Source organism: Phascolarctos cinereus, unplaced genomic scaffold (assembly GCF_003287225.1).
Source record: "Phascolarctos cinereus isolate Bilbo 61053 unplaced genomic scaffold, phaCin_HiC Scaffold_3;HRSCAF=262, whole genome shotgun sequence".
In the NCBI taxonomy this organism is placed as follows: Eukaryota; Metazoa; Chordata; class Mammalia; order Diprotodontia; family Phascolarctidae; genus Phascolarctos; species Phascolarctos cinereus.
The window spans coordinates 119906322-120050500 of record NW_027555736.1 but is presented as its reverse complement, the minus strand read 5'-3'; the positions used below and the strand labels follow the sequence as shown (position 1 = coordinate 120050500).

Genomic DNA, 144179 nt, shown 5'->3' with positions numbered 1-144179 from the left:
GGAGCCGGACAAACCTCCCTCTTTTTCTATTTGCTTCATCTGCCAAGGGAGTAAATAGGGGAACTAAAAGGTTTCCAAGATCTCCAATAAGAAAGAGCAGGGCCTTGCCAAACAGGACGGAAAAAAAGAGGGATAGAAGACACTGATGGGCAGGTAAGCATGTAGGAAAAGGAGGGCTTGCCTTCCCAACAAGTACACAGGACTTACCTATATAAAATCTCCATGCCCACCAAGAACTTCTATTTGTTAAGTTACAGTTTAGGAAAGAGAAAGGGGCAGGTTTCCCTCAAAATTACCTTAGGAACTTTCCTCATTCTGACATTGCCCACCCCTTTTTAGAGCCTACCTTGTAGATGAACACTGTTGGGATCTGGTTTTCCCTCCGCATGGTTGTTAGGTTTCAGAGGTCAGGATCTGACCTGAAGTGCGTAAAGCTGTGTCATAATGGGATTCCATTGTACTTTCATTATTAATGAACTCTGTCATCCCATATTTCAACAGGTGTGTAAATTCAAGCATTGAGGGGGCAGTGTAAGACAAAGATATGGTAAAATAGGACAAAATGTGTTTTTATATTACCACCACCACCACTACCCACCTCTGGCCCCTAGAGTAGGTGGGAAGGACATGAGGGTGCAGGCACTGGGGCTATAGCCTATAACTCCTCTTCTAGTTCAGCTGGTCCAAGTCACTTGGAGGCAGTGTGTTCCAGTTAGAGAGAATTACAGGATCTGTGTTCAAGTCCTACTGTTGATATTTCTTACCCATTTGACTTTGGGCATGATATTTGACCTACCATGCCTTAGTTTCTTCATTTGTAAAATGAAAGGGTTGGACTAAATGACCTCTGAGCTCCCTTCCTACATAAGATTTATAACTGGTTTTCTGTGACTTGCTAGTGCCTTCTGTAAAGTGGGCAAGATGGTGTAGGGTGGGTGAAGGAGGCAGGAGCATCTGCCAGTGAACTCCTAGGAATAGAAGTGCTGGAGAAAATGAAAGGAAATACTGCTGTATGACTGTCAGGAGTGCTCAGGATGAGTGTCTCTCTTTGAAAACAGAACAAAATGTGAAGTTACCCTACTCTTTGAACAGATTTCAGTGAAGAAAGAATAAATTACCTCAGAACAGAAAACTTTTTTCAAGGAAAATACCCTCATTTTAAAAAATAAATAGCAATTGTATTTAAGGTAATTTGTTTTTCTAGCTTTTGAAAATGAAATGCCCAGTGGAAAAAATATTAAAATTAGACTCCTTTCTCCATTATTCATTTTGTGGGAAATGTGTTTGATATATTAGTCAGCAAACTGAAGGTATAAGGAGCCCAGAGAGAGAAAAATGACTCCCATAAGGCTTTTCTCTTGGTGTACTTCTCTGAAATATTCCAGCATTGCACTTTTGCAAGAGCATTACATCCTTTAATTTTACACATTCACACCTAGTTCAACAAACACATTGATCTCACACATCCCATGCCCTCCATCCAGATATACATGCATAGGATCATTGAATTTTGAGTTGGAAGAGACATTAGAGTCATCTGACCCAGACCAACCACTGCATTTTACAAATGAGGAAACTGAGATCCAGAAAGGCTTAATGATTTGCCCAGAGTTGAATAAGTAGCTAATAACGGGGCTGTAAATGAAACCAAGGTCCTCTGATCCCAAATCTAGCACTCTTTGCACTTCATCACATATATGATAATATGTATGTAGGCATGTAATTAATATGTAAATATATCTATATATGATATGTGTGTATATAAAGATTATATACAGATTAGTAACATATAGATGGGAGCTACAAATCTGCATTAGTGGAGGAAGTTTCTTGTAGAACTCCCCACAGAGATAAAGTCAAAGGTACATACCCTTCCTACACCAAAATCATAGATCTGGATCCATATATGTGTGGAGTTAACTTAAAAAATAAAAAAGAGAGAGAGATGATTATACATTTATCCAACATCTACATCGTCTCATCTAATTTCATATTCATGAATATGCATTACACGAATACTCACACAATTATTACTCAGACTCATTGCTTTCAGCCAGCACACCCATTCATTGATCACACACTCCCAAGCCCATATTCATCATAAATACACAAACTCTGCTGCAACACACTCATTATTGCCATGAATCCCACCTGCACACTCCCTGGAAAGTTGAATTGCTCTCCACATTCCAAAAGTGAGCTTACCAGAAAGCTACTCATTCCTTCCTTTCACACTTCCCAAGGTGGCCTGGGTCCTTCCCAAGAAACCCTTTCCAGAGGCTCCCCCTTTCTGATGCCTTTAAGAACCTAAAACTAGAGAGTAACCAAATAGGACAGTGTTTCATTTACATCCTATGTGGGCTACCGCAGGACCCCTCTGACATGGAGAACTGAGTAGATGTTTTCCCTGTCACTAAGAATTCCTGGCTGGTGTCAGAGGCACTGAGGCCCCCTTGCTGCTCTAGTGCAGACAGACAGGCCAGGACGTCCAGCTGGTCCTCTGGAACCTCTGCTTAACCCTTTCTTGTCTGGAGCTTGAGAGTTGATATTCTTTGGCTTAGGAATTGAGACAGCTATCTAAGTTGAGGGCAGTGTGTGTGTGTGTGTGTGTGTGTGTGTGTGTGTGTGTGTGTGTGTGTGTGTGTTTGGTGGAAAAAGAGGAAGAAGAATCAGTAAAAGTGAACAACTCTTAGAGAACACAAAAATGTACAGAGTATTAGTGTGACAGAAATGAGGAGGAAAATCTTGGGGAAAAGCATAACTGGTTACTGAGCTGAGAGAGGGACAAGAGTGCCACAAGAATGACCTTTTCTCTATGCTGTTCTGCTTTTTCTGTATGTTTTGTTTAGCACTGGTACCTTCCCCCTCCTGTCTCTTTAATTGTGGGCGCCTCTCTTTCTTTTTATTTTCTTTTTGGTCTTAAGCACATCAGAGCTGTGAGAGGTAAGGGGAAGGGGTGCCACGACATGGGGTATCCCCCATAGCAAGGCTTGTTGCTTCCCCTCACGTCTCTCCAGTCCTTACTGTGCTTCAATAAGCCCAATGGTTGCTGGACTCTCTGACCCCATCCAAGCCCATCTTCTCCAGGGTGACAAAACTCTGTCCAGGAGATCCTGGGGGCCACAAGGTAACTGAGTGGCTATAACATAATCTTCAATTTTGCTGCTGTTAGAAAGGGAGAGAGAATGGAGAGAAGGAGGGAGATGGGAGAGAACGGTTACTTTAAAAAAAAAAGTTGAATCCAGGGCAAGAACGGAAACTGCAGAGTTTACTTTTAAAAACTCAGTGCCTCCTTGTGAACGAGCAGAACAGTCCCATCTGTGTGTGTGTGAGGGGGGAGGAATCTGTGGCTCCATCTGTGTGTATAAGGGAGTGTGTATGTGTGTGAGTGGCCCTCTTTCCTCACTCTCAATGGACTTACAGTATAACCTAAAGAAGCTTTTTGTTACACTTATGAATAGATGGATTTGGGGCGTGTAATGTTGGGCATCAGGATTTGGAGATTTGTTTCCCACTGAGGTTATTTTTTTTCTTTTAAAACCAAAAAGAAAAAGAAATTCACCTCTCGCCATATAAGGTCTGTTCTTTTGGGGTTGGTTTTTTTCTGTCTTTCTAAAGGTGATTTGAGACTGGGGATTAGGGCCAAGGAAGGTCCTAAGAACATCTGGCTTCAGCCCTGAACCCTATTGCTTGTTCATTTGAAATGCCAAGGTAGCTATCACCCTACCCCTTCTTATAGCCAGATGCATTTTCTAGTTGTCCATGGTGGAAAATTCCTGTGACTGAGCATTGATCTGGGGTCTTAGAAATACCTATGCCATAGTACTGTGGACTGGATCTGGAGGCCAGAAAGCATGAGTTTGAATCCTGCCTCTGGCACTTATTAGCTATGTGATCATAGGCAAGACATTTACCCTTGCTGACTTTTTGTTCTCTCATCTTTAAGTTGAAGATAACATCTGTAGTGCCCACATAGGGTCTTTATGAGGCTCCAATAAAACAAGGAATGCAAAATATCTTAAAGCACTATACAGGTTTCATTTATTGTTATCATTATGATCCCAAGGAAACTTGTTCTGACCCTTCCCCTTCCTGTAGATTTCTTGAGAATAAATTACTCAGGACAGTATTACATTTTGGGTCCTGGGGGCAAGAGTCCTAGCATGAAAGTGATACAAAAAGAAGAGTTGAGGTCACCAAAGGAGAAACAAGGTGGAGAAATGGCCTTTCTGAAGAGAACAAGGTAGTAGAGGTGTAAGAGGAAGGTCAGTGAGAAGCCTCACTCTTACACATCTGCTAATGTAGGCTTTTCCTAGCTAGAAGTTTCCAATGAAGCATCTCTGTTGGCAGAAATGTAAAGAAGTCTTGGGGTGCTGGCATTCAGAAATGCACAAAGGTGGAAGAGGACAGGAAGATGTTAGAATCCAAGAAAAGAAGAGACGCTAAATAATATGGGGAAAACAATCTAGAATCAGATTGGAGAAGCTCATAAATGCCACAAGTAATTTGTGTTTTGTCTGATAGAGGAGATCTGCTGAAGGTTGCTCAAGCCAACCCTGTCCTCCATCCCCTGTTTTCTCATGCTTAGGAGCCCCAGACACAAGAATTCAGACAAGTACCACGAGGAAGTGCTGCTTTGAGCAGTTATTCCAAGATTTGCTCAAAGCAAATTGGTTGGTTATCTCTCTGTCACTTAATCTGGGTTCTTCCTAGGTTCTTTTTGCTCTTGCTATGACCAGGAAGCAGGCAGAAGCCAGGAATATGCTTAGGAATTGTCAAGGAGAAACTGTGGGCCAGGCAATAGATGTCCAAGCCTCACTAGTTCAGAAACCCACATCCAAACCAGGTCAGCCACAGATCCTCCATCTCTCTTCCCACCCAATGGATGTAGACATATTCTCTACCAGGGAAGCAGCCAATGTGGGAAACTGAATAGACATCTTGGAGGGTGAAAGGTGGCCCTCAGAGAACTGGCAAAATAGATTCCTCCCTCCTTGAATGCATGAAGTCTATTCAGTTCAATACAGTAAGTACTTATCAAGTACCTACTACATTTGAGTCACTATGCCAAGTTCACAAATTACTGAGTGCATGCCAGTTTTGTCTACAGCACTAAGCTAGGAATTGAGGCTTATCAAAACTAAGGATCTGGGTTCACTCTTCACCACCACATAGAAGTAAAAAGAGAAGAGATTTCTTCCATTAGTAATCCCCACTTGGTTTCTCTATCAGTACCCATCTTACCCATTCTGCCCATAGTAAATCACGGATGGTCCCAGTGTACAATTAAACCTTACTGCAGTGTGAGGGAGTGTCAAGCACATACATACAGCTGAGGTATCTCACAGATAGAGATCACATTATTCAGCTAGCTTTTCACTGTTTAAAGTACTCCATGATTCCCTCTAGGTACAAATCATGATTTATTCACCAAGTATTCATTAAAAACCTACTTTTTTTTGGTGAGGCAATTGGGGTTAAGTGACTTGTCCAGAGTTACACAATAGTAAGTTTCAAATGTCTGAGGCCAGATTTGAACTCAGGTCCTTCTGACTCCAAGGCCAGAGCTCTATCTATTGCACCATCTAGCTGCCCCCAAAACCTACTTTGTATAGAATACTTTAGACATTGAAGGGAATTCCAAGTATATTTAAAACAGGGTTCTTACCCTCCTGTGAGGGGGGCAGCTAGGTAGCAATGTGGATAGCGCACTTGGCTTGGAATCAGGAAAAGTCACCTTTATGAGTTCAAATCTGGCCTCAGACACTTGCTAGCTGTGTGACCCTTGGCAGGTCATTTAACCCTGTTTGCCTCAGTTCCTTATCTGTAAAATTAGCTGGAGAAGGAATTGGCAAACCACTCTAGTATCTTTGTCACAGAAAACCCCAAATGGGATCATGAAGAATCAGATATGACTGAAACAATTCAATAACAACAACCCTCATAGAGAAGGGATAAGACACAAAAATGAAAAACCAAAATATACAACCTTTGATGATGAATGCCCTAGAGCGGCAAAACAAACAGCTATGTGAGGTTTATGTGAGGGAATGGTGTTACTGGCAAGGGAAATCAGAGAAGGCTTGATGGAAGAGGTGGCTTTTGTCTTGGGCTTTAAAAGATGGGTAGGAATGTCAAGGGAAAGAGGGGAAAGCAATAGCATTCTAAGCGTTGGGAACAATGAGAGCAAAGTCAAAGAGAAAGGAAGGTGCATGACATATTTGAAGGGACAAGGGGTAGTCCTGCTTGATTGGAGCGTAGTAAGAACAGAGGGAGTAATCTGAGATAAACCTGGAAAGATAACAGTGGTGTCATATTGCAAAGAGCCCTGAATGTCAAAGTAAAGGACTTTGAACTTTATTTGAGAGGTAATAGGGAGCCACTGAAGATTTTCGAGCAGAGACATGACATGACCAGCTTCTTACACAAGAAAGATTGCTCTGGTATTATTGTAGAAGTTCCTAGGTCTCTTCTCTAGGACTTGACCCTCACAGTTACAGTTTTGGTTAGTGTGTCCTGCTTCCACACTCTAGCCCCAAGTGGAGTTACAGATTTAGCCTTGTGTTGATCTCTGAAGAAAATAAGAGATTTTCCTATTTTTTTAATCTCTCCTTGACCTATGACATAGCTCTTATTCCCTAGATATCACTTTTCCTGTCCCTGAAATATAGTCTACTGACATCAATCAATCAATCAACACGCATTTATTAAGCATCTGCTATGTGCCAAGTTCTCTGCTAGGTGCTAGGATACAGATACAAAGGTGAGAGAGCATAGCCATCCAGACAGATCAGCTGTTCTGGACAGTTTCTCAGGCCTCCAGGTTTGGGAGGACAGCCTCCTCTCCCCTCAGGAATCAGGCAGATGGACAGGGACTCAGTAGGGGAGAGAATGAAGGCCTTGCAACTAAATGCATGAGGGTCACCTACATACAATTATCCTATTAAGTTTTCCTCCATCAATGAAGCAACACACACACACACACACACACAGACCCGTCTCAGATTTTCTGTTGGTGGTTTTTTCCCCCTTAATAAATATTTCCCTTGATCTTCATCTTAATCTGATTTTACCTGGATAAAAATGTTAGTATGTAAAGAGAGGTATTCAGAATACCTTTTGACTTTGTATCCCTAAGGCCTAAAGCAGTGCTTTGCACAATAAATGTTTGCTGAATTGAATCCAAATGAATTGCCCCTCCATTTTTCTCTCCTCCACTCTACTACCAAATGACACTCCTTACCTTTCCTCTACTTGAATTCCATGGTGATTGAATTTATATTCATAGGTTTGGTTATCACCTCTATATACATCACTCCCAAATTTCTAGATAGATAGACAGACAAATTAGATAGAGTAGAAAGACAGATAAATTAGATTAGATAAACAGATAGAAACATAGATAATGCAGATTGATAGGGAGCCAGAAAGCTAGACAGACAAATAGAAAGATTAGATAGATAGATAGATAGATAGATAGATAGATAGATAGATAGATAGATAATATAGATTGATAGACATGTAGGCACAGAAAAATAGAAAGGTTAGCCAGGGATGGGAAACTGCAGCCTTGAGGCCACATGTTGCCTTCTTGGGCCTTGGGTGCAGCCTTTTGACTGAGTCCAAGTTTTACAGAACAAATCCTTTTATTAAGGGGATTTGTTCTGTGAAGTTTGGATGCAGTCGAAGGGCCGCACTTGAGGACATAGAGGGCCACATGTGCCCCTGAGGCCGCAGCTTCCCCACTCCTGGATTAGACAGATAGAAAGATCTATCGTTATAGATTTCAATATAGCTATAAATCCAGCCCAAGATATCCCTCCCAAATTCCAGTCTCACATCTCCATCTGGATGTCAACAAATCTAAAACTTAAACTCATCCTCTTCTCTGCTAAACCCAGCTCTCCTCTCAGCTCCCTATTTCTGTCACCCATACTTCAAGTCACCCAGGTCCAAAGCCTCAGAGACATTTCCATCTTTGAGTGAGAGAGAGCAAAGAATCCATCATTTTGCAATTCCCATTGGTTTTAGCTCCACATCTCTTATGAGAACCCCCTTCCCTCCTGTCCATAAGGACAGGAGATGTTTCTTTCTCTTTGTGTCCCAAGTGTCTAGCCGAAAGTGAACAATAAATATTTGTTGAAGGCAAAAGCTTGTGGGAGATAGTGTGGTATTCAGAAGACTGGGTTTGAATCCCACCTGTGACACTTAATACCTGTATAATCATGAGCAAGTCACCCATCTACTCTGAGCCTCAACTTTCTCATCTGTAAAATGAGTTAGATGGCCTCTCAGAACCCCCCTACCTTTACCCATAAATCCAAGCATTACTCTCTTTTTTCTTCCTATTGTAAGGCTATATCCTGGCTGTAATACTTTTCTCAGGACACATATTTTACCTTAATTTTTTAAAAGTCTCAGTTCTCCACAACTTTATTCCCGTGGCCCTCTCCCAGCCCAACCAGAAGCCCTCTTTCCCTGACCATCCTAAGCCTTTATAACATCTATACTCATAAAACATATTTGCATGTTAAGAGCAATACTCACCCATCTCACTGATTCCATCCTTTCTCCTTCACCTTTCCTAAGAGCAAAGCAAGAATAAGGCATTTGTAAGTTGAATGCAAGTTTCAAAAATTTTATGTGTGTATATGGGGTGAGGACTCAGACAAGTCAAGTCAACAAGCATTTATTAAGCTCCTGCTGTGTACCAGGGACTTCACTAAGCACTAAAGATATAAAGAAAGACAAAAGACAGTGCTGGCTCTCAAGTTGCTCACAGTTTAAGTGGGAGACAACATGCAAACAACTATAAGGAGCTAATCTCAAGGCTGAAAGTACTAACATTAAGGAGGGTTGGGAAAGGCTTCCTATGGAAGACGGGATTTTAGTTGGGACCTGGAGGAAGCCAGGGAATCCAAGAGGCAGAGATAAGGAGGGAGAGCATTCCAGGCAGGGGGGACACCCAGAGAAAATGCACAGGCTCAGAGAGTGGGTACTGTCCCCTGGAGGCTTTCCACCATCACTGTCCCACACATGACCACTTACTACAAAGTTAACAGCTCCTTGCAGTGGAAAACAGAATTTTCTGGCATTAAAAATGTGTGCTTGGGGCAGCTAGGTGGCACAGTAGATAGAACACCTGTCCTAGAATCAGAAGGATCTGAGTTCAAATTTGGCCTCATAGTTACTAGCTGTGTGACCCTGGGCAAGTCACTTAACCCTGATTGCCTACACACACACACACACACACACACACACACACACACACACACACACACACACTCTAGAAGAAGAGAGAGTCTGAAGCTAGAGTGAGGACACATATTTCACTTGCCTCTAGTCATGTGAGTATGGGGTTCAGGAACGTGGCAGTTTTTTTTTCTACAGAAAGTAAAAGGGAGAAAAAGAGAATGTGTCCAAAAATTCAGGGAGTAAACAAGCCTGAGGAGGCCACACAAAATGACTCAGAGAAGAAAGGTGATATCAAATGAAATCCCAGAGGACAAACTGTCCTCCATCTCCACTGAGCATAGAACAAAAGCTGTTAAACATAATGAAGGACTTCCTGAGTAAAAGCTTTTGTCCTGTTGAAACAAGGTTGTATGGAAACTCCCTTTTTAGAGGCTATGTTGCTAAGGGTAAAAGAGATGTGTGCACCTCTGTCTCTCTCTATGTGTCTCTCAGTCTCTGTTTCTGTCTCTCTGCCTCTGTTTGTCTTTTTCTGTACATATACACACACACACACATATATGTTTGTATACACATTATATGTTTCTGTTCATCAAAGTCTGGGCAGGCTAAGGAAAAGAACTTACTTTATATGTTTTCTTGGGCAAGTCAGCTAATCTTTTTGGATGTCAGTTTCCCTATCTGTAAAGTGACTAGGTGATTCTCAAGGTCCTTTTCAACTATAAATCCTATGATCCTAAGAAACACACATGAATTTGTCAAACCCACAGAGGACCCCTAGTGTGAAATACAAAAAAGTTAGTCATGGAATATGTGTGTGTATTGTGTACACATCTGCAGACACGCAAATCTAGCCTGTGGATGGTCCCCCAAAAGAAGGATACGGAGTGATTGGGGCTATCTTCCAGTTGAAGGTTAGACTAAGAACTCAAGTCAATGATAGGTCCCACCAAAGGAAGTTGGAGGGGAAAATCTTATTGAGCTATGACACTAAAAGAGCTTGAAATAGAGGGTGAGGCAGAAGCCCTGCCCACAAAGACAAACCAAGAGGCCCTGCTGACCACTGAGAGAAGTCACCACACTAGACAGACTGGGCATTAGTGGTGCATAAATACTCCTTCCATCTGTAACTCCTCTTGTTCCTATTCATCTGGACCTAGAAGAAAAATGAGACAAGCAATACTTTCTGCTTTGTATATTGGCTTACAGTTTTCTTTTCCTTAGATGTTTATCTGTGCCATATTCTTCACCACAATTTTGTATAGTGGAAAGAACTCTGGGCAGGAGACCTGGGTTTAACTCTAGACTCTGCCATTTGCGTCCCATGTGATCCTGGACAAGTCATGATCTCTCTGGTCCTTGTTCCTGTGAAATGATAGAGGTGGACTAGATCAAGTTCTAGGAGCCATTATGGACTAGATCAAGTTCTAGGGGCCCTTGGAGACTAGATTAAAGTCTAGGGGTCCTTTTAGTTCTAAATCTTTGATGCTGTGATATATGCCTTTTCTATTGTGGAGCATAAAGGACTTTATAAGTTATTTCATTGTTCTTCCCAATATAGCCCCGCCCCTGTTGCTAATTAGATCTTTTACACTGGGCAATGATAATAAAAGCTGATGGAGCTTAAAAATTGTCTCATTTAAGCCTCACAACAATTCTGTGAGGTAGCCACTGCAAGCATCATTATCCCTGTTTTACAGATGTGAAAATAGAGTTTCAGGAAGAGCAGGGTCACACTTGCTAATAAGAGGCAGGATTTGAGCCCAAATATTCCTGACTCCAAATCCAACTTTCTCTACATCATGCCATTCTTTCCATTCGGACATCAGTGTCTTTAAATTGGGGGGGGGGGAAGGGGAAGGGAATTGGACTGGGTGATCTCCAGTATAAGGTCCTTTCTATGCTATTATTTTGCATTTTTGTAATTTGTATATGTGTCATCTCCCTCCTAGACTATTAGCCCCATAAGGGGAGGGGTTGGGTCTTACATCAACTTGATATCTTCTGTGGGACCAAATGCTACCCTCTGCACACAGTAGGCACTTCATTAAGATTGTTAAATTAAATTTCCAGGTCTAAAATGCTATGATTCTGCTCTTCAAACCTCCATTTTTTAAAGAGCTAGAAACATAATACAGGGTACCCCAAAAGTCTTAGTCCAGTTTTAGGCTATTAGCACTTTAAACTGCACTAAGACTTCCGTAACTGTAATTTTTTCATGGCCAATATCACTAGTCACTTGCAGAGCTTGAAAACCAATGTAAACATTTTAACTACCAATTCAAATGCTCTTTCCATTGATCCATCCAGCCTCCCAACGTAGCTAGGTGGTGCAACGGATAGAGCACTAAGCTTGGAGTCAAGAAGATTCATCTTTCTGAGTTCAAATTCAGCCTTAGACACTTACTAGCTATGTGACCCTAGACAAGTTATTTTAACCCTGTTTATCTCAGTTTCCTCTTCTGTAAAATGTTGAACACAACTGAAACAAGCAAACAATAAATCCAGCCTCCTAAGAACACATGAATTTGGCCCGTAGCTTCCCATTTCTTTTCATGTTACCTCCTCAGAGTTAATTAGGTAGAATCCCACAAGACTTTAGAAATGAAGATTCTTTCGGTCTGTGTAGTTGTTATGGCATGCTATTGTCTTCAGGGTAAAGTTTAGACTTGACCAACTGGCATTGAAGGTCCTCTACAACCTTGCACTAATCTATCTCTCCAGTTCTTTCTTCCATTATTTCTTTCATTCACTTTATACCCCAACCAAATTGAATCACTCTGTACCTAAACGTGAACTAAAGTTCCAACCTTTTTACTCTCATTAGGCTCTTTCTTTCCTATACCTAGAACGCCCTCCCTATTTTAGCCGGTTAATCTTCTATTTGGCCTTTAAAGCCCAGCTCAAATTCCATCTCCTCCTTCATTAGTCCCCCACTTGGTAATGACTTGCCTCTCGAGAACTCACAAAGCACTTCGCTCTGTGACTCTCTACTGCACTAACCATGCAATATTGCATGTGATAGCTAACCCTGTTGGTGTGTTACTCCCTTCATTAAATTATAAGGTCTGTGAGGGTAGAGAGCACACCTTAACCAAATGTTGTGTCCTCCAGGACAGGGGATCTCCATATTGTTTGTTGTTTGGTAGTTTTTCAATCCTGTCTGACTTTTCTTGACCCCATTTTGGCAAAGGTACTAGTGTTGAAACATTCTAGTATTTTGGTTGATGTTTTGTGAAAACTCTTTTCTATTCAGCTTGATATATTGGCTTTGATATGCAAATGTCAGCTTCCTGAATGGTGACTCCATGATATTTTATGTTTTCTCCAATGTTCTAATTTAAAATGTAGAAGCATAGAGTTTTTGCTCTTAAATGAAGGTCTTCAAAGGGTTTAGAAAGAGAATTTCTCTGACTTCTCAAAATAAGTTACTGACTTCATGTCAGTAGGCAGAACTGCAGGTTTTGAAGACCATGTGGTTCAATGGAAATAATGCTAAGAGTCAGGAAGTCCTAGCTGTGTGACCTTAGACACATCACTCAACCTTCCTAGGTCTTGGTTTCTTCTTCTATAACTCTATTAGGTCCTTTCCGTTACTAAGAAACACTCTATAACTTTAGTTTGGTTACCTTAACCTATGTCAAATAACAACAACAACAACAACAGATGACTTTAAATAATACTTTAAAGTTTGCAAAACACTTGACAGCAGTCCTAAGAGGTAGGTATTATGGGTATCATTACCCTGATTATACAGATGAAGAAACTGAGATTGAGAGGTTAAGTAATATCCCCAGCTCCAATGGTCAGTAAGTATCTAAACGCAGAATTTAAATTAGAGTTTTTCTGACTCCACCTCCAGTATGCTATCCAGTATATACCATGCTGTCTCTCATCATTGACCACAGCCAAAGCCAGAGTCTGTGTTTGGGACTAAAAAGTCCATTGGCAGGGAAACCCTGACTCATGATAGAGCCTGGTGTACTGCTAAAAGTGGTTTTGATGAGCCTTTAATAAAAGACTGTTTGGAGACCACAGAACATTACAGTCTAACCATAATATTTTTTGTGTTTTATACATATAAAACTCAACAGGCTAAGCAATAAAATCCTGCTTTCATGTGTCCAGGAGAGGACATGTATTGTGTGTCTTCACACTGTATTGATCTGAATATGCCCCTAAATAAGCTCTTTGACAGGGCAAAAAAAAAAAAAAAATATATATATATATATATATATATATATATATATATATATATATACATATATATATACATATATATACATATATGTATATATAGTGTCATATAGTGAAAAATTATTTCTGATTACAAGTTAGAAAATGCAGCCTCATTCAGAGCACAGCAGTATTTACTGGGCTATATATATGTAAGGGAAACAACATATCAGATTGTTTAAAAAAAAAAAGCACTGAGCCAGAATCAAGAGACCTAGTTTCAGTAGTAGAACTTTGTCTTTGTGTATAAAAAATATGTCTTTACACGTATATAGGCTAAATGAAGAATCTTAGGCAACTCTCACTAAGAGTATCATCTTTCTCTCAGTCTGGCCCCCAAATAAGCACTCTTGATGGCAAGGGACCTCAGGATTAGGGCTGTCAGCAGAAACCTGAATGAATTGTACAGGCTTTAAAGGTAGGCTCTTTCTGAGCCTTCAGAGCTCCTGCCAGGAGCTTCTTCCAACCCTTCCACTTTGATACATACCTTCACAAGATAGTGTGGCTGACAATGGCCTTTTCCCTGTCTTGTTTCTCTTTGTGTGAGCCGTCTGCTTGGAACCATATGTAAAACTCTCTGGTTGATAGTGCCAGAAAAGGAAGATTAATTCCCTTCTCTTGGAATCCCTGCTGAATATGAAATCAACAGGCTCGATCCAAGTCAGGTGACTATCATTGGGGGGAATGTCATTGAAAAAAAAATGAATGGAGAAGACTGGGCAGAGATTTCAGCTCACTGAGTTCCTAGAAAACTGCCTAGCAAAGATTGCTGGCTCCAGTATTGTTTGTCTGCTCAGCTGGAAGACTGTGATTAGTTAGGCATTGTAGTCTTGAAGGGCAGGACACCCTTGAAGGGGACTGTCCAGCAGCCAGGAGAACCAGGTAAAGAAATACATGCTGCAGACATACTGAACAGGGTAGAAACAAGGTAGGAGAGACAAGAGTGTCAATATTTTACATTCTGTTCCCTGGCCACCTCCAGAAACTTATCTGTTTCTGGGAGCAAGCCAGGAGACAGGAGGGTGTCAGCATTACAATGAGCAGCAAAATCCTAGCTTCTATGAAAAACTCCCTCTGGGTTTTTTAGGTCTCATCCTAGAGCCTCCATTTCATAGAATACACTTAGGATAACTTGACTATTTATAGCAATACCCTAGTTTGTGTGTTTTGTTTTTATTTTCATAATCAGTTTATAAAAAGCCTTCCTAACAATGAAACCAAGCACTTCTCACCTATGAGACCTCTTTTATTCTCACAAAGAAGGAAGGGAGATAATTCATTATTATCTACCTTGACAGATGAGGCTGATGCCAGAGAGGTCAAACCATCAATCAACCTATTGAAAGTATTTAAAATATTACTTGGTACTGAAGTAATGACACAGAGATCACAAATCAAGTAAGAGAGAAACAGATTTGAGTACAGGGATCAAGAACCCAGTCTGTCACTCTCTTCCCTTTACTAAGGAATGAATGAATGAATGAGTGTACGATGTTCCAAGTATTATGCCAAGAATTGGGCATCCAAACAGAAAAGCAATACAGTTCCTGGTCTTAAGGAGCTCCTATTTCGATAAGAGGAGACAACAGGAATAGAAAGGGGCACATGCAGGGTGGATGGCAAGCCCTATAGTTCCAAAAGGCAATGCTATCAGGCACACAGCAAACCTGAATGGCCCTTACATTGTAGCAGCAAGGTGCATGGCACTGCCCAGGGATCTGGAGGGTACATCGGCAGATTGGATGGCAATGTGGGTCAGGTCTAGAAAGCAGGACTGTGAATCCTAAAGTGCAGTCACATTTTTTATAGAGTTTGTTATAGTCTGATGCACACAAGCTGTTTTAATCTGTAAGCCCCTCCTTCCTCTCTACCTCAGTGAGTATACTCTATTCATCCAAATCATTCCATGTGGTCCCTGACACAGAGCTATACACAACTAATTGGACTGATGCTTTTTGAAAAATGTGACTCTGCATGTTAGGATTCTCACAGCCCTGCTTTGTGGACCTGACCCACATTGACATCCAATCTGCCAATACACCCTCCAGATCCCTGGACAGTGCCATCCACCTTGCTGCATCACTAAGGGCCACTCGGGTTTGCCATGTCCCCAGTAGTGTGCCTTTTGGACCTATAAGCCTATGGACCCCTTTTCAGAATCATGTTTTTAATTGCATAAAATAAAATATATAGAGTTAAACCAGTAATGTTTAAACACAGTTATAAATTTTTTAAAAAGTTCATAGACCCTAGGATAAGAACTCCTGATCTAGGTCATCTCTCAATGAATTTTTATGCCAGAGCCACACCTCTCTCCCTCTCCCAAACCACAGCAGACACTCACTGGGCTTAGTTTTTCACTTCAAATTCTGCAGAGGGCTTACCACCTGACTTTGGCCTGAAAAAGGGATGCCAACCTTATTGTTTCCTTATGGCTTATGGCCAGATGGAGAGGAGAAAGTCAGAGTAGCCACAACAACTTCATTCTCACCCTTCAATCAAGGAAGGAACTGTGCCCCTACCCCAGAGGACTTAGATGATATTTGCAACAGGGCTGCCATCACCACATTGGGGCTAACTCCTCACTGCTTTGCCAGGCCACGTAGCCATGTGGCAAGGTTAAGGGCCAGTATGCAGTATGCAGGCCAGGGGCAGAATAGCGACATTAGTGTCCCTGTACCTAGGTATAGGTAATGGAGCAATGCCACTCCCCTCGTGGAAACAGGGCCCCACAGAAAGGAGGCAAAGGCCTCTGCTTGTGCACCTTCATGCTGATCTCCACAGAACCAGACCCACGATTTCTACCACAGGGTCTCCTTTCTCTCACAATTCTGTAAATTGAAAATGGAGCTCCTGCTACTACAGGAGTGAAAAACACCTCTGTCTTCTTACCGGGACCAACAGTCCAGTAAATACAGTACATTCATAATTGCTTAGAGCTCTTTGGCTGAAAGGTCAATCTCTTTTGTAGCATCCTTGGCACTCAGCCTTTCTGACGGCACAAGGAATTATAGACCCTCAGAGTTAGAAAGGATCTTAGATCCATTCCCATGGCCACTGCAAGAGTTCCCCTATAAATTTGATTCTCCTCCCACTTCATTCTTTGGAAGGCAGGAGTTTTCACTAGAGCTTTGTGGTTTCAGAATCCTCTGTCTCAAATAAGCTCCAGAATGAATTGGCAACATCCAGCTCAGAGTGTCTACCAAGATGTCGCCACTCTGTCCTACAGGTCCCTTCCTAGTCTCAAGATTCTACTTCATGAAAGAAGCTTCCTTCTAATAACTGCCCCTGAGTTGGCAATAGGGGTCAGGCAGGATTAAGAAGTAAACCGCTAGTCCGTGATTTCTACAACAGAGAAGGTGCTTGTGCCTGGTGGAAAGTTTGGGCTGAAACATACTTGCTTCCAAAAATCTGGGTCTAATATTTACACAAAGTCTGAAATTAATGCAGAGCAAACTTTCAGGTGCCAGCATTGGACAGCAAGACTTAAGAACAGGAAGGGGGCAGGTATCAAGTAAAAGACACTTTTTTTTTGCAGATAGAGTTGGGAAAGCTGAATTTCCCTGGTCATATGGAGCAGAGGCAATGACTTCATGTCACTCTAGGTCCTGGTCACTAGCCAGACAAACATACTGGTCCACATGTTTCTGCTTTACAGTTTGATTTTAGTGGAAAGCTATGTTTGAGTGAATAGTGGGGAGGGGGAAAAGAGAAGGAGGGCAGAAGGGGAACAGCCTAGAAATGTTGGAAAATATTTGTAGTATAATGGAAAGAGCATTAGACTTGGGGTAAGAAAGCTTGGGCCTCCTTAGAGTCTCAATTTCCCCACCTATAGAATATAAAATGAGCTGGAGAAGGAAATGGCAAAACACTCTAGTATCTTTGCCAAGAAAACCCCAAATGGGGTCACGAAGAGTCCCCCACAAGTGAAAATGACTGAACAGAAACAGAATGGGGATAAAAAGACTTGTGTTACCTGCCTCACAGCTTTGTCTTAAGGAAAATGTTTGAACACCTTTAATTATGTTGTAGATGGGAAATCAGTGATTAGAATTATATGATTCAAAACTGAAAAGGACCCTAGAGGTCTGGGCACCTCATTTTACTGATGAAGTCCAAAGAGATGAAATCATTTGCCCAAGTTCACACAACTAGTAAATAATGGAGCTGAAATTTGAATCTAGGCCCTTTAGTTCCAAATTCTTTCTACATTTTTCCCCCTTACTCTTATCTGTGTGGGTGTTCCATCTACTTACAGAGGAATATCAAATATCTGATTCCTCAGTGCTTTAGTAAACAATCGTCATGAATCATTGTAGCTTTAGAAAAATCACCGGTGTGGGCAGGGATGGGGGGGAGGGAGGGCAACCTTCCAGAAATGAAACCCTCCAAACTTACTTAGGCTAGACTTAGAAGATGCATCTAAAGCCCACTGCAAGGTCATATTCAAGATATTTCCAAAACAATAGGAGTTTCCAGACCTTGTGCTCCCCTGGCCTAGTGTTTTGAGCACATGGCCATTGAGACTGCTGACAGCGTGGGTGAGCCTTTCATATAAGAATTCAGTAGAATAGGAACTATTGTCATCATTTTTATGATTATTTATTAGTTGAGTCAGCCTGGAAACTCTAAGAATCCTAGAAGAATATAGGAATGAAAAGAACATAGGAAGACACAGTATTAACATGCAGGAGGGGGCCTGTTCAAACCCTGCCAGAGAGAATTTTGGCAGCCTGTTAATCTTGGAAAGTAATCTGCCAGGCTGTGTCTTTCATATTAAAAGTTACAATACAATCTGGCTTCCATTTGAAGTCTGAAGCTGTACCTAAGGAATCCTGATTTTGATGTGAAGCTTAGAGATCCCAGAATCTACTTTCTGGAGTATGCCCAGATCGAGATGAATAAACTAGGGAAATTGGACACAGGACATTGCAAACTTGCTTTTCAGTTTCTGAGTGTGGTTGAGAAGAGAAATAAATTTTGGCAAGCAGAATCCATTCCAACCTTAAGTGAAACCTGGGGATTTTTTCCAGGGTGGAGAAATATAGAGGACACTGACAGTACTTGTTCTCCCACACCAGGAAAGTAACAACAGAGCTTATCACTTGGTTTAATTAGTTTAGATAAGAAAGTACTAGATGACTTGCTGTCCTCCAGGGAGCTTCTCCTTGGCTCTGACTAGCCTTACTCTGCTCTGCTCCCCTCTCCCCCAACTCTAGATAGTTCGGTAGAGCCTCAGGGTCTCTATCTCCCCAATCCAAAGATTCTCTCTGCCCCACCTATTGAATTCGCCTTGAGAAATTGATTTAAGGGTACACTTTGAGTTATTTGCTCCAGGTTCCCGAACTGCTAGTTATAGATCTGGTAGAGCTCCTTTAGATGACTCGGGGCAACGGCTATGAAATGCCAGTCAGTTTCAAAGATATTGGCCAATAAAAATTCATGCCAAGGGAGACATGTATACACAGACATTGGTCAAGTGTTCCCTCTAAATGTGGTTTCAATGCGACTCCTGAGAGGGTAAACAAAGGGATTATAGTGTGCAAGAACAATGCAGCAAGACAAAAGAAGCAGCGGGAAGAGGGAAGCTGCTTGGGAACTGCCCAGGTGGGAAAGGGAAGTCATTCTCTGATATAGAAAGCACCAACTCCAGGAACAACTGGGTAGATGAAACCCCTTAAAAAGATGAATCAGTTCAAATGGAGCTTGAGAATTCATCAAGAGGTAGAACACTTTCTGATGATAATAATAATAATGATTTAACTAACATGTGCATAGACCTTTAAAGTTTGCAGAACACTTTCACATATGCTATCTCATTTGATCCTGACAACAACACTGTGAGATAGGTAACATTATTATCATCCTCATTTGAGAGAGGATCTTATGCAACTTGTCCAAAGTTACACAGCTGGTAACTGTATGAGGGAGGATGTTAAGTCAGGTTTTCTTGACACTAATCCCAGCGCTCTATCCACCATACCACCAAGCTGCCTCCTAAATAATGTCTAAATTTATGTGCTTCCCAGAAACTGCTGACTTTGCTGAAATCAGCAGTCATTATAGAGACACTGAAAATAATTTCAGACTCAAAAGTCTGGACTAAATAAAACTTGTTAGCCCAGTAGGCTTTCCCAAGATATGTATTGTTGTTCAGTCATATCTGACTCTTCATGACCCCATTTGGGGTTTTCTTGGTAAAGACACTAGAGTGGTTTGCCATTTCCTTCTCCAGCTCATTTTACAGATGAGGAAACTGAGGCAAACAGAGTTAAGTGACTTGCCCAGGATCACACAGCAAGTAAGTACCTGAGGCTAGATTTGAACTCAGGAAGATGAGTCTTCATGACTCCTGGCCTGGCGCTCTACCCACTAGCCCCCTAGCTGCCCCCGAGATATGTGTATTCCTTGGATCAAGGAACCCAAAGACTTGGGTTCTAACCTGGCTCTACTACCTAGTAATCATGTCATCTTAGAGGATGTCAGGTTACCTCTGTCAGCCTCAGTTTCTTAATTTCTAAACTGGGGAAAGTAATACCAAGCCTTGCCCCACCTGGCTTTCCTGACAAGAGTTGCTGTGAGGATTAAATGATATATGTAATAAATGGGCATTTTAATCTTTATTGGCTTTCTAAACCTTGACCCCACTGCCTAGTTCTAGAGATCATTATAGTACAAGCTCCCAAACCATCAGGCTCAGATTATCCTCAAAGAATATTCGAACATTCTTTGTTGACCTGAAGGGTAGTCTACACTTTTTGGGGAATAGGGGTGGGGGGGAAGCTGAAGCACCACAGAATGGCCTCTCAGTGTATATCATACTGTGTCCCACACACCTAGAAACTCTGCCATTGGAAGTTCTGACCAGTGGCCATAAATCTATAATTGTCTATTGAGCTGGTCTGTGATCATGGAAATTTGCTCTGCTGACTCAACAGGCATCATTCAACTCTGCAGAAAGTGGTGGACAAGAGTAGTGAAAAGGAAGTAGTCACCATAGGCAGGGGGAATTATGACTAATATAAAACAACTGTTCCCTTGTCCCTGCCCCCCCCCAAATTATCTCCAGTTCAAGAAGAAATGAGCCTTAGATAGGGGTCTCTTCTGACTGTCGAGGAGCCTCACTTGGATGCCAAAAGTGCTGAAATTGGACAATATCTATTACTTAGTAAGGTGCTCATATCAGATCCTGGGCATATAACAATAATAATAATCATAATTGGAATAATAGCTATTTATAGCACTTTGAGGTTTATAATGAATTTTGTAAGTATCTCATTTGATTATTATGTAAATATTATTATTATCCTTAATTTACAGATGAGGAAACTGAGGTAGAGAAAGATGAAGTGACTTGCCCGTGATCACACAGCTAGAAAGTTTCCTAAGCTAGATTTGAACTCAGGTCTTCCTAATTCTTGCAGTCCTCTATTCACTGAAACATCTAGCTGCCTAGCACATCATTGTGTCTAGCCCATCATTTCTGCCCTTCCCTTTGCAATCCCAACAAGTAACAAAAAAGGTCATTTTAGCTTAGCAAGACATTGAAACACTGAATGTGTAGGGTCCTGTGTTTTACAGAGTGCTGTGTGGAACTGGAAGCCTGCATCGGTGAGAGCTGCATTTCTTTCAAGTATTAGGCAACTACCCAAGTAAGGTGATGCCTCAAACACTGCTAGCAGGTCAAATCAGGCTGTTAAGCAATAGAAAGATAGATGTAGAGCTGGAGGAGAATTTAGAAGCCATCTAATTCAACCCCTTCATTTTGCTGATAAAGAAACTAAGGCCGAGAGAGATTAAGTAACTTATTCAAGATCACAAGGTAAGAAGTGGCAAAAGCAGAATTCGAATACAGGACTTTGAATTCTAAAGCCGACACACTTTCCATTACATTACACTGCATCCTATAGGTGAAGGATATAAGGTTAGGAACACACACGTTTTAGTCTATAGATTCCCAAACACTAGATTACACAGTGGTGCAGATAACGACAGATCATTTGCCAACCCTGGAAGTGACCTGGAATTTTGCAGGACTAATGGTCCTACCACTTATCCCAAGGGTCAATGCAAGCAAGGTTTTTTCAGACACTTAGCAGTATTAGCACAAATCCAAAATCAGTCAATGCCCAGCAACAAGGCATGGCCCCATGGGGATCAAACACAGTTATCCCTTCCACATTGGGACTTTCCCAATCTCAATTCAGCATAAGAAATTAAATGAGAATTTTTGAGGAGTTTTGTGGATACCACAGACAAGACGTGAAGGCCAGTAGACAGCACAGAAAAAGTTTAGAAACTCAAAAATGAATAAAATATATGTATAACATTGTATAATATCAACATATTTTATCTTTTAACACCAAAATAATTCAGACTTCTCTGGTATGAAGGGAGGGCCAAAAAATTTTATATTGATTTTCCAGGTTGTGGGGGCCTAACCCTCATGATGTGGAAAGGATAACTGGACTGCAATATAAGGACGCCTAGATGATGCAGTGGATAGAGCACAGGGCTTGGAATTGGGAAGACTTAACTTCGTGAGTTCAAATCTGGCCTGAGACGCTTACTAGCTGTGTGACCCTGGGCAAGTGACTTAACCCTGTTTGCCTCAGTTTCCTCATCTGTAAAATGAGCTAGAGAAGGAAATGGCAAACCACTTCAATATCTTTGCCAAGAAAAACTCCAAATGGGGTCACAAAGTGCCGGACATGACTGAAAAAACCGACTGAAAACTGCAAAGTTACCAATGACAGTTCTATGTTAAAGCCTGAACAGATAGGACAAAGAAATTAATCCTCTATTGCACCTGAATTATATACACATAGGATGACAGCAAGTGGAACAAGATTACAAAAAATTCAGAGCCAGGAAAAATACAACTTGTAGAAAGCAAATCAAATAAGCCTCCATGGGCTATATTCACCAGGCCCTTTGTGAAGAGGTCTAGGACTTTTGGGGTGCTGGGACTCCAAGATCGCGGTACCGGGCCCTGCTGAATGAATTCAACTCAAATCTTCAGTCAGAGGAAAAGTTTATTAGTGATAAATCACATTGACCAGGTGACACCCGTAAGGACAGGCAGGCATGACAAAGGCTCAGCCTTTGGGGCACAAGAGATTCTCAGTATCTGAGTGAGGGCCAAGGTGGATCTTAAATACTAAAGTAACTTTGGGTGGCCAGAGAAGGGGGTTGGGAAAAGGGTCTAGGTAAGAATTCTAATTGGGGAGGTCTGAGAGATTGAATAGACAATGGGAACAGCTAATGGAGGGAACAGGAAGGCAGAAGTTTGAAAGGCATCTGCACAAAATCAAGGTGGGGCTAGGACTTTCAAAAGGAGATGAGGGGAGTCTATAAGGAACAGTTTGAGACCAGAGAAGGCCTTTCTGGGGCCTATAAACAAAAGGGAGCCAGATTCTTTTAGGGTGCATCTGAATAAGATTAAAAGGTAAGGCTAAGGCTTTCAAAGGGAGATGAGGGTCTGGGGCCTGTGAGTCAGATTCCCTTCGGGGCAAAGGGCGAAGATCTTGGCTTGGGCCCCGCCCCCATCACTTTGGACCATAACAAGGATCATGGAATGTTAGAACTAAGAAGAAACTTTAAATATGATCTTTCAAGTTCACCCTACAGATGAGGAAACACAAGCCCAGCTGGATTAAATGACTTACCCAAAGTTAGACAGGTAGTAAAGAACCAGAATTCAAACCCAAGTCCTGTTACTCCAAAATCTGTATGTTCTTTCCTCTGTACGTTGAGATGTGATTTCTACTGCATTGTATCTGAAGAGGACAAACAAGATAGGAAGGGCTCCCCTACTGAGGTTTCAGGATACTTAGGTGGAGGAGCTCCCTAGGGTTTGGGGTCAAAGTGAAGCCCAGAAGAGCAGGAGATGGAGAGGAATAGAGTGCTTGTGACACTTTCATAACAGCCCTGAGTCAGGTAATGGAGTCAGAAGAGAGAGGAGACCTAGGGAAGTTCCTATATGTCAAGAGGCTGATTTAAGCCAAGGAAAAGAGGCCAGGAGAGGGAGAAACTGCTGTCATTTCCTAAAAATATTTTCCAGGCAAAATGTCCTGAGCTGGGGTCTGCTTGCTCAGATTGCTGTTGGACTGATCACACATCTCCTCCTACAGACTTCTTCCCCCAGCAAGCCTACTCAACCCCTTCAAAAAGTTAAAACCAGTTTTATTTTAGTGTTTGGCCAATCTCCTCTTGGCTCTGGTCAGTGAGGTTGGCCACAGATTGCCATTGGCAACAAAAACAGTTCCATTTGGCTTGTTTCAAAAGCCCAAAGGCCCTGGTCTTGTTTTCTTGGCTCCAATTCTTCCTGCCCCTCTGGTGATTAGCGTTTTGGGAAGGAGAAAGTTGACTTGATAGTCCCCATGCCAAAGGAGAGGGTCCTAAGGCTAGAGATAACTAGGTTCTCCTGTCCCCCCAAACCCCCACTCCCACCCACTGCCTCAGCACTGCCTTTTCGGAGGAGTCAGCAGATAGGACTCAGGATGCATCTGAGCAAATGATGTTCACGTTCACGGGGGTGTTTGCTGAAACACGACCTGTTTAATTGGGGACAGCTTGATTAAAGTTCTTTAAAAGCCCATTTTGCAATTCTCTAGACGGCAGTCAAAAAAGGCTGTCTCCAAATTTGGCCTCCAGGGACGAATCTGTCTCGTTCCTGCCTCCTCTTTGGCGCCTTCTGGCAGTTTGCCTGACCTAACGGTTGGGAGGGGTCTGGGGTAGGGAGTGAGACTCCAGAGAAGGAGGGTACGCTGGGAGAGCAGCATAACACCTTTCTGTCTGGGAAGTGAGTCTTGGCTTCTGGATAAAGAACCCAATAATGAGGCAAGGCTCTTGTATGTGAATACATACATATTCTTCATCCCAAACACCCCATTGTTATTTTTTAACATTTCTGTAGAATTTCCTGTTTTGCAGACCACCTGGAAAGCTTTGAATAAGATTCGGGAGCTTTTATCTATATCTTTACCCATATCTTTCTCTCCCTGACTACCTAACCATAAAAATGGAGCCCTCTGTGCTCCCCAGGATCAAATCCCTAACGATTCATTCCTGTTTTCCCCAGAATTATTTATTAATTCATGCATTTATTCATTCATTTGTTAATCTGTCCCTCCCACTACCTCCTACTGAGTACATTTTAAAAACAAAAACAAAGTTCTCAATACCTAGCTGACTAGTACAGCAAAGCAAATTCCCAGGCTATACGCCTCACTACTGTAAGGTAGAGGAGTCTTTGTTACACACTTCGCAGGCGGGGTAAGCCAAGGCAGGGAAAGTCCTGTGATGAGCCCTGGGCTGCAAGTGCTAATGAGGGTTAGTAGAATCCCACCTCCCAGCCAGGAAGATTTTAGTTCAACCCAAATTTTCCACCTGATTTGAATGTAACATAAGTAGTAGCAATTTCATTTGCATAATCTCTTTAAATGGGGCAACAAACTATAAATTACCCTGAGATGAAATCTCATCACATCATTTAATGAGTGACTGTGATGTGTAAGCACAGTTCTAGATCGAGTTATAAGAGATCTCTGTCTCACACACACACACACACACACACACACACACACACCCACCAATCCATATCTCCTGGCTCCATCCATTGGTATACCACACCCAAGCTGCCTACTATGTGCTAGTAGTCACTGTATGATACAAAAAGAATATAAGATAAGGACCCTATCTTCAAGTAGCATGTATTCCAGCTGGGGAGGACAAGATCCAAAAATGTAAAGTTAAATAGCAATAAACAATTAACTGTTCATGACAATAATAGAAAATATGATACATTGATTGCTAAATGAATTGTACCTACAGTAAGAGATAGAAGGATCATTTAAATAAGAGGCAGCATGGGATACTAGATAGGAAGACGGTCTCTAGTCCAAACCTAGCTCACATTCACTGGCTCTGTGAGCACGGGTAGAATCCAGGGATATCCCTCAGTATACAAGGACAAGCTAGTTTCAATTCCATCACTTGTTTCCTTCGTTGCCTAGTTCTTCCCTGTTAACAGTATTCAGGGGCTTTCCACAGGCCTTGGACTTTGTCAGCAAGGTTTTAGAGCTCACTTGTCAGCAATAGGCGAGAGCAAGGGAGAACACTTAGGACAAGGCAACAGTGTTTTTTTAAGCACAATTTTCATGTAAGAGTGGGCAGATTGTGCTATGACAGCAATTTCATAACATAAGTAATATAAATTTTTACAGCAGGCCTAACTAATCATTATAAATCTAATCTATAAATCACATACAAGTAATATAATCGTTAATACCTTAGGTAATAACTTAGTAGTATTAACATTCGTTAATTTATTAATACAAATCATAGCCTACATATCTCTTATACTTCTAGCATTAAGTAAATTAAACTTTATTCTACTTAAATCACTGATACAATTATTGATATCCACTAAATCACAAGGAACTGAGTAAATACTGATTAAACTGAGTAGGGGCATCAAAATTATCTTCACACTAACAATGTATACACTCATTCCCCAGGGCCTTTTTCATGAAGGGGCTTTTTCATGAGGCTCCCCAACCACTCATCCATTTCCTTGAAGTAGATCATTTTCCTGAGACTACTGTGACAGCCTCCCAAGCAACAGGTTGGGCACGCCTTATTCAATGCATTGAGCAATGCATTGGTTGCCCTCTTTAACGCTGAGGTTGATGCATTGGTCTTCTCCTATCATCAACACTATATCTAATATCCTTTCAAATGAAAAGAAATATACTGGTCTGAGAGTCAGAAGGCCAGAGAGCAAATCTTGGCTCTAACACTTAGTAGCTGGTGAGTCCCAGATAAATACTAATGATCACCATCATCATCATAATGACCTCAGCTCCACATTTTATATATATATATATGTATATGTGTGTGTGTGTATGGTGTGTGTGTGTGTATATATATATATATATAGTAGTATATGTATCATTATATATACACATATAAAATTTATGACTCTCTTTCCTCACAACAACCCCAGGGGATGGGAAGGGCAAGCATATAAAAATGATAGCTGACATTTCTACAGATTTTAATGCAGGCAAAGTGTTTCGTAAACTCTAAAGCTGACTTTGTAAATTTATTTAGATGATGATGATAATGATGTGGCTTGCCTAGGGTCACATGGCTAGTAAATGTCAGGGGCATAATCTGAATCCAGGTTTCTCCTGATACCAAGTCTATCACTCTTTCTATAATATCTCACTCATAATTTCTCTGGACCTCAGTTTTCTCACTTGTGAAAGGGGATTATAACACACTACCTCATGAGGTAAAGGTTTAATGAAGTCCTCATGATGCTCCTTCTTATTCAATTCTTCTTCTTTCTGAAATACAGTAGGGCCAGGTCATTGTCCTCAGTAGACCAGAAAGAAGAAACTTTGCCCTGCCCATTTACCCAGTGAAGGCCAACTGTTGACAGTATCAGTAAGGAGACAACATGGTACAATGGAAATTGTGTTGGATTTTCAGTTAGAGGACCTGGGTTGGAATCTTAGGGCTGCCATTTACTACCTATGTGACCTTGGAAAAGTCAATGAGCCTCTCTGGGTCTTGGTTTTCTCATCTGCAAAATGAGGTGTTTGGACGAGATCAGAGGTTCTCATAGTATGGTTTGGGGTCACATGTTAGACCCCATCAGGCCCCTGAGAGCCTTTCAGGGGGGTCCACAAAGTCAAAACTATTTTCATAATAATACTAAAACAATTTAATTTCAAATATAGTAAATGTCGATAAAGCCCATCTAAACAAAAGCTATTTGGGGTCCTTAATAATTGTTAAGAGTGTAAAGAGGTCTTGAGACCAAAAAAATCGAGAACCACTGGTCTCTTTGATGTATCTACATCTATGGTCTCAAGGCAGAGTGGTTGTAGAGAGGGTGTGTTCAAACTAATAACAATGATAATAAAGATAATAATAATAATAGGCACCCAGGTGGCTCAGTGGATGATAAAGCACTAGACCTGTAGACAGTTGTTATAATTGTTGTTCGGTTGTTTTTCTGTCATATCTAACTCTGCATGACCCCCTTTGTGTTTTTTTGGGGGAAAAGATACTAGAGTGGTTTGCCATTTCCTTCTTCAGCTCATCTGACAGACAAGGTTAAGTGACTTGCCCAAGGTCACACAATTAGTAAATGTCTGAAGCCAAATCTGAACTCAGGTCCTCCTGACTCCAGGCCCAGCACTCTATCCACTTTTACCACCTAGCTTTAGACATTAACTAAGGGCAAGTCACTTAACCTCTATTTGCCTGATTTCTTCATCTGCAAAATGGGGCTAATAATAGCACCTACCTTCCAGGGTCATTGTGAGGATCAAATGAGATAATAATTGTAAAGTGGCTAGCACATAGTAAGTGCTTTATAAATGTGTCAGGGCAGCTAGGTGGTCACAAAGAGTCAGACATGACTAGAATGACTGAACAACATCATTATAAATGTTGCTGTTGTTATAGTTAGCATTTATATAGAGCCTTAAGGGTTACAAAATACTTTACCAATATTTTCTCATTTGACCCTTACGACAACCCTGGGAGGTTTGTCCCATCTCCATTTTATACATGAGGAAACTGAGGTTAAGTGACTTGACCAGGGTCACACAGCTAGTAACTATCTAAGGTCACATTTGAACTCAGTTTTTCCTGAATTTAGGTCTAGCATTCTACTCACTTTGCCACCTTTTAAGAAGTCAGAATGCAAAGCCCTAGGAACTGATCTCAAATTCATTCACCACAAAGTCATTCATGAATTTGATACAAGGAAAACATAGATGTCATAGAAAAATAATAATAATTTTTGCATCACTTTACATTTTATGTTCTGCATGACTTCATGTGATACAATAATACTGAGAGTGGATAGAGCAGATTTTATTATTGTGTTCCCATTTGACTGAGGGAAAACTGAGGCCCAGATGACAGGGGGAGTCAGTGGAACTAGAATCTAGGTCTCCAGAGTTCTGGCCTGGATTGTGTTCTTTTCCACCACAGCATATTGGCTTGTCACACATCTTATAATTAACTTTATGGAAAAGAAAAGGCTACAGTTTTGAGTCTGTCTCAATGAAATCCCTCTTAATACATGACTCCTGGCATCATTCCTCCTCTGGATTCAAAACCTAAACCCAAAAGTCACATCTCTAAGGGCCTTTATACTTAAATGGCCAAATCTTGTTAATGAGTAAGCCACTCCCTGTGAATAAATCATGTACGTTGGGAGAGAGAATTGACTTTTTTTCAAATCCCTGCCAAAGTGCCCAAGACACTCACAGAGGAAAACTCCAATGCTGGCATGATCTGGTTTGTTATTGTACAAACAATTCAACCAGTCCCAAACATTGCGGGCACTTAAGATGGTTGTTCATCTATTCAACAAGTATTTGTGGTATGCTTATGTGCCTATACTTGTGACTTTTACTGTGTGGGGAGCTAAAGAAGTTTAGGGCCTGGCTTCTCTGTCCTTGAGATGCACACAATCTAATTGGATAGGGAAAAATAACAGACTTGAAACAGCTGGAAAACAATTAAATACTAAATGGTCAACTACACAACTCTACAATAGAAATCCAAAAGAGGGACAGCTCCCTATGGGCCATAGCAACAATAATAATAATATAATAATAATAGCATTTATACATTGCTTTAAGGTTTGCAAAGCACTTAACAAATAAATATCTCATTTTATCCTCACAACCCTGGGAGATAGATACGATTATTATCCCCATTTTACAGATGAGGAAACTGAGCCTGAGAAAGGCTAAGTGACTTACTCAGGGTCCCACACAGGTAGTAAGTATCCAACTAAGGCCCACAGAGGAGGCAAAGCTTTAGTTGTAACTTTAAGCATGGGTGAGAAGCAAACTGGTATAGTGGAGAGAGGGATGGTTTTAAATCCAGGAAGACCTGAGTTCAAATTTCATCACCTCTATGTGACCCTACACAAGTCACTCAGACTCTCAGTTTTGTAGGCAGCTCTCTAAGACTCTTAAGTTGCAGAGAACATGCCAACTTGCATTAACAGAGGGGAGGAGAAGTTGTATCTTTCACAGATTTATTTACAAAGTAGGTTCAGAGGCATAATTTGAACCAAGGTCATCCTGGGTCAAACCCAGCACTTTATCCACTATGTGCCAGGCTATTCCTTTATGTTTTATTTCCATCAAAGTGATATTAGTTACTTAGTGGTGAGTGAATGAATGAATGAATGAAATAATTAGTATGTTTTAAGGGTATACACACAAGAGGACAGCCCTTCAAGGAGCTTAGAATCTAATGCAAGAGTTCTTAATCGTTTTGTGTCATGGACCTCTTTGGTAATCTGATGAAGCCTATGGATCACTTTTCAGAATAATGTTTTTATAAAAATAAAAAACCTAGGAAATTAATTATTTAAAATTAATTAATTAAAATTGAATTAAAATTTAAAATAAATTAATTAAAAACAGTTATAAAAATATTTTCTAAAATAAGTTCATGGTCAGGTGTGATGATATACAGCTGTGGTCCCTGCTGCTGATAAGGTTCAGGTAGGTGGATAACTTGAGCTCAGGAGTTCTGAGTTGCAGTGGGCTAAGCCAATCAAGTTTTGTTGTTCTTAAGTCACTAAGTCATTTCAGTCATGTCCCACTCTTCATGACCCTTTTTTTGGGGGGCAGGGGTAGGGGAGAGTTCTTGATGAAAATACTGGAGTGGTTTGCCATTTCCTTCTCTAGTTCATTTTACAGATGAGGAAACGGAGGCAAACAGGGTTAAGTAACTTGTCCAGGGTCACACAGCTAGTAAGTGTCTGAGGCCAGATTTGATCTCAGGAAGATGAGTCTTCCTAACTCCAAATCCAGTGCTCTTTTCACTCCACCACCTAGCTGCCCAGGCTGATCAGACATCCTCACTAAATCTAGCAACGATATGACAAGGCCTCCATTCCCTCCTCCAAACCCCCAAGAAAGAAGGAGGGAGCACCAGCCAGCCTAGGTTGGAAAGGCAGTGGGTCAATCAGTAGTCAGATTAGAACTGTGGCTGGCCACTGTACTTCCAGCCCAGGTGAGATAAGGAGACTAAGTCTCAAAAATACAACAAATTCATCGACACCAAGGTAAGAACTCCTGATGGAAAGAGTCGAATGCTAAGTTCCCAAAGGAACCAGGATCTCTATCTCCCATGATCAAAACCACCCAGAACAGTAGATCTTACTCAGTGTAACTTATCAGAGGATAGTCTAACAGCCTCAATCTAGATGAAGCCCTTGTCTGGCTGGACCTACCACCTCTGATCTGGTTAGAGAAGTTTAGCTGAGAACCACACATGACATTTCCCCATACGAACCAAAGTTCTGGTTCTGGTTTTGGTTCTGGTGAGGGCACCAGAGACACCAGGAGGATATTCATTGCCAATACCATTGTCTATCTACACATTTTCCTAGAGTACTTTATCGGGATGTCTCCTTTAATGACATCATTCCCTAGCTTGCTAGCTTTGTGTTCATGTCTTCTCCTCCCAGGAGACCCCAAGCTCCTTGAGAGCAGGGATTATATTTCTAGTCTTGTACATAGTAGGGACTTCATAAAGGCTTGTAATCTGTTGAATAGCACGCATAGGTGATCCCTCGCTCCTGTTTCTCCAGTGCTGTGGAGTAAATAGTCCCCTCATGAGCTGAAACAGTGAATATGCCTCTCTAGGCATGTTATTGTCTACTAGATTTTTAAAACATATCTCCTCTTTCAGATATGAAGATGTTTCATATATATACATACACATAGATAGGTAGATACATAGATAGATCAATTCTATTACCTTGTTGCCCTAGGTTGGACATGAACCATGAGCTATTTTGTATCTTGGTGATAGGTTATATGGAGCCATCCACCCTCCTTATCTGGTTTCCCTTGTGATCATTAATTCATTCAATTCACTAATATGTATTAGGATGTATTTGTGAAGGGTGTAGCTGGGGTCAAGGATACATTTTGTGACTACAGAGCAGTGTTCTCTTTTGTTTTTTTTCTCCTGGGAAGCTAAGTGACCCAAGCTAGAATTGAAGCATAACCTTGGCTTTGTTACAACCAGCCGTGCTCAAAAAGAGTATGGCTTGTGACTTGGCCTACGTGACCAGCTGATGAAAACAAAGCAGCCAGTTGATGAAGCAATATCTATAGATGCGCCACAGGATCTGTTGTTCTGTCCACCTGCTCATTCCTTATGTTCTGGTGTAGCAATAGGAGAGTGACAACTTAAAAAGGATTCTTCAGCTAGGGATGTATCCAATGGCCATGAGGCTAGAACTCACAATGGAACAGACAGCCAGGAATACCTCACTGGTGTGCTCCCCAACTCTGACCAGAGTCAGAAAGCACCAAGGAGCTTATCTCTACTTCCCACAGGATGAGCACCCTGATATGTATACACACATGTAATATATATGCATGTACACACATATTATATATGTATACACGTATACAAGTATATGTGTACATCTATATGTATATAGATACACACACATATTATCTCATTTGGCTCTCCCCAAAACTATGAAGGTGGGGATAGTTTTGTATTCAGCTCAGGGATGACCGGAATTATAACATGGTTTAAAAACCAAATTGTATCAAGAAAGAATGAAAAAAAAAACCCAACAACTCAAGGTTGTTTAACCTGGAGAGGAAACAAAAGAGAAGTCCATTGCTGTCTTCAAATATGTGAAGATTTATCAGGTGGAAGAAAGAGTATCCCATTTCTTGAAAGGCTCAAACCAGGGCAATTAGGTAGAAGTTACAGGGACATAGTCTGGCTCAAGATAAGAATTTGATAATAGAGTTGCCCAACAATGGAATAGGCTGCCTTGTTAAGTAGTGATCTCCCTGTCCCCAGAAGTCTTAAAGCAGTCAGTCGATAAACATTTATTAAGTATCTGCCATATGTCAGGCACTGTGCTAAATGCTGAGGATACAAAGAAAGTCAAAAGCTAGTCCTTGATCTCAATGGGAGAGACAACAACTACATACCAACAAGCTATGTACAGGAGAAATTGGAGATAATCAATGGAAGGAAGACCCTAAGAGGAAATGGCTTCTTGTTGAAAGTGGGATCCTTTTACTGGGACTTGAAGGAAGCCAGGGAAACTGGGAGGGAGAGAATTCCAGGTATGGGGGACAGCCAGTGAAAATAGAAACTAAATGTCCATGGCATGGATGCTAAAGATAGGGAGACTTCATAATTTAATAGCAAAAGCAAAAAACTAGGAGCCAGAAATCCTGGGTCTTAATCCTGACTCTGATCCTTACAAGTTGAGTGATCTTGAGTATGTCACTTCTCCTCATTGACCCTCAGTCTCCTTATTTGTTAAGTTGGATTTAGTCATACCTGCCCACCCTACCTCATAGAGTTGTTATGAGGAACTAACTGTTTTGAAAGCCTTTTATAAACTGAAAGGTAAGAGATGATGACAATTCAGGAATTTAACAAGATAACTAATGTCACATCCAGCTCAAGATCAATCAGCCAATCAATAAGCATTTATGAAAAGTGCCAACAAGTTGGGAAAAGTTTCCAACAGAAGTTGGTAAAATAAAATACTATTAAAAAATAAAAGTGCAAACTATATGGCAAACATTATACTAGACGCTGAAGATATAAAGGCAAAAATGAAACAGTCTCTGCCTTCAGGGAGTTTACATTCTATTTGATGATTTTATAGATTCTATGATCCTGTCATGTAGAAGGTATTACTGCAATCGATGAGTGATGGAATGTAAGCTCTTTGAAGGCAAGGATTTTAACTTTTACTTATGTATTGCTAGCATCGTGCTTGCCGTATAATGGCATGATAATAGATATTAATTGATTGATTGGTATCAATCATGACTGATCAATAATATGACCTCTAACATCCCTTCCAACTTCTAGGGCAGAGAACAGAATAGAGTTCATACATGAAACCAGAAAGTCACCTTTGCTAAACGGGGAATTTGGAACCCTGAGGTCCGGAACCTACCTTGCAACCCTCACATCCCTGCCCAGTACAGGGCAAGGTCCTGGGATGTGATATAAACCAAATCCCTCACTAACACCAATACTATCTTCCTTAATTCTTCTTTCCAGTCCTCTCTCTGATACCTTTCATACACATGTCTTTTTGTTAAGGTGAAGAGAAATAGCATGCTCCCTTAACTTCATCCATTCACCTTTCCCAAACAGTCCTGAAAAGAATACTTTCTTAAGGAAGAACGCAAAAATCAAAGATTTCCAGAAAGGCCACCCATAGAGATTTGCCCATAAGAACCTGGGTTTTATTAGTACCTCATACCTTCTTGCTTTCTAATAGGAAGCCCCCTTTCCCCATGTTCCCCCTCATACCTTCCTCTTACTTCCCCTCTTTATTCAACCCACCTCTATTTATAGCCCAAGTATAACACCAAGAACAGAGACCATCTGGAGATGAGAACTGGAATCCCTTCCCTACCCTTCTGCATCCCAACCCACACAATTCCTTGTCCACATAATGTCAGAGAAGTCACTGCCACGTTTCATTTTCAGTGGAGAAAGGCCTCCCTGTGTCCTGGCCTGTGGTGGGACTGGCCTGGCAGAGGTAATAGCCCTGCATAAAGAGGTTAGTTAGTCCTGGAATGGTTTGGAACTCAGACAGAATGGAATATTTCTCCCTATTTTCTTTACAGCTGAGAAAACACACCCAAGTACAAGAGCATATTTATTGAGATATTTCTATCCCAAAGTTTGTCTTTTAAAGTAAAATTTAAAAAGAAATAAAATTAGTTTCTCTGCCCACTCTACTCCCTCCCCCAAATCCCCCTCTCTTTTAATTCATTCCCATTTCCTGGCCTAAACTGAGAACAGAAAGCACTGAGCCCTCAGAAGAAATACAGCATCTCAGGACAATGTTGAGCTTGTTCAGGGAGTAAAGAAACAGGCAACACCTTTGAAAAAAAATCAACAACTTGCTGACGAAGTGAAGGAAGACAGATACAGTAGTTGAAAATCAAGGGGCTCTCAACAGCAGAGTGTAAAAGTCTAATTGCCCTTCCAGAGCAGAAAGTCCAACTAAATACTTTATATCTAGCAGTCACTAAACATGTTTAAAGCACGCACTATATACCAGGCACTGTGCCAAGTGCTAGGGATACAAAGAGAAGCAAAAGACAGTCCATGCCCTCAAGGAGCTTACAGTCTAATGGGAGAAACAACAAGCAAACGAATATGTACAAATCAGCTATTTACAGAATAAATAGGAAATAATTAAGAAAGGGAGGGCGTGAGAATTAAGGGAGGTTGGGTAAAGCTTCCAGTAAAAGATGGGATTTTAGTTGGGACTTAAAAGAAGCCAGGGAAGATAGAAGGTGCAGATGAGGAGGCAGAGTATTCCAGGCATAAGGGACAGCCAGAGAAAATAGTGGTTGAACCAAGAGATGGAGTGTCTTGCTCATGGAACACAAGGAGGCCAGTATCATTGGATCAAAGAGTATATGCAAGAGTAAAATGTGAGAAGACAGAAAGGTAGGTAGGGGTTAGGTTCTGAAGGACTTTGAATGCTAAACAGAAAATGTTGTACTTGACCCTAGAGGTGATTAGGAGCCATTGAAATTTATTGACAGAGGTGGACCTTTACTTTAGGAAAATCAGTGGATGATGGATTTGAGTGTGGAGAGACTTGAGGCAAACCCACCAGCGAGCTATTGCAGTACTGAAAATGAGAGGTTCTAAGAGCCCGCACTAGAGCAGAGGCAGTGTCAGAGGAGAGAAGGCAACAGATTCAAGATATATGGCAAAGGTGAAGCTGATACGCCTTGGCAACAGATTGAGAGTGAGAGATAGTGAAGCGTCTTAGATGACATCGACGTTGCCAGCCTGAGGGATAGGGAGGATGGGAAAGAAATTAGTTACGGGAGGAGGATTTAGGGGAAAAGATAATGAGTTCAGTTTTGGAGTGTGAGGAGCTATCCCACAGACTAGTCAAAATATCAGAGGAGTATCTCTGAGAGTCTGTTACAAGGAGCCTTGGGCACCAACTTGTTCTAGCAAGTATATACCAAACACAAATCTAAATGCATTGAATTCAAATCAAAATGGACCCTGCCTTTGAGGAGCTTATATTCTTTTGGGTGTAAACAGCATGTATATAGAAATTAAATACAAAGCAGTGTCCCAGGGAAGGGTGCACGTCTAATAGGAAGACCAGTTTGACAACACCAGAAAGTAAGGTCCGGGGGACATGATGGAAGGGCAGGGTAGAATGTAATGGGGACATAGGAAGGAGGGGACTGACATGGATGGGGATGAGGAAGTGGGAAGTAGTACATAGCCAGGGAAAGGAGCTTCACAGCCCAGGCTATCCAGGAGGTTCTGAGAGGAGCCATTGGACAGAAGATTGTCATGCCCTTCACAATGGCAGCAGTTATGCTGATCAATCCCTCAGCAAGAGGTGGAATGATCGGGATGTGGGAAGAGGTACCTACATAGCTGTGGGGCAAATGGTGAGTCTCTAGCCCTGCCTGAGAGTCAAGGCAGAGGACAGTGAAATCCTGAGACCTGGCTGTTTATACAGGGACAAAGCAAGCTTTACATTGTTATTCAGTCGTTTCAGTTGCGTCTGACTCCTCATGACCCCATTTGGGGTTTTCTTGGCCAAGATACTGGAGCGGTTTGCTGTTTCCTCCTCCAGCTCATTTTACAGATGAGGAAACTGAGGCAAACAGGGTTCAGTGACTTGCCCAGGGTCACCTAGCTAGTAAGTGTCTGAGGCCAGATTTGAACTCAGAAAGATGAGTCTTTCTGACCCCAGGCCTAGCACTCTATCCACTGCATCACTTAGCTGCCCTTAAGCTTTAGGTTCTTACTCTCTAATCCTCAGGCAGGTCAGCTCTGCCCGAAGGGTCACACTGCTGTGGAATGTTATCTTCCCCAGGGTTGGAGAACTTCACTCAGAAGGGGCTTTGGTCCTGGACTGATGGCTGGAAGGAGAGGGATGGCAGGACTGATGGCCAGCACCTGCCCCAAAGATACAAAGGTCAAAGGTCTCAAGGGCAAAGCGCCAGCATCCAAGGATTCCCACCCAAATAAAGCATATTTATCTAGTATTTAGTAGACCCCGAAGTGATTTACCCCAAAAGGAAAAGCTCTGGTCATCTCTGCACCTTCTATAGGCTGTTGCCCAGTGCCTTTCACATAAGAGTTGATGCAATGGTGTCAAATTCAAATAGAAAGGGCAGCTAGGTGGCACAGTGGTTAGAGCACTGGCCCTGAAGTCAGGAGGACCCGAGTTTAACCTCAGACCAAACACTTGACATTTACTAGCTATGTGACCCTAGGCAAGTCACTCAAACCTAATTGCCTAAAAAAAAAAAATTCAAATAGAAACAGGGCCACTAAATTACTCATAAGAATCCCTGCAGGCTGCACATCAACTTAGAAAACCACATATTAACATTATCTATGTTCTATGGTATTTTTATTTATTTTGTTAAATATTTCACAATTATATTTCTATCTGCTTGGCTGCAGTCAAGGGTGGTTCCAGGGCCCATGAGTTTTATACCTCTGCTTTAATAAACAGATGCTAGCAGAAGGTACTTCATACAAAGCAAAAGGGGGTAGAATGGAGAAGAGGCTCAATGTATCACGTATTTTGGAGAAACAGTCTTCATGATATGTCCCTTTACCACCTGCCATGCACCAGCTTCAAAATGTATGAAAATGGGCCACAGATTCCATTTTGTCCCTTATCTTCCTTCTTGAGCCTTTCTAATCACTCTGTTTGACCTCACCCAAAACTTAAGCCTTTGCTCAAGTCAGCCTTAGGGTGGCCAATAGGTCAATATTTGATGTTTGCCCAGTTCTTCATTGCTTCTTGTGTATTATCATATTTGGAAGGGTTTTTGGTTTTAATTTTGGTAACATTAGTCTTATTCCATTTCTGATGTGGAAGTGGTAGTGGCCTTTTTTGAATCTTCCGCAGAGCTTGGTGTATTGGAGCTAAATTGTCAAAGAATGCCATTGGTGTTTGCTGTTATTGTTCAGTCATGACTCTTCATGACCCTATTTGGGGTTTTCTTGGTGAAGGCTCTAGAGTGGTTTGTCATTTCCTTCCCAGATCATTTTGCATGAATGGAGGCAAACAGGGTTAAGTGACTTGCCCAGCGTCACCCAGCTAGTAAGTGTCTGAGGCCAGATTTTGATTAAGGAAGATGAGTCTTCCTGACTCTATCCACTACACCACCAAGCTGCCCCACAGCAAAGAATGTCAACAGAACACCAACTCTGATGTGTCCTACCAAGCTGGAAGAGCTTTGCCTTCAGTCATTGATAGACTATTGTCTTTCCTCTGAAGATTAGACTAGGTCAGTTCAGAATGTTTCATCAGCACAGCTTCAACCACCAGGGAATGGGTTTTCTTAACCACCACAACTCACAAAGAATAATTTCTGAAGTGGTGAGGACCACCTGACAAAAAGGGGAAGGATTCAAGGTGCAGATGGAGACCATCTCCATGATCACTGTTTGTATTCCTTTTTCTCGACTAGTTTTATTTGTTATGAAAGTTTTTTTTCTCTTTAATTGAGGATGAGAAGAGATTTGGGAGAGGGGGAAGAGTGATGAAAGTGATACAGAAGGGGAAAAAAGAAACAAAAGAAGATCGCTGCAGTGTTTTTTTAAATGAATCAAAGGGAACAGAAAGAGGTTCAGAAGAATATCGGGATAGCTGTATATAATGAATATGAGGTTGTTTCACATTTTCCTGGAAATATGTGTTTCTTCTTGTTTACCAAGCTTAGAATAAGAAAAATTAAAATTATTTTTAAAATAAAATAAAGTGATAGAGAGACTGTGATCAGCATGAGGCAGGGAACATTTACATGGATCTTTGATGTAGAGAAAAGAGAGATATCAGAGGCCATCTAATCCAACTTCACACATTTGGAAATTGAGTCCTAGGGAGATTAAGCGACTTATAGGCAGTTATACAGGTGGTAATCAGCTGAGGAAAGATTTGAATCCAATTCATCTTACACCATTTGGCTTCATCTTAAAGTAAACATTCTTAACATATTGAAGTATTCACTCTTTTTTTTTCTAAATTGTTTTAGTCATTTATGTCTGTGTCTACTCTGTCTACCAGATTATTAAGGGCATAATCCTACCCGATCCTTAAGGTTAAGGATCACTGAGTATTTAATCTTTCTTTGGTATTGGTGCTTTATTCATAAAAGGCACTAAGTAAATGTTTGTTAGATTGGGTTAGATTGGATTGAATGGGGAAAAAAATCCCCTGATGTCTAAAGAAATATAATTCTAGTTATGTGGGTCAAATTTTCCATTGCTGCAGTTAAAACCATGATTTACTTACGAGCAGCCACTGAGGTGTATGGGGCTACACCTTAGGACTATACTGCCATAGCGCCCCCTCCTGGGCCTTCCTCTCAAGGAAAGCTAGAAGTCCTTTCCTCTACAAGCTCTTTTAAAGAAATTAGCCTCTGCAGTGAAAGATGAATAAGCAAATAGTGACATCTACTGGAGGGTAGTTCTACAGAGACTATGTTCCTACGAAGTTACTCCTAAAAGCTAAATTCTATTTCACTTTTGACTTAACATTATAGTTTACGAGACTCTGGGGGCTCTGCAGAACCGCGGAAAGAACACTGGCTTTGTAATAGGTGGACCTAGATTCAATTCATGACCCTGACTACCTGTGTGACCTCAGCCCAGTTACTTAATCTCCCTGAGCCTCAGTTTCCTCAACTGTAAAATCAGGGAGTAGGACTAAATAGCCTTCCAACATCAGATCTATGGTCTTATACAGTAAATCCCAACACTTTAATTTCAAATTTTCCTCCTTCCTCCTTTCCTAAGCTTCTATAAAGTTGTGGTTATTGTTGTTGAGATGTTTCAGTGGTGTCCAATTCTTCATGACCGCATTTGGGGTTTTCTGGCAAAGACACTGGAGTGATTTGTCATTTTCTTCTCCAGGAAACTGAGGCAAACAGGATTGCATGACTTGCCCAGGGTCACACAGCTAGTAAGTGTCTGAGGCCAGATTTGAACCCATGTCTTCCTGACTCTCAGCTCAGCACTCTATCCTCTACACCACCTAGTTTCCCCTCTGTATGGGCCTCAGTTTCCTTCCTTGTAAATGTTAAGTTCTCTAAAGTCCCTTCCATTTCAAAATCACATGATTCTAAACTAACTTAAATACTTATATGGTTAATACTTGAAGCAAAAGGATGAGATAGAATGGGAATATGTGCTCTATGAGGATGGTTTGAAAGCATCTTTAAACAGGAGAAATCATAATAGGAGGGCAATAAATCTGCTTTCGGATATTTCAAGGATTGCTAAATGGAAGAGAAATCAGTTTTATTCTGGCCAGGGGGCAGAGCTAGGAGAGAAGGTGAAAGGTGAAAAGTGGCAGATTTAGATTTGAGGTAAGAAAATCATAGCTATCCCAATGTGGAATGGGTGCTAAGGAAGCTGGAGGGTCTCCTCACTGAAGGTCTTCCCGCAATGGCTACATAGCCATTTAGATAGCTAGATAGCCAATTCCAACAAACAGAACTTGGATGTGACACAGAGGGAATTCTAGTTCAGATACAGGTTGATCAGATGGTCTGCAAAGTCCCTACAAACTCTGAAATTCTGCGAATTCTTGTGTAAATTGAAGACTGTCTTCAGCTACCCTCTTACCCATTTTCTAAGGTCCAGTCAGGCTCTGTTGGGGCATAGATAGCTCCATTGACTAAGGAGAGTACCTTCTGTCCATCTTTCTGAGTGCTGAGTGTTGCTAAGTTTCTGTGGCTTCTGTGTGTATCTGGATTCCATCCCATGAACTCTTCCTAAATCTCCTGAGCATGTTAGCATCCAAGAGAAAAAAGCAAGGCTCCTGTATCAGAAACTGGGGAAGGGATAAAAGAAGCACAACACGAATGATTGGTCAAGTCATTCTCTTGGAGTTTCAATTCTATCCTCAGTAAAATGTAAATGAAAAAGATCACTTCACGGAAACTGAACAGTAACTGAAGAAACAATAATCATTCCAGAGAAGAGATAAGGAGATATACCTTTTTCCTCTTGGAAAAGAAGTGGGGGGCCATGAGGGCAAAAAGTTAGATGCACTGTCAGACACAGTCACTGTATTTTGGTTGGTTTTGCTTACCTTTTCTTGTTATGGGACGGGTTCATTGTTGGTATATTCCAAAAAAGACCATTAGATAAGGACAAAAGACATCACAGAAACTTATTTTCTTAACAAAGTGGTGTCTATAAAAGGTTAGAGGTCATTGAGACTAATCACTGTCATGAGGGAGAGAGCTTTCTCACTGCAGCAAGAACAATTCAAAAAACATTTATTTAGTGCCTAATATATGGGAGGCACTGAGGTGTCCTAGGAATATTTTTTTATATATTACCTTAGTGGAGTTTTGTTTTTGTTTGGTTTTTACATAGACTCATTCTTCTAAAGGTTTTGTGAGGCCAAGAGTCACTGCAAGGAATATTTTCTTTAACTAGGGGGAAGGAATTATAATTTCAACTAGTGTTAATACAGCACTTTTCAAGATTTGCAAAGTGCCTCACAAATATTATCTCATTTGATCCTCACAAAAACCCTGAGAGGCAGGTGCTCTTTACCATTTTACAGATGAGAAAATTGAAGCAGACTTAAGCCTAGTATCACACAGTGAGTGTCCGAGGTCAAATTTGAACTCAGGTCTTCCTGACTCGAGGTCCAATGTCCTATCTACCATATCACCTCTGGCTTTAGAGTGTAACCTTCCTAGAGGGTCTTCCTTGGGACCTTTGTTCTTCCTTGGCTTCACTCCATGTTAACCATCCAAATTCTGGGTTTCTTTTTTATCTATTCCAGGTAAATTATGACCACTTTACTCTTAGTGTTGTTCAGTTTTCGAGTCATCACTGCAGCCATCTCTGTGGAAGTTTCAGGTAAGGGCTCCAACATTCCTGAACTCCCTAACTAGTGATCATGTCCTCCCCTAAGGTACTCCAGAGGCTTGATTCAGGGCTGAGGTGACCTTAGCTTCTCAAAGACTAGGTCAGCAAAGAGTCAGCCCTCACAAGACTTATCCAAATGGAAAGACTCCAAGTATGGGCCTATTACATGTCTGTTATTGGAGGATGAGCCAGCCTAGCCAAATTCAGAGATTATCAGCCCACGGCCTCTGGCCACACCCCTGGCCAAAGACTAAAACTATGGAGGAGCTGTTGTCTGCATCATAACAGACCCATAAATACAATCTAATCCAAGAATCATTTTGGTCTTGTACTCCAAACATTGAAACCTCTCAAAAGCTACTTCTATTCATCTGCTCATCGTGGACGAGAGTGCCACTCCAATTCTATAAGCATTTATTAAGTACTAACTGGGCATAAGACACTGTGCTAGGCCTTGGAGATGTAGAGACAAAAGAAAAAGACCAGTCTTTACTTATTTTTATAGTTTACCTATTCTACTGAGTGGATATGACACATAGGCAGGTGGAAATTATTCAAATAAAGTACATGGGAAGTACCAATGAGGAGATGATTTTTTCTACTTCCTCCTTCTTGATTCCTACTTGATACAGACACAATACACAGTAACACCACAGAACTTTACTTCGTTAGAGGTTGTGGGAGTAACAGAGTGGTAAGGTCACATGCAAGTCAAGACATCACTCTCATGAAGTCACTGGTCCTCTTCAAAAATGAAGGATCAGTAACAATGATAACAGCAACAACAGTAGGACCGTTTACTGGCCTCTGTCGGGTAATCTGACATCATTAGACAAATCCTGGCAGAGGTCTTTTCACTGATACCACGACAATACCACCTGCGCCTCTACTGGAACATGCCAGCAGCTCTTACAAGCTAAATTGGAGAGACAGGAAGCCTAGACAAAGATAAGGCATAGATAAATTGAAAGATAAAGTTTTTTAAAGGCACAGATAAAGTCAAAAAAGAGAAAAAAAAGAAGGAAACTATATGAAGCAGGGAGAAAGGAACCTCTTAAATACACAATCAAATGGGTTGTAAGTTCCCCATCATTGAACATGTCTAAGCAGAGACTCAGTGACTACTAGGAACATTGTAGAAGGGCTTCATGTTTCAGGGAAGACTTAGACTAGATGATCTCTGAGGTTTATTTGTTTTAACTCTAAGAGCCTATGATATCATCATAAAACCTCATTATCCAACATTCAGGCAAAACCACAATTCAACTACTCAGAGTAAGTCAGTGTCATAAGCCCTTTCCTTAATATTATGGGGGGGGGGAGCGTTAATAACTTGCTGGACATTGTAGTTGTCTTAATTTCTTTCATAAGAACATAAGAAATTACATTCAGAGTCAGAGGAGCAGTGGTGCTTCACCAATTAAGGCACTAGGGCCCACCCATCTCAAGCATCTTGCCAAGTGTCCCATGATCATATATGCACCACCTCTCCCAATATCTTGTTCTTGCTCTGGGAGCTTTAATTAAATCAAAACTACCATGGTTCTGCCAGAGAGGGTATAAAAATCTACTACCCTCCGACTCCATTCACAATCCCTGACCAATAAAGCCAAAACTCCCTTCCCTTGTTACCACTCCTCTATCTGTATTGTATCCTCCTAAGCTCTTTGAGGGCAGAGACTCTATCACTTTTGCGTTTATATCCCCAGCATTTAGTGCAGTATCTGCCACATAGTATGCACTTAGTAAATACTGATTGATTGATTGGTCTCTCAATAAGTAGTTACCATTCATGTCTTTTGCCTCAAAAAGTTAGGAATATGATCCAGATATCCTTGTCTTCTCCCCAAAATTTCTTGAACTGCTTTACATTTTCAGGATGGCATGTACAACCTCAAAAAAATTTCTGTTTCCACTATTCATTGTTCAAAATTTTATTTATCTGCAAACTACCTTCTATAAGCAGTAAGGGATATTTCTAATGTCCTAGGATTTAGTGAATAAGTCTGTGTTTATCTTATTGGCAATATTTAGGATTCTGTGGTCTTTAATTTTATTTTCTCTCGGCCTTTGTCTTTCCAAAGCAAAGAGACCTAGTCTATTCTCCAATGTTTACATTTACCTTGTCTGGATCTTTTTAAATTGCATAATGCCCTTCTGGAGGCTCACTGACCAGAACTTCCCAGGGCCTCATTTTCTCATGAATTCTTATCACTTGGAATTTGAAAAGGATGCCTCTCTGTTCAGTCGTAGAGTTCATGCTAAGGGTGTCAAACGAGACAATGCATTGGGCAATAAGAGCACACCAAGCTTTTGCACTAGACTCAAAGGCATTATCCCTGTTGGTGAATCGGAGGGGGGTAGCTCCTCCTAATTTAGAATAACACAGTTGTCTGTTTGTTCCTAAGGTGCTAATGGCCTATCTCTCTCCTGTTCTCCCCCCTTTCTAGACCATGGCAACTCACTGAGTGTGAGCATCCCAGAGCCTTCTCCCCTTCGTGTCCTCCTTGGGAACTCTCTCACCATCCCTTGCTATTTCATTGACCCTGTGCACCCTGTGACGACGGCCCCTTCCACACCCCCACTCTCCCCCCGGATCAAATGGAGCCGCCTCTCGGAGGAGAAGGAAGTGGTCCTTTTGGTAGCCACGGAGGGGCGTGTGCGGGTCAACAGTAACTACCAGGACAAGATCTCATTGCCCAATTACCCTGCCATCCCCAGTGACGCTACGCTGGAGATCAACAACCTTCGCTCCAATGACTCGGGCGTCTACCGCTGCGAGGTGATGCATGGCATCGAGGACAGCCAGGCTACCCTGGAGGTCCTTGTGAAAGGTGAGGGTCCCCCTGCCTCCTCCTCATGGGAACCCTCTATCCCAACTCAGGTGTATTGGATTAGGAACTAAACTTGGAATCAGGGAGGACCTGAGTTCAAATCCCACCTCAGAAACATATTAGTTACATGACCCTGAACAAGTCACTTAATCTCTTGTGCCAGTTTCCTCATATGTGGGAAACATATGAGAGGGTTGGACTTCAAGGCCTCAGAGGTCCCTTCCAGCTTTAAATCTATGATTCCAGGATCCACCTATTATCCTATGATAGTTCCAAGACATTTTTTCTCCAGATTTCCTTCCCTGAGTATTTATGACCTGTCCTTTGCCCAAAGGAAACAATTTTATCTTCTGGGGTCTTTTTTTGCTTTTGTTTTTGTTTGTTTGTTTGTTTTTAGGCAATTGGGGTTAAGTGATTTGCCTAGGGTCACACAGCTAGTAAGTGTCAAGTGCTTGGTCTGAGGCCAAATTTGAACTCTGGTCTTCCTGACTCCAGGAGCAGCTAGGTGGCTGCCCCACAATTTTACCTTCTGAAGTAACAATAATCATACTTCACATTTATACTTTTAAGAATGCATTTATATGCATGTTCTTGTTTATTTCCCAGAAACTACTTCAAGACATTACCGTTTTATAGATGAGAACACTAAGGCCTAGTGGCTTAGCTAGGGTCACACAGCAAGTTAATAGCATGTTAGCAAGTTAGTCGCGGAGTTGTGATCATACTGTCCCCTAATTCTTTGTCAGGACAGCTAGGTGACACCATAGTGCACAGAGTGCAGGGCCTGGAGCCAGAAAGACTCATCTTCCTGAGTTCAAATCTAGCCTCAGACACTCACTCACTGTGGAGCCTGGGCAAATCATTTAACCCTATTTGCCTCAGTTTCTTCATCTGTAAAATGAGATGGAGAAGGAAATGGCAAACCACTCCAGTATCTCTGCCAAGAAAACCCCAAATGATGACACAACTAAACAGTAACAACAACAATTCTTTGTCTAGCACTCTTTCTACTATGTCATGCTGCCCTACCTCCAGGGTAATCTCAGAAGTCACAGAAAGTGACTAATGTTATATTACATGTCTATTTTCTTTATGATCCCAGAGAGAATGTATAGTCTTTCTTGGGGTAACAGCAATACTTCTGGCACCAATCCACATTGTCACCAGGTTTTGCCCAACAGAAGACAAATAGGAAGTTCTGGGGAAGATGACCAACTCTATCTTTCTCAAAAGATAATCCCAAATGGGTATTCATAGAGCAGAGAACTCAGGATCCCTGAACTTGAGCTTTAAAAATACATGTATTTTCCAACTTATATTTCTATATAATTGGTTTCTTTTGTAGTTCTATGTACTTTATTTTATGCATTTGAAAACATCCTGAGATGGAGTCCATTGGCTTCACCAGGGTGCCAAAGGGATCTATGACACAAACAGAGGTTAAGAATCCCTATCTTAGAGGAAAGCCTTTAAATCCAAGGACAACTAAGAAATCTACTGGGGCCACTTTTATTTTTTCCAAGGGACTCAGAGAATCCTTTTCCCCAGAAAAGAGAGGTAGCCTCCAAATATGATGTTAGCAAGGCATCAGAGATACTGACTGACATCTGTGTGTGTGTGTGTGTGTGTGTGTGTGTGTGTGCGTGTGTGTGTGTTTTCCAGGCATCGTGTTCCATTACAGAGCCATCTCTACCCGCTACACCCTGGATTTTGAGAAGGCACAGCAGGCTTGCCTACAGAATAGTGCCGTCATTGCCACCCCTGAGCAGCTGCAGGCTGCCTATGACGATGGCTACCACCAGTGTGATGCTGGCTGGCTGGCTGATCAAACTGTCAGGTAGGCTTTCCACGGCAGGATCCAAACGTGAGAAGGGGGAGTGGAAGAATAGTAAGATTTAGGGACTAGGAGACTGGGATAGGAGAGAAAGTCAGGAGAATACCTTGCCTAGTACAGTGCTGAGTGCATTGTGGATACTTAATAAATATATTATAATGGAGAGAAGGTCCTTCTTGGAATTCAGAAGACCTGGATTTACATCCTATCTCTGACATACTCTAGCTGTGGGACCAGGAGCAAGACATTTAACCTTTCAATAACTCAACTAATCCTCTAAGGGAGTCAGTTAGAGTTGTTGATCTACATTAGTAGAAGGCATTTCTATACCAAGAGTACCTTACACAGCTGGAATCATAGGTCCAGACCCTACGCCCCACAAAAAAAAACCTATTATTTTATCTTAGAATGATGGATTCATTCCAGCAAGTACTGTTCTTAGCCGGCATTTGGTCAACGCAAACTTTATCAAACACCTCCAGAGTGACTGCTGTTGCATTATCAGTGATAGATAGTAACAAACAGCAGTAAGAGGCAATATTCTTTCTTACCCTGGAGGAGCTCACAGTCTAGTTGGAACAAAACCTACAGAGAAGATGGGAAGACCAGATGATAACAGCTAACATTTCTATAGTACTTTAAGGTTTGCAAAGCACTTTACATATTATCTCATTTTATCCTCACAACAACCCTGTGATGTAGGTACCATGATTATCCCCATTTTTCGGATGAGGGAACTGAGGCTGATAGAAGTCTGGTGATTTTACCCAGAGACAAACAGCTAGTAAGTGCTGAGGCAGAATTTGAACTTGGATTTTCTTGGCTTCCAAGCCTAACACTTTAGCCACCTAACTGCCTCTCAAATACTTAAAAAAAAATACAGATGTTAAAAAATAGTTGAATAAATAGGTAGACTATACCAGAGGTTGAACATGCAGCCCTCAGGCCACATGCAACCCACAACCCTACTGAATATGGTCTGAACCAAATTAAAGTATAATTGGGAAATATTTAATAAAATAAATATATAGTAAAGCATTGATAATATTACATTTTAAAACTCAAGTCATATGTGGAGCACAAGGATCCTTATGTATACATCAGTGGCCCCCCATTTCTGTTTGAGTTTGACACCACTGGACTACATACGTATCTGCAGCCACATTGATACATGTACATATAGTCACAGGCAGGCTTTGTCCAGCCTGCAGCTGGTTCCCCTCTCATTCTGTCTTCTATACCCTCTCACTCCGTTTCTGTTAGATACCCTATCCACAGCCCCCCGTGAAGGCTGCTATGGAGACAAGGATGAATTCCCTGGAGTAAGGACTTATGGCATCCGAGATACCAATGAGACCTATGATGTGTACTGCTTTTACTGCTTTGCAGAGGAGATGGAAGGTAAGTATGTCTGTTTATTCCAAAAGACATATCACCAGGGCCATAAAACAGATGGGCATTTACCCAGGGCTCTATGAGGTGGCCTACCCTGTCTGTTCCTCCAGCAAGGCAATGAAATGAGCAGCATAGCCTATTCTCTCTTAATACTTTTCCTAGTGTCCTACCATCTGGAGAATTCACCTATTCTGCTTTGTGGCCATAATATATACTCCTGAACCTGAATTTCCACCTGAACCAATAAATGGAGCTTTCAAATCCATCCCAACAGAGCTAGCTGCCCATTTTCATGCTTATGCTCAGGGTACCCCTACATTCACTTCCTCAGCCTGGACCTTACTTAAGCAGTATTAATTGTTTTAAGGACATATATGACCTTGGCATCAATCAGAATAGGGAAAAAGTAGTTTGGAAATAACTACATAACTCACAGGCTCAGATGGGAAAATGTGATAAGCTGTGGTTATAACTGAAGTGGATATGCCATATGCCATTCCCTCCTCCCTTTTACTAGCCAGTTCTCCTTTTGGGGGATATTTCCCCAAATTCCAAGGCAGGTACCCTGTACTCTCACATACCTCCTTTTGCCTTAGAGAAAAGAACTGATAAGCTTATTTATACTAAGATGTCAGGCATTACATGAACAGAATCTTATTTGGAAGAGATGTCTTCCAAAGGTCATCTGGTCCAGCCCTTATTTACTATGTTTGACTCCCAGGAGAATTTCTATTTTAAAAGGAGCCCAGGAATTCATTTCCAGGCATGGGAATTCATGTACTAGAAACAGACCAGTAGAGGAGATATATTTAGACAGCAGAGCCTTCCTGCTGCCCCTCATATCACACCTACTCTGCTCACAGATAAAGCCAGCTTTGCTTTCAACCACTACTTTGTCATTTTAGCTTCTCTCCCTTTGACTTTCTCTGTTTTCTTGATATTGGCCTGCCCAAAGGATTGGAGATCAGGAGCCTTGAATCTGTGGGAGCTGGCTCTTTGGGGGATGGGTTACTGATCAAGGTCTGAGACTTTCAAAGACCTGCTAAAATGAGGACCTAGGAATTAAAGGAATGGATAAATAGGAGTCTGAGATTCTTAGCACTTGGGAAAACTGTGGCCTTAGGAATATGAAGAAATGGGGAAAAGAGCCTGGACAATCGAGACTTTGGGCACTTGGAGAACCAGGGTTTTTGATAAGGTCCTATTAGAGGAAGAGAGGAAAATGCTCACATTAGTTGACATGTGCTTTCTAGGGGAAGTCTTTTATTCTACATCCCCGGAGAAATTCACCTTCCAAGAGGCAGCAAATGAGTGTCGGCGCCTGGGAGCCCGGCTGGCAACCACTGGGCAGCTGTACCTGGCCTGGCAAAGTGGAATGGACGTGTGCAGTGCTGGCTGGCTGGCCGACCGCAGTGTCCGATACCCCATCTCGAAGGCACGTCCTAATTGCGGGGGCAACCTCCTAGGGGTAAGGACTGTGTACCTGCACGCCAATCAGACAGGCTATCCGGACCCCTTATCCCGCTACGATGCCATCTGCTACACAGGTAGGTTTCTTGCAATTTCAGGGTTTGGGGTGGGGGACAGGGCAAGTAATTCCTGCAGAGGAAGAAAGGAAAAGTGGTATAGGCTTAGCACTTCAATCAAATAACTGCTTATCCCCGCAGTTTCCCCCCATACATACATACCAGTCCACACTGGGGAGAAAATCAATAGACATGAATTTTGCCACTAATTTGTGGTATTAATTTGAAACAAATCACTTGTCCTCTCTGGGCCTCAGTTTCCCCATATGTAAAATGATAGTGTTGATCTAAAAGATGTCTAAGGTACTTTACAACTTTACTATTGAATGATTCTATGGTTCTCCCCTTAGATATCTCCTTCTTATAGGGAGAAGGAATCGAAAATAAGTTCAGCTGATAGCAAGCATCCAGATAGGCAAAGCTATAGGGAAGCTAGGATACAGCAATGGGTAAAGCACCTGCCTAGAGTCAGGAAGATCTAAGTTCAAATTTGGCCTCAGATAGTCACTAGCTGTATGACCCAGAGCAAGTCACTTAACCCTATTTGCCTCAGTTTCCTCATCTGTAAAACAAGCTGGAAATGGCAAAACCACTCCAGCATCTGCCAAGAACACCCTGAAGAGTCAGACAGGACTGAACAACAACAACAACAAGGCAAAGCTAGCCTAGATCTGTCTACATCCTTTAAATTCAACACTCACTTCATCCGTTCTGGTACATTCTGTGCTTGGGCTCTGGGGCAGTGCTAGCTATAACCCCAAGATCAATCCAGATACCACCTACACCACAGTAACAATACAGCGGGTAGAGAAACTCGGAACCAAGCAGGGCTGCAGATTCACCACCTCTCTAAGCCTTGGCTATTCTTTCCCCTACAATCACTGACCTTTCACCACCAAATGCAAGGCTGCTTGATCTAAGACACACACCTCTTTGCCTTTATCTGTCTCCCTTAAATTCCCCAGGAAAAGAACCTGCTTGATTCCCCTGTGTCCCACAGCCCTGAGCCTGTAGCTGGCACCTCAGGACAATCTTCCATGGGCAGTGAAAGGGGCATCTCTGCTCCTTTCCACCTCTGCATGCCTTCGGGCCCTACTGCTCTTACTTATAGTGATGACAGGCAATTCTCTCTCCGGGACTCAAACTCAGTTCCTCTTGTTGCAGCTCTGCCATGTCAACGCTGGGGGGCAGTGCAGACCAGCTAGGGAAAAGTGTCTTCAGTTAAAAAAATTCAAAACAGAAAGGTGATCACCAAAAGTTCAGAACTAGACCATATTAACTATTGAGTTCCCCGGTGCTAGAGGAATACCCCAAATGGAGAAAAACCCATATTTTTCTTTAGAGAGTTAGAGATGGGAACATTCTTACCTTAGCTGTGGGATTAAGCCTGATTTACAGGAAAACAGAATGACGTCCTTCTAAAACCAAAGGCCACTAAATTCAAATACTTATCACTGTAAAACCAACTCTATCACCTGTGAAAGGTGCCCCACTCCTGACCCCAAGTAGTGAAGGGTACATACGCCAGATACCTACAAACCACCCAATCTTATACAAAGACTTCTTGTACACATCCGTGTTATAGGGAATCAGATTTATATGGCTCTTGACACAGATTAGGTCCTTTGAACCTCATGCTAACTATATAAGGTAGGTCCTATACAGTTCCTTATCTCCATTTTATAGATGAGGAAACAGAGACTCAGAGTGTTAAGTGATTTTTCCAGAATCACATAGCTAGGAAGTACCAAAGGTGGGATTTGAGCTCAGTTCCTCCCAATGCCAAGTCTAGCATTCTATCCACTCTACCATGCCCCTGTATCCTAGGGGAAATTTTAACCTATATCTCCTAGTCTTGACTATAGGCTCCTATGTCCTATGATCCTGGTATATACCAGCGTTTCCCCTCAATGCAGTGGTAACCACTAGCTAAGATTGCATTATTCCAAAGAGTATTTGAGCATTTGCTCCATCACCCACAAAGTAGCCCAAATTTGGGGGACAGTACCAGTTAGGGGCAATAAGAGTTCATTGTTGGATTTAGCTATACCTTATTTCAAGTGGAAGGATCACCAAACAGTGAGATGAAAGACCTGAGTTCATTCACTAAATAGCTATGTGACCGGGGGCAAGATATTTGTCATTATGATCATTTTAATTAATATTAGCAATAGGGGGTCTGTAACTTCTGTGGTATATGGAACTCCTAGATGAGTAAACTCTCTCAAGCAATGCCTGTTAGCACCTTCTCTGTAACTTCTATCCTTGGTGCCTGCAGCACTAAGAGGTTAACTGATTTTCCCAGGGTCACAAAGCCCATTGGTATCACAGGCAAGACTTAAACTCCAGTCTCTTGGACTTCAGGGCCAGTTTTCTATACTACACAATGGCTGCCTCACTAATAATAGTAACACAAACAATAATTCCTTGTAGTTGTATAGTAGTATTCAGTTTGAAGTTACTTTTACATATATTGTCTCATTTTATCCTCAAAATAGACCTCTCATATATTTGAGATCAGAGTTCTTGTCCCTTTTTTCTACAAATGAGGAAACTGAGGCACAGAGGAGTTAAATGATCCACCAAAGATTATGCTGCTAGTTAGTGGCAGAGCATTGGCTAAAACTGATATCTCCTTAGAATAGGGATTCTTAACCTTTCTTGTGTCATGGACCCCTTTGACAGTCTGGAGAAGTTTATGTATGTCCAGACTCCTCAGAGTCACGTTTTGAAATGTATAGAATAAGATTCATGGGATTATAAAGACAACCAAAAGTTTGTAAAAATAAAACTAAAAATAGTAGAAAATAAAGCTATTCTCATCCAAGTCTATGGACCTTTGCGGGTCCAGAATCCCCATATGAAGAGCCCCCTCCTAGTCCACTTTGAACTGTGTCACACTGCCTCTTAATTTCTTCAAGCCTTTGTCCCCATTTGTAGAAGTGACTAGATTAAAGATGCTTAATGCTCCTTCCAGCTCTAACATTTTAATTTTAGCCCGATCCATTGAGGCATCATCAGTCCCTAGATACTTGATTTATTGATTCCTTGTCATTAGAAGCTCTTCTATGAGCAAATGTATTTAAATGAGCTGTCAATTAATCTAAAACCCATAAAGTACCATGTAAATAAGAGGTAGTGATAGTAGAAGTGGTCTTCTAAAGTTCGGACATCCTGAGAATTTTCCAGCAGAGGTAATCTGTCTCTCAGTAGCATATGCCATGCATGGCCAAGCAGATGCCACTTGTACACAAATGTGGGGCCATATGGTTTCTTCACTGTCTCTGCTGGCACATAAACAGGCAACAAGAACAACATCTGAGAGATGGAGGCCAGACACAATGTGATCATTGAAAGCATCTGTGTAACTCTAGATATGGGGCCCACTCAACCTGTCCCCTTGCCCATCTTGGATGGCCCAGATGGGAGTGCTGAAGGGAGGGGGAGATGAGGGAGACTTTCAACAGATGTGCTTCCCTGATTTTCCCATTGGCCTTTGCTTTCTACTCCAGGGGAGGACTTTGTTGGGATCATACCAGAGAGTTTTACTGACGAGCTGAGCAGTGAGGGGGAGATCACTATTCAGACAGTCACTCAGCCCGATGTGGAACTGCAGCTGCCTCAAAATGTCACCAAGCAGGAGTCCCGAGGCAGCATCATCACCTCAGAGAGTGTCATCACTCCTACTGGGCTTGAGCCTGAGGAAGCCTTCACTTGGACACTGGGTGGCACAGGCTACCCAGAGTTGGAAAATGAGACCGAGGAGGCCACCAGACCATGGGGCTTCCTTCCAGAGGTCACTGCTTCTTCCCGTGATGCTCTTTTCCCCAGTGAAGTAACAGAGGGGGCTGCTACTGTCACCCCTGAGCTGGAACCTGCCACAGCCTTCACAAGAGAGGACTTGATTGCACTGGTAACAGCTGTTCCAGAAGTTGCTGCTGTCCCACTCTCACCAACAGGTAAATCGCCAGGCAATTCACAGTGCTATGCACACCATAAATTATATTGGAAAGAACGTGGGACTGGAAGGCAGGAGACCCAAATTCTTGCCCTGTCTATGCCCTGGTTACAACACAGCTTGTCAGAGCTCCAAATGTAAAAGGAGGTAGTTGGACTAGAATGATCTTCAAAGTCCCTTTCAGCCAAAATTCTGTAATTCAAGGGGGTTAAAAATGCCAATAGAAGTAGAACCTCCTTCTTTTCTCAGGCCTTCTCTTAGCAGCCTCAAGCTCATGATCTATGTGACACAACTGCCTGTCCCCCACCCCCAGATCCCTAACTAGGGTTGGGTAGCTGGTCTTTAGTCAGTTAGCCAATAAATGGTTATTAAGCACCTACTATGTGCTAAGCACCCTTCACCAGGTGACACATTTAGAGGGTACTCACAGCACTTTCCCATGAGTGCTTCCTCTCTTGCCCATCTCACCTTCATCCAACCAGCACCCTTCTATTAACCCCAGCACCATCAGGGTCACCTCAACAATTGAACTTCTGTTGAACAAAATTCCCCATTTGGGGGTATCGTTGTCAAAATCTCACCTTAAAAATATGTTGACATGCTAACTGATTGAAAACCAGTTGCCCTACCCTAGTTATGGGTCTAGAGGTAGGAGACAGGCAGAATTTGGTATTATTAGATAATCTTACAGAGCCACAAATCCTTCAAATCATATAGACTAACTTGATTGCAAGCCCTTTGAAGGAATTCAGAGGGTCTTTGGATAGTCCTATTATGGGAAGCCTAGAAATACCCCACATAGCACTGGAGAGCCATCACAAGGACTGGCACCAACAGATAGATTATCATATCATTTATTTATTTAGAATCAACTTGCCATGGCCCTATGAATAGGCTCTATGTAAAGAGAATTAGGATCAGTCCTTTCGGCTCAGCATCTCAGAAGGACAATACTGTTGTGGAGGCATCAGAAAAGCCTATATACTACTAAGCAAATAAAAAATAGTGGACGTACAAATCTGGCAGTAAAGATCTGATACTCAAATATTCAAAAACTCAAGAAGATATGTGATCTCATTGATTTAGGAGTTTTCTCTAGCGATTGAGATCACAATCCCTCCATGTTTGCTGTTCTGAAGGATGTCTTGCCCATTTCTGAAGGATCTCCCCCTATGAGTACACCACAGGAGACGCACCCAATGTTCTGGAGGCCTTTCTTACTTCTACTGACATTGCCAGGGTACCTACAAGTGGAGTACTGGTTATCTACCCATCAGCTCTCACCTTCTCCATTTGACCAGCCCATCCTATTTTCTTATCTTACATCTCCTTGATGACATGTTTTATCCTTATTCTTACAAGTTCTTCTTTGGCTACATGTTGTAGCCTACTCATACCTATCATAGGTCTCACCATTGCTCTCTGTGATATTCTTTTTAAATTCTTCAGTGATCATTATATATCAGGGTAAGTGCAATTTGGTAAGAAGAGTAGGAAGAGTGGATATCTTATATGGAAAACTGTAGACTGTTGGAAAGGTACTAGAAAGCTGCTAGAAAAAAGAACCAGTGGATAAAAGCTATCAGTTATTAACTGATCAACTTTCACCTGGTGGGAAGCTTGCCTGAAGAATATGAGAGCTACAGAGCAATTCAATGACCGATGAGGAATGGCAAATGGAAAACTTTAAGAAATTAAAGAAAGATGGGGGAATAAAGGGGAATCCTTTAGCAGTTAAGGGGTCCTACGTTCTCAAAGCAACAAAATGGGAAGGTGTAAACAGCACCTCAGAGCCCCCTTGAAAAGAAAACAACCATCAATGTACCTTTGGTAAGAGTCTTTAGGTTTTCCTGGAAGTCCAGGGAATGGGAAAGAGAGCCAAGGTTCTGAGGTTTAATCAAGTTGTTCAAAATTATCAGCCACAGAATAAGGGATTAGGTAAGGGCAAAATCAGAAGGAGAAGTGGGAAGGTAAAAAGCAGATTGGTCATAATTAAACAATAATTTTTTTCAATTATCCACAGTTCTAGAATTATACTACTTTCTAGTAATTGTTGCTCTTGTCATTATAGTCACTTCACCTTTATGGGTCTCGGTTCTCTTACCTGTAAAATGATGAGCTCTAAAGTCTCTTATAACTTTAAAAATCATTTGAAACAGATACAGTGGTAAATCTATGAACCCCACCCCACAGTACCTCCCTTTCAAAGTGACTTCCCATTTATGTTGTGTATATCTTGTTGGTAAATAGTTGTTCAAATGTGGTCCCCCCTTTAGAATGTGACCTCCTTGAAGGCCAGAACTGTGTCTGCCTTTCTTTGAATCCTCAGCATTTAGAACAGTAACTGCCTACTATGCAGGCAATAATAAATGTTTGATGATGATGATGAGGAAGAAAAAAAACTGAGTCTTTGAAACCAAGTGGCATGTCTGGCTAATTCAATGAGTAAACCTAAAGGTGTGATGCAATAGCAAAAATGATTTGGAATGTGGGGGCTTTGGAGTAGAAATGGGAAGTATGCTTTTAGCATTGCCAGACTTAATGAAAAGAAGTCTCAATCTGCATCTCCCTCACCACTGCCACCACCCACTTTTCCCTTTTTCTTCTCTTTCCCAACAGGTGTTGTGTTCCACTACCGTCCAGGCTCCACCAGATATTCTCTCAGCTTTGAAGAGGCCCAACAGGCCTGTAGGGCCACGGGAGCTGTCATCGCTACACCAGAACAGCTACAGGCAGCCTATGAAGCTGGCTATGAACAATGCGATGCTGGCTGGCTGCAGGACCAGACAGTCAGGTGAGCCCCAGAGCCAGGGCTTCCCTTTGTCCCTTAGCTCTTCAGGTAGAAATTACAGTCTCCAGGCTGGAAGGGACCTCAGAGATCTAACCCAACCTATATCTGAGCAGGAATCCTTAGGCAAGTCGTGATACTTTGGGCTTCAGTTTTTTCAGTCTATAAAACGAGGCCGTAGGATAAAGTGACATCTGGTCTCTTCTGGTTCTGGACCTATGGTCTTATGATCAGGAATCCTGGTTCATGTCACTTCACTTCTCAAGGTCACACTTTCTTCAAATGTAAAATGAGTGGGTTGGATTAAAATGACCTCTTTATTCTCTTCCATCTCCACGTCAATGATCCTATGATCTCTACAATATCCAGAAAAAGTGGTCCTCCAACACTGTACTCGAATTTAGTCTGTTCTGAGGCAGCCCATTCCTAAGTTAGCTCTACCAGTACAACACTTCTAGGCACTTCCCAACCATGGTGACCTCTAGTCTCGGCAGCAGAATTTGGCTACAGAAAAGGAGTTTAAGAGCCTCTTAGGAGTCCAGAATCAAACTATAGCTATTGATTTCTCTCTGCAGCCAAGAGCAAAAAAACAAAGAACAGGAGATAATCAGGGACAATCTTGACAAAAAACAGAGGAAGGATTTTCAATATAAGTCTTCACAATTTATACCTCCAAGAGTCACTAAGTAGATGGGGGAGAAGTCATCTCCTTCTTTCCCATTACTTTTTCTCTAGAGACCTGCCCCACTCATTCTTAATCTTTTCCGGCTCAGTTAGTGATCTTGATTCCCAAGCTATTCCCTGTAATCACAGGTCATCTATGAAGCCTCCAAATCCATCCTCACAACTGATGCTAATGTTCATGATGATGCTGTTGTATCAAAGCTGCATGTTTCTCTGTGCCTGGAAGTCCCAGGTCCAGGATTCCTCATCATGTTTCCATTTGAAGAGCCAAAGACATTCCTCCTCTCAGTCCTTAAGTGACTAATACTTTTTGCTTCAAAAGCCCTGTCTCCTATTGTCAGAAGCTGAACATTTTTTCACTCTCTCCTCCACAGATACCCCATTGTGAGTCCCCGGACCCCGTGTGTCGGAGATAAGGACAGCAGCCCAGGGGTCAGGACCTATGGCCTACGCCCAGCATCAGAGACCTATGATGTATACTGCTATGTAGACTGGCTACTGGGTATGGAAACAACACCCCCAAAGTTCTGGTCTATATGGGTTGAGGGCCTAACATGAGGAATTTTGGATGGAGCTTCTTAGCAATGGGCAAATATCCCAGAAATACCATCTGTCCTTCCTACGCAACTCTCTGAGTCAGAAAAGATCCAGTGGAGAAAAAATGTGGATCAATCTCTCTCTTAGGCCACCACATTCCATCTATCTCTGTATCTGCCTCTGTCTGTCTCTGTCTCTTACTTTCTTTTCCTCTGCTTCTCTCCCTTCCTCTCTCTCTCTCTCTGTTTCTGTCTCTCTATCTCTCTGTTTGTCTCTTTATCTCTCTGTCTCTTTTTTTCTGTCTGTAAATCTGTCTTTTTCTCTATCTTTCTCTCCGTCTCTTTCTCTCTCAGTGTAGTACTTCCAGTGCTACTTCCCCAGCACAAGAGAGAAGAAAATCACCAACACCAAGCTATCCTCTGCCCACGCTCATATGTGCACACTAATTGGTCTAAAAGAGCTTAAGTATATGTTGCATTTGTGTGCAGCACTCACACAGTGTCCAATGAAGAAAATGCTTCTAGTTATAGGAGAATGCGTCATCCAAGAGATGCAATTAAATATGGGAACTGGGAAGCTCTGGGTTCAAGTCCTGCCTCCGACACATGCTAATTGCATGACCATGGGCAAGTGACTTAACTTCCCAGTGTTCCCAGCCTACTCTCCAAGACTCTGGGTTATAGACTAGTAGTTAACCTACGTTGGTGGAAGAAGCTTCCACACGCAGCAGTTCCCCACAATGCTCAGGGAGTTTGGAGCCATACTCGGTATAAATCACAAGTGTATGTGTGAAGGAAGGGATTATGACACTTTGAATATATGTGCATTTGTGTGAAAATGCCTGTAAGAGCCCAGGGGAGATATGGGGGAGGGGTGCCTCTAGACAAGGTATTTGGCTCTGGGAGCAAGCGAATCTAATTGTATATTCCTAATAGGTGAGGTGTTTTTTGCCACTCGACCGGAGCTGTTCACCTTCCAAGAAGCCCAAGAATACTGCAAAGAACACAATGCCACCCTGGCTTCTACAGGGCAGCTTTATGCCGCCTGGCGCCGGGGCCTGGACAAATGCCATGCTGGCTGGCTGGCAGACGGCAGCGTCCGCTATCCTATCATCACTCCCCGCTCTGCATGTGGTGGGGATAAACCAGGTGTTAGAACTGTCTACCTGTACTCCAACCAGACTGGCTTTCCTCATCCCCTATCCCGGCACCATGCTTTCTGTTTCCAAGGTACTGTGCCATCCTTTTCATGCCACCCAATTTTCCCTAATGCAGCAGGAAAGGTCCTTTTATGTTAAAGAATTACTTATATTTATAGTCACCTCCCTCAACCCCTATGCTGCTATAGACCCTCCATGCCATGTACCTGTTAGATGTTCCTACAATCCAAAAGTGAGGCAGAAGAGTCATCACAAAGAAAGAGACAGACAGACAGACATGGGGCAAAGGCAGAGAGCTTATTATCTCAGCTCTTCCTGCTTTTCCATCAAAGCTCAGGTGAAATGTTGCCTGAGTGGCTTAGAATGTGCATATTTACAGAGGAATCTCCCCCTTGTCTGTCCCTGTTTCTTCAGGGACCAAGAACTATGTCCTAAATGGGTCTCCTGGGACAGGTCCCTGAGTAATCCAAGGTAGGAGTTTCCTGCTTGTAAAGTCAAGTTACTCACTATCTGCTCTTGAATGTTTCAGCTGGGCCCTCTCTGAAGGAAGGAGAAGGTGGCACACAGGTCTCCATTATTGATGAAGAGCTGATTCCAACTCAGGTGGCTCCAAAGGAGGGGGAGGTCCTATCCAGAGGAGAATTTGATATTACTACTGTACCTGAGAATCAGACAGAGTGGGAAACAGAATTTTTTCCAACAAATGCTTCATTACTCTCAGGTTAGCATGAACCCATGCCTCCTAGGAAACATTTTGATTTAAGCCAATGGATCACAGATTTAGAGCTAGAAGGGACCTTAAAGCCCATCTAGTCCAACTCCCTCATGAAACTGAAACGAACAATGTAAGTGACTTGTCCAGGGTCACATAGCTAATAACAGTCTGAAGTGGGTTTTGAAGGCAGGTCTTCCTGATTTTAAGTCCAGGTCTCAATCCACTGTACTGCAATGCTAGCAATGCCTTCTCTACTCAGGTCTGGAATACTTTATCTCCATGAGAATCCCAGAGACCTGTACTCTTTCTCATATCAGTTATCGATTCTCTGTACAGTTCTAGATCAGCATATCTCTAAGGTTCTGAACTCAAAGAGAATGTTCAGCATCCACACCACCTTTAATTAATTCCCCAATCAATTATACTATATGTATAACAATTCAGTGAGGCTGAGATAGAAAAGAAAGCAGAAATGGTATCTGCTTTTCATTAGCTACAAATATACAAGATCACCCTGACTCCATAGCCTTCTATATCCCATAGTCCCTCAAAGAAGGGAGTATAGAGATAGAGAGGGAGTACTTGGGCAGGACCAAGGGGAAGAGGGTTATATGGATAGAGTCTGACCTATGCTACTCTTGACTTGAAAGTGAGAAGTTAGTACCAGATTATTGAAAGTCTTTAGGGTCCCAAAATTCCACAATTTTCCTTTTCTTTCTCTTCCTCCCCACCTTCCTCCCTAGTAAAAATTTCCATTCATCAAGGACAATTTTAGCCAATAGTTGTTCTGATGAAAACATTTGATCCTGCAGTGTGAATGATCAAGAGATTTAACCAGTCTCAAGACTACTTGTATCCCCAAAGAGTTATTGCCACAGGAATCTTCAATTACTAGAATATGAGAGAGAGAGAGAGAGAGATTTTTGAGCAAAGGACCATCTGGGGTCCCTTAATTGCTTACCGATTCCAGGAAATGGTTCTGTCCCATATCTGCCATAATTAGTTCATCACGGGACAAATTACATAAAGGCATCATCAAAGGCTCTTTGAGAACAGGTATCCTGTGGCATCTCTCTTTGTATTCCCAGTATTAGGACGATAACTTATACACAGTAGCTACTGAATAACTGTTGGGTGAATTAAATATATATTGTAGCACTATATCTAATCCAGTTGACATTTATTAAGTGCCTACTATGTGCCAGGCACTGGCACTCTCTAAATATTGTGTACAGGAGTCATCACAAAGAGACAGATTGACAGACATACAGACAGAAAGATAAGAGAGACAGGAAGAGCCCCATATTCCCATAGGGGCTCAGTAAAAACAGAGTCACTGCTGGAAGTGAAAATACAGGTGGATCTAGACTGCATTTGAAGCTACTAATGGAAAATGACTAGAAGGATCTGTGGAATGATTAAGTTTATGAGTCTGAATCAGTTCATTTAAATGTCTTTGCCTCAGTCTCCCTACCCATAAAATAATACCTACTCCTAAGGTGAGAAGAAAGAACATACCTGTGAAAATACTTTTGAATATGGTATTAATAGCATAAGTTTATAGTAATAGTGTTGCTAGTCAAAGTCATAAAATATGAGAAGTACAAAGGGCCTTACAGATCACTTCTAGTGTCCTTACCACCACCACCACCATTTTGAAAAAACTAAGGCTCTCAGAGATTGAGTGGCTTGCACAAGGACACAGAGTGAGTTAGCGTCAGTGGTAGGTCACCTTTACTCCTCCCAGGGATGTTGTAAGTCTTTAGTTCAAGAATACTTAACCTTTTTCCTATCACAGACACCTTTAGCTGTCTGTTGAAGTATGTGGACCCCTTCTCAGAACAATGTTTTAAACATATATAAAGTAAAATACATAGGAAGGATGCTAATTGTATTGAAATACAGTTATCAAAATATTTTCCTTTTTTATAAGAGTTCACAGACCCTCTGAATTGTTTAGGTGTCCATAGACCCCAGTTTAAGAATCCCAACATCAGTATACAGCGAGTAATGCAAAGAAAATGGTGACAATGGGCCCAGGCTTCTAGATGTGAAGGGCCATTGGGTCCTATCAGTGCTTGTCAATAAAATCTTGTCTTTTTTTTTTCCTTTTCTCCTTCAGCAAGTCCTTCATCTTGGCCTCTCACTAGTGCTGTTCCAGAAGAAAGTACTGGAGAGCCTTCTTTCAGTGGAGTAACTTCAGCCTCTGGTGAAGCATCTGGTATTCCAGTTGTGGGACTTCCAGATGTGAGTGGCATTGGGGAGCCATCAGCCTCTGGAGAGCCATCTGGTGTTCCAGATGTGAGTGGCACCGGGGAACCATCAGTCTTTGGAGAGCCATCTGGCATTCCAGATGTGAGTGGCATTGGGGAACCATCAGCCTCTGGAGAGCCATCTGGTGTTCCAGATGTGAGCGCCAGTGGGGAACCATCAGCCTCTGGAGAGCCATCTGGTGTTCCAGATGTAGGAGTTCCAGATGTGAGTGGCACGGGGGAACCATCAGTCTTTGGAGAGCCATCTGGTGTTCCAGATGTAGGAGTTCCAGATGTGAGTGGCACTGGCGAACCATCCGTGTTTGGAGAGCCATCTGGTATTCCAGATGTGAGCGCCAGTGGGGAACCATCAGCCTCTGGAGAGCCATCTGGTGTTCCAGATGTAGGAGTTCCAGATGTGAGCAGCACTGGCGAACCATCAGTGTTTGGAGAGCCATCTGGTATTCCAGATATGAGCGCCAGCGGGGAACCATCAGCCTCTGGAGAGCCATCTGGTGTTCCAGATGTAGGAGTTCCAGATGTGAGTGGCACCGGCGAACCATCAGTGTTTGGAGAGCCATCTGGTATTCCAGATGTGAGTGCCAGCGGGGAACCATCAGCCTCTGGAGAGCCATCTGGTGTTCCAGATGTAGGAGTTCCAGATGTGAGTGGCACTGGTGAACCATCAGTGTTTGGAGAGCCATCTGGTGTTCCAGATGTGAGAGGCACTGAGGAACCATCAGCATCTGGAGAGCCATCTGGTGTTCCAGATGCAGGAGTTCCAGATGTGAGTGGCACCGCCGAACCATCAGTGTTTGGAGAGCCATCTGGTATTCCAGATGTGAGTGCCAGTGGGGAACCATCAGCTTCTGGAGAGCCATCTGGTGTTCCAGATGTGAGAGGCACTGAGGAACCATCAGCCTCTGGAGAGCCATCTGGTGTTCCAGATGTAGGAGTTCCAGATGTGAGTGGCACTGGCGAGCCATCTGGTGTTCCAGCTGTTGGCACTCTGGATGTGAGTGGCAGTGGGGAACCATCGGCTTCTGGAGAACCAGTCACTGTTACAGGTGTTGGAATTCCAGATGTGAGTGGAAGTGGGGAGCTGTCAGCCTCTGGGGAGCCATCTGGTGTCCCAAGTGTTGGAGTTCCAGATGTGAGTGGCACCGGGGAACCATCAGTCTTTGGAGAGCCATCTGGTATTCCAGATGTGAGTGGCACTGGGGAATCATCAGCTTCTGGAGAACCATCTGGTATTACAGATGAGAGTGGAGACTTCATTGCTAGTGGAGAAGCTTCAGGAGAGTTTGAAACAAGTGGGCAGCCCTCTGAGGGTAGTGTAAGTGGATTGCCTTCTGGTGGCCTGGATTTCAGTGGCCTTTCATCTGGAGAGGGCTCTGGGTTACCTGAGGAGAGTGGATCAGCTTCAGGGGAAACAGATATAAGTGGCTGGTCTATCCCTACTGAAGTAAGTGGACTGCCTTCAGGAGATGACTTAGTTGGGTCTGCTTCTGAACATTTGGACCTAGGGGGACTGCCTTCTGGAACTCTAGGGAGTGGTCAAACTCCAGAAACAAGTGGCTTGCCATCTGGATTTAGTGGTGAGCACTCTGGGGTGGACTTTGGAAGTGGCCTCTCATCTGGACTGCCTGATTTAAGTGGATTTCCATCCGGGTTCCCAACTGTCTCTCTTGTTGATACTACTTTGGTGGAAGTGGTCACAGCAACCACTGCCAGTCAATTGGAAGGGAAAGGAACCATTGGAATTAGCGGTCAAGGAGAAATATCTGGGCTGCCATCTGGAGAGTGGGACATTAGCGGAGGAGCTAGTGGACTACCTTCAGGAACTGAGCTCAGTGGACAAGCATCAGGATTGCCTGATACCAGTGGGGAAACATCTGGAATATTTGGAATAAGTGGGCAGGCATCTGGAATTCCCGAAGCCAGTGGAGAAACATCAGGACTATTTGAGGTCAGTGGGCATGCATCTGGAACTCCTGAGGCCAGTGGAGAAACATCTGGAATATTTGGGATCAGTGGACAGGCATCTGGCTTCCCTGATGCCAGTGGAGAGACATCAGGGATTTTTGACTTAACTCAGAAGCCATCTGAAGTACCCCCTCTCAGTGGTCAACCCTCTGGATTACCCGATGTCAGTGGAGAAATATCTGGAGTATTTGAGCCCAGTGGAGAGCCTTCTGGTATAACAGATATCAGTGGGGAGACATCTGGAGTATTATTTGGCAGTGGGCAACCATTTGGAGAAACTGATCTCAGTGGAGCAACATCTGGAGTATTTGATATCAGTGGGCAACCATCTGGAGTTCCTGGGTTCAGTGGTGACACATCTGGAATCTCTGATCTGAGTGGGGTGGGTGATCTTAGTGGTTTGATTTCTGGGACTGTAAGTGGCAGTGGTGAATCTACCAGTGTTACATTTGTTGATACTGGTTTTGTTGAAGTCACCCCAACTACATTCAGGGAAAAAGAAGAAGGTTTAGGCTCTGTGGAAATAAGCGGCTTTCCTTCTGGGGAGGCAGATCTATCAGGTAACTTCTCTGGAATTGTAGACTTCAGTGGACAATCTTCTGGAATCGTAGAATCCAGTGGCCTTGCTTCAGGTGCCCCAGAATTTAGTGGCCTGCCAAGTGGATCGGTGGAGTTCAGTGGAGAACCTTCAGGAGCAGGGATTGGAAGTGGCCTGCCATCTGGAGAATATGACAGCAGTGGACTTTCATCTGGTTTTCCCACAGTATCTCTCATGGATAGAACTTTGGTTGAATCTGCAACCCCAACTCCAACAGCAGAAGAGGCAGCAGAAGGACCTTCTGGGGTTTTAGAAATTGGTGGAACTCCTTCGGGAGAAACAGAAGCCTCTGGGGAAATATCTGGAAGTGTGGATCTCAGTGGGTCACAGCCAGGGTTGATAGAGACCAGTGGAGAGTCATCAAGCATACCATCTTTCAGTGGTGACTTTTCAGGGGTCACTGATGTAAGTGGAGAATCATCAGCAGTCACCAGCAGCAGTGGAGAGGCCTTGGGATTTCCAGAAGTCACTTTGATTACCACAGATTTCGTGGAAGCAGTTACTAAACCAACGGTTTCGCAGGAACTTGGTGAAGGATCTACCGTGACACTCCCTTATTTTGTTGAGTCCAGTGGGGAATCCTCTGTTGCTGGTGAGTTCAGTGGAATGTCAACAACCCATGAAACTGAGGTAGGGGCATCAGCAGTTCCCGAGGTGAGTGGTGAGTTATCAGCATATCCTGAGGCATCTGCAGTTCCTGACGTAAGTGGCACAACATCCGCATTTTATGAAACTGACCATGGCATGTCTTCATCATCGAATGGAAGTGGAGAAACATCTACTTTCCAGGAAGTGACCAGTGAACCATCCTCCACACCTGACCTGAGTGGAGACTCATCAGCCTTTCATGGGATCTCTGAGGAAACATCTGCCACACATGATATTAGTGGAGAGACATCCAGCACCCAAGATGTGGACTTAGAAACATCATCTGTGCCTCTGGCTAGTGGTGAATTCCCTGTGAGTCTTGAAGACAGGACCGAAGCCAGTGGGGAAGCTTTTGGACTCCCAACTCTGCCTCTGCCAGATGTTTCAGGTGAAACCTCTTTGCCAGACAGAGTCATCAGCACCAGTGCTTCAGAGACTGAATTCAGGCATCAAACCCAGAGCCCTGAAGAGGCTCAAACAGAAATTGAGTCTTCTAGTCCCATAGTATCAGGGGAAGAGACTGAAAGAGCTGGAACAGTCCCTTCCCCTACAGACACTTCCACTGCATCTCAAGCTTCCTCAGACAAGAGAGAACAATCAGAATCCACAACTGAAGGTATGGTTATTTTTTCTGACTTCAAATATAGTGAATGTGTGAAAGGGGGGAGGGGAAGCTGTTCATAATAAAGAGATAGACTTGGATTATCTGTATTCAAAACACAGAAAGAAAATGAGATCATTAGAAATGATGTAGTAGACCCCTCCAGTAGGTATAAAAAAAGTGGTTTCTAATCAGTTTGCCTTCTTTACTTCTTCTGGGCTCTTTCTACCTCTCCTTTGTTTCTCAAGTGTCTTTTTCAAAGTCCCACAGAGCCCACACAAAATCAGTGGGATTCAACATCTAACAAAGCAAAGCTGGGCAGAAACATATTGACCCAAAACAAGTGTACTGAGAACTCCAGAGACCGCAGCTCCCTTATCTGAGAGGTCAATCAGGCTGCCCGAGTGGCTGCCCAAAGAGGCAAGATAATCTGGTTGATCTGCTCTTCCCCTGCTGGTTACAGCCACCCCTAGGTCATGTGCTGAAGAGCCATGTGGAGCTGGGACCTGCCAGGAGAGGGAGGGAAGTGTCATCTGTCTATGCCCCCCTGGGTATATGGGCAATCGCTGTGACATAGGTAAGCTCCTTCTTTAGCCTAAATGGGGGAGGGCTGGTAGACTCCTCCAGCTTCAGAAGAGGAGTCTGCATTCACCATTTAGCCCTAGTTTGGTTTACCTGGACATAATAAGAGAAATCCAGTGTATAGCATAAACAAATTGAGGCAGTGAACATAAATATAAATCCATTATCCAGTGCTGATGCTCCCATGGTTCTCTTCAGCAGATCCAACAGCAGGAGCCAAAGCAGATATTAAGTTTCCAAGTCTTCTTCTGGAGTAATTGGAAAATAAGCAGAAATAGAGAAAATTCCCAGGAACACCTCTCAATCCCAATTTCAGGGTTAGATTTGGGGTATGAATTCTATCTACTGTATCAATGCAAGGGTTGGTTAAACTGGTATGGCACATATGGTATTCAATCAATCAACCAGCAAGTATTTTTAAGTGTTTACCACATGTCAAGCACGATGCTAGATGTTGGAGATAAAATGAAACCATTCCTGACCTTAAAGAGTTTACATTTTATCAGGAGACATGATATGAACACATATTAGTTGGTACAAAATCAATACAAGGTAATTGGAGGATTAGAGGCAGTAATGGTCAGGGAAGATCTCATGGCACTTGGGATGAGTTTAAAGAGAGCTAAGGATTCTAAAAGACGAAGGTGGAGAAGGAGTACATTTGAGGTATGAAGGGCCCGCCTGTGCAAAAGGATGGCCATGGGAGATAGACTGTCATGTGGAGGAAAAATAAGGCCAATCTGGACCATAGTACACAAAGGGGAGTCATATAGAATAGGGTTGGAAAAGTAGGTTAAAGTCGAGTAGTAAATCAATCAGCAAGCATTTATTAAGTTCTTATCAGAAACTATGCCAGGTGCTGGGGACCTTTTTTTATTGTAGGAAAAACCAAACACAGTTGTTGCACTCAAGGAGCATACATTCTTATGAATGAGAAAACATGTATAAATGGAAACATACAAGATACATACTGAGAAGATGGATGATAAGTATATAGTGCTAGCAGCTGGAAGAACTGGGATATACTCATGGATATAGGTTCTGTAGAGTCCAGTATCCCTATGAACCCAAGTAGAAATGAGAAAGATAGTTGGTTTCCTACACCCCTTTGCCCAACACAGTGAACACCTGAGAAGGGAAGGCCCATAATCTAATATTACATGTGTGCTAAACATTTACTACTATATTGAATGAATTTTCCTCAAACTACAAGCAGAGCAGCTGGGCTGCTTTTCCTGGGAGGCAAGAGGTGGAAAGGGGGCCAGGAAGTGGCCAGGATAGCTCCTCCAACTTGGGATAGTAAGAAAAAAAAATGAGTTGATCAGAGTCCAACCTCTGATTCTCTAGCATCACATCCAAGTAACAACTCCTAAACAGCCCTGTTTCTATCCCACTGTTGTATACAGTGTTGTTGTCATTGTTTTTAAACCAACGCACCTTCCTTTTAAGCAACATCTATGAATGCTTCTAAGCAATAGCATTATTTAGGTATACATGATCTAAAGAAAGAAGAGATGCTCCATGACCCTCCCTGCAAAGTTCAAAATTCATCATCATGGATACAGCATGGGGTACTGGGAAAAAAATGCTGGACCTGGAGTCAGAAGACCTGAGGTCAAATGCTGTCTATTCTATTTACCGTGTAACCATAGGCAAGCCAATTCACTTCTCAGCCCTAGTTTGCTCAGCTGCTGAGAGAGGGGGTGAAACCAGCTGACCTCTAAGGACCCTTCCAGGTACAAATCTATGATCTTATGAATCCATTGTTACTGATGGTTTACAGATGTCCCGAGTCTATCTGGGTAAGTCAATCTCAGAAAAGCTGGGGTCTCTGCCTCTGTAGCAGAGCTCTCATCTGTTTTGCCTCATTCAATTAGTAGAAGGAATGCAGAGTTATGGAAGGAAAAATCAAAAGAAAACTAAGCACACAATGTATAATATGTATATTTGCCCTCCAATATCATAGACATATGCAATAAGGTATATTGTGCTTTTATATATATGTATATATTCAAACTAACATCTTTATTACATATTATATAGGTATATACTATATAATAAATACACTGTATATAGCATATATACAGGAAATATATATGTATATATAAACAGAAGTTGGAATATATAGTGCATATAGTAAAAATAGTTCTTTTCCTAACTGTGGTGATAACATGATACTGTACATCCCTAAACCCTTTCCCCATTCCAGAAGAATCATTTGTATGGGGGTGGGAAGAGTTTATTCCCAGGATGATTTTCAGACCAACTGCAATGTGATTAATTTTTTGAGCAACAAATGATGACTTTTACAAACAAAATTAATTTCCTTACTACAAAAGTGTCAGCATTTCTGTGGGGGACTGGTGACCCCAGGGATGGGATTGACTCCTCCTTGGCATACGCCTTGAAATCTCCACAGCTGCCTCCCATTTGGAGGGAAGAAGCCATGAAATGTATTTTCTGGGAGTTCAGAGAGCAGATCTCTGTGTTTTCCAGCATTCTGGGGCTAGGATTGAAAGCTGCTGATGGCTGGACTGAGGATAAGAGAGCCAGCCCTGAATAAGGATGAGTTCTGTTTTCAAACATCTCAATCCTGAAGAATTTTTCAGGGCATTTTTCCAGAGTCCCTTCCATAAAACTCACCATTGAGTGGTAGGACAGAGAAAAACCAAGAAAGTTAACTCAGAGGTTAATGTTTTGCTGTACTAAAGAGATGACATGACACAGCCTAATTTCCCCTCCTGTTCACCCTGGGTTACTCGGAAGTTCCTTAGGCTTAAGAGAACAAAATCAATCTTATGAAAACCAGAACTGACTTTCTGGATCAGAACAACAGGCTCTGTCCTTTCAGCACCTTCTGATACTCAATAACTCTGTCTCCAGTCTGATACTTAATACTAAAATACTAATAGAAAAAAGAAGTCACAGACATCTCTCTCTGGCTGCTTCAGCAGGACTGATGTCCTTGAGCAGCAAGCCAGCCTGAAAGGGGAAGATTGGTGTTAAGTGGACCTTACCTAATTTACCATAGGCTCTTCTTATTCAGCACTGGCTAAGCATTTTATGTTTCCACAGGGCTTTCTGACTTATTCCTCAAACATCCCCATGAGGTAGATGTTATCTAGAGTTACTCTGTAGCTGAGTTGAGCAGAAGAGAGGGGCTCAGTAATTTACCCAGCATCACACAATGAGTAAGTGAGTGATGGAGTCAGAACCAGAATGTATGTCTTAATCCACTTAGCCCAAGGTGCTAATGGGAGCTCCCAGATGAGTACTGAAAAACAGCTTCTGGTCTGAAAGAGCTGTCAGCCTGGCACCAGATTTGTGAAGCTTGGGGTTTTCTTAGAGGTAAAATGGTAAAGCCTCCCCTATTTTGGGCTAGCCTAACATAACACCAAAGGGGCTTGCACTAAGTCAGTGTTTTCTCTGTGAGCTAAAAATTCAGTCACTAGTTCAATTCTTGGGTCACTAGGTGGTACAGTGGATAGAGCACTAGGCCTGGAGTCAGGAAGACCTAAGTTCAAATCTGGCCTCAGACACTTACTAGCTGTGTGACCCTGAGCAAGTCATTTAACCCTGTTTGCCTCAGTTCCTCATCTATAAAATGAATTGGAGAAGGACATGGCAAATCACTCCAGTACCTTTGCCATAAAACAAAAATGGGATCATGAAGAATCAGACACGACTGAAATGACTGAACAACGACAACAAAAAAAGTTTAGTTCTGCTCTAGGGGAGCCATAGGGCTTCTGTACCATTAAAGCTAGCACACTGCATCACACTTGGAGGTGCTTACTAAGTGCTGGATGGAGGATAGATAGGAAGGCAGAAAAGAAAAGCAGGAAGGAGTGAAGGAAGGGCTCTAAGTAACTTTCCTGTCCTTAAGATGATTCATCATTTACTCACTTGTCATTGCCTTTGCAAAGGCAGGTCCTGAACAGAAGAAGGAACTTTTAACTTGGATTTCTATTCATCATTCAAAATAGGGCCAAAGATCCAGGCTGTTTTCAAAGACATAGTATTCATCTTACTGCAATATTTGAATAACTAAAGAAACATCTCACATAGTTCTGGGGGTCTGAGGTTGTAATTAGTCCTAAGAGAAAGGACTTGACAATTATCTTCATCTTGTTTAGCAAGTATTCCCTAAACAAGTCCTTGATAAATTATTAATCAGCATTTTTGACACTGCAATAAACATCCATTTAATGAATTCTCTGATCCCTAAGTGATTAAAGGCAGAACTGTATGCACTAATCTAATCCATTTCAGAATCTTCCCCTCCATTGCTAACTAGCACCTGGGGGCATTAAAACTGAAACCAGATTTCGTATCTAATTTTCTGCTCACCAATGGAGCTGTTTGGGCTCCACTTAACTGGGTAGTTAAGAGGGCCATGAACATAAAACTTAATCAGTTTCTTTTTCTGTTAACTGCCAGATCTCACTTTCTAGCTCTCATGCTCTGAGCTTGAGATCTGGCATTTAAACTTTCCCCGGGGAAAGCTTATATTTCAAAGAAACTTTTCTCCCTGGGAGGGGAAATATTCTCCCTGGCATATTAAAATACTGCATTACCATTTGCATTGGTTTTGCAGAAAAGAAACACGTATTTTAAACTTCCAGTTGGGCTGAATTGTAGATGATCAATATGTTTTCACAATTGTGCAATAATTAGGCCTTACTAAGATAAGTGTATTTTTTTACATCATTGTTTAATTAGAGGCAAGAGGCCTGTCTGTACTGAATAGAGTGCTGGACTAGAACTCAGAAAAACCTGGGTTTGAACCGCCTCCACCTATACTCACCACTAAGTGATACTGGGTTAGTCACTCACATTCTGGGAGCCTCAGTTTCCTCATCCATGGTAATATCTCTAGAATCCATCTCATAGGAATATTGTGAAGCTTTAAATGAGCAGTCCGGTGGTGCAGTGGATCGAGCACTGGGCCTGCAGTCAGCAAGACCTGAGTTCAAATGTGACCTCAGACACTTACTAGCTGTGTGACCTTGGCAAGCCACTTAACCGCTTTTTGCCTCAGTTTCCTCATCTGTAAAATGGGAATAATAATTGCACCTACTTCCCAGAGCTATTGTGAGGACAAAATGAGATGATAATTGTTAAGCACTTGGCACAGTGCCTGGCATATAGTAAACACTATACAAATTTTAGCTATTATTATAGATAATGATAAGGCTTTAAATGAGGCTTTGTAAATTATAAAGAACTTTGTATTTTCAGTCATTCTCATGTCAAGTTGCTCCTATTCTTAATAGCCCTGATCAGATATACATAGCATGGGTACAATATTCTTCAAAACTTATCTATGAAGCCAAATAATTAATCTTGCTGTGCTCAGTTTGGAGAATTACCCCTGGCATCATTTATCTAGAATATGATAGGTAAAAAACACCTCCTACAGAACTTCCTTCAGCCCTTCTTATAGGTCAAATACCACCTCTTTCTGAGCTCAGAATAATTTTTCAACCTGTATTCTTGACATGGACAGACCACAGGGCAAGAACACTGGTCTGGGCATTCGGAGAAATGACAGTTTCAATGATGTCATGATGAAAACACCATTCCAAATCCCCTTCCATCTCTGCCTCTATTTCCCTGACCTTAACATAGGATTGCAAGATGAATTTTCCCTTTTGCTAGACAGCTTCTGTGAAAATGAATGAGATCTTAGCTTTAGGTACTTTGGATGAAGAGTTATTTGTCATTAATTAAAACCACTCCACTGAGAAGAGACAGGAAAAGAACCCTAAGCATTTTGACCCCTTCTGGATTGCCTAATCAATATTCACAAGATGTTTGTTACACTCCCACTGTGTACATCAGACATAAAATCATGAAATACCAGACTTTGAGTTCAATACAATGAGCCCTGAGATCTTCCTCCTCCACGTGCAACAGAGACCCAACCTCTAATGCCATTTCTTGAACCTCAACCACTTCGCTTTTGTACCTTTATAACATTTCTTTTCCACAATAGTTGTTTTGCATCCCCCTCCTCCATAGGACTCTCCCCATCTCCCAAAGTTGAGACATAGAATGGCCAAATCTCCATCCTGAGTCTTGTCTTGCTTGGAATTTTTCATCTCTCAGATTTTGGTGGAGCTAAATTCCTCACAGTTTCAGAAACTAAGAAGGATCCCAGACCTTCTGAGCCTATTTATCAGAGAGGAAGTAGATCGTGAAGAGAAAAAGGGAGCTTAAGATCTCACTTACTCCAGACCAGAGGAAGAGCTGACAACCTTTGGGAATCTGAGCTACCTTCCCCCCCACACCCAGTCCAGAGAAGAGAATGACTGCAGCTGACTGCAGCATAAACCAAGAATATATGACCTGATAAAGAGTCCCCTTCCCCTTATCTTCCTACTTCTAGGATGACCATGGAACATCTAGCTTCTGAGAATTCAGCATGTGATTTTGTTCATTGTAGTTTCCATCAGTCCAAGCATCTGCACTGGATCACATGCAATGCCCAATCCACTTAGATCAAATTTGGAGAATGGTCCCAGGGATTGATGACTTTGGGATGGAAGTGATGAGCTAAGTATTTCCTTTGTATAGCCCACCCTTTGTGAACACCTAGGGAGCTATCGTGTATGACCTCCCTTTGTGTCTCCCTCCCTCCTCCTTGACCTTAGGTTGGTTAGAAGTATCTGACCATGGCACCAACTTCTCTAATCAATCAATCCAGAGATCAACCTTATTCCCTGCTGAATACCCTGCTTTAGCTCCTGTTTTTGCTTTATTGCCATTGCCAACAGGGTGCTTTACCCTGACACATAACAGAAGCTAATGGACAAAGAATTTTTGCTTTCCTATTCAGGTGAGAGCCCTGCCCACCTTCACCTTCCACCTTGCAGACTGGCGTGACCTACTGTTGCTACTGCTGCTGCTGGGAATCCTAGTGTATGTTGGGATATCATAAGGCCCTCCATGCATTTTAGGATTTGCCTTTTTTTTCCTCTTTGGTTTTGTTATCTTTTTGGTTGGACGGAGTTTGAATCTTCAACTGGATGAATTTCAGCAGACTTAACTTGAGTCTATTAGTTTCTGACCTATTCTCTAATTTCCTTGATGATAAAGTATAAGAGAATTTAAGGATAAGAAAGGCTGGAGATGTTCAACCTGCAATCTAAGTGAGCTTACCTTCTAGCCCAAGAAGATGCCTCCTGTAGACCCAAAGCTAATGTCAGGAGCAAAAGGAAAGTTCTTTGATTGTCTCACCAGAGACTTGAGATTCTTGGCCTTTCCAAATAAGATTTTCATCTGGCTTTGACCTCCCTAAATTACTCAAGGAAAAGTCTAACACATTTCCCTCTGTACATTAGTACCAGTGGAGACCCAACACCTGGATCCTATTCCAACAGTAATGCTGCAGTCAAATGATGGATAAAAGAGCCAGACGGTGAGAGCAGCACCTTGTCATTCTGGAACTTTCCCCCAGGTCTCTTATTTAGAAGTCATGGTCCTTGTGTGGTGTCATGAGTCCAGGCACATGTGTGGCTCCCTCAAACCAGAAATAACCATGCACTCCAGTGATACCCTAAGAAGAAATGTGACAGCTTGTGACAATCATTCCACGACACCATGACGAAAGGGAAATGATGAAGCATATCCTTTTCCTCTCCAGCCTGGTAGGGAAAAGATAGATAGATACTCATCAGTCATAATGTCCCTGGACCAAACTGAATTCTTTGGGTATCTTCAGTTTTTGAGGTCAAATTCAGGTGACGGAGGAAAGAATTTTTGAGTTATTGTGGGGTGTCAAGGTGGAAGAGGATGACTCAGGGTTATTCAGTACTTATGTAGACCTTTGGCCGTGACAGTTTAATTTAGCAAAAGCCACTTGGAAAATTAATCATATTAACCCACCTGCCTGAAAAAAATGAGAAAAAATTTGTTGGTGGCATCATCTAGATATCAGAAGAACAGAAGAGCAGAAGAGTCTATTGGATGCAGAAGAAAGAGAAGGGAACTTGGAATATAATATCCCAGAACTCATCAGTTACCATACTTACTAAATAAAACTGGCAGGTAGGTGGCACAGTGGAGAGCACTGGTCCCGGATTCAGGAACACCTGAGTTCAAATTCATTCTCAGACACTTTTGTGTGGCCCTGGGCATGTCACTTAACCTCTGTTTGCCTCAGTTTCCTCATCTGTAAAATGAGATAGAGAAAAAAATGGCAAACCACTCTAGTATGTTTGCCAAGAAAAACCCAAATGGAGTCATGAAGAGTTGGACACAACTGAAAACAATTGAATAATAACAAGACTTAATAAAATTAGATCCTGAGGCATTCCATATGAGCTGACAAGCAACTAGTAAGGACAAAGCTTCTAGTTCTCCAGGCTATGATTAAAGTTGCGTCTCACTTGAGAAATCACCTTCTGGAATATTGAGCCTGAAGAAACCAACCTTGGAAGATTACTAGGAAGTCAAATAATTTTTCCCCTACTGTCCTTCCACCAAAGTCCCTAACAAAGTAGCTTCAGTAAGAGACCACTAAAGAGGAGAAGATAATTGCAACAGAAGGATGTCTTTTCTTTTACGTGAATGGCATCCACCAATATGTCCAACATTCAATGAGTAGACCATTAATCAGTTCTTAAAAAGACAGGTATCATCTTTGCAAACTTTTTTTTCACTGTCCCTGCTCTACAACTTTGCCCTCCTTCACTTATTTATAATTAAAAACTGGTCCAGAACTCCAGGATGAGTAGCCTACAGAAAGACCAAAGACCTTTATGGTCTAGTGGGAAATGGAATATGACAAGTGGTTTTCAAGAGCCTTTCCTGAGTGTGTTCTGCAGTAGTCTGGACTCTTGGTGAACCCTTTCTGGAAGTCAGAACAATTGCCTATTGGAACGTTAGGAAGATGCAACATCTTGGAGGAACTTTACCACTAACCCCATGCAAATCATTGGATGTATGTCAATATGACCTGGGACGAACTATGAAACATGACATTCCCTACAACTTCCTTCTCCTCCTGCCATCAGGATAGCATCTATTCTCAATCTCTTGGTATGGCAGTTAAAGCTTCAGTAGGAGCAGCAGCAGCAGCAGCAGCAGCAGCAACAACAGTCCTTAGGGTACCAAACCAATCCCTACCCAGTCCTCTCCACAAAGAGCAGGTCTTGCCCTGGATGAGCGGAGCAACGGGCCATCATCACATTGGATTTGTCTGCCAGAAGTCCTAATGGCAGCCCTTCATTTCTTACAGACATCGATGAATGCCACTCAAACCCCTGTCTGAATGGAGGTACCTGCGTGGATGGCATCGACTCTTTCACATGCTTATGCCTTCCCAGCTACGGAGGGGACCTGTGTAAGATCGGTACGGCCACCCCAGCTTCAGCTAATGTGACTAACCACCATATTCCTTGTTTCCTTCCTTTCTTCTCACCTCCCCCAAATGTTTCCTTTCTTCTCCTTGAGAATTTCCAATCTACCTTCTTACTCTAAGCAACAGCCTCTCCACTGAGGAAAGTCTTTATTTTCAGGTAGATGGGGCTGTGACCCATCACACCAGCCAAGCAACTGTTTTTGAGGAGGTGACTGAGATGCCTTGCTGCACAACTAGAAAATCCCCCTTTTGGATGTTAGCAAATATGACTGCAAAAGAGGATGTATGGGCCAACCTGCAATCTTGGAATCTGTGTCTATGTGGGATCTTTGGAGCACTAATCTTTCCCAGGACTTCCAACCACTCTGCTCTCCTAAAATTCGCCAGGACAGGAATGCATCAGGCTGAAGGGATGGTGCAAATTTCATTCATTTGTCTTGAAGGAAGTTTTGGGGTGGCAAGATTTGGCTTTCTCCCTGGTGACCCTGCATCTTCCTGGATGGAAATAATAATATTTATCCCTCTTGACATTCCCATGGGAACTTCCTTGGCCCTGGGAGTCACCATGTCACCAAGGCTGAGCTACCTCTCTCTTCTCTCAAGAAAACAAACAAACAAACAAACATATTTACCATCTTGGAGTCCCTCTGGTTTCTCAAGCATGAATGGGGAGTTAGGGCTATGCATGAATGGGGATAGCTGCATGATGCCTCCATCTCTGTAACTTCTGATGACAACAGTAACAGACATAGCTTTTGCCACTCGTTCAGCCTCTCTTTCTTTCTCCTTTGCCATCTTTCCTCTAATACAAGTGGATTTGGAAGCTCATGGAAGGAGACAGACCGACTGGTCAGAAAAGAGCCTGGTTTTAGATGGACACTGGCTAGGTTTCCTCTCCTAGGGCTTGCCAAAACCAGTGCTAATGCACTAAATGCTAAGTAACACTTGGGCTTTATGGACCTTCCCAGGTTCCTGACTGAGACTACCCACCTGGTTCATTTTCAGTGCCTTTCAATCTCTTCTCTCTAACTGGAAGTATCATAGACCTCCTGGACCTCAGAAAGCATCTCTTCTTGGAAAGAGCAGATCCTTGAGACCTACTAGCAATGTCCCATGGAGAGGTGGAAGAATGTAGTTGCATAGGACATTTTCTTTGAACTGTGCCAGCAGCTGTTGAGAGAGAGCATCAGAAAACTCCAAAAGGTCAGCTGAGACCCATTTAAGTCCCAAGATAGGCATTCCTTGTCCCACTATGTGAATATAGCATTGGGGAAGGAATGGGGATGGGGGCATGTGTTAACTACAACCCATGTCCCATGACACTTCCAACAGAATTCTTGATGGAATGTAATACTTCTGGAAGAAAATGCCTCAACCTTCCCCTAACTCTAGGACCCCAAGAATGGAATCTTACTTGAGAAGGGAAAGAAGAGCTTCAAGGACATTCTCCTCAAGGTTGCTTGGGTATTCACAACATCCCTTAAGGAAGAATGGCGAAATGGATGAGAGTGCATTCTGGAATACACATAAAAACAATACTTTTGACCTTAGAGGTGGGAGGAAGGTGAAATCTTTCAGAATGAGGCTAGGACAATGACAGACCTCTGTTCCCAAACAAAAATAGCAGATGGGGAATCAGATAAAGTTCAATTGATCTTCTTGGTCATGGCATCATAGAGCAAATCCCTCTAAGATTTCTGCCTCATCTTGACTCTGCTGTCCTCAATAGCAACTGTATTAACAAACCATCTCAGTTTAGACCTCATTGCTTCTCAGGTTTTACTTTGGCTTCCTCTTCTGGTTGCCCTGTCTCTCAGCCTTTTGAAGGTCCTCCTTCGTAGATTCTTCTCTCCATCCTTCCATGAGCTATTGCTCCCTCTTGCTTTGCTTAGCTAGTTTGAGCATCACCTCCTGAGCTGGGTGGGAAGGGATGGGTCAAGATGGTCAGTTGTCCAGGATCCAGCCAAACATCTTGGGGGAGTGGAATTGGTATCACCTTGGTCTCTGCTCTGGTGATATCCTCAGAACCTCATTTTGTCTCATGGTGAAAGAGGCAGCAGTAATGACAGGAATGAAGAGAGCAGCACAATGTGATGGAAAGACCACTGGACAAAAAAGGAGTGAGGAGAATTGTATGAAGTCCCAGCTCTGACACTATATGACTCTGGGCAAGTCACTTCATCTCAGTCTCAGTTTTTCCCCTGTAAAATAAAGAGCCTAAGGTTCTTTCCAGCTCTAAAATTTTACTATTCTCATTAATCCCCTTCATACTTCCTCTCTAGACTTACTACCACTCATAGACACCTCTCCTCTTGCCTTTGAATCTGCCATGGCCTCCATTTCCACCATTTCCACATTTCTTCCCTTTAGTTCTCCAGCTACCATTTTTTTTTCTGTTCTCTGCTCCCTTGGCAGGACAGGCAGGCCTTAGCCCACAAAGGCGGAAATCCAAAGAAATAAACTTGTACACACACTAGAAGAAGAAATTCTATTACCCCTAAACCCAGCATTCCCTTGGCTCAACCATTTCAATTGAGAGGGTGTTGGGGCTAAAATAAGAAATTGGTATTGGAAATACAAATAATAATTATAACAATCAAATCTCCTTGGCATATATCCCCTTGGTTAAATGAGGGAGCAGCATGATTTATAGCTTTCCCTAGATCCTATAATTTTCTATAAGCCTTTGTTCCTTTGTATTCCATATGGCCTCAGGGTCTGACCCTAGGATTGGTCAATGACTCAATCCTCTCTCCTTATCCCCTAATGCTGGGAACAAGGCCCAAGGGCCAACTGTCCTCAGTTTTGGGTATCCCTCATATAACATGCAGGTGGTAGACCCAAAGGCTGAATCTATTAAGGAACAAGCATTTTGAAAGCTCTGAACCCTATCTTCCCATGAGGCTATTTCATTTTTGCTTATAAAACCACTCACGATTTGGCTAGTTCCAGCTCTGTACCATATTATTTATTCCTCTATTGTCTTCAATCCTTTGCCCCTACCAACTTTATGTGCCCATCCAGAACTGTGGTACCTTGTAGCCTCTCTAAAATACTTCATCCTCTCCACCTGACTTCTAGCCTTTCTCTCTTCTCCACTTTTCAAATGAAAATCTGTTTTTGTTGAGAAAAAGATAAGGTTGGGAAGAGAATGTCCATCCTCTAGAACAGTGGTGTCAAATTCAAATAGTACATAAGGATCTTTTGGGCCATGTATTGACCTAGTTTTAAAATGTAATGTTACCTATGTATTATTGTATTTTAATTTATTTTGTTAAATATTTCCCAGTTACAATTTAATCTAGTTCAGGCTTCACTCAGGAGTGGACTGCAGCCATGTGTTTGATACCTGTACTCTAGAACTTGTCTCCAACAAAATAGATATTTCTAGGCCAATGGCAGTAATGCAGGGTCTCTAAAATCTCACAGCCAGAGCTCTAAGACTTCTGTGAGCAGGGCCCAGTCCTTTCCTGCTTAAGGCCACAGAATCCTTTGGCTAAGCCTCTCCTCTCACTTGGAGGCCTGTACTTGAGGTGGCCCAATCAAGACCAGGATATGAGCTCAACCTTGGGATGTCCCTTCTTGCCCTTGATGTTTATTTCAGACCAGGAGATTTGTGAAGAGGGCTGGACCAAATTCCAGGGACACTGTTACCGGCACTTCCCGGACCGGGAAACCTGGGTAGATGCCGAGAGCCGATGCCGACAGCACCAGTCTCATCTGAGCAGCATTGTCACACCTGAAGAGCAGGAGTTTGTCAACAGTGAGTGTAAAGGGGACCACCAACATGGGTAGTTAAGGGTAAAAAGCACAGTTGTTAAGTCTAAGAGTCATGGGCCTATTCTAGGGTGAAGGTAAAGTCTAGCTCCAATATCTAAAGTTGGTGTGCCACATCGTTTCAGTCAAGTCTTCTAAGTTGGACCACCTCGCATTCTAGGACACCCTACTATCATATTAACCCATCCCAAAAACAATATAGGTCACTCACATGTATTTTACCAACCTGTACCATCCTTAGAAAGTTGTTTAGTACCACCTGAGTATCTAAGGATTTGTTCTGTGAAGTTTGGATTCAGTCAAAGGACCTAGAAGCCACATGTGGCCTCAAGGCTGTAGGTTCTCCACCCCTGATCTAGGCACTCAGGCTTACACTCTTGGATGAGTCCCCCAGGACCAGGTTGACAAGGACCTGAAAGCGTAAAATGCCTGGCCTCCCCATTACACTTTTCCCACATCTCCATCTTCTCAGATTGGGTTATTATTTTTTAAATCAAACCTCCTCGGTGTGTCATACCCACCGATTCCACTTCTCTCCACAGACAATGCCCAAGACTACCAATGGATTGGACTCAATGACAGAACTATCGAAGGTGATTTCCGTTGGTCAGATGGACACCCCTTGGTGAGTTATGATACTCAAGCTAAAAAGAGAAGGGCTCAGAGTAATAATAACAAGAATTCACATTTAATATCGTCTCCCCCATTTTAGCTCCTTGGGAGCAGGGACTGTTTTTTGCTGCTCCTTTGAATCCCAAGCTTGTGCCTGGAACATACTAAATGCTTAATCAATGCTTATTGATTGATCAGTTAAAAAGCTTGAATAGAGATTCAACTTTGGGAAAGGATCATAGGAAAAGAAAGAAAGCAACACATATTTAAAGATCACTTACACTGTGTTTGGGCATTTTAGGAGATAAATAGAAGCCTAATACAGAGTTCCTACCCTCAAGATGCTTATCATCTAGTCAGAAAAACATGAAAAGGTAGTTTGTGAAACAATATAAATGCCAAGTGAGTGACAGAAATAAGAAGTATAATATGTCTTGAGTCAATAGCTGCTGGCTGGAATGATCATAGAAGGCTTCATAAAGGTAGTAGAACTTGAGCTAAGACTTCTAAGACAGGTAGGTATCAGAAAAGGGGAAGGAAGAATGTTCTCTACTAAAAAGAAAACCCCATAGAATCTTCTTTGGACTTTCTCATGGGTTCTAACCCACATTTCTAACATAATTTTCAGACCATTTCAGGCCAAACTGGAAAAATCAGATCACTTAGTTTCCCCCAAAAGAGAGAAAATGAAATGTCTTTTTGGCAGATTTTGTGAATTTTTATTGAATGTTTTAAGATCCTAAGGGTGGAAGGCCAAGGTTATATAATCAGAGAAGATCATTCTCCAGGGTACTAGGGACAATGCTGCCAGGTTCTAAGCAGCTTCTGCTCTAATGACAAAATAAGTTTCACTATATAAGGAGCAAGATGTAAAACATTTGGAGAAGGAAGGTGGAGGAAAGTCAAGACTGAGCACAGACAAAAGCAAATGGTCCATCCTTCTTCTTGCCCTCTGCTCACTTTCTGCCCCATATCCTGTCCCCAGCAATTTGAGAACTGGAGACCCAACCAACCAGACAACTTCTTTGCCACTGGGGAAGACTGCGTAGTGATGATCTGGCATGAGAAGGGTGAATGGAATGATGTCCCTTGCAACTATCACCTGCCGTTCACGTGTAAAAAGGGCACAGGTAAGCTAAGGCCATTGCCACAGCAAGCACTAAGAAACTTTTAGGGCTTACAGAGGAAAGAACACTGGTTCTGGAATCAGAAGACCTGGGCTCAAGTCCAAATTAAGACACTTGCTACCTGTGTGATTTGGGTGTGTCACCTCCCTATAAAATGAGACAGTTGCACTTAATGGCCTCTGTAATCCCTTTTAGTTCTAAACCTGTGATCCTACAATCCTATCACTGGAGGGATTTTCCCCAGTTGAATGGATGAAGATGATTCAAATAATGAGACAGTGTGTGTGTGTGTGTGTGTGTGTGTGTGTGTGTGTGTGTGTGTGTGTATGTATGAGAGAGAGCGATCCATAGATATAGATATATGTATAGGTAGATATATAGATATAAATATATAGCTATAGATCTATAGATAGATATATGTTGATATCTATCTATAGGTCTCTATCTATCCATCTATCTGTCTATCTATATGCCACTGACCTGGGAGACAAGAGACCTGGAATCTAGTTCACACTATGCCCCAAACTTGCTTTGTCACCATGGGCAAATGCTTAACTTTTCTGAGACCCAGATTGCATATGTGTGGTACAATGGAAAGAGCTCAAGATTCTGAATTCATTGGACTTGAGTTCAAATCTCATATTTGATGCTTACTACCTATGTGATTTTGTATATGTCACTTAACCTTTCTGGGACTCAGTTTCTTCATTTGTAAACTAAGGGGATTGAACTAGACAGCCTCTGGGTTCCTTTCCAGCTCTGTATCTATGATCTTCTGGCTATAATTTGAAAAGGGAGAAGCCCATGAGAATTTATTCATACTCTCCTAAATCCCAGAGGAATCCAGATAAAAATTCCACAATAAGGGATCTATTTGTTCAGACGCTCAGCTGCCAGGAACTCACCCAGGATTCTCTTCTGTTCTTAGGGCTAAGCCCCTCTTTGCACTGAACCAAATGCTGAAATAATATCCCTTTTTTTAAACTGCCTTCCAGGTGAAATGTTATCTCAGAGTCTGAATACAGGAGAACACTTTTGAGGGAGGCACTGGACTACCTATACTAAATCAAGAAATGTTTTCTGTTTTACCTACTCTGTGCCCGGCACTATCTAGCCAGGATTTTTTGAGGGAAATAGAGGTAGAAAATCTAGACTTTGATCTTGAAGATCTTATAATCAAGGAATTGGAAAAGTATATAAAGTAGCATCAGTATGGGATAAGGTCATGGAGGGCTTCAAAGAGGAGATGGGATTTGAACTGAGCCTGGAAGAAAATCAGACATGGATGAGCAGAGGGAGAGTCTGAAGGAAGAAATATCAGGTGAAAGAGATAAAGCAAGCAAAATGTCAGAGCCAGCAATGACTCACTTCACAAAAGATCCTAGAAGACTGGGCTGGTAGAGCTGGAAGGGGCCCAAGGGTTCACATAGTCCAGATCTCATTTTACAGATAAGAAAAATAAGGCCTAATGAGGTTAAGTGGCTTGCCTCTAGTCCCATAGATATTGTGTGCCTTTGATCTATTCTCTATCAACCTTCTCTGCATTCCTATACCCATCTCATGCCAGAAGTAGCTGTATTTTGGTGCAGTCCAAGATTAATCTGGAAGTCCTCATTAACCAGAGCTCTACCTAGAAGCCCTGAGCCCTTTCAAAAATATATTTGTTTAATTTGTAGAAATAAAAGCCATTCCTCAACTGATACATGGTAAAAGGATATGAACAGGAAGTTTTCAGATGAAATAACCGAAGCTATCTCTGGTCATATGAAAAAATGCTCTAAATCACTATTGTTCAGAGAAATGAAAATTAAAACAACTCTGAATTACCACCCCATACCTATCAGATTGGCTAATATGACAGAAAAGGAAAATGACAAATGTTGGAAGAGATGTGGGGGAAATGGGACACTAATACGCTCTTGGTGAAGTTGTGTAATAATTCAGTCATTCTGTAGAGCAATTTGGAAGTATGCCCAAAGGGCTATAAAACCGTGCATACCTTTTGATTCAGCAATACCACTACTAGGTCCACATCCCAAAAAGATAAAAAAATAAGAAGGAAAAGGACCTACATATACAAAAGTATTTATAGCAGGTCTTTATGTGGTGGCAAAGAATTGGAAATTGAGAGGATAGCCATCAATTGGGGAATGGCTGAACAAGTTGTTACATATGATTGTGATGGAATACTATGATGCTATAAGAAATGACAAGCAGGATGCTTTCAGAAAAACTTAGACTTACATGAACTGATGCAAAGTAAAATGACCAGAACCAGAACACTATATACAGTAATAGCAATATTGTATGATGCTGAACTGTGAATGACTTAGCTATTCTCAGCAATACAATGATCCAATGCAATTCTGAAGGACCTATGATGAAAAATGCTGCCCATCTCCAGAGAAAGAACTGATGGAGTCTGGATGCAGATCAAGCATACTTTTTCTTTACTTTCTTTATTTTTCTTATTTTTAAAAAAATATGTGTTTTCTCTCACAACATGACTAACATGGAAATATGTTTTGCATGACTACACATGTATATACAATTGCTTTCCTGCTCAATGAGGGGGAGGGGAAGGAGGGAGAGAATTTGGAACTCAAAAATTTTTCAAAATGAATGTTAAAATTATTTTTACATGTAATGGGGGAAAAAAATAAAATATTAAATTAAAATGTATATCTTTGCTTCAACACACCTTCTCAATTTTACAGTGGCTTGTGGAAACCCTCCTGCAGTTGAACATGCTAGGACCTTTGGACAGAAAAAGGATCGGTATGAAATCAACTCATTGGTCCGATACCAATGCAAGGAGGGCTTTGTCCAGCGCCATGTGCCCACAATCCGATGCCTACCTAGTGGAAACTGGGAAGAGCCACAGATAGCCTGCATAGACTGTAAGTACTGGCTGTTTCTGTTCACCCACTGCTTCCTTCCTCTCCCATGCTATCCTGGGAGGATATGATCAATGGATTAAACATAGAGAGTTAAGGATTTCAGCATAAGGCATCCTTCCTCCAGAATTTCTAGAATTTTACTTTTGAAAATGTCCCAATTCCTACTTAGAAAAAAATGGGAGTAGGGAGTCATAGAAAAATATGACTATAGAATTAGAGCTGGAAGGGGATCTTAGAGTTCATCTAGGCATACTAGGCGTACATGTTGTGTGCTTTTGATCTGTTCTCTATCATCCTTCTCTGCATTCCTTTACCCATCTCATCCCAGAAGTGGCTGTATTTTGGTGCAGTCCAAGATTAATCTGGAAGTCCTCATTAACCAGAGCTCTACTCAGAAGCCCTGAGCCCTTTTAAAAATATCTTTGCTTACTTTGTAGAAATAAGAGCCATTCCTCACCTGATGCATGGCAAAAGGATATGAACAGGAAGTTTTCAGATGAAATAACCAAAGCTATCTTTAGTCATATGAAAAAATGCTCTAAATCACGTGATATAAAACCCCTCATTTTATAAATGAGTAAACTGAGACCCAGACAGGATTAATGACTTGTACAAGGTTGTACCTGTAGTTAAGTGGGACCCAGATCCTGTGATTCCAATTCCAACATTCTTCTGCCAAGAATTTTCTTGGAATCCCAGCTGCCTTCTTGGCCCCAGGACCCGACAGATCCACAAAGCTGAACAGAATCATATCGGGAACATAGTATCTATGAGGGTGCTTACCATGAAAAACATACGTGACACAAAAGATAAAGGAGAGATTTTCTACATGTCTGTTAACTATGGCTGAGACCTGATAGGTCTGGTAGATTTCGGGGAAAAGCAAAGCCCAAAGATCTATCACCAAATAGAAACCAGGACCAAGCAGAATGAACTAGATGGAAGAGAACCACCAATGGGGTTAGAGTAGGCTCACCATGTCCTCCCTCTGCTGAATAATCACTATGTTCTCCTCCCATCCCACAGCGACCACCTATAAGAGACGACTACAAAGGCGGAACTCTCAGCCTCAGCGCAGCAACGTCCACAGCACAGCCCACTAGACAGGAAAATCCCCCCCAGAGAGCCAAAAAGGACAGAATGAGCTGACAGACCTTACGGAACTGACACTATTTCACGGAGTCATTGTCACCTTCTTGTTGCTTTCTGTCATATAAGGAATTACATTAAAAAGGAAAAAAACCCACATCATGTATATACCCACCCCCCAAAAATCATCCCCCAAAATACTTTGTTTTATTTTCTTTTCACAAAACACTAAAGCAAAAAAACTAGATTCCAGTCACATATTTTTCCCCACAGTCTGAGTTCAGATACTTTTCTTCAATTTCATGTTGTGCCTATTTCAGGGACCAGGGCAGGGATGGGGGGGAGGAGGGGACACGGGGAGGGGGTTAAATTAAATAAAGAAGATTATTTTTTGTTTCCTGATTTTATCCAAGAACAATGTAATTATTTGTTATTTAATCTCCAAGAAGGGCTAGCAGAGGGAGAGGGAAAGTGGGATCACGTGGATGTTCCAGAGCCAGAGGACTTGGAGAATGCTGAACTAGTATACTAGTGAACTGTAATTGAATGTATCAGAAGTGAAGGGGGTAGAAAGGGTAGGGGGTCTGTGATAAGGGGAGGGGGAAGAGGGAGGAAGGTGCATGGGGAGGGCAAGATGGAAGGAGAAGCTCAAAGGAGGATGGGTTCTGGGGCTGGTTCCACTCTATGACTAATTAGCTTCTCTGGCTTCCTCTCACCACCAATTTGCCGTCACAGCCAGTGTCACAGCAGGGTTGGGGGGCACTCCTGATCCAAGGTTCGAGCGTCACCCCCCGGGACCGTGCAGGCCACCATGGTTCCGTGCACCTATTTATATTTTTGAAAACTGACAATGATGATAATAAAAAAAAATTGGAAGAGTCCTTTTTTTTTCCCTTATATTTTAAGAAATGGCGCCGGAGAACTAAGGGCTTACTGAAGGGATATTTGGGGAAGTGGAAAGGCTTTTTGGCTAACTCTCCAAAGGTTATAAATCCTTTTTGCTCAAAGGAAACTTGGAACTAGGTATCTGTACAGCAGACAAGCTGCTATAAACCATATACAGTAAAACCTACTTCAGTTTATTCTTATCAAAATGATTTCTGTAGGACCATAGATTTAGAGCTAGAAGAGATATGAGAGGTCATCTCACCCACCCCCTGATGTTACAGACAAGAAAACTGAGGCTAACATGATGGAGTATGTATGTGTGGATATGCATATCTGTGTGTGTGTCTTCATGGATTCATAGTCAGGTCAAGAACTGGGCTTCATACAGTGCTCTGGAAACAGAATGTACTTAAGGAAGTTGGTTTATGCACTTGGAAGGGGTATATGGAAAGGATTAGACACTGAGAAGAAAATGGGGGAGAAATCACAGAGGAATATTTGGAGTGAATGGAGATCAGAATTTGAATCCATCCTTTACTTTTGATTTCTGGGGCCCACAGAAGGTAAGTGGGGGAGAGCAGAGAGGACCCTTCAGTTGGTCTTAGAAATCCTCAGGCCTGAGTCTGAAGTAGAACACTGGCCACACTTGGTTCTCTGCTTGAACCCCTCCCTCTAATTTTTTTTACTATAATCAAAAAAAGGGAATTTCTATATACAGCTATCTCTTTCACATTGACTTTCTCCACAGAGGTTTTGATATATCCTAGGCCAGCAAGAAATTAAATGGGAATTTTAGGAGAGTGTGTGGAAGCCACAGACGACACACAAAGGCCAGCAGATAACACAAAAAGGTTTAGAAACTCAGAAATGCATAAAATAAATGTATGGCGTTATATATCATCAACATGTCTTATCTGTTAATACCATAATAATTCAGACTTCTTTTCTGGTATTAAGGAAGGGCCAAAAAATTTTACCTGGATTTTCCAGATTGAACTATATAGTATTACATGTCTCTAGGAGCAAAGAGTGCTTCTGTAATGAGACCTTAAAGACATCTTCAGCTCAGAGTTGCAGCTCTGGGTGAAGATGTAATAAAAACAAATCTGACCCTAGAATCCAGCCTCCGGTAGCAGCAAAGATTCACTAATACAGTAGGGGCTTTTCCCACTCACTCCTCCCTTCAGAACCATCTCTTTGTTTCACAAATTTATTGCATGCATTTAAGAAAACCTTTCCTTGGCAGCAGCCCCCAACTCAGGGGAGCAGTAATTCTCCCATACTTTCTCAACTCACTGCCAACAAATATGCACACACGTGGGCACCCTGATTCTTTCTCTCTTATCATTCTGCGCAGCCATACCTCACCAAGGAGCAAGAGGTACTGTCATCCATCTTCCAGTTCAGTCAAAAAAAAAATGGAGGTAGAGACAAAGGGAAGGAAAAGGACTAAGAAGGAACTACCATTTGTTTAAAAAATCATAGCACCATTTACAGCTCTTGGAAAATACAGACCTAATGGTAGCTCCCCAGAAAGGAAGTAGAAAATGAGAGTAAGACCCAAAAACCCTAGGCCAGGCATAGATGTGGGGCTTGGGATGTTGTCTGAAGCATCGACTTCTTGGATGGACTGATTTGGACTCACCTGGACAAGAATAGTCCCCAGTGAAATGGGAGGAAGGAAGGAAAGTGTGAGAGGCACAAGGCCAAGTTAGCAAGAGCTGTTCAAATTCTTGATTTCAGAGTCCCCTGTCTTGTTGGATGTCAACATAAGATGGACAGAGCTCCACCCCCTGAATCTCTCCTTTCCTCTCACATAAGGAATAACCCCCACTTCCACCAATAGAAGGAAAAGGGAGAACCCAGGGTACTTTTACGAACTGTGGACAAGGAGTCTAGAGATCTGGATTCTAATTCCAGTTCTGCCATTAACTTGCTGTGTGACCTTAGACAAATCACTTCCCTACTCTGGGACTCCATTTCTACATCCATAAAATGACACAATTGGACTAGATGATCTCTGAAGTTCCTTCTAGCTTTAAGATTCTATGTTCCTACTGAGTGCCCTGGGTGACAGATGGAGCCCAGAAGTAAGAAAGTCATATAAAAAGGCATGTCTTAGTAAAATTCAATTTCCTCTTTTGGCTTTAAAAAACACATAATAAAAAATATTATTGTTTAAACAAATTGTTGAAAAATGTAAAAAGTCATCTAAATCTCCTCAACCCTCAGGGAAAACGAGACTTTCAATAAATACACCAGCCCTGAGGGGGAGCAGGGGGAAGGATGGAGGAAAAAGGAGAGGGAGCAGGGCCCAGGCCAAGGGAGGCCAGCTCCTTAACCCTAGTTCTGTAGGTAACAATAGACCCCATATTTCCGGCTCTCCTTGTCAGGGAAGCCAAAGCTTCGCACTCCAGGATCTAGGGATCCACAGTTAGGTCGGGGACGAGTGACAGGGTAGCGGACACTGCCATCAGCCAGCCAGCCTGCGTCACAGCGGTCCAGGCCATAGAACTTCCAAGCCGCAAAGAGTTGCCCCACCTTGGCAATGTGAGCCCCATCGTCCTGACAGGCCTCTTGTGCCTCAGCCAGTGTCAACTTCTCTGGGTGCTCCAAATAATATACCCGTCCTGTGGGGACAAGGAGGTGGGGGGAGAGCCATGAGCATTAAAGCAACCAGCACAGTAGGGATTATAGTTCAATTCAATTTAGTAAGCACTTATTAAACACCTACTGTCTGCAGAGCATGCTGAAGAAGATACAAAATTTAGACAGAGGAGCAAATGAGATAATGAGATAAGTTTAGTAAAGCACCTTATCAATTCCCCTTATTAATCATCATCATTATTACTGATATTATTATTATTAATCCAACAAGTCTACAAACATTTATTGTCTTACTATGTGCCAGGCACTATGTTAAGTGTGCAGGATACAAAGAAGAGCAGAGGACAGTTCTTGCTCTCAGAGGGTTCTCCCCAATGGGGAAAACAACATTCAAATAACAAAGTACAAACAAGATATATAGATAGATACAAGTATAGATAAACACATATATTTCCAAATGTATATGTTTCTATATAATATTTCTAAATATATATTTCTATAGCTGTCTAAATATATATTTCTATATATACACACATATATAAAAATATGATGTTGTATATAATATATATTACATATATGTATATATCATACATTATATACGCATATCATATATAATATATGTATATAATATACATTATGTATCTTCTAATTAATATTAATTAATAAAATTAATTAATTTTGTCTATAATTTATTATTTATAACTATTGTTAATTCTAATTAATATTAATTAATAAAATAATATATATTACATATATAATATACAATAATATTGATCTATGATTCTGATTTAGCAGTTAGAAACTCTTGGCACAGCCTCTGGCCTGAGTTTCCCATGCTACAGCATGACCAATGTCACCCAGCCCCCACACCCACACATGATCTGATCCAGGAAAGCTTCCCCAGACACCCGTGACCAGACAAACACAGGAAAGCGGAGGATCTCCCAGGGGACACCCACCTGTCACAGAGGAAGAGAAGCAGAAGACGTCATAGCGGTGCAGTCTCTTGTGACGCTCTCCATAGCTGCGAATCCCGGGTGCTAGGCCATGCCCCCCACATGGCTGCCGAGGCAGGGTGATGGGGTATTGCACCGTCCCGTCCAGGAGCCAGCCTGCATTGCACCAATCCAGTCCTTCTTCCCAGGCCCTGAAGAGCTGCTCAAAAGAGGCCATCACAGCATCTTGTTTCTCACAGGCCAGCTGTGCCTCCTGGAAGTTGAGCCGATAGCGACCATGGGGTGGCTGGTAGGGAAACACCACACCTGGCAAGGAGAAGAGAGGGAGAGGACAAGGAGTTGTGACCAAGGGAAGAGTTGGATGGATGAGTCAGGACTGGCTTCTGAAGAAAGCGAACCTGAGGTCAGCATGGCTAGGAGGTCCTTTGTAAGCTATCTGAACTAGAAACTGATGCACAAAGGGTCAAGGAAGGGAGAAAAGCTTTATACTTTAGACTATACATTAACAGAATGAATTGGGAGTGAAGGAGGTAGAAGGGGTAGGTATCTATGATATGAGCAAATATGAGGGAAAAAGAAGCCAGTGGAGAGAGTGAAGTAGGAGAAAGTACACGGGGAGGATAATAGAAAAGGAGAGACAGAAGAAATGCTAAAAGGATGATGGGTTATGGTTCTGTATCAGCCCTGAGGGTCTCTAGGTCCTGAGAAGGGCCTCCACTGAGTGATCAGATCAAGAATCCAGTGCTGGCAGCTTTCATATCCCAGCCAGAGAGCAGAATTAGCCCTCATTTTCTAGCCCTGCCTGCTCAAGTGACCTTATTAGGCAACTTTTCTTCTTTTCTAGGAAGCAGCAGGGCACCATCAGCAGTGGCCTGAGAGCCTGGAAACTCTGCCTAGTGGCCTGATCTCTGAGGAATCTGCGTGACCTTTATTTGGCTTTTCACCACAAGCTTCAGGTTACATCCTAAAGCAAGAAATTTAAACAACTAGACAAGCCTAAGGCAGCACACACCAGAAATAAGATGTGTAGATTGAGGAGGAAAGGAGGTCTGGGTGAGGGGATGGAGAAGATAAAGGTTCCTTTCTAATCTCACAACTTGTCTGGCCCTCAACCACACGGCCCACACATCTGAACCCCATCTACTTTATTTTCTCTTGTCCCATCTAATATCCTCTCCTCTCCTATCTACTGCTTTGAGTTTACTCACTCCCAGCTCCCTAATCACCCCATTTCCAGTTACCTCTGGCACCACCTATTCCCATCCCCCAACTATCCCCCCATACCACTTGTAATTCTACCACCTCGCACCCCCACTCCCCTACCAGCCCTATATCTACTCCTCTCCTCTTCCTAGCTCTCAATACAATAAGTCTGGGGGGACTGTAGACCCCCTGGCCACAGAGAGACTTCTCTTATGCTATAGAGAGGCCCTCCCCACTACAGAAAGCCCTCCCTCCCACAAAGGAGAGGTGTCCAGCAAACAGCCTCTGTCACCAACCAAACTTGCTTCCCTACACGTAGTAAACCCATGTAGACCCAGATCCAGGGATCAGAGAAATAATAATTCTTTGTGTTTTAATAGTGTTTTACAGATTTCAAAAGGCTTTCATATACGGTATCTCATTAGATCCTGACAATTTCTGAAGACATCAAGGGAGATGTTATCCCTATTTTACAGGTAAGGATATGAAAATAGAGAGAGGTAAAGTGACTAAGATGAAAATCACAAGGCTACTAAGCAGACAAGATGAAAACAGGACTAGAAACTGGTTTTCTGACATCAAGCCCATACCTTGGTCCTATGAAGCCCCCTATCTTTTCTTATCATGCCTCTCCTCCTCACTTCAGGAGAAGGATGCAGACTTCTGCAGTCTAGACATGCCAACGGAATGTTAGCAGTCTAGTTAGACATGCTAACAGCATGTGCTGTGCTTAGAATCGAGAAGACCTAGACACAAAGCCTGCTTCTGACATTTAGAGCTGAGCAAATCACTTCCTCATCTATAAAATGGGAATGATATTCACAGAGTTGTTGTGAGGATAACATGAGATACTATACAAAAAGGGCTTTATAAATATAAGCTATGAACTATGGTCTAGTGGACAGAACTTTGGACTTGGAATAAAAAAGACCTGAATTCAAATCCTGCCTCAGACATTTAACTGTAAGACCCTGGGCAAGGTACTTAATCTCTCCTGGATTCCATTTCCCCACCTATTAAATGAGCATAATAATAGCTCAGATAAGGCTCTGGTTAGCTAGGGGATGCATTGGCAGAAACTGAGATACTAAGAATACAATAGGTAACAGGGAATAGTGAAAAGAACATGAGATTACGAGTCAGGAGACCTGGGTTTGAAACCTGGCTCAGTGACTCACTACCTATGTAAGTCAGGGAAGATCATTTTATTTCTCTGGGTGGGCCTCAGTTTCTTCACCTATAAAACGAAGGAGGTGAATTAGCTGATCTCTAAAGTCCCTTCAAGATCAAAATCCCATGATACTCTGAAAACAGTCTTACCCTAGGAGCAGAGAGGGTCAACCACACCCATCCCTTTCCCCTGGGCTCCCCGACCCCAATAATGCACCCCCCTGCTCTCCCTCTGTCTCTCTGTCTCTGTCTGTCTCTCTATCTGTCTCTCAGTCTGTCTCTGTTTCTCCCTCTCTCCCTCTCTCTCTCTCTCTCTCTCTCTCTCTCTCTCTCTCTCTCTCTCTTCTCTCTCTCTCTCTCCCTCTTTCTCCCTCTCTCTCTCTCTCTCTCCCCCTCCCCTAGTTGCTCACCCCTCAGTTCCAGTTCCACCACACCACTCTCATCTTCCAGCCCATCAATGACCTCACATCGATAGCGCCCATAGTCCTGTAGGCGCAAGTCACGGATCACCAGAGAGACATCCTGCTCCTTTTCTTGTAACAGATGAACACGACCCCGGAACTCCCCAAAGCTTCGGTGCCTCAGCCCAATGGCCACCAGCACATCCCGCTCAGGGGCTCCATTCTCCCCCAGTTTCCACCACTTGATCCGGACAGGACGTGAAGAGGTCAGAGCCGGTTCATAGAGGTAGCGGCAGGGCAGTGTCACATTGGCACCTCGGTGAGTGAATAGAGGATCCTCAGGTGTCTCCACCACCAACTTCACCCCATTGAAGAAACCTTTTGGGAGAGATGGGAATGCAAGGTGAGGAATTATCTAAGGCCAGTATCAAGAAGCAAGATGTCCCTTGGTATTTATCACACAGCTACAGTTCACAACCACAACTCAAAACTTAAATTAGAGCAACTAAAGGTCTAAGGAAGCATTTCATTTATTTATTTATTTTGCTTGGCAATTGTGGTTAAGTGATTTGCCCAGGGTCACACAGCTAGTAAATGTCTTGTATTGTGTGTCTGAGACTGGATTTGAACTCAGGTCCTCCTGATTCCAAGGCCAGAGCTCTATCCACTGCACCACCTAGCTGCCCTTAAGGAAGCATTTCAAAAGGTCCTAATAAAAAGACAACCTGCAAACTTGACCCAGAAGAAGAGAGAATAAAATGTACCTCTTTTCACTTTTCATCTTTGCCTAGGTGTGAGAGTATTGGTGCAGAACTTTGTATATACTATCAGACCAGATGGATTCATCAGTTTTGCTAAACTGCTTTTCCCCCCTCTTATTTTTGTTACAAGGGATGGCTCTCTCAGAGGTGACAGGAGAAGAACAACAAAACAAAAAGTTATCAATAAAAATCTAAAAATAAAATCAATAACAAAAGAAAAAGAAAACAGATGTTCAACCCAACCTTCCAACTAAATACCAAATAAATAAAAACAGGAATGACTTTTTTTTTAATTTTGGTCAGAAGAGGTCAGCTAGAAGAAGAAGCCAGCTCCCAGGCCAGTCCCTGCCCAGCTACAGGACACATTGAAGAAATGTTCTCCTAACAGCAAAGATACCCCCAAAAGTATTAGCCAATCACCAGCTCCACAGACTCGTCTGTAACTAGATTCCCTTCTTAACTGGAAGAGAGTGGAAGTAAGGAGCTAAGGACAATCTACATTTTCAGCCCAACCGAAAGGCTAAAGAGTTGTCCATGAACTGTGATTACGACGAATTTTTATTTAAAAAAATAAAAGCCCAACAGTAAAATATTCATAGCAACATATTTATGGTAGCAAAGAACTGGAAACAAAGTAGATCCCCATTGATTGGAGAATGAAGAAACAAATTGTGGTACATGGATGTGATACACTAGTTCTCAAACTTTTTGTTCAAAGAGCTGAATATTTAATTTGGCAACACTACAGGAGAGACAAAAAACGCCAGTATTCACAGTTTCCCTTAAATAAGAGCAGCTGTTTTTGTTGAGTTCTCTGTGAGTTCAAGGTTGATGCATTTTGAGGTTAGCACATACAAATAATAGGCAGGTTTTGTTTATTTTATGTGGTTGCTATACTACATGTGGTAGTTGGATAAGTAAAACGCATTTAAACAACATTATTTCAATTTTTTCTTTTTTCTGCATTAATATAACATCCAAAATTTCATGGCCCACCCAATGGAACTAGCAGTACACCCTTTGAGAATTACCAATGTAACACAATAGTTTTGCACTGTTAAGGAATGGAAAGAGGGAAGATTTCAGAGAAATCTGGGAAGCCTTTTATTTTTAATAAACTGATGCAAAACCGGGAGAGCAATACGCTGTCATCATACAGCATTGTAAAGACAAACAACTTTGAATTTTTAAGAACTCTGAATTGTATTTGATGTCTGTTAAGATCTAAATTAAAACTTTTTTTCTTATAAGTACGTTCATGGAGAGCAAGGATTGTTTTTGCATTCTTTGTATCCCCAGTGCAGTGACTAGAATATTTGTGTTAAGTCATTTTCCAATCATTTCCAACTCTTCATGACTCCATTTGGGGTTTTCTCGGCAAAGATACTGGAGTGGTTTTCCATTTCCTTTTCCAGCTTATTTTACAGAAGAGAAAACTGAGGCAAACAGGGTTAAGTGACTTGCACAGGGTCACACTGCTAGTTAAGTGTCTGAGGCTAGATTTGAACTTAGGAAGATGAGTCTTCCTGACTTCAGGCCCAGGGCTCTATCCACTGCACCACCTAACTGCCAGCCCAGACTATAGGTAAGCACTTACTAAGAGTTTGCTGATTGATTGATTGGTTAAACAGGAAAACTTGAAGTCCCCTGCCTTGCACAAATAAGAAAGCATACCCACCTTCTCCGTTGCCATTTCTGTAGCTTCTGTCATTCATGACATTTCCATAGTAGAAACCATTGTAGAAAGGGAGTCCGGGACAACCAGAGGGCAGTAGAAACACAATCAACACCACCAGCAGCATTTCTCATCCAGAGAAACTCAACTGCTCTTGGCTAAGGGTTGAGGGCTCCAAATGAGCCAGCTGAAAAGAAAAGAGCACATGGGTTAGACCGAGAGAACGACTCCACTGGGAAAGGAGGACAGGACACATCCTTCTGACATCTAGACAGCTTGGACCAAGCAAGATAGGCGCAGCCCAGAGGCACCCTCTCTGAGCTTCCTTCTTAGTCCATGAAAAATTCCTTTGCTGACGACTCAAAAGCCACAAAGAAATCAGAATCCATGTAGCCTCAGCTCAGTCTCCTCTCCTACCATTTCTTAGCCCTGGGTGGTAAGTTAAGCCTTTCATGTCTTGCTTAACCCTGAGTCTGGTCTCCCTGCTGAGAAAGATTGGCAGCCAGCCCTCCCACCCCTTCAGGCTGAGTGTGGTCCAGCTGGCTGCCCCAGTGAACTATGCCCTGTCTGTCAGGCAGTCGGCCCACAGCTAGAGGGAACATACTTTGGTTCTGCTCCAGGACCTGGATCTCTGACTCCATTTACCCCAAAATTCTTCTCTACCCCCATAAGGAGCCATAAGGATCCTCTTCAGCAGACTCAGGGAATGAATCCGTATCTCTTTCCCACCTGATGGATATATTGGATTCTCCATAGTTCATCAATCAATAAACATTTATTAAATGTTTACTACGTGCCAAGTACTATGCTAAGTACTGGGGATACAAAAAGAGGCAAAAAAAAAATAGTCTCTGCTCTCATGGAGTCAAGATTGCAAGGAACATGAAGTAGAGCTTTGGGCCCTGTTCATGTTCCCAGTGGCATCCACAAGACATAATCAATTAATCAACAAGCATTAAATACAGACTATGTGCCACTTTTTCTTCTGGGTGCTTTGGGGTTCATATGCAGTGGCATAGAACCAGCAAACAACAGCTGCAGGGAACGTAAAGGAAAGAAGGACTGACCGGTTCTGAAGCAACAGCAGTTTACATTTATACAGGGCTTTAATAAGGTTTCTATATTGGCCAATGAAGGTCCAGCTTTGGGAGGAAGCCTAGTGGTCCCACGTGGATGTTTGACAAGCCTGCTTCTGGAGCGATGCAACGATGGAAGAGTCTGATTCTTCACTTTCGACACACACTGTTCTCTGGCTGCTTTCTTCATGGCTGGCTGACGAGCTATCACTGAGAGTGTATGCCAAAGGTTCCAGTGGAGAAACTCATGCTTTTCCTTCCTGCTCCACACAAGGAGTAAGGATAATGCTCTAACTCTGGAGCATGTGGCCTCCTTGGCAAGCCTGTGTCTGGGATGAAGTCTTTCCTTTGGCGGAGAGCTTTGTTAGAGCTAGAAAGATTGGAAGAACCACCTCAGTCCTTGGGGAGAGTGGGCTCCAACTGAAAGTGGCAGCTACAGACATTCTTCCTACCACTGAGTTCCTACCACTGGCAAGGCTAATGGGTGAGTTCCCTGAGTTCATCTCAGCTGCAACATCAGTACGCAGCTGGGCTAGGTCAAGCATGTCACTCCTCAGGAATGCCACCTTCCCAAGCTTGGTCCCTGGATCTCTGGTGACTCCTCCAACTCTGGACTCCTGGAAACTTTGGCAGACACTTTCGGTTCCAACTCAGCCACCAGACAACCAAAAGGCCCCTCTTTGTCATTCCTAAGCAGCCAGGAAACAGTGGCGAGCTGGGACTTCCATTCAGCATCATCACACATTTCCAGAAGCAAACTCATCAATCATCCGCATGGGTCCCGTGAGCATGGTCCTTGGACTGGACCCTCATCAGCCAGGCCCCCACCACATTTACAAAGCATTTTCCTCACAACATACCTGGGTTATTTTTCTCTTCCCCATCTGACAGATGACCCAACTGTAACTCAGAAGATCATGACTAATTAAAAGTTTCCAAACCCCCTAACTGGTAACAATTAAACTCAAACGCAAGCCTTCTTACTTCCAATCATCTAATGTGACAAGCGATCTGGTACCATTTGCTTAATGATGATGCAGTCTCTTCTGTCAGGCAGTTTGCCTTCCTATCCAGGTTCAGCATTCTTTTCCATTATGCTCTGATGTCTCTCCTGCCTTGGCTCCCCACAACTTTTCCCCTCTTTCATTTCTTTAGTTTTAGGCTGGAGACAAGAATGGGTTTTAATATTCTAAATCCAAATTAGTGTATGTAGGCCCTTAATTTAGCCAGAGTATAAATTGGAGAGGCAGACTAGCATGGTAGAAATAACCCTAAATTGGTCAGTAAAAGACCTGGGCTTTCATTCCTGTTTTGCCTTTAAGGTAAGTAATTACACCTCTCTGAACCTCAGTTGCCTCATATGTAAAATTAAAGTGTTGGACTAGATGATCTGTAAAGTTTCTTCCAGATTTTACACTCTTGAGATTCCGAAGCTGAGAGATGGAAATATCTCTCTGCCCACACAAGGTCATTGGAGAACACTCCCTTCTTAACCTTGCTCTCACAGACTTCATTCCACACTCCCCATATCCTTTTGCTCAGCTCATGTCCTGCATCCAACTGAACAAAAGAGCCCAAGGAACAGTCACACAACACCCTGCTCTTCCCTACCACTGGAGGCCAATTTGATTTTCCTCTGGCTTAGGGATACAAATAGGGAATGCCCAGGATTCAGTCCAGTTATGAATCATTCAGAGAAGGAAACCAGAGCACCAGGTTGATTCCTCAAAACTGTTCTGATCTTCCTGGCATCCTTTAGACTGAGGATAAAAACCACTTCCTAGAGCTGGAAAGTACCTTAGAGATTAACAAACCCCTCACTTTATAGCTACGATTTATAGAGTATTTCAAGGCTAGCAAAGTGCTTTATAAATGTCATCTCATTTGATCCTCACTACAAACTCTGAGGAAGGAGCTATTGATATTCCCATTTCACAGATGAGAAAAATGAGGTTGAGAGGTTAAGGGACTTGTCCAAGGGCATGCAGCTAGTAAGTGTCTAAGGCAGGATTCCAACTCAGGTCTTCCTGACTAAAGCCCAACCCACTGAGCCATCTAGCTGACTCTTGTCCAAAGTCACAGCTGGTTAGTAGCAAAGTTAGGAGGAGAACCTATGTCTACTGACTCCTTGTGCTCCTTTCCTTACACTTTGATGCAACAGAGCATACTGGGAGCAAGAAAATCTCTATCCAGACCTCAACTGCTGGGGCTGGGCCATAAGACTCTCCCCCTCAATTAAGGGGGAAGAAATGAAGGCAAAATTCTATTTACAAGGTTAAATGCAGTCTTTCACATTCCCTCCTATCACATACCTCTTAGTTTTTCAAATTTAAAAATTTCCCTTGGTTTCTGGCTTTTCCTGTATCAACTTCGGACTCTGAAGGAGGAGTAGGAAGAGGAGGAGTAGAAACTAGATAGACAGACATACAGTCAGATGGACAGATAGATAAATAGGTAGATAAACGGATGGATAGAGATGGACGGATAGACAGACAGACAGACAGACGGACAGAAAGACAGACTGGTGGAAAGACAGACGGACAGACAGACAGACGGACGGAAAGGCAGACAGACGGACGGAAAGGCAGACAGACGGAAGGAAGGACAGACAGATGGACAAACAGACAGACAGACAGATAGATAGATAGAATTTACATAGCACTTGAAGATTTACCAAGTGCTTTATAAGGATTAGTAGAAAAGCTGGATTTGGAAATCTAGGTTTAATTCTAAGTTCTAATACTTTCTACCTTTGCTATCATGGGCAAGTGATCTTTCTGCAAAATGAGGAAGATGAGACGACCCTTCTGTCTCTGAATCATTATATTCCTATGATCTATGGCTCCAAACCAAGTGTCTTTCTGTATCCAGGTGATTGCACATCCCTATGTTACCAGCAGAGGGTGCCATGCACCTACCAGGCTTCTCAATAACCTCTAGCCCCCAGGGCTCTGGGATAGGAATTTGACATCTGTGCCCCCTGTTTGGACAAGGTTTATGAGTTCCTTTGAAATTGCCACTATCAGTCAAGGGAATGTGGAAGCGGGAGGTGAGCTGAGAGGGGAATCACAATCCCTCCTGACATTCCCTGTGCACTCACCCTGAGCCCACAAGGGAACCAGAGCCTCTCCCATACATCAGGAAAGCCTCTTCCTACAAGGGCTGGATGTCCTGATCCCCAAGAAAAGGATCCTCCAGGCTACAGAGTCCATTAGATGAACCTCTGCTTATCTAATAGACCTGTTTGCCCCCAGAAACACTCCAGGGACCTCCCGCCAGTCCCACTTTCTGACAGAGACAAGATTTCTTGGCCCTCATCTCCTCTAATGCCCCACAGATGAGTCTGCCTGCCCCTCCCACTGCTGGAGGGCACTCCAGGAGAGGGGCTAGAGAAGTCAGGGAAGCATGAAGCTCTGTTCTCCGCTTTGCTCTGGCTCTGGGTCACACTTTCACTCATGTTTGCTTGTCCCTCTCTTATTTCTTCAAATGAGGCAGGCTGAAAAACGTGGGTCTCCTGGACTGTTAGAGGAGCTAGAATGGAGGTCCCAGCCTAGCCCAGGCCAGCCAACAGGGTCATTTCCAGCACTACCAACCCCCCATCTGTCCTCAGGTTCCCCCAAGCAACTGAAGGTTAGCACTCATTAGGTACCTGGCCCCAATCCTACCAACTTACCTCTTCACCTCACTCCATCAGGAAAACTTCTGTGGAACTGGCATACAGAAAACAGTTTCTCCCCCTGAAGAATATTACAGCAGACTGCAAATCCTTTTACTCTGCCCTGGGTAGTCAGCTGGACCTCTGCCCTAAACCTTAATTAGCCTGTCCCCCAAGATTCCCCTGTCTCAATCTTTCATTCTTGGCACCAGGTCTCACACCATGCCTCCAACCCAAAGAGGCCCCCTCCCAGAGCCCAGCTCCCTGACCCAAAACTCAGGGGTCTCTCCCTCTGCCTCTGAATGTCCTGGTGTCCAAATAGCAGACCCCATTCTAGTCCTGCATCTTGTCTCAGATCCCAGCCCAGCCTCTCCTGAACCAGGGGTAGGAGTAAGGGAGTCTCACTAGGGAAAAAGAGATTGTAAAAAAAAAAAATACAGGTTTGTAAAGGTGCCTCCCTAGATTCCCTGGGCCAGGACTTCAGAGACTCCCACTTACCAGTCCAGCTCCTGTGAGACTGCCCCCTGCTCAGTGAATGAGGCTAGAGGGCTCCGGGATAGGTTTGGGGCTCTTGAATGGCCAAAAAGGAAACAGCACAGGACAAACCCCACCACTCCTGGGCCAGCCTCTTAAAGGAACACACGCCCCTTTCCCAGGCTTTGGCTAGGCTGGAGGATAGGGTAGCCACTGCAGTCCTGAGCACTTTCCTAAGGGCCTTTGAGAATGAGGGCATTTTCTGCACCCAGAGTTAGTATACTCAGAAAGGGAATAGAGGAAGCAGGCTTTGCTAGAGCAGAAGGCTCAGTTTAAATTACAGGAAAAAGGTGTGGGAGAGTTTCACCAGTGCCTGGTGGTAGCAATCTCCTACTCTAAAAGACGGGGTGAGAGTCACTGAGAAAGAAGAGACCAGGTGGTCAGTGGCATACCCAGTGGCGGTCCAGTAGGGCCCTGGCCCTGAATCTTTCCTCAATCTCAGGAGCTGAGCATGGGAGCAGGGAGGTGGGGAGGGGACTCAAGACAATTTACTCATTTTCATTCCTCTCTGGGAATAACAAGGATCATAGCCACAGAGGTCACTGAGTACAGCTTTCTCTTTTTATAGATGAGTGAACCAAGGCTTAGAGAGGTGAATTGACTTGCCCAACATCACACAGGTGAGGTCAGAAGTGGGATTTGAACACAGGCAGGGGTGTGCTGGAGACACCTCGAACCAGCTCCAGAGAGCTGATTGTTAAATTTTCAATGTGAGTAGCTACAAATCGAGGCTTGATTTGTTGCATTATTGGTTGTCTAGACTTAAGAAAGTCGTGAAAAAAATGTTAATAATGCAGGTTGGGGCAGCTGGGTAGATAGTGGACAAGGCACCGACCCTGTAGTCAGGAGGACTTGAGTTCAAATCTAGCCTCAGACATTTGACGATTACTAGCTATGTGACCCTGAGCAAGTCATTTAACCCTGACTGTCTTGCAAAACAACAACAATAATAATAATACAGGTCAAATTAAAAGTGTGTTGTGGTACATTTTTTTTCCGCTAGAGAAGCAGTTGTTAAACATTTCCTAGCACGCCCCTGATACAGAGGCCTTCTTATTCCAGGATCAGTGCTCCTTTTTTTCCCATTCTTCCCCTGGAGTAAACTGAATGAAGGATGATCCATTTAAGCAAAGCTTCTTAAACGAAAATGAGAGCACCTCACTTTAGATTTGTCTCCCCCACCTTCCACCCTATGAGCCCAACAAGGCTCTAGCTTCTCTACCAACCCAAGCTGTAAAAATGTAAAAGGGGTACAAGGGAAGAAGCTAGGGGTTGTTTGGGCTCTGTGACCCTGTGACCCTTCCCCCTGGCCCGTCCTGGGGCCAACAGCAGCAGCTCCTACTTAGGTTTGTTGTCCTGTGCTAAGGAAATGAGCCATGGCAGGCCAGGACCTGTGTTCTGCCTAGACGGAAGGAAAACAACGCTGTCCAAATAGAGCCATCCTGCGAGGTGAGTGGAGGCCCACCCATCCGGATGGCAGGCCTGACACAAGGCTGGGTCCTGGTGCCAGCACTAGAGAGCTCCTCTGCATCCATCTTGAGGGGCAAGCATCCTTAAAGTCCTCCAGAAAGATGAGTTCTGAGATGGAACCTGAAAAAAGTCAGTTAATACCCTGAGGCAGGGCAGCCCTTGCCTGACATCATAATAATGCCTTACAACTGTAAAACACTTCACAGATTACAATGCGTTTCCATTTAATCTTCACTGCTAAGGTAAGCAAGATTGGCATTATTGTACCCATTTTACAAATGAGGAAACTGAAGTTCAGAGAACCTAAGTATTTTGTCTACAGCTACACAGCTGGTACAATTCAAAGCCTAGAATATTTGGTAGGTTTATGACTTCAAGGCCAATGCCATAAGTATACTTATCAGGGTCCAATATAAAACCTTTTGTTTGGCTTATATTCAGTCATGTGTGACTCTTTGTGACCCCATCTGGGGTTTTCTTGGCGAAGATACTAGAGTGATTTGCCATTTCCTTCTCATTTCACAGATGAGGAAACTGAGGCAAACAGATGAAGTGGCTTGGCCAGGGCCAAACAGCTACTAAGTGTCTAAGGTCAGATTTGAACTCAGGAAGAGGAGTCTTCCTGACTCCAGGCCCACTACTCTATCTACTGTGCCACCTAGATGCACCCACCCCACGCCATCTATCTTATAAAGCTTTTCCAAAACCTAGCGCCCTCCTACCTTTCCAGTCTTCTTATACCTTATCCTCCTGGGCATGCTCTTCAGTCCAGTGACACTGGCCTCCTTTGCAAGTCCTCACACAAGACACTTCATCTCTAACTCCCAGTATTGTTCATCCTGTGCCCCCATGCCCCCACTCTTCCTCCTCATCTCTATCTCCTGGTCTCCTTTAAGTCCCAGCTAAAATTATACCTTCTACAGGCCTTTCTCTATTCCCCTTAATTCTGGCACCTTTCTTCTTCTGATTAGCTCCAATTTATCCTGCATGTAACTTTTTGTGCATTGCTGTTTGCATGTTAATGTGAGCTCCTTGAGAGTAAAGACAGTCTTTTGCCTTTTTCTTATATGGCCAGCACTTAGCACTGTGCTTGGCACACAGTAGGCACTTAATGAATGGTAGATGATTGACTCATCTAGACTCTACTCTCCAAGCCAGACAGTTTATATTTTTAAATCTGTGTCTTTCAAATCAGGACGATTTTAATGGTCTTTGCATCAATCCACAGCATACTGTCTTGGGGTTTACAATCAGAAACATACAGCTGTTACCACCACCACCCACGTCTTGCCTCCTGCACCATAAAATTATGCATGTACACATTGTAAACACATAATGTGAGCTACTACTATGCACCTGTTTTTAAAAAGGACAACATTTCTTCAACCCGTGATCTCTAATTTTTGTGGTTTTCAATCATTAATTACATTCAGTCTTTTACTAGAGTACTTACTGGTTTGAGCAAGACACTTTTCTCTGTGTTTCAGTTTCATCATCTAAAAAATGAGTTTATTGGATTCTATGATACTATGACACTAACTTCCAGTTCTAAATCCTGGGTTCCTATGACTCGATTCATTCCATTACCATTTGCTAACATATCAGAATTTCTGAGGCATTTCCCAAATTTTTGGAGACAATGGGACAAAATATTTTAAATTGAAGATATGAGAGGCAACTTGTAGCAGAGCATAATATTGGTCTTGGAGTCAGGAAGACCTAGGTTTAAATCCCACCTTTTCCACTTACTAGATATATGGCCATGGGCAAGTAATTCAACTTTTCTCACACAGAATCAAAGCTAAAAGGGAAATCGAAACCTAGAGAGATGAAATGATTGGTCCAAAGTCACAGGGAGGAAATAGCAAACCATAACTTGCACCCAGGTTACCTGACTACAAATCCAGTGCTCTTTCCACCTTACCAAACTGTCTCTCAGCCTCTCTGACCATCAAGCAACTTTCTAAAACTATACACTATAAATAGGATGCAATTCACATTGGTGGAAGGACTTCCCACGCAGGTATTAATGGTGCCACATGGATAGCTAGGTGGCAGTATCTTTGCTAAGAAAACCCCAAATGGGGAAATGAAGAGTCAGACATGACTGAAACAACTAAACAACATGGTGTCATATAAGATAATACGTTCAAAATCATTTCCATCTCCAAAAATTCAGAACATATGGTCACAAGACCTATGCTGCTCTGGCACAGCAGGAGCTAAAAACAGTGATAAGTTAGAGGAAGGACTGTGCAGAGTGCTAGAAATATGCACATAAAGCAATTCCTAAGTTAAAGTCTATTATCCATCATTTGAAGAATGGCTAAACAAGTGGTAATACCTAACCAAAATGGAGCATTACTGGGCTATAAGAACTGATGGATATGCTGAATACAGAGAAGCATGAGGAAGATGTATATGGACTGAGGCAAATCAATGTAAGCAGCACCAGGAAACCAACATGCAAAATGACTTAAACAGCGTAAAATGAAAGAACAACAAAAAAATGTTTGATGAAGGCTGCAAAACTGTAATGACTGAGCTTGATTCAAAACAAGAAATATAAGCAGGTATGGGGGAAGGGAGAGCTTTAGAATATGGACCACTGCATATACTATCAGACTTATTTAACATCTTGATTTGTTGCTAGTCTGCTATTTGTCTTCCCTTTTTATTCTTTGTTATAAGGGGGTGGCTGGGCAGCTAGGTAGTGCAGAAGATAGAGTGCTAGGGCCTGAAGTCAGGAAGACTCATCTGGCCTCAGACACTTACTAGCTGTGTGACCCTCGGCAAGTCATTTAACCTTGTTTGCCTCAGTTCCTCATCTGTAAAATGAGCTGGAGAAGAAAATGGCAAATCACTCCAGTTTTGCCAAGAAAACCCCAAATAGGGTCGCAAAGAGTCAGACACAGCTGAACAACCACAAAATAAGGTAGACGTTGAGACATGGAGTGAAAACATAGTAGTGAAAACACAGTAGTCTGATATAAAAACAGACTACCAACAAAAACTAATTTTAAAAAGAAACAAAAAAATGAACACCTGTATCATTTGAGTTATTGGGCTAGTCACCTGCCTCTGAAAAGTCAGCTAATTCATAGGGACAGCCATGAGTTTACCAAGCACTGCGGGCAGAGCACAATGGAATGGAGTTATTGAGTTATATAAACCGGTCTATTCAAATCTGTAAAATGGGGCAGTTGGACCAGATGACTTGTTGGGGACCTTAGTGACCTTTGAACTCCATGCCTGAAGATTTTTAGGAAATGGAAGAGCATGAGAAGAAAGATCTCTCCACCAGTAGAATCAAGCTCAAACAGAAATGGGGGCCGCTATAGGGCCACGAATGTGTTCGTAAGGTTCCTTGTGGCTGCATGTTGACTTAGACTTGAAATGTAGAGTTACCTGTGCTTTATTGGTATTTTTTATTTATTTGGTTAAATGGTTTGGGGCACTTGGGAGTATCTTGTAGCATCTTGTAGCTCTCATGTCTTACATTGTACAGTAGTATTCTATAGAGTCTCTAATACCCAGATCTGCCACCAGGTGGCAGGATGCAGCGTATTTGGAAACAGGACCTGGACTTGGACAGACGTGACCTTGGACAAATCACTTCACCTGTCTGGGCCTCAGTCTTCATTTATAAGATGAGAGAGTTGGACTAGTTAGACTAGATGTTCTCTAAGTTCCCTCCCAAATCTCAGTTCTTTGGCCTATAAATTACCCAACACCCCTTGAGGCAAGAACAAGACTGATTCATTAGATGATATTCATAGACCACTTTAAAACAGTTTTGTCTTGTCATTCAGTTTTTCCTACTTCAGAATACGAATTATGAGATGTTCTGAGAAGAGGAAGGAAGGAAGGAAAGAGGGAAATGAGAGGGAAGGAGTGAGGAAGGAAGGAAGCAAGGAGGGAAATAAGAGAGGAGGGAGGGGGGGGGAGGAAGGAAAGATATTCAGAGCCTCCTATGTGCAGAGCACAATGTTAAGAGCTTTATCAATATTATCTCACTGAGTCCTCATAACCACCCTGCAAGCTAGGTGTTAGCTGTCACAATCCAAAACAAAATGGCGGCCTCAGGCTACATACCCACAGCCTAAGGCGCCACCTGGAGTTTAGAAATGAAACTAAAAAGATAGATATGACTTGAAGTTTGTAGAATGAGTCACAGAAATTCTGTAGTCTTTAGAGGACCCCTTCCAGGGCCCCAGAACTGCTATTTCCCACAAAGTTAAGTCAGGACTAGGTGTCACCAGGTGTGGAAATAAATCCAGATTTCAATCTAGAACAGACCTTAGAGGTTTTCTAGTTCAGTCTCATCATTTGGTACAAGAGGATGCTGAGGCCCTGAGAAGGTCAAGTGATTTGTCCGAGAGCAGATTCAGGATTAGGTAATCTGACTACAAATCCAGGACTCTTTTCTTTGCACCCCTTTACTCACTCATCCTGCTGTGGGAGTCAGTTTAAAAGGGAACAGCTATCCCTGCTCCTCCAGAGGCAGACAAGAAAGTGAAAGGAATATGCATTTATGCAGTATCTACTACGTGCCAGGCCCTGTGCTAAGCTTTTTTTTTTTTACAAATATCATCTCATTCAAGACTCACAACAACCCTACACTGTATTGGTAATTATTATTCCCATTTTGCACTTAAAGAACCTGAGGCAGACAGAGGCTAAATGACTTGCCCAGGGTCACATAGCTAATAAGTATCTGAGGCTGGATTTGAACTCAGGTCTTCCTGACTCCAGACCCTAACTTCTATCCACTGTGCTCCACCAACTGCCTGCATCACCAGTATTCTCCCACAGGACTGCTATTGGCCTGGTGCTGATCCAAGAACACAACTCTACAGTCCAGGCATGCTGGCCACCCTGGAGGAAGTGTGAAAAAGAAAAGATGAGGCCTAAAGCTTGGGTTTCTCTTTAAGGAGCTCCTAAGATCATAGCTGCTATGAGCTAGGGCTAGAAGGGACTTCAGAGGCCAACTAGCATAGCCCCCTCCTTTTGCAGATGAAAGGAAACTGAGGACCAAAGTGAAGGGACTCCCAAGAGAACAAAAGGAGAGAGTGTCAGAAGCCAGATGATTTGAACCCAGCTCCTCTGACCCCAGAGCCAGGGCTCTGTCCGCTTTGGAGGAAACAGGGCCTCATTGCACTCAGGTCCTGCCTCAGCAGGCCTTCAGCTGGTGCCCAGTGGGCTGGCTGGATAGTAGTGGTTTCACACTAGTTCTAATCACTGGCCTCACGATCTCACCCTGCTCACCTTGTTTCATCTCTGTTTTAATTCCACAGATTGAATGGAGCATTGTGTGAGTTTTGTGAAGAAGTCCTGGGGCCAAGCAAGCCTGTGTTCAGTGAATGCACAGAGGGCATAGGCAGGCAGAAGTTTTGAATAGGGAAGGAGGCGTTGTGGGAGGCCTGTCTGCCGTCTGGAGGCCCTCCCTATCACATCAGAGAGCCTCCTCCATAGCCGATGGCTGGGGGAGGGAGGCTTTGTCTAGATCCTACATTCCTGCCCCTACCACCCTCACCCCCACCACTCCCACTTACTCAGTAGGTGGGAAAATAGATGGTTAGATGAGAGGAGAAAGAGGAAGGGGAGGGGAAGAGAAAGGGAAAGAGAGGAGGAGAGGGAGGGGGGAGGAGAGAGGAAAGTGAAGGAGAGGGAGAAGAAAGAGGAGAGAGGGTGGGAGGGAGGAGAGGGAGAGAGGGAGGGGAAAGAGGAAGGACAGACAGACACAGAGAGACAAAAGGAGAGGAAGAGGAGAGGAAGAGACAGAGGGGAGAGAAAGAGAGAGGGAGAGGGAGGGGGAGAGAGAGAGAGAGGGAGAGAGGGAGAGAGAGAGAGAGAGAGAGAGAGAGAGAGAGAGAGAGAGAGAGAGAGAGAGAGAGAGAGAGAGAGGGAATTATAGGAGCCCCAAGGAAGGGGAAGCACCAGTAGCAAGGCTGTTATCCGAGGCCAGAGAAAATGGAATACCATGATGAAGAGAATAGCATTTCAAGCTGGAAGTGATTATCTGGTCCAACTGGTTCATTTTACAAATAAGAAAACTGGGTTCATAGAGATTGTGACTCTCCGGGTCACTGGTGCTCTGACTCTGTATCTAGAGGCTTATGAAGGCTGTGTAGACAGAAGCCAAGAGGGAGTGATAACCAAGGTGAGAGAGGAATTCAGATCTGGGAGGTCTACGAGGCTAGGTGGTTTATGGAAAGACAGCTGCCCTGGGAGTTAGAAAAACCTCCAGAGGTTCAAATACCCCTCCGCCATTTGGGACCACGGACAAGGCACTTAATGTCACCAAGTCTCAGTGTCCATATCTGTAAAATGAGGATAATATTATTTGTACCATCTGTCCCACAGAGTCGTGAGGAAAGCACTTCATAAGACTCTTTAAAGCACTATATTAAATGACCTATTATCTGAAGATAATTGCTGAAAATAATTAAACACTCAGTGAATTGATTTGAAAAACCGCTTGTTGGCTTGAACGGTCCCCTCCAAGAGTGGTCAACAAAAACCTCAAGCTTCCTCTTCTTGAAATGAAATGATACAAATCCATCCTTCCAGCTGCAGGGCTTTTCTTGATGGTTTCTGTTTAGAGAGAATCCAATAGTCCAAACTGCCCTCCCTTGATAAACTTCAAAGGGCCAGTTTCCTCAAGACAGGCTGAAGGTCATCTCTACAGATCACTTCTTCTATTAAGGATGTTCTTGGATATCATGATTACATGAATTTTATAAGCCCTATGATTCAGTCAGCCAACAAGCATTTATTAAGCACTTCCTATGTGCCAGGTACTGTGCCTAGTAAGCGCTGGTTCACCCACCACAACTGGAGCCACGTTTACCCATGGACCGAAGGTGCTCAGATTTATTTGTTGTTCTCCTTCCTTCTCAAAGAGGATCAAGGACATCACGAGGGTGACATCTTGACTTTCTTGTGAATTGGAGTTAAGTGAGGCAGAGCTTCCCAAAGCCATCAGCCTCACTCAGGTGGCCAATGAAAAGAAGGCAGAGCATCATAGATTTAGGGCCAAAATGCAGGAGCCCTAGAACCATCTGGTTCATCCCTCCTCCCATTTCACAGATGAGGCCACTGAAGGCCAAACACCTCAAGTGACCCACCCAAAGTCACACAGATACTAAGCAGCAGTCCTGGGATTTTCATTCTGATTCCAATCAGCTGCACACTAAGTCTAAGGCTCCAGGTTCATATCCTGACCTTGTTTCTTAATATCTATGGAAGAGTCATTTCTTTGGGCCTTAGTTTCCTCACATGTAAAATGAAAGGGTAGAACCCTAAAGTCCCCTCCAGCACAAAATCCTATTAATCCTCTGACAACCCATCTACTCAGTTTGTCTTGCCCACTTCCTCCTCACTTTTGCCTTACATATACATATATATACATGTATGGCTCTCCTCTCATCCTGCAAAGTACCTTTAAGATGCCAAGCTGGAGCTGTATCTACTAATGGTTTCCTCTAGGTGTTTTGCAATGATGGGAAAGCAGAAAGTGCTGAAAAGCTCAAGATCACCTAGAATAATATAAATGAAATCCATATGATGATTTGTCATCTAAGTATCCCTATTTGACATTTAAGGACACTGAGGCACCATGAAGTTAAGTAACTCACGCAGGGTCAAACAGCTAGTAAGTGTCTAAGGTTGGATCTGAACTGTCTTCCTGATTCCAGGAAGGAGTCTGAGGTTACAAGATTATATAGTGTTAGGGCCATAACTCAAGCCCAGGTCCTAACTCCAAAGCCAGCATTATTTCCACAGCGAATCATCGATCTAGGACTGGAAGGGACCTCAGAGGATGTCGAGTTCAACTCCTTCATTTTACAGATGAGCAAACTCATCTCTGGTCCACGTTGGTTAAGTGATTTACCCAAGGTCACACACATAGCACCTGTGAGAGGTGTTGATTTAAACCCAGGTTTTTCACCTCCAGAACTCTTACCGCTGTGTTTCTCAAAGGTGATAGAAGCAAATTGGAGTGGAGGAAGAGGACATTCTTACTCACCAGAGCTATGGACTACTCCCTGCCCCCCTTCCTATTTAACCCCAGGCATTCTGCAATTCTGGGGCAAGAGAAACTGACCCAGTCAATTTCTCTAGGTTTTTAATAACTGCCGTTGCCCCAACCTTATTGACTAGGCTTCAGATCCTGAGAGAAATGGAAGTTCTCAGAAGTAAAAAAAAAAAAAACACATCTGGTGGGCCAGGTATTCTAAGAGCTAACATCAGTCCACGGGCTTGGAATGAAGGCAAGCAAAGAAGACAGGTGGTATGAGGTAATTAAGGAGATCTGAGCCCTACCCCTTAACCCTCTCCTCATCAGAGAAAATCTAAAGGCACTGCTGCCCAAGTGTCCTCCTTTCCAGTAGGAATCTACCTGCTGCCTGCCCAAGGGAGGAGTTGTGGACAGGTGAGAGGATGGTTATGAGATGGGTAGGAAGCTTGCCAAGAAAATCTTTAGCATGCAAGCCAAAGTCCTGGGCTCCCCTCCAGCCAGCAAGTAAGTGGGAGACAAACTGCGTAACATGCCAAGATCTGGAACTAGTTACATGATTCTCCTTCCTCCCCACCTGTTGCCCCAAATCAACATATCCTCTCCCACTTCAATGCAAAGGCTGTTACCCATACCTAGAGTGCACTTCCTCCTCACTTGTGCCTTACATATACATATATATGTATATACACACATACATATATACACACACACACACATATATATATATATATATATATACACACATACATATGTATGTGTCTAATGGTAGTCATCTCTGGGGGGACAGGGAGGGAGGAAAGAAAAAAAGAAATTTACATGATAATTTTGTTGTATATTTGGAAGGAATAGCAAGTTATGTATAGTAGATTTGCTGTTTCACGTACAATCATCTTTTTTTATTGTACTATGTTATGGAAATACTTTGTTTTATTCCATAAATTAAAAATAAAATTTGAATAGTAGCATTTATAGTACTTTAAGGTTTACAAAGCACTTAACAAATACCATCTCATTTTATCCTCATCACAGCCCTAGGATGTAGGTGCTATTATTCTCTCCATTTTTATAGACAAGGAAACGGAGGCAGACACAAGTTAAGTGACTTGCCCAGGGTCACACAGCTAGTGTCTTCCAAATCTAGCATTCTATCCTCTGCATGGCCTCTTAGAATCCCTTGCTCTCTTCCAGGCAATTCATGTGCTACATCCTCCTGGAAGGCCTTCCTGATTGCTCTATCCCACCTCCCCCATCCAGTAGAATATAAGCGGATGAAACCAAGAACCAGTGATGGCTTTTGCCTTTGTGTGTTAATGCCCACAGTGCCTGGCACAAGATAAGCAGGTGAGTGTTGGGGGAGGGCAGGTAAGGGTAGCTCCAGAGAGACTCTCAGCCCTGGAGTATAAGAGCAAAGCACATAGAAACAAAAACAAAAATGGCAGAAACCAGTAGGATATGGGCAAGCAACTGGTTACTGGAACCATGGGGGAGCTGATTCCTCCCTCCCTCCTACACATCACAGCAGACCAGGGAGACCCAATGGAACGCTTCTGATTATGAACTTCCAATGAGACACAGTACCAGGAAATGAATGAGTTGTTAAGTATAAATATATTTGAGCAATTACCCACCCTGTGTTACAATCACGAGGGTAAGGAGAAGGCATCAGAGCCCCTGCATTCATCTGACCCCTCTCGGTCAGCTTTTTTAGGGTAATAGACTAATCCTTTGGCCCCAAGTGATATTTCTCAGACCCTTTTCCTGAGCCCTATAGCAATGTCTCCACTCCCATCCCCATCTCCTTCTTGAGATTTTTTTTTTAATTAATATCCCCTTCTTCTGGGTATCAAAGGAGAGGACTGAAAGGAAACAGGAGAGTCTGTAGGAGATAAAGGGATAAAGGCAAGTATCAGCCTGCTGGAAGATCCCCTCCCCCTCCTGTTACTCTTGCCTCAGAGTGTACAACTGACAGGTAGGAGGAGGACCCCTGCTAGGGGTCATCAGTATAGAAAGTCACTGCAGATCCTTTTTATTTTTTTTTTCTAGACAGCTGGAGGAAGAAAAGGCAGGGAGGGTAGTAGGAAATTGAAGAGAAGAGTGGGCCTTTCTACCATCAATTCTCCCTACATTTCTGCCTCTAAAAACAAGCCTTAGAGAGGAAGGGGAAAGGTAGATGGGGGAAAGAAAGCAGATACAGCACACACAACACACACACACACACACACACACACACACACACACACTCTCTCTCTCTCTCTCTCTCTCTCTCTCTTTCTCTCTCACTCACTCTCCACTGCAATTCATAACACACAAACCCCACTTATACATATTACCCATTCCCACACATATAACACAGACTTCTTACATACCAATCATACTTCTCTATGCAGAACTCTTAAGATTTATGAAAATGATTGAAACTAAATAAATCTGAAATAATTCCCAATGTATGGGTTATGGACCCAGGTCCCCAGTGTGCAACAGCTGTGGGGGCCACAGCAGTGTGAGCGTGAGGGTGAGGGTCACCCTAGGCAAAGCCTGTCCCCTACAGAGAAAAACAGGGGGCCCTGAAGCCCCTCCCACCCACCCCACCCCAGGTTTCAACTACAATCAGGCGGTGAACCTCTGCTGCTCATCCTGTTCCTAGGGGCTGAGACATGGGACATGCAGGCAGAGGCAAGTGAGGCACAGAGGCTGGAGACAGGGTTAGGGGGAGGAAGAAGGCAAGCCTGGCCTCAAACCTCACACCCACTTCAGGCCTGGTCCAGTCTCTCCCACAAGGGGAGGGGCTCTACTCCTTACAGCCCAGCAGCTCCACCCTCAAGGTGATACGCCCATGCCAGGCAACAGGCAGGATCCGGACAAACTGAGAGTAGAAAGGGGTCTCAAATATGTTCTTCTGGTGGGAATTGTTGTCTGAGTTTCCTAAAAAGATCTGTAGACAGAAAAAAGTAGTTGATGAATAGCACAGACAAGCCTAGGAACTCATCCCTTCTCCCTCTCCCCAGAGTCAGCAGCCTGAGTTCATGCCGCAAGAGTCCCTACCCGACTCCCGACACACACACACACACACACACACACACACACACACACACACACACTCACATACTCCTCCTCCCTTTAGAAAGGAACAAGTTGTCAAACTCCAGGGAACAATCACTATTCTGGGTCACATACCCCACAATCACCACCTCCACATGCCAAGTAACTCAAATCTAGGGACTCTATCCATTCCTCTCCATCTCCTCTAGTTTTTCTAGGTCACTGGGAGAGACCTACAGAAAGTGCCTGGGAGTGGAGCTTTTCTGACCCTCTTCCTCCTAAGCCACAGACCCCAGAAGACACACCTTGCTACTGTTCGTTCGGCCGTCCTTGTATACAGTCCACGATTTGGTATCATTACTATAGGCCACTTTGTATGCTGATACATACTGGATATTCCCAAAGTCCCGGGCCCCCTGAGTGATGATGCCTGTCACCCGCTTCGGGATACCCAAGTCAATCTGTAGGAAAAAAAAGATCAAACATATCTTTCTGCTAGAACAAGTGGAAAAACAACGGATTTGGGATCTGGCATCCTGGGTTCAAATCCTGCTCGGCCACTTACTACCTATGTGATCTTGGGCAAATTACTTCATTCCTCTGTTAAACAGGTACGTTGAATTAACTGATTTAAGGGTTTGGGGTTGTTGTTGTTTTTAGTTCTAACTCCTATGATCTTAAGATCAAATGGCTCTCATAGGAAGAAGCCCTGTATGAGACAATCATTGTAAAGGGTCCCCTCTACGTGGTGAGGTACAGCAGCTTCCTGGGCTGAGGAAACTTAGAATTGCTTCAGGAGGCTCCCTGTGGGAACCTAACAGAGTAACCAATGGAGGAGACCGAACAGGGAGAGAAGTCAAGAGAATTAACAGACAGGTTTTTGTTCTTTCTTCTATTGAGTCAAATTGTTTTCTTTAACTACCACCCATTGTACCTAAATTTGACGTCCAACCCCAAGCAGAACAGGCTGTCCTCATGTATACGTCTCTCCCTCTTCCCTCGGGTAAGGAAACCTAATAAGGGTTTGCTAAAGGGGGATAACGCCAGGCACAGCAAAACCTTCCAACCTGCCCTACTGTTCCTCTTCTATCCTAGCTCAACTCAGCCACAGAAACAATAGGACCTGATCAACCCTAGAAATAATCGATTAATCAATCAACAAACATTTATTAAGTACCCACTATGTAGCAGTCACTGTGCTAAGGATACAAAAGGGGGCAAAAGACAGTCCCTGCCCTCAAGGAGCTTACAATCTAATGGGGGAGACACCAGCAGCAACCAGGAAGCGGGGCTCTACCTCTCATTCAGGAGAAAGAGGACACATCCTGGAGATATTGGAAGGTAAAGGACTGGAGTCCTTCTTCCTCCAGGGCTATAATACAAGGGAGATTCAGTTTCCTGGGGACGAGGGAGGGAAGGAAAGGAAAAGCAAGGAAAGGCAGGAGAAAGGGGGTAGCAAAGAGCAAACCAAAAGGAGTTGTGTTGTGTTTCTTTTTGTTTTTTCTGAAATGCACTCCCCCTGAAAGTCAGGAGCAATGACTGGAGTATGGTCAACAGAGCCAGTGAGGAGCCTATTCCTTGGGGAAAATAGTGAAGGTGTTAAATTATTTCCAGATAGGTCCAACGAGGGGACTCAGAAAGTCAAGGGAAGGTCGGGACATACCTGCAGCCACTCAGTGTCCTCCTTGCTCTGAGCGGTCCAGGCATTGAATTTGCCTTGTTTGTCCAATCGAGCAAAATAGGGATGCCAGCTGAAAGCATCCAGGCCAAACGTCTTGAAGGTACTCGAAGCTGTGATCCTACTGTCAGGGATGATCTCAGACTTCATACCCAGAGGCTCAGAACAACCTGCAAAGTTGAATAAAAGGTGCAATGGTTACAAACCTGACAGCAGGCACAGAGAGAGCCAAGGTGGGGACGGCTAAAGTAGAAAGAAGACCATTAACAACCCCATTCTAGGGAAGGGAAGGGCAGTGAGCAGTTAGGAACAGCAGCAGTACCATCACATTTCCCTCATTTTCTCAGCCAAACCTAGCGGTTTCCCATTTACCCAAACACCTTCATGTGGTTTCTTCCCAACCTTCCCTACGTCCACCACTGTACACAAACAGCTCTTTGCAAAGCCACCAGTGATCTCCTAATCACCAAATCCAGCGGCCTTTTCTCACTCCTTATCCTCCTTAACCTCTGCAGCAATCGCCAGTGCTGACCGCCACCTTCTTGAAACTCTTCCCTCAGCTTCTGTGACCTGGCACTATATAGGAAAAAGGTTTTCCTTCCACCTCTCTGACTGCTCTCTCCTTCACTAATTCCTTGTTGTTCTTCCACTGGCTAAGTGTAGGCAGCTGCACAGGGGAAGGTCCTCTTCTCTTCCCTTGACTCATTATCTTCTTCAAAGATTTGTACCATGATTCCCTGATGATGACTCCCAAATTTGTACCTCCAACTCCAACTTCTCAAAGCTCTGGGCCCACATCCTCAAGTGTTTCTTGGGCATTTCCAAACTAAAGCTTGATATCTTCCCCAAAAAGTCTCTTTCTCAGCCTATTATCTAAGCTGACCACCTCAAAGACATCTTTGACTCATGAACTGCCCTCACTCCCATATCTCACACCAAATTCTGCTATTTCCTTCATGATCTCTTTCAGTTCATCATGTCTGTTCCATTCCTTCTGCTACCTCGCTAGATCTGGCCCTTACACCAGACAACTGCAGTAGCCCCTAACCAGTCTCACTTCCTCTAGTGACCTTGGGACCCCTGGTAGTCACCAAAACCCTTTCAGGGGATCCATAAGGTTATAACTATTTTTATAATAATACTAAGATATTTCAGCTTCTAATATGGTAACTATTGATAGATATAACCCACATAATCAGAAGCTCTTTGGGGAGGTGGATCCTCAATAATCCTTAAGAGTATAAAGGGATCCTGAAACCAAAAAGTTTGGGAGCCATTGCTTTAGTCCATCCTGTCTACCATTCATTCATCCTACAAACATTTGTTAATTGCCTACTATGTTCCAGGCACAATTACTAGAATGACCTTCCTAAAATATCACTCTGATCATATTACCTCCTTGCTTAAGGGGGAAAAAAATCAGTAATAACTCCCTACTACCTAGAGAATAAAGTTCAGACTCAGAATCAAAGAATATCAGAATGAGAAGGGATCTGTACCTGACAAAAAATAGGACATTCTCAGCAAGAGCTCATTCAGATTCTTCTTGAAGACTTCCAGTAATGGGTAACTCATGGTCTCCCATGGTAGTCTGTTCCACTTTTGTATAACTCTACCCTTATTCTGCCTAACTGTAACTTCTGCCCACTCCCCCTAGTTCAACTCTTTGAGACCAAGCAGAATAAGACCAATTCCTCATTAGCCCTTCAGCTCCCCCAAGACTGCTGTATCATGTTTCACTTAATTCTTCCCTATGCTAGACAACATTTCTAGTTTCTTCGAGTGATCTGTTCTTGGCATGGTCTCTCCTCCTGGTTGCCATCTTCTCAATGAGCTCCAGTTTGTTTCTTTCCTAGTCCTCAGCACAATGCCTGGCACATAGTAGGCACTTAATGATATTTATTGAACTTAATTATCCTCATTTAAAAATTAAAGAAACTGAGGTTCATAAAGGTTAAATCAAATAGCTAGAAATTGTTGGATACAGGATTCAAACCCAGGAATAAGTAATAGAGGACTGAAAAGGGAAAGGAGAATGGAGAGTGGGAGAGAGAATCAAGAAAGTACATCACATGAAAAAATGCTATCCAAATCCAAAGAAAGAACTATGGAGTTTGAATGCAGATCGAAGCATACTATTTGCTATTTTTTTTCCTTCTGTTGTGTTTTGTTTCCTCTTTTTGGTGGTTCCTCCTATTGGTTCTAATTCTTACCTACAACATCACTAATGTGAAAATAAGTTTAATAGGAATGTATATGTATAGCCTATATCAGATTGTGTGCTGTCTTGGGGAGGGTCGTGGGGAGGAAGGGAGAGAAAAATTTAAAACTCAAAAGCTTATGGAAGTGATTGTTGATAATTCAAAACAAATTAATTTGAAATTTTTTAAAAATACATCACAGACAAGGAGGCACAAGAAGAAGCAGAGGAATATGAGAGCAATCATGACTTCACAGTATAGGAAGAAGCCTAGTGTCAGTCAAAGGCTTCCCAACAGATCAGGGAACAGACTGCAGTTCTACTTGTGGCCATGAGGTGTCAGTGTGGCCACTGAGGGAGGGAAATGGTTTATTCAAGCACAGGGGCGAGCTCAAGAAAGAAAACCAGGCTGAGTGAGGATGGAAGGAGCTCATTGTCACCTCTACAGCAATGCTCAGCCCCTAGGCAACACCCCCAGCCCATCACTCTTTCCAGCTACTGTTGCCTTCTTCCAACCCAGCACTTAGGGAAGGCAAATAAATAAACATCCTGAATATTTATGCTATTCTGACACCTGTCCCCTCCGGATTTGGGAGGATATCACCTTCTGAAGGGTTCAATACTTTCTCCGAGGACAGAAAAAGAGCAGAAGCTAGCCTCATCTCTAGAAAGAAGGCACATTTGGAATCAGAGAACCTGGCTCTGGCAACCTCAAGCAAATCACTTAACTTCTTCTCATTCTCTCATACGCAAAACCAACAGGGCTGGGCAAAATGATCTTCACAGTTTTCCTACAATCCTTCTACTTCTTATCACTCCAAGGTTTCCATGATGTCTCTTGAATTATTTAAAAGTCAGTGTCATAGCAGAAAGAAGCCTAGACTATCCTCCCTGCTATGCTACAGATTCACTAGGTAAGTCACTTACCCTCTCTGAAAAACAGTTTTCTTAACTTGTAAAATGACTAGGTTGGACTACACCATGGTTTCACAAAGTGTGGTCTGTGAACCCAGGACCCTTTCAGAGGGTCTTCAAGACCAAAACTATTTCCATAATAATACTAAAACATTATTTATCTATTAAAATATCTCTTTTTTCCAATTACTTATCTGTGTAGAGCCAAGTTTTCTCCATATACTTCAACCAAAACAATATATCACAATAGACTGAATGCAGAAGCAAATATGAGAATACACTTGTCTTCTACTAAGCCAGACATTAAAGATTATTTATAAAAATATGTAAACAATGACACCCTTCTATTTTTTTTGTTCTGGAAAAGTTATTTTTCATAAAAATATGTACTACTAACGTAATGGATTTGTTATTGTCATTTTCATGAATTAATAATAAGTATTTAAAATTTTATCAGATTGCTTGTGTATAACCTATATCAAATTGCTTGCCATCTCAGGGAGGGTGAAGGGAAGGGAGAGGGAGAGAATTTGGAACTCAAAATTTTTAAAAATGAATGTTAAAATTGTTTTTTACATGTAATTAGAAAAATATTAAAATTTTGTCCATTTTAATTTCCAATATGGTCAGTATCAAAAGATATAAGCTCTTTGAGATGAATCCCATAAGAAGATGGAATCATAGAGAGCCAGAACAGAGATATGAGGAAAAGAGAAGACCAAAGTATGTTCAAGGTGCTGCATCTTCATTAGTCCTTGGAGGGGGCATTCTGGATTTCCATTTGCAAGTTAACTCTCTGTTTGTTTCCATGAAGAGGAAAAAAAATTGAACTAAAGCAATTCAAGATTCCTGGCCTCATGCCCTAGAATTCCATCAAGTAGGCTGTCAACTCCTTGGATTAGGTCATACCCCTGACCTTTAGGACAAGCGTCTCTAGGTCTTATTACGACTCCACAGGTATAATGTTGTTCATTTGTTTTAATTGTGGCCTATTCTTTGGGACCCCATGAGGAAACTGAGGCAAATAGTGTTAAGTGATTTGCCCAGGGTCACACAGCTAGTAAGTGTCTGAGGCCAGATTTGAACTCAGAAAGATGAGTCTTCCTGACTCCAGGCCCAGCATTACATCCACTGCACCACCTAGATGCCCACAGGCATAATAACAATAAAAGCTTGTAGTTATATAGCACTTTGAGATTTGCAAAGTACTTTACAAATCTTATCTCATTTAATTCTCCTAACAACCCTGGCAGGTAGGTGCTATTATCATCCCCATTTTTACAGATATGGAAACTGAGGCAGACAGAAGTAAAGTGACTTGTCCAGGGTCACTGAGGTCAGATTTGATTTGAACTCAGGTCTTCCTGACTCCGGATCTAGTGCTCTAATCACTGTGTCACCAGCTGCCTATTCTACTGGTAGTCCTAGGAGTCCTAGGAGTCCATGCCCATACCTGTCATCCAAAGTCTCTCTGCCTGACTTAGAAATCAGTATGTCAATGGATCAACTGTCTCACAGTACTTCCTCCAATGATTCAAATAGCAGTCCTCTATGCTTTCTTTTCCAGTGCATTTCTTGTTCATGTCTTTCTATAAACCCTCCACGGAGGATCTACCCAGTAGGCTAGAGGCCTCAAGCACTACTCAGCTAGGGGGAAAAGGAAGTAGCCTAACATGTTTTGCTTTCCCAATTCCCACTTCCCACCTCCCCACCCCCAGTGACTCACCTTCCACTTCACAACCAAAAAGCTCAAACCGGAGGGTACATGCTCTACGGCAGACAACAGGAGCGATACGCACAAACTGGGTCACCAAAGGTGGATCAAAAATGTTGGTCTTCAGGCCACTGTTGTCTATGTTCCCCACAAAGACCTGGCATGATGGGAATGAAATGAGTAGGGCAAGAAGTACAGGACTGTTCCTAAGAGAGAAACTTCATGGAGCCAGTTGGTTGTGAATCATGTCTAAGGTCCAGATCCCACAACAGTCCTGATACTACTATTCATCCTGATGTTCTTTGCACTTTTCTAGAACTCCCATGCAGTTTCTCCATCCCTATAGACACTTCCACACATACCACACCCACACACAGCCGTCAATCATTCCAACAGTTCTGGCACCTTAGATGCTCATTCCCAGCTTGCAAGCAGAGCTCAAAAAGACATTTCAGAGTCGACCATGGCTATTTCTGAGCCTTTCCAAATGCTATTTGGTAATCGTGTCTATGTGCCAGGCATTGTTCTAAGTACTGAGGATATAATTACAAAAGTTAAACAATCCCTGTCCTCAAGAAGCTTAAGGTAATAACATATACATTGAAAATACTTGAAAGTAGTTTCCGTGGGAATAGAATAGGGAGCATCTTCAAGATGTGCCCTAAAAAACATTTGAACCCCATACACCCACTACTGACTGGCACCTTAGACACCTGTTTACCTTGTATCCTCCTCCTCCTTCAGAAGCTGCTTATGCCTCATCAACGTGGTCCTCAAAACCATCACCTTCGCTTTGATAGTCCTGTGTGCTGCTCCCACAGCCAATGATGACCACCCCTTAATCTAACATGTCCCTCTTCCTCCTCATCTCTCTTTCCAGCACCAGTCTGTGTCTTACCTGGTCCCTGAGTTGGTTTGGCTCCTTGATGTATTCAAAAATGTTCCCATCATTGCTATATCCCACTTTGAAGGTCCGCAGATATTCAGAACTGCCTGTCCGGCTGGCACCCTGTGTCATGATGCCTGTTATTCTCATCTTCCGCAAAAGGTTCACCTGAGGAAAAGCAGGGAATCCTGAGTTTCAGGGGAGTTTTCAACGAAGGCCCTTCTTGCCCAGGACCCTATTTCCTATCAGAGCATCTCAAGCTATCCCCTGCTGCAATGGGATCCCAACTAAGCTAGGCAATAGCACAACCAAGCTCTTCCATTAGCAAACACATACAAATCAGGCTAAGTACCCCAGCAGAGCCAGACCGCTCAGATATCGGCCTCCTAGATCTACTTTCCCCGCATTCTGCCAAACCCCACCTCAAAAAACCTCAGTTTGCAACATTTTACCAGGCTCTCTATGTAAAGTCTACTCTCTGAAGCCTGTTCCCTACAGACCCCCTTCCCAGGTCACTGGACATTTGTCCCCAAATGCCTTGCATTTGTGAACCCCAAGCTTCATCTTGGCTACCTCTACAGACCTTCAGTGAATTCAGTACATAGCTTAAAGTCTATACCCCATTCCTCTCCTATCATCCTCTTAGACTTTAACACTCACATTGCTGATCATTCTAACACTAGAACTCATAGTTCCTTGGATTCCTAAGCTCCATCTATGCTCTATCTTGGATGTTCACAATGGGGGCTTACACCTGAGATCTCAGTATCACTTGAAACTGGTACAGATTCGAGAGTATGACCTCTGAAATCCCTCTCCCCACCCCAAACATAGTCTCCTAACCCTCCATTCCCATTAACTCATAATAAACTTGCTTTTTACCCTCACCTTGACCACTGGTCCCCTGACTCATCCCTTTTTTCTTAATCTCTCCCAAACTGTGGCTTCACATGCCTCCACATTCAGCCTTATTCCAGTGGCCTATCATTTTGATGATTCACTAACCACTTCCCTGGAATGCCTTACCACCACCCCCACACCCTACCCCCAACCTGTCACTCTCAAACTCAACCCTGGATAACCTCCATTGTGTAAATTCTCTGCTCCCATTTCCAGAATACTGAGCATTGCTAGGCAAAAGATCATGATAGTGAACTGGTTTTACCCACTACAGATTTATGGTATAACCTCAGTGGGGTCCTCCCTATGGGACTCTAATTGCCTCCCTAGCTCAATCTCCACAGCAATTTTTCCAAATCTTTTCCTCTATCCTCAACCCCCAAACTGTATTCCACATGCAGATAACTTACCCTCCTATTTCAATGAGGACATTGAGATGAGGGCCCTCTCAAATCTTCTCAGCATCATTACCCATTCTCTCTTCTTTCCCTCCTGTCTACTATGCCCTTGATCTTATACCCCTACACCTTCTCTAAGTTCCTTACTTCAGTGATTTTTCCTTCTCTCTCATGCATTTTCTTTCTTTTTTTGTAAACAGTAGTTTATTTTTTCCAATTACATGTAAAGATAGTTTTCAACATTCTGTTTTATAAGATTTTGAGTTTCAAATTTTTCTCCCTCCCCAAGACAGCAAGCAATCTGATAGAGGTTATGCATGTGTCAATCTCTGTCTCTCCACTGGCTCTTAGTCATCTGCCTATATTTTCAGGTATCCCCATGCCTAAAATCATCTTCCCTTAACCCTTCATCTTATCCAGATACAATCCTATCTTTCCTTCCCTTTGCTTCTAAACTTAAAAAAAAAAACTCCCTATATATAAGGCCTAAAACTCTCTTAGCACCTACTCTCTCCTTTATTTCTTGCAGTCTAGTTTCAGACCCCAGAGCTACACTTTCTTGGTCCTTCCTATACTTCTCCAATTACTTCCTCTCATTTGATAGCTCCTGTTCCTGAGCCTTGAAAATAGGAAATTCTCCAAGATACAGTTGTTGGCCCTCTTGTCTCTTTTGACAATCTCATTCACTCTTCCGGCTTTAGCTATCATATTTATACACACGACTTCTACATCTCCAGCCCTTGACTTTTCTTCCAAGTACCAGACCCACCACTCTAACTGCTCCTGTATATCTCCCTCTAAATGCCAAAACAAAGTTTGAAGCTCAACAAGTCTAAAGCAAGGCTTATTATTTTTCCCCCTAAAGCTGCTCCTTCTTCTGACTTTACTATTTCTGCTGCTGGCATAGCCATTAGTCCATCTCCTACTAATGTAATTTTAGTGTTAGATTTGATTCTCCTGTCTCCTAGACTTCCCGTATCCAATCAGTTACCAAGTCCTGGTGAGTCTAACTTTAAAATATCTCTTGCACCTGTCCTTTCCTCTCTATTCCTATTATCACCACCCTACTAAACGCTTTCATTACTATCCACATGGAACATTGCTGTTGTTATTTAGTCATGTCTAACTCCTTGTGATCCCATTTGGGGTTTTCTTGGCAAAGATACTAAAATGGTTTGCCATTTCCTTCTCCAGCTCATTTTATAGATGAGGAAACTGAGGCAAACAGGGTAAGGTGACTTGCCCAGGGTCACACACCCAGAAAATGTCTGAGGCTGGATTTAAACTCATGAAGATGAGTCTTCTTGATTCCAAGCCCAGTGTTCTATTCACTGTGCCACCTAGCAGCCTGGAATACTATCATGACTTCCTAATAGGACTCCTTGATTCCACTATTCACCTCCTCCATCTTTATCCATTCTTCTTACCACTGCCAGACTAATTTTCAGTATTCATAGATCTAGTCATGTCTCTCTTCTGCTCAAAAATCTTCAGTTGCTCCCTAGTACTAGGTAATGAGTCAAGTTCCAACTTTTGCATGGCTTCAAGATCCTCCACAATATGGTACCACCCTATCTTTCTAGCCACATCTCATATCATTTCCCCCCACATATCCTATAACCCAGTAAAAATCAACTATTGTCTATTCCCCTGGATACAGCTTTCTCATTCCCACCTCCATATTTTTCTCAGCATTCCCTAGGCCATGAATAGCCTCCTTCCCCTACCTGTCATGTCATTTATACTCACCTTTTTAAGCTCAACTCAGATGTCCTATCCTCCACAAAGCTTTCTGAATGGTCCAAGTCTATCTGGATCTTTCCTCATTCACTGGATCCCAGTATCATACAGGGGCACTTTTCTACCCCTCTCAAATCCACTTTCATATTAGTTTTTCTTATAGTTATATATAAAGACAGCTTTCAAAAGCTCAACCAGACTATGAGATTTATGAAGGCAGCAGTTTTACCTTCTGAATTTTATCTCTCCCAGCATCAAGAACAGTTCTCTACACAAAGTGGGTAACCAGTTTGTTGAATTTTATGTGTTGAAGTGAATCATCAATTGCATTAGAATCCAGGGTTCTGATTTATTGTGCCCATTCATCAAGCCCTTTTTGGCTTCATTTCCCTCCCTTACTATCAGCCAGGTCAATCATACATTCTCCTCCACACTTGAATTCCCCACCATTTCCACTCTGCTAACCCTAAACACTGAGTCATTCTTAGAATCTACCTCTTTTACCTTAACTCCTAAACAACAACAGAAGAAATCATGAAAATATTTGCTATCTTGCTTCAATCAGGCTCTAACTGATATGCCACAATCCTTTTAGAAATCTTTTAATGACTGTCACATTGTCCATCGTGGTGTTCCAAATCTTCATCTTAGCCCTCCAGCCCCCAGATCCACCACTATCACCCTTTATTCTGAGCAGATGGCATTGTCTGCTACTTAACTGAGAATATTAAAGCCGTAATCTTCCAAAGCTACAATCAGTCTAATCATGTCACTTCCTAACCCAAAAAGTCTTCTGGGAGTCCCTATTGCCTCTAGGATAAAAGATAAACACAGTTTTTAGGGTCCTCTACAATTTGGCTGCCACTTACTTTCCAAGATTGTTTCATGGGACACACTTGCACACATGCTATGTTCCAGCCATACTGAATTGCTAGCCATTTCCCCAAAGTCAACATTCCATCTTTCATCTCTGTGCATTTTGCATACGCTGTCCCTCCAGACTAGAAAATATCTCATCAGCATCTCTTCCTCTCAGAATTCTTCTCTTCCTCAATCATCTCTGCCATGAAGGTTCCTGTTTTCCCAAGCTAGTGCTCTCCCTTTTCAAAATATCTTACATTTACTCATCTGTATAACAGTTATTTCCCCCCAGAAGCAGGAGCTACTTGGAAGAAGGCATTGTTTCATTTTTGTCCTTGTATCATTAGGACAGAATAATGCCTTGAACACAGTCGTTTCTTTAATGTTTGGTGAATCAAATAGAACACTAACCCCAACATCTCTCTGCATCTCATACAAACTCTTTTCCTTCCCTCTAATCTCAGGAAGAAGTAGCTCTCTTTTTGTATCCTTTTTTAAAAACTGTATTTATTTTATTTTTAATTTATGGAATAAAACAAGCATTTCTATAACATTATATAATAAAAAGATGATTGCAAATCTATAATGTACAACTTGCTATTCCTTTTAAATATATAATAATGTTATTATGTGAATTTCTTTTTTTCCCTTCTTTTTTTTCCTTCTCCCACCCCACCCTAGAGATGGCTTATATTAGACACAAATATGTGTATATGTGGGTGTGTATGTCTTTAAAATCATTCTATACATACTTCTATTTATTAGTTCTTTCTCTGGATACAGATAGTGTCTTCCTTCCTATGTCCTTTGTCGTTAATTTGGGTATTTGTACTAGTCAAAATGGCTTATTCTAGATCCTAGCCCTTCCAGTAACTCTGACAATATGGTTTTATCAGTTGCTCCTATCACATGCATCTTTAATCTCTTCCTCTGCACTGACTTCTTCCCATAAAGTTTATATACATGCTCAGCCTAAATAAGACAAAACAAAACACTTTCTTCCTTGGCCCTGCTGCTCTCTTAAGCCATAATCCTATAAAGTAGAAATTCCTTTTCCTGACATTCAAAGCTCTCCACAATCTGGCCCCAATCTACATTTTCTGCCTTATTTCACATTATTCCCTTTGATGTTTTCTACATTCTAGTCAAATTGAACTATTTTCCATCCCCCTTGTTGTCCAGCATTCTCTCATATTAACACCTTTGCTCTTAATGTTCTAGACCTGGAGTGGACTCTCCTATTCTACTAAAACTCCTTCCTTTTGTTTCAAGGCCAAACTCAGGTGTCACCTCTGTGAAGTCCTCTCTGATTCTACCACACACACCCCTAAAATTTCTTCTTCCTCCTATTTCTAAAAGCACATTTTGGATCTCTCTTTTACCTATATTCTGCCTACTATCGAAATTCTTTGTAAATATGTCTTATTCCGACTCTCCCCCTTCACCAAATTAGATTGCAAGATCTCTGAAAGCATGCGCTAGGTCCTTTTTCATCCATGTATCACCAGATACATACATACATACATACAGCTTAGCGCTTGGTACACATTAGATGCTTAATAAATGTTTCTTAAATTCATTATGCATACACTTCCCTTAACTTGTAGAAAGTAGGTAACTCCTGGCCTAGACTCCCAAGGCAGAAACATCTATTAATAGTCCCCTAAATGTGCAGGGAGGATTGACAAAAAAACAAAAAACAAAAAACTCCTGACTTCCACTTTTATCATGTTGATTCATGAATGCTACCTCCAAACTCCTTTCCCTCATGGGTCCCCATGCCCAGCTAATGGCTACCCAGGGGCCCCTGGTATTCCCCAGCACCTGTATCCAGGGATTCTTGTCATAGTTGCTGGCAGTCCAGGCATTGACAATCCCTTTAGCGTTGAGCCGGGCCAACTCTGGCCCCCAACGCTGCATCCCCAGAAAGCTGTAATGTACAGATGAGGCTGAAATCTGGAAATCAGCAATGGCACCTCCCTCCATGCCTAGTGGCATATTGCAAGCTGGGGTGAGAAAAAAACAAACAGTCAACACTAAGGAGATGAATGGGACGATGTACCAGGAACATGAAACATTTTCCCTGCCCTACTCTCAAAGAATATATAATATAATCAAGGGAGATGATACACATACACACACACACACACACACACACACACACACATATGTGAAACAAAATAAAAACATATAAAATAGTGCAAATTAATTTACAAATAGGAACAGGACCCCAAATAAATAGGCCTAACCAATCAGTGTTGGGTGGAACTAATTAGATGTGGCCTCCCTGAGGCCTTGAGGAGGTAGTATAAATCTGAGGTGAAAGACAGTGACAGTGTCTTCCTGGTCAGGAGAGCTAAGGAGAAGGCATTCCAAGAGGGAAGCATAATATTAGGAAAACAATGGGAGGGGGCTGTGAAGGACAAAAAGAGGAGAAAACATTGAGAAAAAGAAGATACTTATAATTTTAACTCAGTTTATTCACCATCACCCAACCCCCACACTCCTATTCTAGTTGAATTTAGACTCTTTTCTAGGCCCCAGGCTCACAGACGCCCACCTAATTCTTCCTTCAAGATAAAGAAGGGTTTGAGGCTGTAGGACAGGAAAAATAACTGGGACAAAAGAGATCAATGCCAGTCAAGCACTTACGGGACTGGCAAGACCTTCCCATGAACGGGAAAGGACACTTGCAGATGTAGCCTTCTTCCTGGTCAAAGCAGGTGCCACCGTTCTTGCAAGGCTGTATGTTGCATTCATTCACTGCTCAGGAATAGATGGGTTGGGGGAAGAGAACAGAATTGACTCAGCTCTACTTCCTACCACAGAGGGGTCCTCCTCCATTGATTTGTTGTTCAGTTGGGTCTGACTCTTCGTGACCACGTTCGGGGTTTTCTTGGCCGAGATAATAGAGTGGTTTGCCATTTCCTTCTCCAGCTCATTTTACAGATGAGGAAACTGAGGCAAACAGGGTGAAGTGACTTGCCTAGGGTCACACAGCTAGTAAGTATCTAAGGCAGATTGAACTCAGGAAGACAAGGCTTCCTGTTTCTAGGCCCAGAACTCTATCCACTGCACCACCTAGCTGCCCCCTCCACTGATTAGAAACACGCTTTTGGAGTCCAACCTGTTGGCTTTCCCACATTTTGAGAATCCAAGTTAACCCTGGTTGATAACTGGGAGCTTTGAAAAACAGAGGGTTTAGGTTCATTAGACATCCATGACTATTTAACATCAAATATTTTTAAAACAAATTTACAGTTATCATTTTCCATTAAAAGTGGCTGACAGTAGTTTTGTTCTCTTTCAATCCTTTAGAAGCTTCCATGGTAGGTTTCACCTAGATTAGAACAAACCGAATGAACACTGGGAAGGATATTAGTGGGATATTCTCTGTTCTATACCCCCAAAGGTGAGATAGGTTCAAAGCTAACATAGGAACTTTGATTCCCAAAATAAACCTCAAGGCCCACTATATAGATCTACAGTGCCTTGGAAATGCCTCATCACTTATAAGTGGGAATAAGAGTTATGGGATAGAATAGCTCTTGGAATTAAAAATCTGTAACTTTTTAAAAGATGCTATCTTAAATATATATTTCATTGTATCCTAAACAGTTGCCTAATTAGACCCTGGATGTTTGTGGTTCATAGGATTGTAGATTTAGAGCCAGAAGGGACTTAGAGGAGGTTACTTAGCCCAACTCCCTTATTTTCCATATGAGGAACTGGGGGCTCAGAGAGGATGAAGGACTTTCCCAATGTCACAGAAGTCATAAATATCAGAGCTAAGATTTGAACCCACATCCTCTGCTTCCAAATCTAGCATTCTTTCCATGGTACTATTTTTGCCTCCCTAGTTGTCGAGAAAGAATGCCTAGAGTTTTCACGGAAGGCCCTAGAGGAACACAGCCGTACATGCCTTCATGCATTAGTCTACCCCCCAAAAAATGCACAACAGAAAAAGGAGGGAGGGTAAGGAGAAAGGAGGAGTGCTGAGGAGCCTCCTCTGGGACCTTCAAGTCATGGCCTGTGTAGCTGGCTCTCTGTCTACCACCTCTAAGTGGTTTGTCCAAAACCACTTCCTCTGGGAAGTCCCCAGAGAGACCCAGGGAATGAATAGGGATTTTCATGAATAGGGATACACCACCAGGTACTCCCAGCAGAGGTTATATTCTGCTGTCACATCTTCCTCAGGGGAAGAGACAATGGTAATCAGAACTGACATCCTGAATAGAATCACAGGATTTAGAAATGATGGAACCTTAGAGGTCATTCAGTTTAAGTCACATTTGACAACTGAGGGCCAGAGGTTAAGTGACTTGCCAAAGGTCACATAACCAATAAGTAGCAGTGGCATGATTTGAATTCAGGTCTCCAAATCCAGGCCACATGGACAGTAGGTAGCAGAGGCAAGATTTGAACCTAGGTCTTTGAATACAGGACCCCTTCTTGGCCTCAGTAAATAGCCTCTGGCAAAAAAAAATATATTTGGTGAAATTTTCTTCTGTAAGAGTTTCCAGGACTACCCTGTATCTTGTACTAAGTCAGAATAGAGAAGCTTCAGCTCCTGATCAATGTTCCACAGCATTCCTTCTCCCCACAGGAAGGATAATGGAGTTTTCCAGATTGCTTTCTCTATATAATCATCCTGTTGAAGAGGGTTTCTTTCCTTGGAGATGCTAAGGAGATACTGGTCTATGGAAGGCTAGAGGTATCTCTCCAACCCCCACAAAGAAAGGAATCCAAGGTATATTCTGGGCTCTATGTGACATCTTGTCAATCAGCCAGCTCTGAAGTCAGGCAGAAGGAATCCCTGGGCTAAGGTTGCAAGATTTTAAAGTGGGAATATTTTTACTAAGGTGAGAGAGAAGGTAGGCTATGGAGATAACTGTTCTCATCAGCAGGGTCTGACCATAGTCAAAGACAGGACTACTATTTATCCCAACACTATCAAAGATGGGAAAAGGTATGTAAGCATGTGATAAATTCATAGATAGAATATCTAGAAATTTTAATTGCAGCCTGCCTTCCCCAGTCTTCTTCTCCCCTTATCATGTTCCCATGACAAGGATGTCACAACTTCCTACTCTGGGCCCCAAGCCTCGAACTTTGATTTATGGTCCCCTTGGACCCAGCAAGGTTTAGCATTTGTTTTCATTCTTGTCTCCAATGGAAAAGTTCAAGAGAATTAACCCTAATCCTGATGCTTTGGCCTTAGGCTACATTAACCTCATTTCTTTCTAGAAGAGACCTATACAGAGCTTCCAATGATCTCATGTGTCTCCACGGCAACTCACCTGGGTACAGGAATTGGCCTGCTGCCTAGAGACAGAGAACAAGCCTATGGGAGAGTTACCTCAAAGAGAAAAGATTTAATTGAATGGGAAACCTGGTTAACTAAAGAAACTCAACTACCAAGCCTCCCAAAGTACGGGTAAATTAACCAGGTCCAGGGAAAGCCTTTAAAATATCTGAACAGCATCACTGTGACTGCCTCCCCATCTCTTCTCTGCATCCTGGCTTCCCTGGATTCTTTCAACACTCAGCCCAAATTCTACCCCACCCCATCCCCCCAATACTAGCACCTTCCCTCTGAGATTACCTCTAATTTAATCTGTAACTGTACATAGCTGTTTACATGTTGCCTTCCTCCATTAGACTGGAAGCTGCTTGAGGGCAAAGCCTATTTTTGCCTTTTTTTATATCCCCAGTACTTAGCATAGCGCCTGGCACATAGCAAACACTTTATAAAAAACCTTATTAATATGACCCCTATCTCTGCTACTACCAGCCTCTGATTAAATGTAATCAAGCCCCTGCCATCCCCCTGAAGATTTACCCAGAGTCCACCCTGTGCAGGGACGAGCATCATCACTATTACCCAAAACATAAGGATACCCTTTGTTCCTTCCCACTCCCCTGCCAACAGCCCTGATGGCACTCACTGGAACTGCTTGCTCTCTGGCAATGAGGGCCCTCATATCCTTCAGGACAGTCACAGACATACTGGGCAAAGACATCTCCTCGCCGAGACTCAGTCACCACTCGGCACTGGCCATTGTTTTGGCAGGGATTGGGGGTGCAGGGCCCTAAAAGAGAAACCAGGAGAGACCCAAAGATCAGGTGAAATCTGGGAACAGTCAAAGGACTGAAGAAATAATAGAAATAAAAGCACTTTTCCTAAGAAGATCCTACACCACCCCCACAAGTATCTTAGCACCTGGCCCAGAAAATAGGACTAATTCGTCCCCCAGCCCACTAGAGAAAAAAAAAAGGCCTGGTTGGGAGTTAGATGAAGTCAGCAGGGTTTATGTTAACATGGCTTAAGGGAAGGAATTTGTCAATTCAATGAAGCAGCTACAACAAACAGAGGTTAAAAATGCCACTTCCCTTCCTTCTCCAACTAGTTTTCACTATTTGGGTAGTAAGCCTGGCTCAAAAATCAATCAATCTACATTTATTAAGTACCTATTACATGCAGGCACCAACCATGCTATGCTCTAGGGATACAGAGTCAAAAGACTACCTGTGCCCTCAAGTAGCTTACAATCTAATGGTAGTATGCCAGTGGCATCTGAGGGAGTTGCCCTGCTCTCTAGAATTCTCAAAACTTGAGTCTGAATTCAGGAAAAACTCAGCCAATCAACCCCTGCCAGCATACCTTGCTCAGTCTCGTTGCAGTTCTGCCCAGTGAATCCATCAGGGCAGAGGCAGTAGAAAGTGGAACTCTCGCTTCCATTCAGACAAGTACCTCCATTCAGACACAGGCTGGGATCACAATCCTCACCTGGAATGAAAATGAGCTGTTAGAGACAACTTCCTGAGCAGTGGTTTTGAAACAAGACCCTCCATGAAATCTATTTCCTGTATACTGGGATTCCCAAAAGCCCAATATCACCAGTCTTCCCCTTTGCTCTGCGCCTACAAGTTAATAGCTCAAGGTGTGGACCAGGTAAAGAGTTACTTGATAACTGTTTTTTAACATGTCATAAACTCATAAAGTATTGCTTTGAGGCCGCTCACATGAATTTAGCTAGAGGAGCTGGACAAATTTCAGGTTGGAGCTGGATTCAAAACAGTGAGTTAGCAATAAGAAACCTCAATTTGCTCAATGGCTTGACCAGGCTCTTCTCCTCTCTAGATCTGAGTTTCTTCAGCTATAAAAGGTACAATTTGGACTAGATGATTTTTAAGGACCCTTTTAGCTCTGACATTCTACAATTTTACAAGCCCAGTTTCCAAATTCACTCCATCCAAGGTTGATGGGATCTTCCATATTTTCAAGGGTCCCAGAAAGAATGCCCGGTCTGTGAAGCGAGAAGAATAGAGGAGGAATAAACTTTGCCAGCTCCAATTTACGGGGCACTGAACTTAAGTCAACTCTTAACAAGCTATTAGTCATTGTTCTTTAAATAGCAGGTTAATCCCATTTCCTGACCCTCCAGAGGGTTGAGTCTGTGGCAGACGGGCTAGAGTATAAAGAGACTAGTATGGTGACCACAGACAGCCTCACAGTTTATACCAAGGCAGTGTGGCCAAACCAATTCCAAGTGCTCCTCAAATACCTTAGTCCCAGGGCAAAGGCATTTACTAGTAAGGTAATGAAAGTGAAAGAGAAAAGTTTCAGGTACACCTGAACCATATAGCTGAGAAGGAAATAAAGAATGCATTTGATTGGGCCTCTTTCTTCCAGGCAGGAGAACTAAAGGTTCTTGCCTTCCCTAGCAAAGAGGAAGAGAGGCATTCTATAGCTCTTTCTCCTGACCTGTGAAACTACAGGAATGAATCACATTGGTCCGGATTTTTCATCTCTCCTCTTCATGGCAATGAAACCTCACTAACTAGCTGTATGACCTTAGACAAGTCAACTCATTTCTATATACCTTGTTTATAAAATGAGAAAATTAGATTAGATGATCTCTAAGCTTCCTTTCTGGGTCTTGAATCTATGAACATACTTTAAATATTTAGCTCAAGGTCAGTCACAGACATTCTGGACTTTTTGGTTTATTTTTTCAGGTCACATATTCATCCCAAATTAATCAGAGGAGAATAGGTGGTAGGTTAAAAAGGGCTCCTCAATTCAGATGTTACCTTCACTGGGGGACTACCAGAGAAGACCAAAAATTTGAGTCTAGGACTTCCTCCCCTCCCCCTCCCCCAGCCCAAATCCTTCCTAAGAAATTGTTCACAAGTATTGGAACATCCCACACTTCCCTTATGCCACTATTCTCTAGGCCCTGGGGACCAGACTAAAGCAGGAGACCTTCCCACAACTTAGACGAGGCTGGCCTGAAGCCAGACTCAGCTCCCTCCTATCTCACAGGGAAGCAGCTGGACATATTGGGCTAGAGTCTTGGAGTCAGGAAGTCCTGAGTTTTATTCTTGCCTTAGCCATTTACTAACTGTGTGGTTGGCATACTGGGCCAGTTACAATTTCTCAGACTCGAGTTCCTCATCAGTAAAATGGGAGTGATAAATAGGACTCTCCTTCACAGGGTTGATCAAATGAGAAAATGTGTGTAAAATACAGTGCAAATTTTAGATCCCTTATTATCATTATCTAGCTATCCCATCACCATTTTACTCGAAAAGGAATGTCTAGGCTGGTGACTGGAACTCCAATCTCCCTTTTCCCCTTCTTCCTCCAGCTCTCCATTTCCTCACCTCCCCATGCACACCTTTCCCAAACAGTGGGTTGATCTCTACCAACCAAGTCCAACCACATACGGTGCAGCACAAAAAAGAGCAGGAAAAGGCACCTCACTCACACACCTTCTAAGTCTGCTCAGCAGTGCTGGGACCAGACTATTACTTACCCTTTTCTCAGTGGAAGCTGATGAGGCTCTGAAAAGAGAGACGGGCTGCCCAAGATCATCCAGGAAGCAAATCAGAATGTGAGCTTCCTCTAAGCAAGCCTCTCATCCAGGTTCACTCTTTTTCTAGAGTCCCAGCTCAGGATCCAGCCCCCCCACCCCGGGCTTCACCCCTTGCTCTGTCAAGTCCCTGGATCATGCCCTGCTTGACACGCCCATATCACAACAGACCCATCTCTGTCCTGAGTTCTGGATGGGGGAGATGGAAAACCTTGGGGTAGAAATGATATATACACAGTCTGAGTCACTCTTCTCTTGAGAAATATAAATTGGAAAGGACCATACATGGCACATCACTTTTCATTAGGAAAAAAAAATCAGACTAGGAAAGAAAAGCCAGGGCCACCGCACTGCATAAAGCCCTCGGTCCTCTCTGGATAAGATATGGTGGTGAAGGGAGGTGTCTGGGGGAACAGTCCTCGCTAAAAAGCAGCTGGGATAAGAGATCAACAGCCAAGTGCCCCACCCTCAGCCCACCCCCGACTTCCCAAGTAACAACTGTTTTCCTTAAGAGTCTCCAAATTGTCCCGAAGTTGAGAACATTTCAGATTACAGAGGGAAGGTTAGAAGAGAAGAATCCGACTCACCAGAGACAGCTAAGACCACAGACAGGGAGAATAAGAGTCTCCAAAGTGTCTGGAGGAGGCTGGGGCCCTTCATGCTATCTACCAGAGCTCAGAGGGCAGCTCTTGCCCGGGCTTGTGCGCTGCGGCCCCGCTGGGCTGACTCTGCAAGCTCTTCAAGCCTGTTTGTGTTTTGACTTCTCCGGGGACGGGAGCCACAGAATGAGTCAGTCAACCGACTACTCCCTCCCCTACTGAACGCTAAGCCTGAATATTATAGGGCCCCGGGTCCCGCCTCCTCCCTGGAAGGACCAATGGCTGGAGGAAGCTGTTAGGATGGGCTCAGCCAGCTGGAGGGGCTGGACAGACTGCTGCTGTGGGGGCGGGGTGGGGGCACGCCCCACTTGTGCTGCTCCTGCTGAGCTAAGCTCCAGGGCTCTGGGACCAGCGAGGGTCGTGAGGAATAAGCGGCCCTCAGTCTGGGAGGCTCTGTCTGCCAGAGGGAAAGTTGTTCTCCAAGTACAGAAATGTAGCGGACACCCCTGCTTGGGACCAAGATCATCTGCTATTCCAATCATGGACAGCCACCCCTTCTCTGCTGATGCCCAGTTAGTTCTGAGCATGAATCAGAACAAATCTTCTTGCTAGGAGGGTCCTGAAGAGAATGCAGATTGTGAAAAGGATGCGCAAGCCCTCTAAAGAGAGGCTCCTCGGACAACTGATTCACTGCCAATGAGTGTGTCCCATCAGGAGTTTCCCCAAACTTAGTTTAAGATTTCCCAGCCATTTTCTACTATGCCTTAACTATTATTTACCTAACTATAAATGGCACCTCTCTCTGGTATGGATTTACTGAGTGCTTCCTGCGTGTAAGGTACTTTGCTTGGTACCGGGTAGAATACTGAAATGGAGAAAATCCACTCTCAGCCCTTAAGGAGTTTAGAATCTCATTGGGGTGGCAAGCTCACAATACAATGCAGTGAATCAGTGGCAATGAGGGATATAAAAGTTAAAGATTGCTCTGTGGGCTGGGGATGATCAGAGAAGGCTTCCCAGAGGACACAAGACTTAAAACTAGGCCTTACAGATGCAGGGAATTCAGATAACTGCAGAAAAAAGAAAGGAAGCAGAGCCTCTGTTCTTGGCTCAGAGCTGACAGTTTTTATCAGGCTTGGAGGAAGTCATAAGTCACTTTTATCATATTTGTGGTCACCACAGAGCTGAAGGCCTAGCTAATATGTTAAGTAGAAGAGTTAGGATTCAAAAAGGTCTCATAGACTGGAATACTGATTCCAAGCTAGCAAGGTGAAATTTAATAGCAGTAAATATAAAGTTCTACTTTTAGTTCCAAAAAGTCACCTATACAAGTACAAGGGGTGGGAGACCTGGCTTAGTATTAGTTCCTGAAAAAGTCAAGCCAAATCAAGTCATCAACAGCATTTATTAAGCACCTACTATTAGCCAAGGACTGTGCTAAATATTGGGGATACAAAGAAAGACAAGATGGGACAAAACAAAAAAAAATACAGTCTCTGATCTCACAAGGAATTCCCAGTCTAATAGAGGAGACAACATACACACAATTATGCACAAACAAAATATATAAAGGATAAATTGGAGGTGATCAGCCAAGGGAAGGCATTAGCATAAAGGGGATCAGAACAGATTCTTGTAAAAGGTAAGATTTTAGGTGGGATATAAGGAAAGCCAAGGTGGCCAGAAGGCAAAGAGGAAGAGGAAAAGTATTCCAGATATGAGGGATGGCCATTGAAATTGCACAGAGCCAGAAGAGCAAGTGTCCTGTGAAAGGAACAGCAAGGAACCCAGTGTTCCTGAATCAGAGTCTCAGAGTATAATGTTAAGAAGACTGGAAAGAAAAAAATAAAAATTAATAAATAAATAAAAGTATTTTTAAAAAATAAATAATAAATAAACAAATTTTAAAAAGAAGACTGGAAAGGTAAAAAGCGGCCAGGTTATGAAGGATTTTAGTAGCCTAGTGGAAGATTTTGTATTTGGATCCTGGAAGTGATAGGGAGCCACAGGAATTTATTGAATGGGGTGAGGTAGGGGTAACTTGGTCAGCCCTATGCTTTAGAAGGATCAATTTGACAGCTGAGTGGAGGATAGAGTGCAGTGGGGAGATACTTGAGGGAAGGAGATCAACCTGCAAGACATTGCAGTTGTCCTGGGGTTTCAAGTGTAAAAGACTTAGAATACACCTCTTCCTTTATGAAGTAGAGGTGGGGGACTATTTGGACATAACGTTATGTACATTGCCAGACAAGGTTTCTGTATTGGATGTTTTTGTTTAATTGTCTCTCTTTTTTTAAGGGCAGCTAGGTGATGAAGTGGACAGAATGCTGTGCCTGGGGTCAGGAATATTCGAATTCCTGAGTTCAAATCCCTCCCCAGATACTTATTAGCTTCCTGAGCCTGGGCAAGTCACTTAACCCTGTTTGCCTCAGTTTCCTCATCTGTAAAACGAGCTGGATAAGGAAATGGCAAATCACTCCAGTATCTTTGCCAAGAAAACCCTGAATGGGGTCATGAAGAATCAAACTTGACTCAATAACACCAACACCTCTCTTTTTTATAAGAAAGGGTTCAGTGGAGGATCGGGGTAATAAATGATTGTGATATAAAAGCATCAATAAAATGTTTTGTATGTTTTTAAGTGAACCTGAAATGTAATAAAAGTCAAGAAAGTGATAAAGACGCCCTCCTCCTCCTCCAAATAAGTTACTGAAATCTCCCATTGCATTACTAGAAATACATAGTGCCCCAAAAGTCTTAGTGCTGTTTTAGACCATTAAAGGTTGCTGTAATTGTTCATCCAGCTTTGGGTAAGTAGTAATGTATTTGAGGTGTTTGAGAGACTGTGCTTGTATGCTAAAAGTTCATGTGAGGAATGCTTTCCTTGATACTAGAAAGGATTACGAGGAGGGAGAAAGGGAAAATTCCATTCGATTCAATTCAACTGAAATTTCTTAATGTTTGAAAGAAGAGCACTTGGAGGTCCGGGTTCTAGATTATAGGATCCATCATAGGATTTAGCATTAGAAGGGATCATAGGAATCATATAGTCAAACCTTTGATAAATGGTGCTGTAGTGGACTTTTGAATCAGACAACTTAGCTATGAATCCCAGTCCCACTTTTCACCAACCACTTGGGCAAATGTCTTAAACTGGGCCTTATTTCCCTCATCTACAAAATGAGAGAATCAGATTAAATCATCCCTAAATTCCCTTTTAGCTCTAACCTCATGATCCATGGAGAGGATTCTGCACCAATCAGACTACATCTGAAATACTGAGTTCTATTTCAGGCAAGAGGGATATTAAGAAACTGGAACATGTCCAGAGGATCATGACTGAAATGGCAAAGGTTCTAGAAATCACGTCAAATAAGGAATGAAGAAACTGGTGATGTTTAGCCTAGAAAATAAAATACCTTTGGGGAAAGAGACACATGGGTTATTAAATATTTAAAGAATTGTTGGATACAAGAGGCATTTGACTTCTTCAGTGTAGCTCTAGCAATGGGTTAAAACCCAGGAAACTAAGTTTTAGCTAGATGCAAGGAAAAACTTTCTCACAAGAATGAAATGAAATTCCATTTAAGGTAGTAAATTTCCCATCCCTGGAAGCATTTGACCAGAGGCTAGGTGATACTCTATTCATCAAGGATATTGCAAAGGGAATCCCTACGTTAGGTGGGAGATTCACTAAGATCTCTTTCAACTCCAAGATTCTATTTCTATTCTATTTCAAGTTTAACCAACTGCATAGGAGAGGAAAGGAACTGAGACCTTCCAGGGGCTCTACTTTCAAATGTTAACACATTTTTATTGAATTGAATCAACCTGAATTTTCCTTTTCTCTCTCCCTCCTCCCAACCTCTCCTAGTATAAATGAAAGTATTCATTCCATGAGCTTTAACATACAAGCATAGACTCTCTAAGGCCACAAACACAGCACTACTCATCCTAAACCATACGCTGGAAGTACACATATTAATTCACAAGCAAATATATAAACTCATTACCAAACAGCATCTTTTTTGTCCCAGATGAAGAAACCATGGGCTAAAGATTTTGCTTTACAAAGAATAAATATTTGTTTCCTGGGTTTAAAAGATTTTTCAATCGGAATCCATGTCAGTTAGCTAAGTATTTATTTAGGTACCTTCATTTCACTTTCCCTGTAATAATCTAGGCCTGTAGTTTTCCTGCCTTCCCTAGACATCATTTATCTCCCTTCTTCCACAATTTTTATTCTATACACAATTCAGCAGTTATTTAAATACTATCTTGAATTATCTGTTGTTAATCTTGCCTCCTCAAAGACAATATAAACTTTATGTCTTAACTTCTCTATGTCCCTAAATAATAGAACTCTATGCCTAACAAATAATTATTATTTATTTGGTTGATTAATAGTGTCATTATTAACTTATCCCTCTCCCTTTATAATATAGAATGGGGGAGACAAAGAAGGGCGGGTTTCCAAATAGCACATTGGGAGAGGAAGGGAAGCGTCAGAATCATCTGGAATCCACTCACAAAGATATATAAAATTAAAACAAGTTCTATAACCCAGCATATGGCTAACAATATTTGTTCCACCAGGGTTATCATAGGGTAGGCATTTAAGGTAGATACCCCCAGAGGTTGTACAGCTTAAGAGTCAGCTTATACTTAGAGATCTGAGGGGTAAAGAGATGAGAAATTCTAGGATTAAACTAGACTTTGATGAAAGAAGGTTTCTGAATATCCAACATGCATTGCATCAGTCCACAGTGCATGCCTAGTGAGACATATGAAAACTAGAGCTTAGAGTTGTAAATTCTGCCCAAGCAGTCAGTGAGTACGGGGAGAGGAGGGCAGATGGGGAAAAAAATGTCAAGCTTCCCTCATCGCAGAGTGCTCCCTCTGTTGGCTGTTCAAGAACAATAAATGGCTGAGCTTTTGCCTTATCTCCTGGCTGTCAATGCTCTTTCCCTCTTCGTGGCACTTATTTATCCATGTGAATGTTGTGTCCCCAGTAGTATATATGCTCCTCAAGAGCAGGGACTGTTTCTAGTGTCTTTGGATCCCACCACGGCTTCGCACAATGTCTTGTATGTAATAGGTGCTTAATAAATGCTTATCAAATGGAATATTATCATTGGGAGGAGTTTTGGACATCATATAATTCAATGGTCTCATTTTAGAGATGTGGAAAATGAGACCAAGATTCTTAAAAAAATCAAAATTGATTCTATTTTGTAATTGAGTCTGTTCTGTATCACTGCTGACATTTTGTATAACTGCCCAAGCCATGTTTCTTCGTCTTTGAATTAAGTTCAGGGGTTTCTAGGTTCAGAAATTCAGTTTTCCTCTCTGAGTTGTTTAAAAGTTCACTTTCCCTACAAATCACTTTAATTAAAAGAAACCCGTTACCTCTATATTTCTAGCTGTCTTTGTACAATTATAGAAACTCTGTTATCTATATACCATTAGTTACTCTTGCAAGTGGACTAAATCATTTAGAATTTCCTAGCAACAAGATGGAAGGAGGAGTTGTTGCTAGCCCTTCATTCCCAATTTCCAGCCGATCATATTGCCCCCCACACCTATGATGCTTCTGACTTTGTAACCAATCGTATTGTTTTCCCCATCTATGATGCTGCCTTATAGTTTTTAGAGGCTTCTTATTTTTGTCTATTAAAAATGTTCTGTCAGCCCTCATCCGGGGTCTTTTGGTTTGCTGAGGAGCTAAACATCACTTTTATTATTAAATGTTAGCCTTACCAATAAATGAAAATACTCACAGCTTTGTTGCCTCAGTTTACCTTAATTTCAATCTCGACAATTTCTACCTGTCAGACTGCTCCTTGTCAGTCTCCTTTGATGGATCTTCATCCAGGTCATGCCCATGGATGTCCCCCAAGGCTCTGCCCTGGGCCCTCCTCTCTTCTTCATACATACTATTTCACTTGATGATCTCATCAGCTTCCATAAATCCAATGATCATCTCTATGCTGATTATTCCTAGATATACTTGTCCAGTCCTAACCTCTCTCCTAATCTCCAGAACCTCATCTCCAATTGCCTATTGGACATCTCAAGTCAAATGTCCCATTGACATGTCCAAAACTGAATTCATTATCTTCCTTCCCATTCTCTTCTCCAACCCTTTTTTTCCTAATTTCCCTGTTATCGTCCACAGTATCACCCTCATTACAGCCCACCCAGGCTTATAACCAAGGCATCATCCTCAACTCCTTTCTCTCTTCTACTGCTCCCCACCCCTACTTCCAATCAGGTGCCAACTCCTGTTAATTTTATCTTTATCTTTATCTTCTTATATACCTCTCCTTCTCTCCTCCGACACTGCTACTACCCTGTGCAGGCTCTCATCACCTCATGCTTATACTATTGCAACAGCCTACTTGCTGGTCTCCGTGCCTCAGTCTTTCCTGCTGGAGTGTATTCTCCATTCAGATGTCAAATTGATCTTTCTAAAGCATAATTCTACATATGTTTTAAAAAAAAATGTTTTCACAGGCTACTGGGAAATAAGAAATATGGGAAATGGGGTACAGAAGTCTGTCCTGCCCTACAGGAAAATAGAAGGGGAAGGGGATAAGAGAAGGGGAGAGGGATAGGAGAGGACAGACTAGGGGAAGGAATATTCAGAATGCATGACATCTTGGGGTGGGGGAGGGGGGAGATGGGGTGAAAATTTGGAACTCAAAAACTTGTGGAAGTGAATGTTGAAAACTAAAAATAAACAAATTTATATTAAAAAAAATAAAGCATAATTCTGACCATGCTACCCCACCTCACCCCATTCAATAAACTCCCGTGGCTCCTTATCACTTCCAGGATCCAACTATAAGATACTCCATTTGGCTACTAAAGCCCTTCATAACCTGGCCCCTTTCTATGTTTCCAGTCTTCTTACACCTTATTCTGAAGACTCTATGATCCAGTGACACTGGTCTTCTTGCTATTCTTCCCACAGGATACTCTATCTCCTGACTCCATTCATTTTCATTGACTGTCTCTCATACCTGGAATATTCTTCCTCGTCATCTTTACCTCCTGGCCATCATGGCTTCCTTTAAGCCTCAGCTAAAATCCCACATTTGTAAAGGTGGCTAAAGCAGGCACTGTGGAGTTCTTAGAGTTCGGTCAAACATTGAAGACACCAAGGTTGAATTGCATCCTGGACCATTGCCAATCACCTTAACTTTTGTCCTGCCATTAGATTTCAATGACTCTGGAAGAAAGAGTGAGGCTGACAACTTTGTGCAACTCTGACTCACTTAAATCCAATTCACACACAAGTCAAGGCATCAGTGGTGATATCATTGGTCCTCTTTAAAAACAAAGGACAAAAACCAAAAATCCTACCTTTTATAAGAAACCTTTCCTGATCTCCTTTAATGCTAGCACATTCCCTTGGTTAGTAATTTCAAATTTATTCTATCTAATTTTTTTTGTACATAGATGTTTGCATGCTGTCTTCCCGTTAGACTGGGAGCTCCTTGAGAGCAAGGACTGATTGTTTTTGTTTTGGGCCTTTCTTTGTATTCTCATTGCTTAGCACTGTCCCTGGCACATAGTGGGCATTTCATAAATGCTTATTGAGCGACTAAATGACTGGATAGGTAAAATAGTTTGTCCCAAGTCACCCAGATACTAGTTCATGTCATTTCTTCTAATCCCAAATTGCACTATATTTAAAAAAATTTGGTGCCTACTGAATGCAAAGCAATATATTAGATTTTATTCATTCACATTAAAAAACCTAATTTGGCATTCAAAGTTTCTATAAAAGTCACCATTAGCTATAGAATAGGAGAATGTATAATCTCAGACATAGGAGAAATTAATCTGATGAGTTAAAAGTAACATGGGAGAAATTTGTTTTTAAATCTATTTTTGAAAGTTCCTTGGTCAGAGGCCTTCTAACATGGCCAGGTGGACATCTGGAAAGTCTATTTGGCTACTGCAGCCTACAGAGAGGCCATTTTGGAAAGAAATCCAAGTCCCTTCAAAAGATCACAGCCTTGGAAGCAGTTTAAAGAGATCCTTTGGTCTATGTATTTTAAAAAAAAGTTTGGGATTGGGGCCTAGGTTTCTGGGCGTGGAGAAAGGAGTGACAAACCAAGTGAAAGGCATTAGAGGCACTTAAAATGGGGATAAGCCTGTGAGGGAAATAATGAATAAGGAAAGCACCTTGTGAATTGCAAAGCTTTGCATAAATGTGAGCTATGATTACCGATATGTGGCTACCCCCAGCATAGCCACCGTGCTCATGCATCCACACTCTGATTTCATTGACCCAAAGAATGTCAAAGTAGGTATCAGTACAGTCTAGAGAATAGGGCACTATAGAATCAATAATCAGAAAGAGGAATAAGTGACATCTTGCTCAGCCTGCTGGAGAATCATCTGCTGGGATTCATTCAGTTCTTCTCATGGCTATCTCTTTTAAGTTGATTGAACCCAAGACAATAGGTTTTCAGAATCTGAGTTATTTTAATTCTGCCAGTAATTTGCTCTAAGACTAGAGCACCTCCCTTAATTTTCCTGTGTGACAGGGGAAAATGGGGCTGTAAAAATGGGGCTAGCAAAAATAGTTTATCTCACAAAGTGAATGCTAATACTTGAGTGGAGGCATGATCTCATAGGCTGTGGATGTTCGCTTAAAATATATACTGTTACTGTAGCATATCTACACACCTCATCCAGTTCAATTCCATCCATGTCTTTCTCCATCAAGTCTTCCATAAGGGAACTGCCCAGCATGCTAATGGCCTTCCTCTACTGTGGTTTCAGCATTTGGCAGGTACCAGTACAGCCCTGGAGCCATTCATATGTTATCCATTACCTGGACTATATGACCAGTCTATCTTCTTTTCTGATCACACATTTCTGAGACAAGGTGCTTCATGGCACTTCTCATGAAACAAAATGAATGGATGACAACAAAAAGAATTGTAAAGTAATATGTAACTGGAAAATTCAATGAAGTAATTACATATAGTGTATATTTGTGTATACGTATTATGTATGCATATATTGTGTCAAAAAACAAACGTAAACCAGTCAATACTAAACTGTGGTGCTGTGATTTCTAGACCCTGAGTCTTGACTGCCCTAACAATTTGAAATTCACAATTCTTTGGCTTTGTAAATGACATTTGTACAGCTAGGTAACACAGTGAGTGGATAGAGTGCCGGGCCTGGAGTTTGGAAGGCCTGAGTTCAAATCTAACCTCAGATCCTTTCTAGCTGTGTCACCCTAGGCAAGTCACTTAACCTTGTTTGCCTCAGTTTCCTCATCTGTAAAATGAGCTGGAGAAGGAAATGGCAGAACCACTCCAGTATCTTTACCAAGAAAACCCCAACTGGAGTCAAAAAGAATCGGACACAACTGAAATGAATAAACAACAACAAAAACAACAAATGGCATTTATTTGCAAGGAACCATGTACAAACGCCTAATCTCACTTTTTCCTACCCCCTCACTTGTGTTCTATGGCCTTGGGATAAGTTTCTAGTCCTGTAGATTCCCTGCCTGCATTCCTTCTTGCCACTACAGCATCAGTAATGCTGCATGCTCAATTTGATTGTCTAAGAATACACAGAAGCTTTTTGTTTGTTTGTTTTTGTAGATCCGAGGACTGATCAGGATGAAAATTATGTACAGATCATTGTAACACTTCAAAATAATAGGGGGCGTTTCTATAGCACTTCATGGACCTCATATCATTTTACTCTCACAACAACAGAGAGAGAGAGAGAGAGAGAGAGAGAGAGAGAGAGAGAGAGAGAGAGAGAGAGAGAGGGAGAGAGAGAGAGAGAGAGAGAGAAAGAGAGAATAGTACAGTAGCTAGAGAACAGGCATGGCAGACAAGAAGACCATGGTTTAAGGTCTGCCTTTGACACATACTGGCTGTATGACCCTAGGTAAGTCATTGATCCTCCCAGTGCTCCAAACAACTCTGAATGACTAAAAACTTGGAGAGAATGTACCAGACTTGCATTGTTAGAAGAAATTATGTCCCTCTTTTATGATACCCATATATCACTGAAACCACAGTAAATAAGTATATGAGGCAAGACTCTACATCTTGACAGACTATCCACTACTCTTCATTGCTTCAGATACAACATTGATAACAAAAGTCCTGCTATGTACAATTTAGGATAAGTCTCATAAAGAGATTATTCAATTCTGAATATTGCTGTTCCAGAGACCAGGTCTTCTGGACCTCAAGTATTTTTGCCTGGTTTACAAGAAGTCTTACACACGCACCCAGAGACACAGACGCAAACACACACACACACACACACACACACAGACACACACACACACACATACACACACACACACACACACACACACACACACACACCCACACACACACCCCACCCCTTGAGCTTAGTTTTCCAAATTCTGCTACCTGGATCTAGAAAACAGTTTTTCTGTCTTCCCTGCCTACCACCAGCAAAATATCCAATAAAGAAAACAGTTTTTCTGTCTTCCCGGCCTACCACCAGCTAAATATCCAAACCCAACCCAATAGATATTTATTAAGTGCCTACTATGTGCCAGGCACTGTGCTAAGCACTGGAGAATAAGTTCTCTGGAGGCTCCAAGCAGGTCTAAATTGGAAGAGGACCCAACTGGCTGGATCTTATTAGAGAAAGTAGCACAGGAAGCACCCACCTCCCAGAATCTTTCAATTTCCCAGTCCCTGGATTATCAGAATTCATATACTCCTTCAGAGACAGCTTTGCTGGCCAGGAGGGATCTTTATTATCAGCAAATGTTTAAAATTTTAGATTGTTACCTCCTTATCAGAGTTTGATTGAATGCCTATCTAGGGGTGGAGGGGGAAGAGCATCTGTTGCAGCCCCTTTTCGGAAACTCCCAAGTCCTGGCTCAAGGGCAGGGTCCTAAGCCCTTGACCTAGTTGAAGCTTCTTTCATCAGGTTGTTCTCTGTCTTCCTTGAATCTAAGAACTAGATAAACAACCTGGTAGGCATAGGCTGCCGAGAAGTTATTATAGATAGTAATTCCTAACAAGTAGTTACATAGTTGCAAAACTGTGACTCCTGAAAGTATAGAGGCATGATTTATAAAGCAGTTCTTAACAATCTATCCTTCACTCCCTCCAGCTCCCTCTAATTTCCATTACAGCTAGGCAGCTTACGTGCAATTTTTTTTTCCTTAACGGTTGAAAACTGGTCTTGTTCAAATTCCTTCTACTCCAGGGAGCCCTTACAACCACACTAGCCAGAAGTGCTCTCTCTCTCTCTCTCTCTCTCTCTCTCTCTCTCTCTCTCTCTCTCTCTCTCTCTCTCTCTCTCTCTGCCTCTGCCTCTGTCTCTCTTTCTCATGCTCCCTCTCTTCTACTTTCCTCTCTCTCCCCTCCCCACTTAAAGTTCTGTGACACTTTAGGACATTTATTACACTGTCCAATATGGCTTGTTGTTTTTAGTTAGAAGGGTACAGTGAAAAGAATAATGGATTTGGAGTTACAGGACCTGGATGCCTCCATGATCTTGAATAAGTCCTTTCATTTCTCTGGATCTCTGTTTCCTCATTTGTA

At 42.5% G+C, this 144179-nt stretch overlaps 3 protein-coding genes across 4 annotated transcripts; 1 reads left to right on the top strand and 2 right to left on the bottom strand.

Annotated features, from left to right (window-relative positions):
* The first annotated feature begins 41318 nt into the window (after positions 1–41318).
* On the top strand, positions 41319–84697 carry ACAN (aggrecan). The gene is given in 18 exon segments (XM_078151143.1): positions 41319–41391; positions 43851–44234; positions 45897–46071; positions 47332–47347; positions 47349–47469; positions 48717–49010; positions 52502–52948; positions 55567–55741; positions 56794–56921; positions 57892–58185; positions 58645–58836; positions 60953–64930; positions 74742–74855; positions 78469–78627; positions 79184–79266; positions 80239–80383; positions 83098–83280; positions 84307–84697. Coding segments are annotated over 18 exon segments (7035 nt in total). The 5' UTR covers positions 41319–41321; the 3' UTR covers positions 84384–84697.
* A 1756-nt stretch (positions 84698–86453) lies between these two features.
* On the bottom strand, positions 86454–99709 carry HAPLN3 (hyaluronan and proteoglycan link protein 3). The gene is made up of 5 exons (XM_020964823.2): positions 99260–99709; positions 94034–94217; positions 91604–91972; positions 88824–89126; positions 86454–87887 (listed from the first exon to the last, which is right to left on the bottom strand). Exons 2-5 carry the CDS (start codon positions 94155–94157, stop codon positions 87601–87603), a joined length of 1083 nt encoding a protein of 360 aa, XP_020820482.1. The 5' UTR covers positions 94158–94217; positions 99260–99709; the 3' UTR covers positions 86454–87600.
* A 10668-nt stretch (positions 99710–110377) lies between these two features.
* Positions 110378–132818, bottom strand: MFGE8 (milk fat globule EGF and factor V/VIII domain containing). 2 transcript variants are annotated; one of them, XM_020964849.2, is made up of 10 exons: positions 132586–132818; positions 129784–129909; positions 129068–129211; positions 125772–125882; positions 124944–125125; positions 119233–119388; positions 118347–118491; positions 113491–113675; positions 112133–112288; positions 110378–111720 (listed from the first exon to the last, which is right to left on the bottom strand). In XM_020964849.2, the coding sequence occupies exons 1-10, from the start codon at positions 132656–132658 to the stop codon at positions 111577–111579; spliced, it is 1422 nt and encodes a 473-aa protein (XP_020820508.1). In that variant the 5' UTR covers positions 132659–132818; the 3' UTR covers positions 110378–111576. The 2 variants fall into 2 exon arrangements, with proteins under 2 accessions (XP_020820508.1, XP_020820516.1); XM_020964857.2 differs by lacking the exon at positions 125772–125882.
* Positions 132819–144179: the final 11361 nt, after the last annotated feature.

What these genes read in the sequence shown, in the direction of transcription:
- HAPLN3 (XM_020964823.2), bottom strand. Translation starts at nt 94,157, where the DNA reads ATGCTGCTGGTGGTGTTGATTGTGTTTCTACTGCCCTCTGGTTGTCCC. An exon ending in CAGAAATGGCAACGGAGAAG is followed by an intron (nt 91,973 to 94,033) that starts GTGGGTATGCTT and finishes CTCTCCCAAAAG; the next exon opens with GTTTCTTCAATGGGGTGAAG. An exon ending in CTTCTCTTCCTCTGTGACAG is followed by an intron (nt 87,888 to 88,823) that starts GTGGGTGTCCCC and finishes TTGTCCCCACAG; the next exon opens with GACGGGTATATTATTTGGAG.
- MFGE8 (XM_020964849.2), bottom strand. Translation starts at nt 132,658, where the DNA reads ATGAAGGGCCCCAGCCTCCTCCAGACACTTTGGAGACTCTTATTCTCC. An exon ending in CTGCAACGAGACTGAGCAAG is followed by an intron (nt 129,212 to 129,783) that starts GTATGCTGGCAG and finishes TTTCTCTTTTAG; the next exon opens with GGCCCTGCACCCCCAATCCC. An exon ending in GCCGAACGAACAGTAGCAAG is followed by an intron (nt 111,721 to 112,132) that starts GTGTGTCTTCTG and finishes TTCTGTCTACAG; the next exon opens with ATCTTTTTAGGAAACTCAGA.